Source organism: Neoarius graeffei, chromosome 22 (genome assembly GCF_027579695.1).
Source record: "Neoarius graeffei isolate fNeoGra1 chromosome 22, fNeoGra1.pri, whole genome shotgun sequence".
NCBI lineage: Eukaryota > Metazoa > Chordata > Actinopteri > Siluriformes > Ariidae > Neoarius > Neoarius graeffei.
The window spans coordinates 12887912-13027268 of NC_083590.1; the positions used below are offsets into that span (position 1 = coordinate 12887912).

A 139357-nucleotide genomic window follows, 5' to 3' on the forward strand; every position below is an offset into this window, starting at 1 on the left:
GCCTAGATTAGGAAACATCACTCGTGCTATGATAACATTTATCAAAGAAACAGAATTAGCAAATAGGATTTAGTTTGTTGTTTTGTGTTTTTCTTTTTTCTTTTTATTTATTTTTTATTTGAAATGACATCCATTTGATTGTACCTCAGTCCAGTAGATGGCGGTAATACACTTTGCCTGTAAACTGCCATAAAACCTGACAGAAGAAGTTTTCCAGAAGTGAAAGTGTTTTTCCTTCAGCCTCCGGGCCATTCTGTTGCTGTTGGAAAAATAAAGAAAATCTCCAACTCCAGGCAGAACCGGTGAGATTAATGAACCCCAGCATAGAGTGCTGAGTAAAAGTAAGTGCTGTGTTGGAGAGAAATGTGGTTGTATTTGACTGAGCTCGTGTAAAAACAGTAGTAAAACTGCGGAACTGAAATCACCTTCCCTGTAAAGCTGCTGTTTATTTTGTTTTTTTTCTAGGAGTGAAATTAATTCCAGCAGAAGAGATCAGTGTCTTCAGGAATCAGCAGTGAGTCCATGAGCTGTGTCCATATACTAATATTAAAAAATGGAGAGCTGTGATCTGGACACAGATAATGTGACCCCACCCTCAGAAAAGCGGTAAGCTGCCATGTGGCCAATTTCGTGGTTATGTACGTACAATTCGCACACTTCGCAAGGACCTCTCTGACAGAGGAATAGTAGTAGGATGGTTTTGATTTGTGCATGATATATGTACTACGTAGCACTATTAGTCATACCATTAACAGGGTTGTTGACTTTTTTTATATTTGAGCTGTAAGGGGAAAATACACCGGTTATGGACGTATGCATACAGTTTTTCAACGTTGTGTCATTCCGTGTCAAAACTCTGAAGTATAGAGATATTAACAAAGAAACACTTTTCATGGGTAGGCAAGTATATCTACTAACAAAAAAATAACCATTAGGATTATCCATTGCATATTAAATGAACGGCCCAACTTAACACTCGGTTATGGACGTAGCTACATGGTAATTGAAAGTCCTTTTCAACATAGTTTATTTGAATATGGCAAGTGTGAAACTAATAAAGGCACGTTGAAATTTTAATAATAGGACACAAAACAGGTATTTTAGAAGATTTATTAAATTCTGGAACAAATTCACATTGAAAGGCTTTCACACATGTTTGTATTTAAAGAAAAAACATCATAACTAATCAAAGTAAGAGTAATTGTCCAATTCTTTATTATTTCTTTAATGCTTAATCCATATCAGACTTTAAAAAAATTAAAAAACAGGATAGGTTTTAATGACTGCAAACTGAGGGAAGGATTCTGGCTACCATTCCCAAGGATCGATTTGAATGGTTACAGTTCCGACATCATACAACATGCATATTCGCATATTCAGTTGGAGTTCTAGACTATTATATTATATTTGGGATTTTGCACCATGAATAGCACATAACTTAAAATACCTCATTGAGATTTAATGATCTCATGTTTTAGTCTTCGGCCAAAACTGCCGTGACGGCCTTACGCTTCCTCGGCGATTTGGGAAGGGCTTGCTTTGCCTTCTTTACAGCCTTGCCCAGTGACTGACGTGAGCGAAAACCTGAGGGGGATTCTTCCCCAGCCCCATGACCCCGTGCATTTTTCTGCTTGCAGAATTCTCTCAGTCTCTTGTTTTCTTTCGCCTGATATTCTTCCCACTTTTCTCTTCAGGACTTGTCTTTCAAGGGATTTTTGTTTCTGGTCCTTCTCTGTAAACTTCTCATGAAGGGAGGGGTTCTTCTTCAGGTGCTCCCGGAAGCGGGCCTGCTTCTCTCTATTCGTTAGAGCCATGGTCCCCACACCTGGCTGGCAAATAAACCTACTTTATGTATTTGACTACATCCACAACAAATCAAAAACTCAATCAAAATGAACAGGATAGCAAAGAACTTGGTAAACATTGATTGGCTGCTTGCAGTTTACAAGGATTTCACATTACTCTGAGAATCATTGAGATGTAGTATCCATTTTGGGAAGTGTCAGGAATTTTTTTGAGGGAAATGAACATTACACATGTATGGAAATTGATTAAAAAATAATTAGAAATTATATCAAATAACTTCATAAAGAATATAACTCACCTTGTATTCCTTCTTCTTCTGGTTTTATGGCGGTTGGCAAACCAGCGTATTTGGTGCATTACCGCCACTCCTTGTATTCCACAGAACTGGGGTTCCTTTAATGTCGATTGTTGCCGATTTGAAACTTTGTATCAGGTGTGTCTAGATCTAGCAGGGCACGTGGAATTCAACAGGAAGTGATGTCATGCTTAGTTAAAAAATTGTACACCAGAGGGCATGGGTTATTTAATGGCAAAAGAGATCCACCAGAGGGCTGAAAGATACAAAACATGTGATCTTGCATGTTTGCATGGATGTACAGTGGTGCTTGAAAGTTTGTGAACCCTTTAGAATTTCCTATATTTCTGCATAAATATGACCTAAAACATCATCAGATTTTCACACAAGTCCTAAAAGTAGATAAAGAGAACCCAGTTAAACAAATGAGACAAAAATATTATACTCGGTCATTTATTTATTGAGGAAAATTATCCAATATTACATATACATGAGTGGCAAAAGTATGTGAACCTCTAGGATTAGCAGTTAATTTGAAGGTGAAATTAGAGTCAGGTGCTTTCAATCAATGGGATGACAATCAGGTGTGAGTGGGCACCCTGTTTTATTTAAAGAACAGGGATCTATCAAAGTCTGATCTTCACAACACACGTTTGTGGAAGTGTATCATGGCACGAACAAAGGAGATTTCTGAGGACCTCAGAAAAAGTGTTGTTGATGCTCATCAGGCTGGAAAAGGTTACAAAACCATCTCCAAAGAGTTTGGACTCCAGCAATCCACAATTAGACAGATTGTGTACAAATGGAGGAAATTCAAGACCATTGTTACCCTCCCCAGGAGTGGTCAACCAACAAAGATCACTCCAAGAGCAAGGCGTGTCATAGTCGGCGAGATCACAAAGGACCCCAGGGTAACCTCTAAGCAACTGAAGGCCTCTCTCACATTGGCTAATGTTAATGTTCATGAGTCCACCATCAGGAGAACACTGAACAACAATGGTGTGCATGGCAAGGTTGCAAGGAGAATGCCACTGCTCTCCAAAAAGAACATTGCTGCTCATCTGCAGTTTGCTAAAGATCACAAGGGCAAGCCAGAAGGCTATTGGAAAACGTTTTGTGGATGGATGAGACCAAAATAGAAATTTTTGGTTTAAATGAGAAGCATTATGTTTGGAGAAAGGAAACCACTGCATTCCAGCATAAGAACCTTATCCCATCTGTGAAACATGGTGGTGGTAGTATCATGGTTTGGGCCTGTTTTGCGGCATCTGGGCCAGGACGGCTTGCCATCATTGATGGAACAATGAATTCTGCATTATACCAGCGAATTCTAAAGGAAAATGTCAGGACATCTGTCCATGAACTGAATCTCAAGAGAAGGTGGGTCATGCAGCAAGACAACAATCCTAAGCACACAAGTCGTTCTACCAAAGAATGGTTAAAGAAGAATAAAGTTAATATTTTGGAATGGCCAAGTCAAAGTCCTGGCCTTAATCCAATCAAAATGTTGTGGAAGGACCTGAAGTGAGCAGTTCATGTGAGGAAACCCACCAACATCCCAGAGTTGAAGCTGTTCTGTATGGAGGAATGGGCTAAAATTCCTCCAAGCCGGTGTGCAGGACTGATCAACAGTTACCGGAAACGTTTAGTTGCAGTTCTTGCTGCACAAGGGGGTCACACCAGATACTGAAAGCAAAGGTTCACATACTTTTGCCACTCACAGATATGTAATATTGGATCATTTTCCTCAATAAATAAATGACCAAGTATAATATTTTTGTCTCATTTGTTTAATTGGGTTCTCTTTATCTACTTTTAGGACTTGTGTGAAAATCTGATGATGTTTTAGGTCATATTTATGCAGAAATATAGAAAATTCTAAAGGGTTCACAAACTTTCAAGCACCACTGTATGTTTAAATTGGTTATGGACGTACGATTATGGATGTACATAAATTTGGGTATCTTTATTTCTGTAAAAAATATGAACAGCCAATTTTTTTATGGTTGCTTAGGATCTGAAGTTAGCTTTGCATCATAAGAGAAATTTAAATGGTACAAATATTCTTTAAAGGGGATAAAAAAAAAATCAAATGTTTGGTTATGGACATACATGCATCGGCCATTTCGGTATTGAAGCTGGCTATCCCAAAATGAGACCATAGTTGAGCCAACTTAATAACAGGAGAAAGACCAAATGTTATACTGTTAATTTGATATAAAACAGTAACTCTCAGTAAGTAACATTAGTGGATTATGAGGCACCTCATGATTTCATCTTTTTTGGTGAAATTCGCAAAGTTTATTTCAAGAGACTTTAAAGACCTATACGTATCTCTTGAATGCATGATTCAACAAACATAACATTTCCAAGAAGTACAGGTTGTTAGCTTTCCAATGATACCTCATTTATGTATATAGTCCCAGTTTGAAATTCTGACTGTGTGGTTGACACTTCCATGGAATTGCCCATGTTTTAAAATTTTAGTCATTAACTGTTCATATCTGAAATATGGAGTGAGTAGATATGAAAAGAATAACTGAACAAAAATTTATCCTCAGAATGAAAAGTTATCAGTCCCCACTTTAAACATTCAGATTCTGTTCACTGTCAGTAAAATTATGTTCTTATAAAATAATAATGCAGTTAAAGAGTAAAGAGTAGGTATGAGACGACACACTAAAGCCACGATATGAGTCGTATTCCAATACAGGCTTCACAGGACCAGACTGATGAGACGGTGTTGACACAAATCACACCACTGCAATATCAACTGCTGGGTTTCATGTGATGTCACATCCACCTCATTTAGTTATTCAGAACTTTAGCTGGTGGTCTACCATGACTCAGTTGACAAAGCGTTTGTATGGAGAAGGTGCATTACTCGCATGAAAAACGCCTTACGCTTGCGTTGTTTTAGGTTGTTCAAATCAATCAAACTGAAACTGATAAAAGTTTCTTCAGGGTTCTCCGTGAACTAATAAGGGTGAATGAGCACTGGATTTCAGAAAAAGACGTGGAGAAAGGTGGCTTTTGAACCTCTGACTGAAATCGAAGGGAGCATAGTCGAAGCATGCTCGAGTTTGCAGTGATCACTTGGTGAAAGGTTTGTATTTCCCTCTCGGCTATGTCCTTAGTGTTTTCCAAGTAATTTTCTTGCTACGTGTCGCTATTTTACAGTACGTTTTTAGTCACAAAGCACTAAAGTCCCCAGCTGTTTGTTTACTCCTCACAAAGTCCATATGCATGAAGGTCGCAACAAAATTCTTACCCAGCCATACAGTTACAATGCGCCGTGATCACTTCTCAATCTTGTTTAACTAAGATCCAGGTCTTTAAAGGGGTTTCTGATGATCTTTGTGAATGATTTACCTAAGAGATAAAAGTGGACACAAGTGAGAATCAAGCCAACTGTTGTTTGTTTACACTTCAACTTGCAGTGCTTTGTTGTAAAGATGCAAATGAAAAGCTTAAAAAAATACTTACACAGGCAAAAACAATACAGGATTCATTGGGCAGCGACTTAATACCGAGGTCCTTTACCCAGCCACATGCAAAAAAGTTGTAAGCCTCCATACTCTTCCACGCTTTCATCTGTTTTGCGGTGTAGAAGGATATGTGCAACACCAGATAGTTCGAGATGTCGGGGAACTCGACTCAAGGGTAGTTTTTGAGATCATATGACAAATCCTTCTTTCCCAGACTGTAGGGGTCGATTCCATTGCACATAGCAATCTTCTGAATATATCTAAAGCGAGCAGTGGCTTCTAGATTACGAGCATACTCTGATAAGGTATCACTAGTGGTTTGCAGTACAGCAGTCTTTAGACCACCAGCTATTTCACTTCTGGTAGAACTGCTAAGAAAAGTCACGTGACTGAAACCCAGCAATACAATAGGAGTGTTAAACTCAGATTTTGACACATCAGCATTTTTGGGAGACCCTGAAGCTCCATCATCAAAGTTTATCATTCTTTTTTCATATCCTATCGGCTAAAACCAACAGAACCTATTGAAGGGTATGCACTAATATTTAATAACATTTTTAATAGCAGGGAATAAAATTTATTCTCCTGTTTTTTTATGAATGCGTTCCTTTGTTTATTCACATTTACAGCAGCTGTGATGAGAAACAGGATTAGCTCATTGGGACGATGCGTATTTCCTGTTTCTGTTAGAAAGCTACTAGACAGATAGCTACACTATAAACCCAGAGATCTGGAGAGCCGGTGAAGTTGCTGCTGGAGTTTAGTGTAGAAGAAAAGTAGATCAGGATTTATAATATTCGGTGTATTTTTCCCCTGTTATGAACATATTTTTATCTTTTTCAGTGGAGCTGTAATAAAGCTATTTCATGGCACCGTTGTTAATGTAGAAAGATTGTTTGAGGGTAAACTGTGCTGTAAATGATTAACATAACAAATGAGTTATCACGTGCTACTCCCTCTGCTGCTGCTGCCAAGTGTGTAAGAAGAGGTGGAGGTCATAATGCATATTGAACAGAAATATGGTGATATACAATATGATACAAATTCATCTCAGCAGTATTTTGTGTCGGAATTCTGTGGAAGAAAAACTGTTTCATGTCCACTCTGTAATGTTGTACAGTGAACTCAAGAGAAACAGATCAGACTCACCAGAAGCCAGCTGTGTCTCCATGAAGAGTGATTGGTCTATGCATCAACCTGACCACTTTAAAAGTGGAGACCCCTCATCTGTACACAGGTAACATCCCATAATTCTCATAGTTAAAGTCACAGTAATGGATGTGCTCCACTGTCATTAGCAGCTATTTTGATTTATATTATAGTTACTTGGTGTTTGATGATATAATACTTTCAGTAAATGCTTTAGAGGAAATGGTGTAAACGCTTATTCAAGTGAAAAAGTTTTACAACCCCGATTCCAAAAAAAGTTGGGACAAAGTACAAATTGTAAATAAAAACGGAATGCAATGATGTGGAAGTTTCAAAATTCCATATTTTATTCAGAATAGAACATAGATGACATATCAAATGTTTAAACTGAGAAAATGTATCATTTAAAGAGAAAAATTAGGTGATTTTAAATTTCATGACAACAACACATCTCAAATAAGTTGGGACAAGGCGATGTTTACCACTGTGAGACATCCCCTTTTCTCTTTACAACAGTCTGTAACCATCTGGGGACTGAGGAGACAAGTTGCTCAAGTTTAGGGATAGGAATGTTAACCCATTCTTGTCTAATGTAGGATTCTAGTTGCTCAACTGTCTTAGGTCTTTTTTGTCGTATCTTCCGTTTTATGATGCGCCAGATGTTTTCTATGGGTGAAAGATCTGGACTGCAGGCTGGTCAGTTCAGTACCCGGACCCTTCTTCTACGCAGCCCTTACCTCGCCTCTTCGCGCTTAGTTATGCATAAGGCCTCCACATGATTCCTCCAATCCTTTCTGTCCTTAGCAAGGACCCGGACCCTCTCCCATGACCTCCAGCCTCCTTCATCCCTCTCCTTTTCAGTCATCCGTCGCCATGTTGTTTTAGGCCTGCCAACTTTTCGTCGTCCTTCGGGAGTCCACGTCAACACTGTGACACAATGGTGATCTCTATCCATTCCCAACACATGGCCAATCCATCTCCACCTCCTCTGTTTGACAAGGTCACTTAAACTATCGCATCCACATATTTCATTCAGTTCCGTCTTGGAGATTATGTATGGCCAACATATGCCCAGGATTCTTTTTAGGCACTTGTACTGGAAGGAATCCAGTTTCTCATTGTCCGCCAGGTTGGTTTTCCAAGTTTCACATCCGTATAGCAGCACGGGTTTAACTAGTGTGTTGTACAGTCGGATCTTGGTTTTTCTACTGATCTTCTTGGACCCCCAAACTTTCCTCAGCCTTCCAAATGTCGCCTTCGCTTTCCCTAACCTTCTCTCTATGTCCTTGTCGGCACCTCCACTGTCGCTCACCATAGCACCAAGATAAACAAATTCTTGCACTTCCCGTATCTCATTATTACCAAATTTAATCCTCCTACTTGGATCTTTACTGTTAATCTTGAGGACCTCGGTTTTCTTCCTACTGATCCGCAGGCCTATCGTGCTTGCTGTGTCAGACAACTTGGTTGTTTTCCTCTGCATTTGGGCTGCTGTAGTTGACACTAGTGCAATATCATTGGCGAAGTCAAGATCTTCAAGCTGACTAGTCATCTTCCACCGTATGCCGGTATTTGCACCTGCTGTTACTTGACGCATTACCCAGTCGATAGCTAAGATGAAGAGGAACCCTGACATCACACAGCCTTGCTTCACTCCAGTCTTAACTTGGAACCACTCGGATGTTAGACCATTGTTGAGGACAGCACACTCATCGTTGTTGTACAGTAGCTTGACGATATTAATTAATTTCTCTGGTATTCCGTACGCTCTCATGATGATCCAGAGGCTCTTTTGGTGCAGCGAGTCGAAGGCCTTTTCAAAGTCGATGAAATTGACTAACAGTGGAGACTGCCATTCACACGCCTGCTCTATCATGTTCCGCAGTATAAAGATTTGTTCGGTGGTATTTCACCCCTCCAGGAACCCTGCTTGCTCGGGTCTCAGTCGCGTGATTGTTCCTTCCTTCATTCGCCTGACGATAATCTTGCCAAGCACCTTGCTGGCAATAACCAGCAGAGTAATGCCTCTCCAGTTGTTGCAGTCACCTAGGTCGCCTTTCTTTGGTATCTTTACAATTAATCCTTTAAGCCACTCGTCCGATACCAATTCCCCCTCCCAGATGATTAGGATTAACTCGTGTAGCTTTCGAGCAGATGTTTCTAAGTCTGCCTTCAGGAGCTCAGCTACAACGTTGTCAATGCCACCTGCCTTTCCTTCCCTAAGAGATAGAATTCCGAGCCTCACTTCTTCCCAACTAATTGGGTCTGTGCTTATGCTTCCAATAATGGGTATAGGGGCAGTTGAGTCTTCCATGGGACTCTCGGGTGGATCGCGATTGAGGACTTCTTCAAAATGCTCTTTCCATCTCTCCAACCTCTGACTTTCTTTAGTTATGATGTTGTTCGACTTATCCTTGACTGCAGCATTACTGTGACGCTTATCTTTACAAACTCCATTTATGGTTTCATACAGAGTCTTCATATTTCCTTGGTCAGCTGCCCTTTGAGCCATATCCATCTGATTTTCTAACCAAGTTCTCTTGTTGGCTCTAATGCTTGACTTGACTTCTTTGTCCTTCATTCTATACTTTTCCCTCAACTGTTGTTGTAGTCTCGCAGACTTGGCTCCTTCTAGTTGCTGTTTAACTTGCTTCCTTTCTTCGATGTGTGACCAAGATCTTTCACTTATCCATGGTTTACTCTTCCTCTTTTTAAGACCTAGTACATTTTTGGCCGTTGATGTGTGTGCATCCCTGTACCGCTCCCATCTTGCATTTATATCCGGTTCTTCTTCATCTGTGGCCTCTAATACTGCAAAGCTGTTACGAAGCTCCACGGAGAATTGTTTCCTGATTTTCGGGTCCTTTAACTTGCTGACTTTGTATCTAATTCGTGAATTGGGTGGTTTAATGGTCTTCTTTAGCTTCAGCTTGATTTTAGTTCTAACCAGTTGGTGGTCAGAAGCAATATCGGCTCCTCGCATAGCCCTCGTGTCGAGAACAGATCTTCTAAAACACTTATTGACAAGAACATGGTCAATCTGGTTGTGAGTTCGCCCTTCCGGTGATTTCCAGGTGGTTTTGTGGATATCTCTGTGCGGGAATATGGTGCCGGTTATCACTAAGCTGTTCATTTCGCAGAAGTCAACCAGCTTCTCTCCGTTTCTGTTAATCTCTCCAATTCCATGGGCCCCCATGACTTCCTTCTTGTTACTATTCGCTGCCCCGACCTTGGCATTCAGATCTCTACTTATGATGAGCATATCGTGCTTTCTTATCTTCTGTAGTACACTCTGTAGTTGTTCATAGAATTCATCTACTTCTTCTTCCTCAGCTTCCATTGTTGGTGCATATACATGAATGACAGTATTGCTGCTTTTCCACTACCAACGCGGTTGAGTTGGGCTGAGCCGTGCCGTGCTGAGTTGGGCTGAGTCGAGCTGAGTGGGGCTGTTGGAGTTGCATTTCGACTACAACCGCGCTGAACCGTGCTGGCTGGAAGTGGGTGGACACATTGGGTGGAGTTAGCGAAAGTGGGTGGACGTCACGTGATGTCGTTAGGCGGCACAAACAGTGACATCAGTGACCTTTTAAGCGGTAGTCTCACGACCCGGATAGCAAACAATAAACATGGAGTCGTTAGTGTTGCTGGTCTTGGTGCTGTGGCTTGTTGTCACCGACAACGCCAACAGATACTGGCAAGAGCGTATAGATGAGGCGAGGCACATAAGCCTTCAGAAATTCTCATAATTCGTAATTCTTCTTCTTCCGGGTTTACGGTGTTTACAGATCCCAGCATGCTCGCGGGGCATGTGTGGGCATGTGAGGACACTCCTCCTCACCAATCAGTGCACAGGGGAGTGTCCCCTCACGCCCCTAGCCTCACTCAGCTCGGTTTGGCTCGCTTCAGCCCCACTCCAAAACCGTGCGAGTTTTGGGTGCTCAGTAGGGCTGAAGCGAGCTGAGTCGTGCTGTTCTGAGGTAGTCGAAACGCGAGCCGTGTCAGGCTGAAGTGAGCTGAAGCGAGCTGAAGTGAGCTGAAAAAGGGTAGTGGAAAAGGGCCATAAGTTTAATAAACTTGGAATGAAATCGTGCCTTGATAATACGCTCGTTTACTGGTAGCCACTCAATCAACGCTGACTCTGCTTGCTTGGACATCATTATAGCAACCTCAGCTCGATGGAAACCATCTTCCCCTCCCGAGTAGATTACTGTTTCCCCTGAGGTGAGCTTCATCTTTCCAAAGCCATTCCATCTGCATTCGCTGATTCCTAATAGTCAATATTATACTCTCGCATTTCTTTGGCAACCTGTGCTGCCTTGCCAACAGCATACATAGTGCATACATTCCAGTTCCCAATGGCCAATACTTTCTTGGGTTTCAGAAATGACATCTTCGATTGACGGGCTTCTGAGTAGCTTTCACCAGCCAATGTCATATTGCGCTGATAGTCCATAAGACAAAAATCGTTGTCTGGAGGTACCTGGCTAGCCTCTTCTTCCTGCCCATAACTTACTTGAATAGTGTGTCTGGTTTCCGTGATGTGGTTTCTTTTACAGGGATGGGTCATTGGCCCATCGCCCAATCCCCAACCTGGAGGGCCAGGTGTTGCAGTTCGTCTGGCTTTTCACCTGGAACCTGCCCAGCAAGGTTGAACCTACCAGGGGCCAAGGCCCCAGCTGATATAGCTCCAAGGATAAGGCGTACAAACCTCCCCACCACTATAAGGCGCAACACATAGGGAGGCTTCTACTCAGCCATGATGCTGTAATTGATGCAGTATGTGGTTTGGCATTGTCATGTTGGAAAATGCAAGGTCTTCCCTGAAAGAGACGTTGTCTGGATGGGAGCATATGTTGCTCTAGAACCTGGATATACCTTTCACCATTGATGGTGTCTTTCCAGATGTGTAAGCTGCCCATGCCACACGCACTAATGCGACCCCATACCATCAGAGATACAGGCTTCTGAACTGAGCGCTGATAACAACTTGGGTTGTCCTTCTCCTCTTTAGTCCGAATGACACGGCGTCCCTGATTTCCATAAAGAACTTCAAATTTTGATTCATCTGACCACAGAACAGTTTTCCACTTTGCCACAGTCCATTTTAAATGAGCCTTGGCCCAGAGAAGACATCTATGCTTCTGGATCATGTTTAGATACGGTTTCTTCTTTGAACTACGTGTATAGAGTTTTAGCTGGCAACGGCGGATGGCACAGTGAATTGTGTTCACAGATAATGTTCTCTGGAAATATTCCTGAGCCCATTTTATGATTTCCAATACAGAAGCATGCCTGTATGTGATGCAGTGCCATCTAAGGGCCCGAAGATCACGGGCACCCAGTATGGTTTTCCTGCTTTGACCCTTACGCACAGAGATTCTTCCAGATTCTCTGAATCTTTTGATGATGATATGCACTGTAGATGATGATATGTTCAAACTCTTTGCAATTTTACACTGTTGAACTCCTTTCTGATATTGCTCCACTATTTGTCGGCACAGAATTAGGGGGATTGGTGATCCTCTTCCCATCTTTACTTCTGAGAGCCGCTGCCACTCCAAGATGCTCTTTTTATACCCAGTCATGTTAATGACCTATTGCCAATTGACCTAATGAGTTGCAATTTGGTCCTCCAGCTGTTCCTTTTTTGTACCTTTAACTTTTCCAGCCTCTTATTGCCCCTGTCCCAACTTTTTTGAGATGTGTTGCTGTCATGAAATTTCAAATGAGCCAATATTTGGCATGAAATTTCAAAATGTCTCACTTTTGACATTTGATATGTTGTCTGTTCTATTCTGAATACGATATCAGTTTTTGAGATTTGTAAATTATTGCATTCCGTTTTTATTTACAATTTGTACTTTGTCCCAACTTTTTTGGAATCGGGCTTGTAAATGCTAAAGCAAGAAATGCTAATACAAGCAAAAAGAACTGAAACGGCTGAAATTATGATCCATTATCTCATTCATCTTTTGATCTTGAATCCAAATGTCTCATTCTCATTATCTCTAGCCGCTTTATCCTGTTCTACAGGGTCGCAGGCAAGCTGGAGTCTATCCCAGCTGACTACAGGTGAAAGGCGGGGTACACCCTGGACAAGTCGCCAGGTCATCACAGGGCTGACACATAGACACAGACAACCATTCACACTCACAGTCACACCTACGGTCAATTTAGAGTCACCAGTTAACCTAACCTGCATGTCTTTGGACTGTGGGGGAAACCGGAGCACCTGGAGAAAACCCACGCGGACACGTGGAGAACATGCAAACTCCGCACAGAAAGGCCCTCGTCGGCCATGGGGCTCGAACCCAGACCTTCTTGCTGTGAGGTGACAGCGCTAACCACTACACCACCGTGCCGCCCCTGAATCCAAATGTCTTCATTGTAAATCAAAAACAAAAGAGCTGGCCTTGCTGTTCCAGTTGCTGAGTTGCATCCGACGTCACATCCACCTCATTAGATATGCAAAATGTGAAGTGGTGGTCAGAGCATTACTATCGCTGGGGTGCCTTGCTAGTCATTAAAAAGCCCGATGCTTGTGCTGTTTTGAGCTGTTTGAATCGAACACGGTTCCCCGTGAAGTGATAAAGGGTAAAAGACAAAAAGACAATGAGAAAGGTGGCTCTTAAACCTTTCGCTGTGATCAAAGGGAGCCGAGTCGAAGAACGCTTGAGTTTGCAGTGATCACTTGGCCAAAGGTTTGTAAATTCCTCTGATTTATTTAATTTGGATTCGCAAATCACTTTTCTCACTATTTTTCCATTATTTTGTGTTATTTTGAAGTTCAGGGGATGCTTCAGCCCTCTGATGTTTGTTTACTGTTTGATCATGGTTGCCATATTGTAAACTAACGCATATATAATATGTGTAATACGCAGATCTTTAAAGGGTATTCTGTGGATCTTTGTGAATGATTTACCTGGAAGAGAAGAGCAGGGAGGATTTGAGAATCAAGCCACTGTGGTTTGTTAACACTTGATACTAAACCTTGTAGTGTTCTAGCAACCATGGCGAAAATGTGTACAAAAAGCCCAAAAATGCTGTTTACCCAGGCATAAATGATACAGGATTTATCTTGTATTGTCCTGATCCCCAGATCTTTAACTCGGCTACATGGAAAAAGTTGTACTCCTCCATGCTCTTCTAGGTTTTCATCTGTGTGTCTATGTAGAGCGATGTCTGCAGCACCAGGTACTTTGAGATGCCTGGGAACTCAGTGAATGGATAATTTTCCAACTTGTAGGAAAAATCCTTCTTTGTCAACGTGTAAGGATCTAATCCCATTGCAAAGAGCAACTTTCTGAAGGTCTCTTGACCGTGCACTGGACTCGAAACTGTGAAAATAGTCAGAGACGGTTTCATTAGCTCTTCGCATAATGGCAGCCAGATTGAGTTGCTTTATCTGACCACCACTTCATTCACCAGAAGTAAACTCACAAGCAAAAGTCACTTGACTGAATACAACCTATACTTTTGGAGAGGACTGGAGAAAGAAAAAAACATGAGGAGCCGAAAATAAAAACGCCCCGAGTACTGTGTTCTCTAAATAATAACACGGTTGTCAGATTTCTTGCAGTAAAATTCAGACTAAAGCTGAGACTACAGTATGAAAGGGATGGAAGTTATTGTCTTTAAAAGTGACTATTTTTGTTCCCAGTGTTTTACAGAAGTCAGGGCATAGAAGAGAAAAGATCATCACAGATACAGGGTAAGATCAAACCCAACACCATGACTGTGACACTGACACACTGGAATTATAAACCTCTCTGCTGTTATTTCATAGAGACTGATTAGATTTTAGAAAACATACAGGAGAATAAAACAAATGCACAGTGAGAACATCATAAAGAACTATCTGTTGAAACCAGTCAGAAAAACTGTGATCTTAAACTCTAATAATTGGACCCCATGTCTCACCGTGTCTTTCTACTTCACCCTGTCACACAGACATGCCCCAGAATCTGCTGCTGGAAATGAAGTCCAGAAAAAGTTCAAATTAAATCTGATGAAGAAGTTTCAGTGTTTAAATGGAGTGATAATAAAGCAGGAAAACCGAGTGCTCCTGAATGAGATCTACACAGAGCTCTACATCACAGAGGGAGACAGTGGAGACGTCAATAAAGAACATGAAGTGAGACGGATCGAGGCAACGTCCAGGAGAAAAACAACAGAGGAAACACCAATCAAATGCAATGACATCTTTAAGCCCTTATATGAAGAAGATGAACCCATCGGAACTGTAGTGACGAAGGGAGTGGCTGGTATTGGAAAAACAGTCTCTGTGCAGAAGTTCATTGTGGACTGGGCTGAAGGGAAAGCAAATCAGGACGTCCACCTCATATTTCCACTTCCTTTCAGAGAGCTGAATCTGATGAAGGACCAAAAACTGAGTCTGATGGAGCTCCTTCATGTCTGTTTTAAAGAAACAAATGAAATGGAAATGTCCAGGTTGGAAAAGGTTCTGTTCATTTTTGATGGATTGGACGAGTATCGTTTCCCTCTGGATTTCCAGAACACAGTGAGAGTGTGTGATGTAACTGAATCAGCATCAGTGCATGTGTTGCTGGTGAACCTGATCAAAGGGAATTTGCTTCCCTCTGCTCTCATCTGGATCACCTCCCGACCAGCAGCAGCTGATCAAATCCCCTCTGAGTATGTCCACCGAGTCACAGAGGTACGAGGGTTCAATGACCCACAGAAGGAGGAGTACTTCAGGAAGAGGGTCAGTGATCAGAGCCTGGCTGAGAACATCATCACACACCTGAAGTCATTAAGAAGCCTCTATATCATGTGTCACATCCCAGTCTTCTGCTGGATTTCAGCCACTGTTCTAGAGAGAATGTTGGGTGAAGCAGAGAGTGGAGAGATCCCCAAGACTCTGACTCAAATGTACACACACTTCCTCATCATTCAGACAAACATCATCAGAGGAAAGTACTCAAAGAAACTGGAGAGTGATGAAGAAATGCTTCTCAACCTGGGAAAACTGGCTTTTCAGCAGCTGAAGAAAGGCAACCTGATCTTCTATGAGGAAGATCTGAGAGAGTGCGGCATTGATGTGACAGAAGCAGCAGTGTACTCAGGTGTGTGTACGCAGATCTTCAGAGAGGAGGTTGGGCTTCACCAGAGTCAAGTGTACTGCTTTGTTCATCTGAGCATTCAGGAGCATCTCGCAGCTCTGTATGTGCATCTGACCTTCATGAAGGAAAAGAGAAATGTTCTTGGACCGACTCTGAACAAGACAATTTCAGATGTACACAGTAGTGCTGTAGATCAGACCTTAAAAAGTCAGACTGGACATTTGGATCTGTTCCTCCGCTTTCTTCTGGGTCTCTCACTGGAGTCCAATCAGAAACTCTTACATGCCTTAGTAACACAGACAGGAAGTAGCTCTCAGAGCAAAGAGGAAACAGTTCAGTACATTAAAGAGAAGATCAGTGAAAATCTTCCAGCAGAAAAATCCATCAATCTGTTCCACTGTCTGAATGAACTGGGTGATGATTCTCTAGTGGAGGAAATCCAACACTACCTGAAATCTGGAAAACAAAGTAAACTCTCTCCTTCACAGTGGTCTGCTCTGGTGTTTGTGTTACTGACTTCAGCACAGGAGCTGGAGGAGTTTGACCTGAGTAAATATACCAGTACAGATAAGATAACAGATTGGGTTCTTGTGAAGGTGATGCCTGTGATTGCAGCATCCAGAAAAGCAATGTAAGTAAAGCTGAATATAACTGTTCTACTGTTCCACTGTTAGAAAGGGAGAAACTGAAAGCACTTTGACAAATCTGCACTTTAGGACAAAATCCACAACTCCATTACTCGAGTGAAAGTAAAGATCCTCCTGGTCAAATGTTACTCCAATACAAATGAAAGTTGTTCAGTCAAATTTTTACTTGAGTTACAGTGCTGGAGGATTTCTCATCTCATCTCATTATCTCTAGCCGCTTTATCCTTCTACAGGGTCGCAGGCAAGCTGGAGCCTATCCCAGCTGACTACGGGCGAAAGGCGGGGTACACCCTGGACAAGTCGCCAGGTCATCACAGGGCTGACACATAGACAACCATTCACACTCACACCTACGGTCAATTTAGAGTCACCAGTTAACCTAACCTGCATGTCTTTGGACTGTGGGGGAAACCGGAGCACCCGGAGGAAACCCACGCGGACACGGGGAGAACATGCAAACTCCACACAGAAAGGCCCTCACCGGCCCCGGGGCTCGAACCCAGGACCTTCTTGCTGTGAGGCGACAGCGCTAACCACTACACCACCATGCCGCCTGCTGGAGGATTTGCTTTTAAAAATACTTCAGTCTTCAAAAATACTTTTTCATGATTGTTTTTGTTTCCTTTTTAATATCAAGGTGTTGTTGGATTGTTGCCACGATGCATTTACAGAATCTAATGACTCAGAAACAACCTACTGAATGCAGTGATTTGTTTGTAGAGCTTGTAGAATAAAAAGCATGTAGAATATGATACAAAGGCTGTAGAAATGCCCATAGAAATACAATTGAATCGACAAAGGACAGTGTTTTAATGTTTTTTTTTATGTAACAGCCCCACCCTGCTGGCTAATGTTTACATCCCTCACCATGCTTTCTCAGGTTGGATGGGAAATTTGTGTAACAGTGATGAAGTTTGTTTGTGGTAAACAGACAAAACATTTAAAACCATACAAATCTTTCTTCATTTCAAAAATCTCAAACATGGACTTCAGATCTGGCCCTGGGTGCTCTGGTGAGGAGCCATCATTTTTATCTGCTGTAGTCATCATTACCATCATCACCACCACCAAGTTTAAACTGAACTGTTCAAAAAATGCAGCGAACACTTTTTGAACTTGATCATGGGAAGAGTTTACTGTTATTAGTTTTCTCCTGTCACGAACACAGCATATGGCCTCGCATTTTAGAAAAGAAATGAAAATTCATCTGCTGATTTGAAAACTATGCTTCAAAGTAACAAGTATCATGAGCATTCATAGAAATGTCCTGGAGTCAAGAGTCCAATATTTGTCCTTCAAATGTAGTGGAATATTGTTTTCCATTGACCTTCACACCTTTTGTTCTTTTCCCTGCTGTAGCTCTGTGATTTATTGATTTCAGGTCAGACAGGGAGAGACAACACACAGAGTGTAAGGGGAAGAACATGTCCAGTCTGTAAATTACTGGCACCAGCAACAAATAAGGAGCACCTGGGAACGAACACACACACACACACACACTTGGCTAACGAGCTCATCATGAGTATCTCCATAAAACTCCTTCAGCACTGGGCTGTGATCATTTCAGTCGCTCACTAATTAGAGAACAAATCAAATGTCTGATCTGTTCAGATAAATATGACTTTGCCTCGAACTCTGCCTGCTTCACCTAAACCTGACTTTTGAAACTCTTTTCCTTTCTCCTCTCATAAATATTTTAGATCAGACTCTTATTTCCCGATTTGGTGATCAGATTTGATGTTGAGTGTTTATCCCATGTGTCAGTGATGACGTGTGCAGCAGAAAACTCAAATCCGAACAGCTCGAACTGTGAATTCCTGTTACAGCATTTCAGTGTATTGTCGAGTCGGAGTTTGTACTTCTGTCATTTATGAAAATGAAATGGTGCAGTGAAAGATTTGAGGAACTGTTTGATAATTTGTGTGAGTTTATTAAGTATTATTTTATTTCCTTCAGGATCAGTTGTGATTCAATTAAATGGAGAAGCGCTGAAGCTCTGGTCTCAGTGCTCAACTCAGAAACCTCCAGTCTGAGAGAACTGCATCTGACTGTGAAGACACTGGATCTGACTGGGAATAAACTAGAAGACTCAGGAGTGAAGCATCTCTGTGCTGTACTGGAGAATCCTCACTGTAAACTGGAGACACTGAAGTAAGATCATCTCTCTGAGAGTCACAATAACTCACTACAGCAGCAGTTAATAGTTGTATACAGTCTTTTAAAATTTTCTGTAAAAGTAAAACATGCAGAACAAATATATTAGTCATGAAGTGATCATTTCTCAACAGAATCACTTTTACTTTCAAGGAATAATTAAAATGTGTTTATAATTAAATACGTGATCATTAAAAATCCAGACAAGCAGAGATAAATTCTACAAAACCTGACTCTTCACTTAAACCTTTAAATTATTGACTTTTTGCTGAATCATTTGCACCTCAAGTCAACTTAACGTCAATAACAGTGGTAATGTTTGAGTCATTATTAATAATAGCTTGTGATTGGTGAAGAGAATAGAGACAGTCCAACATGAGAGACATCATCTTCACAACCACTATTACACCAAGATGAAAATCTGTTAATGAAGTGTGTGTCATTGTGTCTCTGCAGGTTGTGTGGTTGTGGTGTCTCAGATGAAGGCTGTGCTGCTCTGAGTTCAGCTCTGAGATCAAACCCCTCACACCTTAGAGAACTGAATCTGTCTAATAATAATCTGGGAGACTCAGGAGTGAAGCGTCTCTGTGCTGTACTGGAGAATCCTCACTGTAAACTGGAGATACTGGGGTAAGATCATCTCTCACACGGGCTGAATGAAACGAGGCAGTGAGCCGTATTTTGTCCTTCAGTCTTTAGGCCACTCATTTTTTATTTTCTGGTTGACGGATTTTTCAGGTCAAATTGTGTGATGTAGGGCGAAATAAGAAAAAAAATAAGGCTACAAGATTGAAAAAAATATTATTTTATTTAAATGAAAAAAAATGTTTTGGAGGAAAAAATAATAATAATGCACTTAAAATTTTTGGCTCTCTTGTTGAAATTAATTAACCCCAAATATATGTACTAGTCTACCAAAAGAAGTTTCCAGTTGAAATATTGACATGTGTTCATATTAATGAAACAAATGCAAAATCAATTTAGGTATACATTTATAAGAAGGAAAACGTTTCCTTGTGAGGTCAACTTCCATATATGCTGTAGCTGTAGGACTCCACACAATACAAAACTGGAGAGACCTTATAATTCCATGAGAAGTGATATTACACGTTCCGGGGAAAGAGTAAACATACCCTACCTTAACCTACTGTTCCATCCACTTCACCTCATTCACAACCACGTCTCTTCTCTCCTTGTCATTTGGCAAAATGGTTTGAAGTTATGCGTACCTAGTCCCCTCCTGTCACTTTGAACTGCTCCTCCTATGTCTAAATACCTCAACCTACTCATCGCTTTGTCTACCTCTTCCTCAGCATTCCACTTCTTACCAGTGCGCACCTCTGGAGGGTCCTCTCGAATGGCCTGGTCCTTTGAGTACCTTAACATCATTACTGTTCTCACCTTACCCACCTTATACTCCTCAAAAATGGATGCAAGAGGTAGTTCTAGTTGACCGCCCTTCCCACACAGTGCTGTTATTAAGCTGTCTTGGAAGTCCGAGCCATTTCTGTATATAAACACTGCATCTCTGCTCAATCCGCTCAACCCTTGAAGCTGCAACCTCATACATCATAAGGGGCCACATCAGTCTCGGGTACAGTCCAAACTGAAGACACCACACCTTGAACTTTCCAGGTAGTTTAGTCTTACAGTTAGGTCCATAAATATTTGGACAGAGGCAATATTTTTCTAATTTTGGTTCTGTACATTACCACAATGAATTGTGAACAAAACAATTCAGATGCAGTTGAAGTTCAGACTTTCAGCTTTAATTCAGTGGGTTGAACAAAATGATTGCATAAAAATGTGAGGAACTAAAGCATTTTTTTAAACACAATCCCTTCATTTCAGGGGCTCAAAAGTAATTGGACAAATTAAATAATTGTAAATAAAATTGTTCATTTCTAATACTTGATTGAAAACCCTTTGTTGGCAATGACTGCCTGAAGTCTTGAACTCATGGACATCACCAGACGCTGTGTTTCCTCCTTTTTAATGCTCTGCCAGGCCTTTACTGCAGTGGTTTTCAGTTTCTGTTTGTTTGTGGGCCTTTCTGTCTGAAGTTTAATAAGTGAAATGCATGCTCAATTGGGTTGAGATCAGGTGACTGACTTGGCCATTCAAGAATATTCCACTTCTTTGCTTTAATAAACTCCTGGGTTGCTTTGGCTTTATGTTTTGGGTCATTGTCCATCTGTATTATGAAACGCCGACCAATCAGTTTGGCTGGATTTGAGCACACAGTATGTCTCTGAATACCTCAGAATTCATCCGGCTGCTTCTGTCCTGTGTCACATCATCAATAAACACGAGTGACCCAGTGCCACTGGCAGCCATGCATGCCCAAGCCATCACACTGCCTCCGGCGTGTTTTACAGATGATGTGGTATGCTTTGGATCATTAGCTGTACCACGCCTTCGCCATACTTTTTTCTTTCCATCATTCTGGTAGAGGTTGATCTTGGTTTCATCTGTCCAAAGAATGTTCTTCCAGAACTGTGCTGGCTTTTTTAGATGTTTTTAGCAAAGTCCAATCTAGCCTTTTTATTCTTGAGGCTTATGAGTGGCTTGCACTGTGCAGTGAACCCTCTGTATTTACTTTCATGCAGTCTTCTCTTTATGGTAGATTTGGTTATTGATATGCCTACCTCCTGGAGAGTGTTGTTCACTTGGTTGGCTGTTGTGAAGGGGTTTCTCTTCACCATGGAAATTATTCTGCGATCATCCACTACTGTTGTTTTCTGTGAGTGTCCAGGTCTTTTTACATTGATGAGTTCACCAGTGCTTTCTTTCTTTCTCAGGATGTACCAAACTGTAGATTTTGCCACTCCTAATATTGTAGCAATTTCTCGGATGGGTTTTTTCTGTTTTTGCAGCTTAAGGATGGCTTGTTTCACCTGCATGGACAGCTCCTTTAACCACATGTTTTCTTCACAGCAAAATCTTCCATATGCAAGCACCACACCTCAAATCAACTCCAGGCCTTTTATCTGCTTAATTGAGAATGACATAACGAAGGAATTTCCCACACCTACCCATGAAATAGCCTTTGAGTCAATTGTCCAATTACTTTTGGTCCCTTTAAAAACAGGGTGGCACATGTTAAGGAGCTGAAACTCCTAAACCCTTCATCCAATTTTAATGTGGATACCCTCAAATGAAAGCTGAAAGTCTGGACTTTATGTCCATGTCCATTATATAACTATAACTTGAATATGTTTCAGTAAACAGGTAAAAAAACAAAATTTGTGTCAGTGTCCAAATATATATGGACCTAACTGTATAAATATTCCTCAGGCCTTCCTCTGCCTGGTTCAGGATCTCTACTCCTTGGTGACGGTCACTCAGTGTGCCCTTGTACAACCTGCCTAGACTCTTCACCGGTTGTTCTCTCACAGTGGGAATAATGTCTCCAGCTACTGAGAAGTGAATCTCTTTCTGTTTTCCCTTTACAAATGAACAACTCCTCGACTTCTTAGCCTTAAACTTCATCCTCGACCAGGTAACCAGTTCCTCTAGCTTTTCTAAGATCTGATGTGCTGCGTTCGTAGACTTTACAAGCACAGTGATATCATCCATAAATGCTCTCAATGGTGTTCTTAACAGAGCAATGTCGGCCTTTGTTGATTTTAATATCATTTCCATGACTAAGACAAACAAAATTACCGATACAGTACATCCAGCTGCTATTCCCACCTCTAGCCTTTGCCAATCAGTCGTAAAATCATCTGTTGTGAAACACATCCGAAAGTTGTTGTAGTACTGCATCAGCATTGCTTTCACTGGTTCTGGGAACCAGAAATTTTCCATTGCCATCTCGATCAGACTGTGAGGCACAGAACCATATGCATTCGCTAAGTCCAACCAAATCACAGTCAAATCTCCCTTTGATGCTTTTGCTTCCTGTATTGCACCCCAGATTGCAAATGCATGCTTCACACAACCAGGTATACCTGGAATTCCAGCCTTCTGCACTGACTTGTTCACATGTCCAGAGAAACAGCGTTCGTGCTTCCGCGTGCTGCGCTTGGAGGAGGTCAGCCAGCCAGCCGTTCGCGTTTGGCCAACAACTCCGGGACACCTGCTGGCAGTGGTTGAGGACAGACAACCACAATGCCAAGGGAATTATCAACCTGGTGACACTGGAACAGTTCATCACGCAACTTCCAGAAGGAGCGGCGAAGTGGGTCCAGTGTCATCACCCGGTGTTGCTGGATCAAGCCATCGAGCTGGTAGAGGACCACATGGCGGCAGTTCCAATGGCAGGACGACATGCTTCCCTTTCTCCTTTTTCCTCTCTCTCCCTCTCCCTCTGCTTCCTGTCCTCACCCTGTTCCCCCACCGTGGAGGCGGGGGCTGGCTCCCCCCCAGCTGGCCTGATGCACCTGTGGAGTCCTCCCGTTTGCACCTTCCTTGTCTGTGTCTTCTCCCCCCCGGTGAGTGATGTCCGTAACACCAGTGCAGAGGGAGAGCCTGGGCCGGTGTGCTGGCACTACGGGGAGCCGGGACATCTCCAAAATTAGTGCTCCGTGATGGACGTGGGCATGGTGGTCCGGGTCCCCGACATGCCAGAAACCGCCCTGGATTGGGCCAGAGTGTAACACATACCGGTAAGTGTACAAGGGGATATGTATCAGGCTTTGGTGGATTCCGGCTGTAACCAGACCTCAATCCACCAAAGCCTGGTGCAAGGTGAGGCATTGGGAAGAACACAAGTGGTGAAGGTATTGTGTGTGCATGGGGAATGTTCACAACTACCGTTTAGTGTCTGTCCACATTCTATTTCGGGGAGAAAAGCATAGTGTAAAGGCGGTGGTTAATCCTCGTCTCACCCACTTGCTGATTTTGGGGACTGATTGGCCAGGATTTAAAGAGTTAATGGAACACATAGTAGGAAGTGGGTCCTGCAGTTATACGTCTCGGGAAGATCCCGGACTAGCATTGGCGGGAGAAACTGTCACAGAGCCGTCTATGTCAGCACCATGTCAACACCCCGCCCCTCCTCCCTCTCTCGGGGATTCCCTTGAGGATTTCCCATTAGAGCAGTCACGAGATGCTGTTTCTCTGTACATGTAAATGAGTCAGTGCAGAAGGCTGGAATTCCAGGTATACCTGGTTGTGTGGAGCATGCATTTTCAATCTGGGGTGCAATACAGGAAGCAAAAACATCAAAGGGAGATTTGACTGTGATTTGGTTGGACTTAACGAATGCATATGGTTCTGTGCCTCACAGTCTGCGCTTGGAAGCCAGCCGGCCGTTCGCATTTGGCCAACAACTCTGGGACACCTGCTGGCGGTGGTTGAGGACAGACAACCGCAATGCCAAGGGAATTATCGACCTGGTGACACTGGAACAGTTCATCACGCAACTTCCAGAAGGAGCGGCGAAGTGGGTCCAGTGTCATCACTCGGTGTTGCTGGATCAAGCCATCGAGCTGGCCAGGCACTTGGGGCAGGATAAAACACTAGCCCGAATAATGGCCCGGTTCTGTTGGCCAGGGATTTGCGGGGATGTCTGTTGGTGGTGTGCAGCGTGCCGCGAATGCCAACTAGTAAATCCCACAGCCACTCCAAAAGCCCCCTTTGCACCCTCTCCCTTTGATTGAGACCCCTTTTGAGAGAATCGGGATGGATCTCATCAGGCCATTACATTGGTCAGCACGGGGATATTGCTTTATTTTAGTTCTGGTGGACGGGGTAGGGCATTGCAAATTTACCACCTCAATCTGTTAAAACGCTGGAATGAGAAGGTCCCCGTGGCGTTGGTGTTGGTAGTTCCAGAGAAGGCAGAGCTGAGGCCAGAGGTACAAAAAAAATTGACATCTCCAACCACTTCTCCACAAGGGACCGACCACCTCTCGCCAGCCCAACTCACAGAGGTGGCCCAGTTACAGAAGGAATTTTCCAACATGTTTTCGCCCCTGCCTGGCCACACCCACCTCATAGATTACCACATTGAGACGCCCCTGGGGGTGGTAGTGTGCAGCTGCCCTTACCACCTGCCCAAACACACAAAAAAAGGTGGTCCAGGATTAACTCAAGGCCATGCTCGAAATGGGCATAATCGAGGAGTCCCACAGTGACTGGAGCAGCCCGGTGGTCTTGGTACCCAAGGCTGACGGGTCGGTCCGGTTCTGTGTGGACTATAGAAAGGTCAATGCAGTGTCTAAATTTGACACATATCTAATGCCTCGCATTGATGAGCTGCTCAATCAATTAGGCACTTATCGTTTTTACTCAACACTGGATTTAACGAAGGGATATTGGCAGATCCCCCTTAACTCCTCTATCCCAAGAGAAAATGGCCTTTTCCACACCATTTGGGTTACACCAATTTGTCACACTTCCTTTTGGGTTGTTTGGGGCTCCCGCGACGTTCCAGCGGCTCATGGACAGGGTTCTCCGCCCTCACGCTGCCTACGTGGCCGTGTACCTAGACGATATCATCATCTATAGTAACGATTGGCCGTGGCACCTCGAACACCTTAGGGCCGTCCTAAAGTCACTGAGGCGTGCGGGTCTCTCAGCTAACCCGAAAAAGTGTGCAATTGGGTGGGTGGAAGTATGGTATCTGGGTTTCCACTTGGGTCATGGGCAGGTGCGTCCCCAAATTAACAAGACTGCAGCGATTGCGGCTTGCCTGAGGCCCAAGACCAAACAGGGGGTAAGACAGTTCCTGGGGCTGGGAGGCTACTATCATAGGTTCATACCTAATTATTCGGACATCACGAGCCTGCTGACTGATCTCACTAAAAAGGGAGCACCAGATCCGGTCCAGTGGATGGAGCAATGCCAACAGGCTTTCTCTAAGGTAAAGGCTGCACTGTGTGGGGGGCCACTTTTACACTCCCCTGACTTTTCTTTTCCCTTTTTTTTTTTTTTACAGACAGATACATCAGGCAGGGGCTGGGGGCCGTTCTGTCCCAGAAGGTGGAGGGAAAGGAATGCCCTGTGCTGTACATTAACCGGAAGTTGTCAATGCGTGAAAGCAAGTACAGCACGATAGAGTGCCTGGCTATCAAGCGGGTGGTCCTCGCCCTCCGGTACTACCTTCTGGGATGCCCTTTCAGCTTCTGTTTGGACCACGCACCCCTCCAGTAGCTCCACCGCATGAAGGATGCCAACGCGCGGATCACCCGTTGGTATCTTGCCCTCCAGCTGTTCAAATTCGAGGTGGTCTACAGGCTGGGGGTGCAGATGGTGGTGGCGTACTTCCTGTCCCGTCGGGGGGAGTCCGCTGCAGGCCGGAAGGCACCCCAGCCTGAGTCGGGCGGTGGGGGTATGTGGCAGTGGGGGCGTGGCCGAGCATCAGTTTGTGAATGGAGGGCAGAGTAAGGCGAGTGGCCAAATCGCTACACCTGTTGTCAGTTAATGTGTGTCTGTGTCAGGGCTTTAAATTAGCACCCGCCCACCCGCCAAATGCGGGTAAAATTCGGCTTTGGCAGGTAATAACTTTAGTCCCACTAGCCACTTTGGCGGGTGGTTTATTCTGTGGTATGACAATATATTTTAATTGTAGTTTTCTCTGAAGGCATCTGATATAATAAACGCATTGCAATGTAATATTACGTGCCTACAACTCCCATGAGCACCTGCATAAACATTCAGACAACATGTTAGAAGTGTTTAGAACGTTCGTTAATGGCTCAGATAAAATCAGTGATACGGTAACCTGCGGTTAATGAACGAAGTAATAAAGTTGCTGACGACTGACAAGCGCACTATGTGGCGGCATATAGCTGGAGTTTCAAACCCTGCTGCTCAGGGAAAAAGGGGCAGAGATGATCAGGGCCGGAGCAGCATTTTAAAATCACCGAGGTCCGTGATGCGCAAAGTGTGCGCCGAAAAATGTCCGACGTATTTAAATGAGAGGGGTGAATTACACGCCACACAAGAGCTCAATTCCTGAAATTACTTTTAATGGTGTTTTAACTGAATATCATCAGTTTTGAAAAAAAAAATCATGTATGTGGTAAGAGTAAGAATAATTTAAGCTTGTTTAATGGTTTGATCTGGCCCAAGCAATGAGGACAAAAGATACCCAACCATGCAGCCTATGGAACTAAGATACATTAACAACTACATTAACTGGCATCCGTTACACCTACACACACAAAAAAAAAAAATTCTGGGGAAAAAAATCAGTATACACCACCATGTTTTAGGCAAAGTTATCCAAGGCAAACATAAATTGAAACTTTCTACTCTATTGCTTTGGCTTATTGAATGATTTATTTTTAAAATCACAAACAAGGCAGGCTACAACTGCACTGCTGCACATGTAGTACGGAGTAAACCTGAAAAGTAATCCCGATCTGCTCAGAGAGTCATATGAGCTCCTCTTGAGCTCCTCTTTAGCCTCTTTCAAGATATTGAATATAGGGTTTTGATGGCGCATCCTATATGGAAAGCCACTAGAGGCCAAACATGGCCACGTTCACATTACACCACAGGTTCCTGAATGTGGTCCTGGAATGCACCATTTTCCCCTGGTTCAGCTATAATCAGCTAATTAACTAATTATACCACAGTTCAGTAATATACAGACTCACTAATTTGATTGGTTGAGCAGCGTTCCATTAGTGCCTATGTTTATTATAACCGAACTGGGACGTTACCCCTTTTCGACCCACAGAGAATGGATTCTCTTCTTGTTCAAGGAATCCTGAATGGAATTGGTTCAAGAACCTGTTCCCTGTTGGTCGAAAAGGCGTACCTACTCATTCGTAAGGTTTTGTTGTTGTTGTTTTTTTTTTTTGTAGGCTGTAGCCACGATATCATCATGTTGTCAGAATCAATGTAACGCATCTCTCATAACCCGGGATGGAACAGTACTGTCGTGTGTGTGTGTGTGTGTGTGTGGGTGTATTATTTACCACCTGGGGGGGTCCGTATCGTGAAATACCGTGACCGAGGTCTTGAAAATACTGACCGAGGCCTCTGGGCCGACATCACGGTATTTCACGATACGGACCGACCTTAAGCTGGGAAATAATATATTTATTTTTTCATCTCATCTCATCTCATTGTCTCTAGCCTCTTCATCCTGTTCTACAGGGTCGCAGGCAAGCTGGAGCCTGTCCCAGCTGACTACGAAGTTCGAAATTGTAAATTTAACAGCTTGATGAAAGTGTGCTGATGGTTACCATGGAAACCCCGTGTCTCCTGCACTGCGTTCCTCCCCTGAGTCGCGCGTGCGCTCATTTGCTTTTGTGTTCTTGGTCTCAGAGCCGCGCGCACCAAACAGACAGAATCAATGTTTAACATCATTAACAATGCACTTTTTACGGAGACGTTTTAATGTTATTCTTTATTTTTTTTCCAGTTGAATATTTAGCCTACAAATGTATTTTCAGCTCTTAAAAATGACTGAGGTCCGGACCGCGGGGGTCTCAGAGCTGGCTGCGGCCATGGAGATGAACAAGACGCTAATAGGAAGATAAGACAGTTCAATGACAAATGGAAGTTCGGGTGAGACTGGCTAGTTCGTAGCAAAACCGAAAATACCATGTACTGTGAAGACTGTAGAAAGTCTGGCAAAGACAGGCACCAGTAATTTTAAACTCGAAACTATAAAGGACCACGAAAAGTCAAATGCACACATCAGTACTATAACATCAAAACAGGTGAAGATGGCTGGTCACTACAGGACAGCATTGCTTTCAGTCCCTGGGTGTCATGAAGTTGGCTGAGCTGGAGAGGATGGAGCTGCTGTTTAGAAACGTTCACGCGATTGGAAAGAAGTTGATCTTGCCCCAGCTATCAACTTATGGCCTGCTGGAAGCCTCGGGTCACGAAGACCATTTTTCATGGACCATTCAGACTCATCTGATGATGAATGTAATGAGGACATTTAATGTCTCTCTCTACACATGTTCACACACACACACACACACACACACACACACACACACACACTATTAATAGATAATACATAATATACATAATAATACTTGATGATGCACAATACTTGCATATCAAAACATCAAATGTTTTTCAATGATAAATGTTTTGAATTGGACTTTTAATATTGGAATCAGTTCAGTTGTACTGAATGTTATTTTTCATATTATATGATATTTCATATTGTAAGGGGCTTGAATTTGAGTTCAATAAACAGAATACTCTGTTTATATTTTTGTCTGAATTGGTTGAATGTTTTCATATAGGAAGCTACCTTAACAGCACTGAATACTTGAGTGCTACTGTCGAGATACATTATACGCTGCCATTCATAATTAAATCTAGATCTTCTGAACTTTAATGTATCATGGTGAATAAAAAAACTTCGATTTCCTGGCAACAAAATTGTGGCTAGTGAAAAGGCTGAATGGCTAGTGACTCGGAAAAACCACTAGCCAGAGTAGCTGGTGAGCAAAAAAGTTAATGTAAAGCCCTGGTCTGTGTGTCTCTTGCAGTGACGGTGCTGTATAAAAGGAATGAGAGAGCAGAGGAGTGGTGGTTTTTGGGACCAGAATACGACGATGTGTGCATGTGCCTGTGTGTGAGTGTGACTGTCCCAGTTGGGGAAGTGGTGCTGAAAAGCAGAATAAAAAGTTTTATTGAAACGCTAACAACAGCCTGCCGTACTTCTGTGCTCCACCCACATCTGGGCAGCTTCTACAAATATATTGGCCTTAAGAGGCATTTGGGAAGCCCACCCCTGGACTGTTTACCTGCTGTAGTGATGCAATACATCTTTTTCTTTTTTCTTTCTACCATTTTTATTGTCACATGCATTCTAATGTCATATCCAACCCATGTTTTAATTTGCCAATCACACTGCGACAATGGCGGCATGGTGGTGTAGTGGTTAGCACTGTCGCCTCACAGCAAGAAGGTCCGGGTTCGAGCCCCGGGGCCGGCGAGGGCCTTTCTGTGCAGAGTTTGCATGTTTTCCCTGTGTCTGCGTGGGTTTCCTCCGGGTGCTCCGGTTTCCCCCACAGTCCAAAGACATGCAGGTTAGGTTAACTGGTGACTCTAAATTGACCATAGGTGTGAATGGATGTCTGTGTCAGCCCTGTGATGACCTGGCGACTTGTCCAGGGTGTACGCAGCCTTTCGCCCGTAGTCAGCTGGGATAGGCTCCAGCTTGCCTGCGACCCTGTAGAACAGGATAAAGCGGCTAGAGATAATGAGATGAGACATTGTGACAATGCTATGCCATAGGTTTGACTCAGCAAACACCCCTTTTTTTTCTGGGAAATGACGTGATTCCATTTAAAGGAAGATGGTGTGTGCTGTAGTCTGTCTGCTACTCTTCACGAGTTCCCTTTGCTGTGTGCCTTCATTTTTTCTTTCTAGCGAAAATACCCGTAGTTGTACCATATGTTAAAACCAAAGGACTCTGTCATCAGCAGGAGAAAGGAACTTACAAACCCCTTGTTGTTGAAATGAGGAGGAAAGAAGGATTACCTTTTTCTCGTCGCTTGTCTGAAGCTGGAAAAAACCCAAAGTGTCACGAGTGCTAATTTCCCTGCGTTTAAGGCGGATCCCCTTCTTCAGCATCTTCGAAACTTTGCTGCAGATCACATCCTCCTTGTTAAACACCATCATCAGCTGGTGACAACACAGACAGAAGTGGAAGAGCTTGGGGATAACTCGAACCGGAGCGGTTATCGCAACGAATTCGAGATTGTTTGGGAGATTATCTGAGTTGTGAGTAGCAACACAAAACAGACTGACTTGACTAAACTTTTGGATATTTTGTTTGAAGGTTTCCTTTTTTTTGTTTATTTCTGATAAAATTGCGGGAAGAGGCTGCAAACTGGTGAACTGCATTGCTGGGTTTGAATAGAATTGAACTACAATGTGGGTATTTGGTGATTGGAATAATCCATGGGAACTGAACTGTGGGTGTTGGACTGATCTGGGGGAGAACAATATTGTGGCAGTGGGGGCGTGGTCAAGCATCAGTCTGTGACCGGAGGGCGGAGTCAGGGAAGGTAAGTGTCAGAATCGCTACACCTGATGTGAATTAAGCTGTGTTTGTGTGTCTTCCCAGCAACCACGCCCTATATAAGGAGAGAGAGGGCAGAGGAAGGGAGCTCTCTCCCGAACCAGATGTGTTATATGTGTGTATGCGTGTGGCTGGGAGAGTGTACGTGTGTCACTGAAAAGTGCAAAAATAAAGAGTTTTTGGAACTCAGTTCTGGCCTGCCGTCCTTCTGTGCTCCACCCACCCGCTCTGAAGTCTACAGTGGTGCCGAAACCCGGGACCGAGCACAGAAGGACGGCAGGCCAGAACGGAGTTCCAAAAACTCTTTATTTTTGCACTTTTCAGTGACACACGTACACTCTCTCCCAGCCACACGCACACACACATATATATATATATATATATATATATATATATATATATATATATATATATATATATATATACACACAAAAAAAAAAAAAAGACATCTGGTTCGGGAGAGGGCTCCCTTCCTCTGCCCTCTCTCTCCTTATATAGGGCGTGATTGCTGGGAAGACACACAAACACAGGTTAATTCACATCAGGTGTAGTGATTCTGCCACTTACCTTCCCTGACTCCGCCCTCCAGTCACAAACCGATGCTTGACCACACCCCCACTGCCACAAATATATTTATTAAACATACAAATTACTGATTTTGTGAATTATTTATGTTCTTTTCATTATGCGTTGGGGTGGTAATTAATTATTTAATTTAATTCTTGCTTATGATTTCAGTACTAAACCTTTTTTAAGTGTGTCTTAGATTAAAAGTAAGTATACTATACTCGTTAACCATTGGAAACAAGGACTCATGTGATACTTGAAGTTGATTGCATGTGTTCTTGTGCATTTCTCTCTTTGTTTGTTTAGGGTTTGTTTTGTTTTTCTTCTTTTGACTTGACCTGCATACTCCCTGACAAATTTAGCAGTATTCTACTACCTGGCACCCTGGCTTATTAGTAGACAAAAGAGAAGTGTTACACTGTCTTCACTTGTATTAATAAACACACCTTCTGCACTTGCATCCGTCTCCCAACTATCTCTGACAGAATACTTCACACTCCCTCATAAAGAGAAACACATTCACCTATTCATACGCCATGTTCAGGAACAAACTAATGTTAATGGCACTAAAACAGTGACCGTCTTGGTGCGGTTGGAGTGTTGGACTCGACTCGGATCAATATTGGACTCAAATTTTTTTTAATGACTTGGACTTGAACACTGGGGACTCGAGACTGGACTCGAGGTTTAGTGACTCGACTACAGCACTGACTCAAAGTGCAGACCTTCAGCTTTATTTTGAGGAAACTTGTCTCCAGATTGGGTGATAAGTGTTGAAATTACAGCACTGTTAATATGTGGTCCATCTTTTTTGGGGGATGAAAAGTAATTAGACAAATGAACATATTCATAAATTGCACTGACCTTTTTATTCCTCTTACACTGAGAGGTGAAATCATTGTTTTCAGGCTTTATGTCCATTTTTTTCTGAAATTCTTGTTCACACGCTGTCTCAAGAATGAGTGGCTAAATGTTTGTAGGATTTATATGGAATAATCATTGTTTACTTCTCTGATTCTACAATAATATAAATCTATAGTGTTCTATAAATGCACTCTGTAGACTCTGGAAAAACAAGTTTATTGCCCCTGTGTAGTGCACTATAAGTCTAGTAGAGAACCATCTGCGATTCAGTCTCTCTCTCTCTCTCTCTCTCTCTCTCTGATTAAAGTTCATGGTATCTCTGCTGTTCTCTGTTCAGCTTCAGCTGCTGTTGTTTTAATATCACACACAACAGAGGAGAGAAACTAAATATAACACTCAGTATTATCATTAAGGCGGCACGGTGGTGTAGTGGTTAGCGCTGTCGCCTCACAGCAAGAAGGTCCAGGTTCGAGCCCCGGGGCCGGTGAGGGCCTTTCTGTGCAGAGTTTGCATGTTCTCCCCGTGTCCGCGTGGGTTTACTCCGGGTGCTCCGGTTTCCCCCACAGTCCAAAGACATGCAGGTTAGGTTAACTGGTGACTCTAAATTGACCGTAGGTATGAATGTGGGTGTGAATGGTTGTCTGTGTCTATGTGTCAGCCCTGTGATGACCTGGCGACTTGTCCAGGGTGTACCCTGCCTTTCACCCATAGTCAGCTGGGATAGGCTCCAGCTTGCCTGCGACCCTGTAGAAGGATAAAGCGGCTAGAGATAATGAGATGAGTATTATCATTATTAAAGGTGGCGTATGAGATTTTTTTTCAGGAGTATTTTTTACCATATTGCTTGAAAAGCTCCTCACACCCATGTTGCAAGCAGTACAGTAGAAGGTTTGACCCAAAAATGAAATATTTTAATCCAGTCTACAGTGTGAAATAAAGGAAAAACGCCATCCAATCATATCGAGGTACCACCTCAAAATGATTGGATACTGACACGTCAATCAGACTGAAACCCGCGAGCAGCCCGCCCTTCTGTGTGTGTGTGTGTGTGTGTGTGTGTGTGTGTGTGAGAGAGAGAGCGAGCAGAGTGTCACAGAGCGCAGGATTCTCTCAGTGCGCTCCCTTCAAGCAACGGGGATTTACACGAAAACGGAATGAGATATTCACAAAATTCTTTCACAGTGAGCGCCACAAGGATCTCCTGAACACACTGATGTAATTTTTTTTGTCTGTAGTGTAAAGAATGAGGTCACTAGAGCGAGTTAAAAAAACCGAGTGACTTTTCTGCCAAGTTTTATAATGGAAGTCTATGTGGCTGGGCGGCTGTGATCTCCTCACTTTCAGGCTTCTCATTCAAAAACTGCAAGTCCTATCGTGTAGGTAGACACATTGTGTGAATCAGGACAAGTGTGGCTACTACTTTTGAGAAAATTATGTGTGTGGAGTGAAAATTGGGGCTGAAAATACAGTTTAAATGAGAAAGTTTGAGCTATTTTTCCAAGCTCTCTACACTCTGCTCCACTGGTGTGTAACGCAATAGACACCCATTATAAAGGCTGATTTTCTCAAGCTTTATAAGGGGGAGGAGGGGTGGAGACGCGGGGGGTGGGAGCATGGTGAAGGCGGGCATGTTTCTTTTCAAAATATGGCTTGCGGGAACTGTTATTCCAAAATCTCATACCCCACCTTTAATTACACTGTTAGTAAGAATAAACAGGTGATATTAAATCCTCATGACATTCTGAATAATAAAATTAATTTTACTCTCATCATCTTTAAAGTAAGAATTAAACCAAGATGAAAATCTGTTGATGAAGTGTGTGTCATTGTGTCTCTGCAGGTTGTGTGGTTGTGGTGTCTCAGATGAAGGCTGTGCTGCTCTGAGTTCAGCTCTGAGATCAAACCCCTCACACCTGAGAGAACTGGATCTGTCTAATAATAATCTGGGAGACTCAGGAGTGAAGTGTCTCTGTGCTGTACTGGAGAATCCTCACTGTAAACTGGAGACACTGAGGTAAGATCATCTCTCTGAGAGTCACATGACCTGCTCCTCAGTAAGACACATTCTCTAATAGTGAGACTGAAGCAGAGGTTTTAGGTTCATCATCAGTGTCTTGAGGAGGAAGATTGTTTCTGTTCACTGCACACTGATGATTTGTCACAGAGTCTTTGGGTTAGATGGACGTATGTGAGAAGCTGCAGCACAAAACGGGACTTGATCCGACTGCAATGTGTCTGAACTCACTGTGAAATTTACTACAACACTGTAACTAATCACACAAACTGCACCTGAGACTCAAACTAACTGCCCTCTGTGTGAGCTGCAGGGTTTAAAGCAGCAGTGACATGGTGGAAATAATCTCAGGAATATAGAGTTTAAAACTAAAATGAGACGTTAATGCCACAGAACTGATGCAGTGAAAAATAAAAAAATAAAAGACTTTGAAATAAAAATTAAAAAGGAGCAGAAAAGAACTTCCAATAAATTGAAACCCACAATAATCCTTTAATTTTTCAAATAGAGGTGATGAAAATGTTAAAATAGTAAATAATATTCCAGTCCATCTCGGTCAGTGGTGATTGCTTTAAGACGACACTGGAAGCCCGGCTTCCTCTCACATTTCATTAAAATACAGCAATGAAACGTTTCCCTAAGTGTCTATTTTATTCATCAGTCTTGGTGTTGTTCAATATTTGAGTGAATCAGATTGATGGAGTATCTCACTGCAATATCACGCTGTTTGTTCATTAAACTCACACTGTTTATTTCACCAAAGTGTCTATCTCGTCATTTTGAGCCTCGCCCAGATGCACCGCTTCACTGGGAGGGAATGGAGTGTGGGTGAGTGTGTTTTCACAGGGAAAAAAAAAACAGACCGGTGTTTATTGGACAATGCATTTGTTCATGTGTTTTTCTGGGCGCACGGCTTCTCCTAATTATGACTGGTCACTCTGTCAAGGGGGCGGAGCCTTATAACCATCTGCCAATCATTAAATCAGGAAAGAACATGATTGACATCTCAAACTTAAACATATTGGAGCCTGCAGTGGTGGAATAATTTGGCAATATTTCAGATAAATTGTAAATCTAAAGTTCTGTTTGATTTATTTGCATTAATTTCTGAAATTTGTTTCTGATTGTAACTCATGAGCTGTAACTTCCTTCTTCTGATCTCAGCTTAGCTACTTCCTTGGCATGGAATGGTGAAAATGCTAAGTCCATGGGAAAAAACACACACAAATAATTTAAAAAGACAAAGGAAATCTTGATACTCATAAACTGAGGCAGTGAAGTGTGTGTCACTGTGTCTCTGCAGGTTGTGTGGTTGTGGTGTCTCAGATGAAGGCTGTGCTGCTCTGAGTTCAGCTCTGAGATCAAATCCCTCACACCTGAGACAATTGAATCTGTCCGATAATAATTTCGGAGACTCAGGAGTGAAGCGTCTCTGTGCTGGACTGGAGAATCCTCACTGTAAAGTGGAGACACTGGGGTAAGATCATCTCTCTGAGAGTCACAATAACTCACTAAAGCAGCAGTTAATAGTTGTATACAGTGTTGTTTATCAATTAAACTTTTCTGTAAAAGTAAAACATGCATAACAAATATATTCGTCATGAAGTGATCGTTTCTCCTCAATCACTTTTACTTTAAATAAATCATTAAAACGTATTTACAATTAAATATGTGATCATTAAAAATCCAGTCAAGCAGAGATAAATTCTACAAAACCTGACTCTTCACTTCAACCTTTAAATTATTGACTTTTTGCTGAATCATTTGCACCTCGAGTAAACTTAATGTCAGTAACAGTGGGAATGTTTGAGTCATTATTAATAATAGCTTGTGATTGGTGAAGAGAATAGAGACAGTCCAACATGAGAGACATCATCTTCACAACCACTATTACACCAAGATGAAAATCTGTTGATGAAGTGTGTGTCATTGTGTCTCTGCAGGTTGTGTGATTGTGGTGTCTCAGATGAAGGCTGTGCTGCTCTCACTTCAGCTCTGAGATCAAACCCTTCACACCTGAGAGACCTGTATTTGACTGGGAATGAAATAGGAGACTCAGGAAAGAAGCTGCTCTCTGCTCTTAAGGATGATAAACATTACAAATTACAGACACTTGAGTAAGTAATAACCTTTTTAGGCAAATCTTTAAAAAAGTCATAATTTTACCTCATTATCATTTTTATTTAATTTCAGTAAATGTCACATGACCAGGCCATGAAATTAAACCAGTTTTAGAAATTTTCACTGTGTTCTATTTAATCCGACTTTTTCCTCCCAGTTGTCTTTAATGCTGTTTGTTGTTCAGTAAAATTGATTTAAAATTCATCTGAAAGCAGAAGATGGAGTCAGTCAGAGTCTCCAAAATGTCCCGTCTGAGTGCATGAGAGTGATTGTAAATGAACACCTCGTCTCCTTGTGACACCCTGCTGTCTCTGACTTCATCCTGCTGCTTTTGTCTGAATAAGATGATCTCGGCTTTTCCCTGTTTCTGATCAGCAGCACACTTTTTCTTCTCAACTCTCCTCAAAACTCAGTAAAATGATTATCTTTAATGCCACACTGGCACTAATATGCGATTTAAGGAGTCACTTTACTCACTCTGATACATTCCTGCTCTTGGGGGGGGGGCAAATTTAGAAAACTTTTAATCTTTTTTTGGTTCAATCTAGTGACTGCTGGAGCTGCAGTTGAACCTTAAATAGAAATGAAAGAAAGCATTAATTTTCAGTGTGAATTATATTGTATTGGGCATTTAACACAAATTTTATTTACTATCTTAATAAAATGTTGTAACAAATTTAAATTTAGTCTCTTATTCATTAACCAGAACTTTACAAATCACTGTTATCAATAAAATCTTCTACAAATTCCAGCAATAAAAGCTGAAACCTTAAATTATATTTTCTAGTGCACTTAAGACAAAAAAACAAAATACAAATTTCTGCAATCAAGTCCAATTACACAGAATACATCTTTACTATAAACAACAAAGATAAAAATGAGATTCAGCTGACTCTGAACGTGAGTGTGAATGGTTGTCTGTGTCTATGTGTCAGCCCTGTGATGACCTGGCGACTTGTCCAGGGTGTACCCCGCCTTTCACCTGTAGTCAGCTGGGATAGGCTCCAGCTTGCCTGCAACCCTGTAGAACAGGATAAAACGGCTACAGATAATGAGATGAGATGAGATGAGATGAGATGAGATGAGATGAGATGAGATGAGATGAGATGATGAGATGAGATGAGATGAGATGAGATGAGATGTTACCCTCCCCAGGAGTGGCCGGCCAACAAAGATCACTCCAAGAGCATGGCGTGTAATAGTCAGTGAGGTCACAAAGGACCCCAGGGTAATTTCTAAGCAACTGAAGGCCTCTCTCATGTTGGCTAATGTTAATGTTCATAAGTCCACCATCAGGAGAACACTGAACAACAATGGTGTGCATGGCAGGGTTGCATTTTTGCTCCTCTGCAGTTTTCTAAAGATGACGTGGACAAGCCAGAAGGCTATTGGAAAAATGTTTTGTGGACAGATGAGACCAAAATAGAACTTTTTGGTTTAAATGAGAAGCATTATGTTTGGAGAAAGGAAAACACTGCATTCCAGCATAAGAACCTTATCCCATCTGTGAAACATGGTGGTGGCAGGATCATGGTGGTGAATTCTAAAGGAAAATGTCAGGACATCTGTCCATGAACTGAATCTCAAGAGAAGGTGGGTCATGCAGCAAAACAACGAACCTAAGCACACAAGTCATTCTACCAAAGAATGGTTAAAGACGAATAAAATTAATGTTTTGGAATGGCCAAGTCAATGTCCTGACCTTAATCCAATGGAAATGTTGTGGAAGGACCTGAAGCGAGCATTTCATGTGAGGAAACCCACCAACATCCCAGAGTTGAAGCTGTTCTGTACGGAGGAATAGGTTAAAATTCCTCCAAGCCGGTGTGCAGGACTGATCACCAGTTACCGGAAATGTTTAGTTGCAGTTATTGCTGCAAAAGGGGGTCACACCAGGTACTGAAAGCAAAGGTTCACATACTTTTGCCACTCACAGATATGTAATATTAGATCATTTTCCTCAATAAGTAAATGACCATGTATAATAATTTTGTCTGGTTTTTTTAACTGGGTTCTCTTTATCTACTTTTAGGACTTGTGTGAAAATCTGATGTTTATGCAGAAATCTAGAAAATTCTAAAGGCTTCACAAACTTTCAAGTACCACTGTAGGCACTTTTACACCAACAGCCGAAAAAGTTAGCTGCAGATCCAGTGATGAAATTTTGGGGTTCTTGGAGACTCTTTTAGCATTAAACAGCCTGCTCTTGGGCTGAATTTCCTGGGTCAGCCAGGTCCTGGACAAATTGGCAGCTGTATGAAATCTATACCACTTCTAGATGATTTTCCTGACAGTGGAATGATTTCTTTCTAATAATTTAGAGATCTTTTTATAAATCCCTAGTCAGATTCATAGACATCCACAACCTTTTTTCTGAGGTCCTTAGAGAGCTCTTTAGATCTTGGTGTGATGACACCACACACCTCAATAGCAAATAAAACACCAGACCCAAAATGTCAGGTTTAAATAGCATGGGTTCCACCTGCACCTCCACCTGCAGGAGGTTCGAATCAGTGGCACCTAATCTGGAACTGTGAGCTTGACAGGAAGTTACATCACTTCCTCTGGCAGGAAATTTCAGAAAGGCAGTGAGGTGAGGAAAGGACTCTCCAAACATTTTTCCAAATTGGTTGGATTTATTGGTGAATTATGCCACCAAAAAAGAACTTTACAGCCGAGGAAGGCGAGGACATTAAAAAGTCACTCGACTTTCTGGCAGAAGAGGTTTCTGTTATTAAACAGCAACAGAAAACCATCACGGACCTGGTGACGGAAGTAAAGTCATTCAGGCTGCAGAACGCCGAGAAGGACCAGCGTCTCGCCCACCTGGAGAGCAGAGTTGCTGAATTGGAACAGTACACCAGGATGAACGACGTCATCGTCACTGGGATTCAAATTAAACCCCAGTCATATGCAGAAGCAGTGACAAGGGAGGGAGAATCTGATGAACTGGGCAGCAACTCCATGGAGCAACAAGTGTCGGCATTCCTACACTCGAAGGGAATCGATATTGATTGCAACAATGTCGAGGCCTGCCACATTCTACCCAGTAAAGACAAGGGAAACACTGCCATCATCATGAGATTCATCGCCGGAAACATAAAGCTACACTGCTGAAACAAGGAAGGAAACTGAAAGGAACAAACGTCTACATCAACGAGCACCTGGCAAAACGCAATGCTGACATCGCCAGAAAAGCATGACAACTGAAGAAGGAAAATAAAATTCAATCTACATGGATCACCAACTGCAAAGTATTCATCAAGCTGAATGGTACACCAGAGGAGGCAAGAGTTCTGGTCATACGAAACATCGAGGACTTGGACAAATACCAGTGATGCTATCAGGACTGTATGGTAATCAATATCGACGTGACACTACATCAAACTCAACCATGATACACACCGAAATAACACTTTCATCCATTACTCAGAACAGTACTCTGCTAAAGCAAATGCTTGTTGATTATGAAAACCTGGAACTGAAACCACATGAATTCACTGACCATAAACTACTGGATACAGAAAATGACACAGACCCGGACAATAACTTTTTCTCAGCCATTAATGACGATTGCCACTATTACACAGAGGAACAGTACAATCAGTCCACTAAGGCCCTGTCCACACGGCAACGGATTCAGGTGAATCTGATAAAATTGTTTATCGTTTCGGCCTGGCATCCACACGGCACTGGCGTTTTGGGTGCCCCAAAATGAAATCTTTTGAGAACGGTTTCCAGAGTGGAAAAATCTGGCAACAGCGCCATTGCAAAGTCGTCTGGATGAGTAGAACGGATTTGTTTATGATGACGTCACAACCACATGACTGTGAGTGCTTCACGCTGGGTAGAAGTGTAACGAACTCGATGCGAGTTGTCAACAAATAAAAAGGAAAATAAGGAGCGATCTCACCTCTTCAGATGTTGGTTTAAGTCTGACAATACATTCCTCAAAAAGGGCGTAGAAGAACAAAGTAATCCATCAACGTGTAGCATTCAATTTATTCCGGACCATTAAAGAATTCTGGAGGATATCAGAATGTTGGCGTATCGGCTTCCATCTACCCCCATTCATTCCTCTTTCTGCGCCTCCATTCAAAAAACGAGCACGTGATTTAAAGGGACTATATCCATAGGATAGGGAGTGAGAAGGTGTGTGCGTGTGACAGTGACAGGGTGAGTGACAGGGAAGAACCTAGGCTCATGCTCGCCCTGAATTTCTCTTAAAGTGAAGGCAGAAGAACATTCAGCGCCTGGCCAGGCTTTCTATATATTAATTTACATAGACGTTTTAATATGAAATATAAATAAGTGTCTTAGACAATAGATACTATTTTATGCTACTGATTAATAATCAAAACTTTATGTGGCTGATGCTACAGAAGAAGGGGTTTATGGACATGCGTCATACTTCTTCTATTGTTCTGGTGTCTCCGATGGGACCGTCTTACAGCGCATGTAGACGTGTGGCATGTGTATTGCATCGTTTTCAGCAAGCGTTGCGTTGCCATATGTACCTGATATTTTACTGATCCGTTGCCCATGTGGACACGATATTTAAAAAAAAAAAAATCTCGTTGCCGTTGTCGTGTGGATGTAGCCTAAGGCTGTGGGAAAATTATCAATAATACACTTCAACAGCAGAAGCATGTACGCTAACTTCAAACACATTAAGAAATACTTAAGTCAGTTTACTCATCCATTCAGCATAATTGCCATATCGGAGACCTGGATTGACCTGGAGAAAGGAGTAAATTTTGAACTGGCTGGATATTAATTTAATTATATAAACAGGAAAAATAAAGGTGGAGGAGGAGAGGTGGTGTATGTGGACTGTAATTTGAATTATAAGTTAATAGATGGCATGACAGTGGTGATTGATAACTTATTAGAATGTTTAACAATCGAAATTAATATTGAAAAAAGTAGAAATGTATTAATTAGCTGTATATATAGAGCGCCAGAAACTAGTATAGAGGCGTTTAAGGACTGGGTAGAAAAGACATTTACAGTAGATAATAAAGTTATCTTCATTTGTGGGGATACTAATATTGATCTGTTGAACCCTAATAAGCACAGTATGACTGAGGAATTAATTAATACCATGTACAGTATGAGTCTCCACCCAAAAATCACCAAACCCACCAGAATTACTGACCACAGTGCTACCTTAATAGATAATATATTTACCAATGATATAGATAATAACATTATAAGTGGAATATTAATCAGTGATATTAGTGATCATCTACCAGTTTTTACAATTTATGACTGTAATCATAAGAGAAATGTGACAGACCATAAACTTAAGTATAGAAGAGTTAGGACTGAGGAAGCCATGTTTGCATTAAATAATGATTTATTAATACAAGACTGGGAATCAGTTTATATAGAGAATAGCATTGGTAGAGCATATGATAACTTTTTAAGTATATTCAAAGTATTATATGATAATAATTGCCCACTGAAGCAATATAGTACAAAACAAAACTATAATGACCAATCTTGGATTACTAAGGGATTACAAAATGCCTGTAAGAAGAAAAACACTCTATAGAGAATTTATTAAATTAAGAACCAAAGAGGCAGAAAATAAATATAAAAAATATAAAAACAAGTTAACGAGTATCATAAGGAGATGTAGGAAGGATTATTATGGCAAATTAATATATAATAGCAAAAATAATATAATATTAAAGGAATATGGAATATATTAAATAGTATTATAAAAGATGGCTCTGGACAAACACATTACCCTAAATACTTTAATGACAAAGGTATCGAAAATTATAACATGGATGTAGTTGCTAATAGTTTTAATAATTTTTTTGTTAATGTTGGACCAAGATTAGCTCAAAATATCTCTGATCCAGTAACAGATGATGATTGTATAGATAATATTATAAAGAGGAATTCTTGTTCTATGTTTCTTACACCAGTAGATGAGAAGGAAATTATTGATATAGTTAATAAATGTAGTAATAAAATATCCACAGATTGTAATGATATTGATATGAAACTAGTGAAAACTATTATTGGGGGGATTTCTAAACCATTAACATACATCTGTAACTTGTCATTTCAAACCGGTACATTTCCAAGTAATATGAAAATAGCAAAAGTAATTCCATTGTATAAATCTGGGGACAAACACAACTTCACAAATTACAGACCTGTTTCTTTACTTCCTCAATTCTCCAAAATTCTTGAAAAACTATTCAATAACAGATTAGATAAATTCATTGAAAAATACAAACTACTCAGTGATAGTCAATATGGATTTAGAGCAAATAGATCAACAGAGATGGCACTAATGGAGTCAATTGAAGAAATCAGTAACTCTATAGATGATAAGAAATATGTCGCTGGGATATTTATTGATCTTCAAAAAGCTTTTGATACTATTAATCATGATATATTAATTAATAAGATGAAACAATATGGGATAAGGGGAGTTGTATTAAATTGGATAAGAAGTTATTTGAGCAACAGGACACAATTTTTGAAGTTGGGTGACTGTCTCAACTCGTTTGAATATTGATTGTGGTGTCACTCAGGGGTCAGTATTGGGTCCTAAACTGTTTATTCTTTATATAAATGATGTGTGCAATGTATCAAAGATATTTAAGATGGTATTATTTGCAGATGATACAAATATGTTTTGTTCTGGAACAAATTTACATGAGTTAGAAAACATAATCTCTTCAGAATTGTGCAGGTTAAAAAGTTGGTTTGATCGAAATAAATTATCATTAAATCTGTCTAAAACAAAAATCATGTTATTTAATAATCATAAAATAAATAGGGCAATAAATGTACAGGTAGATGGTGTTGATATTGAAAGAGTTTCTAATAATAAATTTCTTGGGGTAATAATAGATGATAGAATTAATTGGAAATCACATATAAAATACACACTAATTAAACTATCAAGAAGCATATCTGTGTTGAGTATAGCTAAGCACGTCCTGGACTATAATTCACTCCACATTCTTTACTGTTCCCTGGTTTTACCGTACTTAAATTACTGCTCAGTGGTGTGGGGAAATACATATAAATGTTCACTTCATGCAATAACTATACTTCAAAAAAGAGCTATAAGAATAATTCATAGTGCTGGTTACCAAGATCATACTAATTCACTATTCTTAAATTCAAAATGTTTAAAATTCAGGGATATTATAGAATATAAAACTGCCTTAACAATGTACAAAGTAAGGAACTATAAAGTACCAAGGAATATTCAAACAATGTTCTCGGATAGAGAGGGGGGCTATAATTTTAGGGGGAAATTGAAATTTAAAATTCGCAGTGCTAGGACAATGTTAAAAATGTTCAGTATTTCTATTTGTGGAGTAAAGCTATGGAACAGTTTGAATGTGGAGCTCATGAAATGTACAACTATAAACCAGGTCAAAAAAAGGTATAAGGAACAGATTATTATGAGGTATAGGGAGGAGGAATTACAATAACATTCTATTGATAATATAAGTGTATATATGTGGGTATGGGTACATATGGATATATTATATAAAATGTGTCTCTCTCTCTCTCTCTAAAAAAATCTCCTTCTCACCCCCGGCGGGGGGGTGGTATCCATGTCATCCTCAAGCTCGGGTCCTCTACCAGAGGCCTGGGAGTTTGAGGGTTCTGCGCAGTATCTTCGATGTTCCTAGGACTGCGCTCTTCTGGACTGAGGCTTCAGATGTTGTTCCTGGGATTTGCTGGAGCCACTCTCCCAGTTTGGGGGTTACTGCCCCAAGTGCCCCCACTACCACGGGGACCACGCAACCCTTGACCTTCCACATCCGTTCCAGCTGCTCTTTCAACCCTTGATACTTCTCAAGTTTCTCATGTTCCTTCTTCCTGATGTTGGCGTCAGCTGGGATCGCCACATCTATCACCACCACCCTCTTCTGCTCTTTGTCCACCACCACTATGTCCGGTTGGTTAGCCAGGATCTGTTTGTCAGTCTGGAAGCTGAAGTCCCACAGAATCTTGGCCCTGTTGTTCTCAGCCACCTTCTGTGGTATGGCCCATTGGGACTTGGGTATTTCTATTCCATACTGGTTGCAGATGTTCCTGTATACTATCCCAGCCACTTGGTTGTGCCTCTCCATGTACGCTGATCCAGCTAGCATCTTACACCCTGCTACTATGTGCTGGACTGTTTCAGGGGCTTCTTTGCACAGTCTGCATCTTGGGTCTGATCTCCTCTGGTAGATCCTGGCCTCTATGGCTCTTGTGCTTATGGCCTGTTCTTGTGCTGCCATGATTAGTGCCTCTGTGCTGTCTGTCAGTCCTGCATTATCCAGCCACTGGTAGGATTTCTTGATATCAGCCACTTCCTCTATCTGACGGTGGTACATGCCATGTAGGGGTTTGTCTCTCCAGGTTGTCTGTTCCTCCTCCTCCTCTGCACTCTCATCAGGGTTCTGCTGCCTGAGACATTCACTTAGCAGTTCATCCTTTGGGGCCATCTTTCTGATGTATTCTCGGATTTTTGATGTTTCATCCTGGACCGTGGTCTTGACGCTCACTAGCCCTCGGCCTCCCTCTTTCCGCTTAGTGTATAGTCTCAGGGTGCTGGACTTGGGGTGGAACCCTCCATGCATGGTGAGGAGCTTTCTAGTCTTGATATCTGTGGCTTCTATCTCCTCCTTTGGCCAGTTTATGATACCAGCGGGGTATCTGATGACTGGTAGTGCGTACATGTTGATGGCTCGGACCTTGTTCTTACCATTCAGCTGACTTTTCAGGACCTGCCTTACTCTCTGGAGGTATTTGGCTGTGGTTGACTTCCTTGTGGCCATATATAATATGCATAATTGTATATAATATATAAGCACAATATGCATAATTATGATATGGGTGTCTGTGTATGTATGGATGTGTATAGTTATAGGTATGTGTACATGTATGTACTGTATATACAGTGGTGCTTGAAAGTTTGTGAACCCTTTAGAATTTTCTATATTTCTGCATAAATATGACCTAAAACATAATCAGATTTTTACACAAGTCCTAAAAGTAGATAAAGAGAAAGAGAACCCAGTTAAACAAAAGAGACAAAAATATTATTCTTGGTCATTTATTTATTGAGGAAAATGATCCAATATTACATATCTTTGAGTGGCAAAAGTATGTGAACCTTTGCTTTCAGTATCTAGTGTGATCCCCTTGTGCAGCAGTAACTGCAACTAAATGTTTCCAGTAACTGTTGATCAGTCCTGCACACCGGCTTGGAGGAATTTTAGCCCAATCCTCCATACAGAACAGCTTCAACTGTGGGATGTTGGTGGGTTTCCTCACATGAACTGCTCGCTTCAGGTCCTTCCACAACATTTCCATTGGATTAAGGTCAGGACTTTGACTTGGCCATTCCAAAACATTAACTTTATTCTTCTTTAAACATTCTTTGGTAGAACAACTTGTGTGCTTCAGGTCATTGTCTTGCTGCATGACCCACCTTCTCTTGAGATTCAGTTCATGGACAGATGTCCTGACATTTTCCTTTAGAATTCACTGGTATAATTTAGAATTCATTGTTCCCTCAATGATGGCAAGCCATCCTGGCCCAGATGCAGCAAAACAGGCCCAAACCATGATACTGCCAACAACATGTTTCACAGATGGGATAAGGTTCTTATGCTGGAATGCAGTGTTTTCCTTTCTCCAAACATAACGCTCCTCATTTAAACCAAAAAGTTCTATTTTGGTCTCATCCGTCCACAAAACTTTTTTTCCAACAGGCTTCTGGCTTGTCCACATGATCTTTAGCAAACTGCAGACCAGCTGCAATGTTCTTTTTGGAGAGCAGTGGCTTTCTCCTTGCAACCCTGTCATGCACACCATTGTTGTTCAGTGTTCTCCTGATGGTGCACTCATGAACATTAACATTTGCCAGTGTGAGAGAGGCCTTCAGTTGCTTAGAAGTTATCCTGGGGTCCTTTGTGACCTCACCGACTATTACATGCCATGCTCTTGGAGTGACCTTTGTTGGTCGGCCACTGCTGGGGAGGGTAACAGTGGTCTTGAATTTCCTCCATTTGTACACAATCTGTCTGACTGTGGATTGGTGGAGTCCAAACTCTTTAGAGATGGTTATGTAACCTTTTCCAGCCTGATGAGCATCAACAACGCTTTTTCTGAGGTCCTCAGAAATCTCCTTTGTTCATGCCATGATACACTTCCACAAACATGTGCTGTGAAGATCAGACTTTGATAGATCCCTGTTCTTTAAATAAAACAGGGTGCCCACTCACACCTGATTGTCATCCCATTGATTGAAAACACCTGACTCTAATTTCACCTTCAAATTAACTGCTAATCCTAGAGGTTCACATACTTTTGCCACTCACAGATATGTAATATTGGATCATTTTCCTCAATAAATAAATGACCAAGTATTATTTTTGTCTCATTTGTTTAACTGGGTTCTCTTTATCTACTTTTAGGACTTGTGTGAAAATCTGATGATGTTTTAGGTCCTATTTATGCAGAAATATAGAAAATTCTAAAGGGTTCACAAACTTTCATGCACCACTGTATGTATTGTATGTGTGTATATATGCATAACATAAGTATCTGTATATATGATTTGATTTGTTCGATATTATACCATGTTGGTATGTTTTCTTTTTTTGTTGATTTTGTTTTCTTTTGTATATGTAGTTTATTATGGTGGAAAGTGACGTTTGATTAGCGGTGGTATAGAGGGTTAGGATTTGCTAAGCTATTTACTTCTTCCTAATCCTTTCCGAACATTATGTTACTGCCTTGTGGCTACGCTATTCTGTTTGTTTATGATGATGTTTTGATGATTGCATTTTTTATTTTTATTTTGTTTTTTATATCTTCTTTACTGTTCGGAATAAAGCAACCAATCAAAAAAAACCATCTGATTCCAATTTTACAGACTTCAGATTGTGATAAATGTAAGGATATACTTGCGTATTTCTGACTGATTTTTGTTTTTAATTATGAAAATAACTAAAAAATGTAAATTTTATGTGTCGTTTGTTGGAGAATATCATTTTTATCTTTCGGTACTGTATCTAAAGGGTGAAATGTTTGCTTGTAGAAAAATATTGAGAAGTCTATAATTTCCATGGATGTACTTATTTTTTTACATGACTGTATGTGAGCATTAAAAATAAAGTCAAGCAAAGATAAAGGTTCGAGTGAAGAGTCAGGTTTTGTAGAATTTATTGACATTTTGCTGAATCATTTGCACCTCGAGTAAACTTAATGTCAGTAACAGTGGTAATGTTTGAGTCATTAATAATAGCTTGTGATTGGTGAAGAGAATAGAGACAGTCCAACATGAGACGTCATCTTCACAACCACTATTACACCAAGATGAAAATCTGTTGATGAAGTGCGTGTCATTGTGTCTCTGCAGGTTGTCTAAATGTGGTGTCTCAGATGACAGCTGTGCTGCTCTGAATTCAGCTCTGAGATCAAACCCCTCACACCTGAGAGAACTGAATCTGACTAATAATAATCTGGGAGACTCAGGAGTGAAGCGTCTCTGTACTGTACTGGAGAATCCTCACTGTAAACTGGAGATACTGGGGTAAGATCATCTCTCACACGGGCTGAATGAAACGAGGCAGTGAGACATATTTTGTCCTTCAGTCTTTAACTTTGACACAACACAATTAATTCACTCAAGAATCTGGTCTTAAAAAAAAAGTCTTGATGCAGTCCAGGGACAGTTTTGGGGCGGGGCATATCCCAACCCAGGACCCCTCTAAATCCAGCCCTGACGTGGATATAAATAATTATTGTGGGTTTTTTAAATATTGTTTTCCTCAGTATATTGTTGATGAAATTAAATAATGAAGATGAGCTCAAAGCAGGCTTGTAGTACTGGAGTCCAGGACTCGGACTCAAGTCCGACTCGTGCCCTAATTTTGAGGACTCGTGACTTGACTTGGACTCGAGCACTGATGACTTAGACTCGGACACATGCATTAGGACTCGGAAATTGGAGACAAGGACTCAGAATTTTTCTTTATTTTTTGTAACATGCCATAATAATTTTGCCATAAGATATTTATATCTACATTAATTTTTATACGAATTTTGTGCAAGAGTATCAAACCTGCGCGCCTTGGCGCATGCATCTCTGGTGCGGTCCGGACGTCGCAGGGGCCACAAACGACTCGCACCTGCACAGGATTAAGGCGCAATCAGCACGCCTAAATAAAAACTGTGAAAACACACTTACTTTGCAAAGTATTGAGTTCCATTGCTGACACATTACTGAGGCTTATTTCCTTGTTTGGTTTCCTGATCCCTGATTTCCTGTTTCTTGTCTTTGATTCTGCCGAGTCTCCGATAGCCTGTTTGTGCTTCGCTTGATCTATCGCCTGTTTCACCGTTTTACGATTTTGCCTGCTGTTCTGGGGTCGGTTTCCCAATAACGTTACCCTTTAGAGCTAAAGAGAGAGTTGAGAGACTTTCAGAAATAGACGTTGTCTCTGTATGTGGTTTTCCTGAACTCACTCGTCAGAAGGAGTCTAAATCGCAACATTACGAAGTGCTTCTTTGCAATGCACGTCCCCAATATAGGCATGAGTAGTTGCTAAATCCAGTCCAGTAGGTCACAAGGCGTTCGATTTTTTTTTTTTACCAAAAAACAATGACCAGTGACAGTGACAAGCATTTTAAAATATGTTAAAATATTGTATTGTCATTGAGCATTACATATCTAATGTGGTAATTAATAATTGAAATTATTTTTCATTTTTGGGCAACATTATTTTTTTTTATTCCAAGCGTTTTTTTTTAAATAAATGAATAAATGTTCACACTAAAGAATGGGCAAATAATAAAGTAAATAAGTAAATGTGTTCCCCGTGCCCACTCATTTCACTATTACTCAAACATACACTCAGGATTATTTCAAGTGTTATCCACAATGCCAAGTTGGCAATGTTCTCCCTTATATGTGTGCAGAGAGAGAGAGAGAGGTTTTAATCTGTGTGTAGCCTACCTAAGGAGGTTGACGTGACCATGTATAATAAAAAATACCTCTGTAAGCCTGGTGCACACGGGCGATTTTTCCGTCGCTTGGTTGTGCAACTTTTTTACGCAAGTGAAAAATTGCTGTGTGCAGATATTTGCGACGGCTTTTTTTTTTTTGGTGGCAAGAGATCGCAGGTATCAAACGTGCTTGATATTCTGTGACAAAAAATTGCCAGTCACTGACTTGTTGCACAGATATCGCCACGTGTGCGTCTCTTTGCAGTAATGAAGCGATCACCTCTAAAGGCTAAGCCAATCTTCGCATGCGAAGTAGTTACATGACTTGCATCCCCCTCCCGAAATTGCCCACTGGTCACAGACATCGCGTACACGAGAGGGGGAATTTGTGTCCAAAAATCGCAATACGCTTGTGACGAGAAGTCGCCCATGTGTGCCGGGTTTAGGTTCACACAGATCAAAACCTCTCTCTCATGCACTCACTCTCTCTCTCTCTCTCACATGCACAATGTTAGAGGGGCAGAAATTTGTCTCATTTATTACACTAAATTAGATAATCACTGGCCTTATGGAGTTTCATCAAATTTAAATGTAGCGAAATCAATGTGACATTCCGATATCCATATGTGATTCCAGACCATATTGAAATATATTCATAATGTTTTTCATATTTCAATGTTGATGTAATAATTAACTCTATATTAAATATATCAATATATGTTAAATATATTAAAGACACTCTTAGCCTTAAGAGGCTTTCGGGAAACCCACCCCTGGATTGTTTGCCGTCTTCACTTGTATTAATAAACACACCTTCTGCACTTACCTCCATCTCCCAACCATCTCTGACAGAATACTTCACACTCCCTGATAAAGAGAAGCACATTCACCTGTTCATACGCCATGTTCAGAGACAAACTAACGTTAATGGCACTAAAACAGTCACCATCTTGGTGCGGTTGCAGTGTTGGACTTGACTTGGACTCGACTCGGATCAATAATGGACTCGAATTTTTCTTTTTTAATGACTTGGACATGAACACTGGGGACTCGAGACTGGACTCGAGGTTTAGTGACTCGACTACAACATTGACTCAAAGTGCAGACCTTCAGCTTTATTTTGTCACAGAGAATTTGGGTCAGATGGACGTATGTGAGAAGCTGCAGCACAAAACGGGACTTGATCCAACTGCACTGTGCATAGGACATCACCTTGTCCTATGTACGTCTGTCACTCCGTCTTGTCTCGTGTTATTGTGATTCTCACTCTATCTTGTGTTGCACATAAACCCCCCATTTATGGATATCCATGTTTTCACTAAACTAGGTCGAATGGTTATGGTCAGATAACAATAGATGCTCTGAAGTGAAAGTGAAATGTAATATATTGAGCATAGTATTACACTTGTATCAATGTATTAAAAATAAAGTTGTCCTCCGATGGGGGGGGGGTGGCAGGTAAACAAACAAACAAAAAACCTTGATCCCACTGCAATGTGTCTGAAATCACTGTGAAATTTACTACAACACTGTAACTAATCACACAAACTGCACCTGAGACACAAACTAACTGCCCTCTGTGTGAGCTGCAGGTTTAAAGCAGCAGTGACATGGTGGAAATGATCTCAGGAATATAGAGTTTAAAAACTAAAATGAGACGTTAATGCCATAGAACTGATGCAGTGAAAAATAAATGAATAAAAAATAATAAAAGACTTTGAAATAAAAATTTAAAAAAGCAGAAAATAACTTCCAATAAATTGAAACCCACAACAATTCTTTTTAATTTTTCAAATAGAGATGCTGATGATAAATGTTAAAATGTTTTATACAGACCTGGCAACCTGTAACTGAATCAGTGCAGCCGTCTGTCATGACACAGCACTTTTTTTTTTTTAAACCTAGAGGTGGATGATATAACAAAAAAACTGACACATAAATATTTTGCACAGGACTGTGTTCCTCTGATAACAGAAACAAAGCTCCAGCTCTCTCTGCTCTGAATCTGTTCTGTTCTTTCAGGATTTATCGCTCATGTCACTCCTTGTTGAGTTTTTTTTATGCCCGAGTTGTTTGAACCCAGTCTGGGTTTTCTGTGTCGAATAAGGAAGCGGCTTCACCTGGAAGAAAATCAAGCACTTTCATGAAGGAGCTGACTCAGATGCAAGCAGAAAAAAAATAAAACGAGATTCTTAAGCAAACTCTTCCATCCTCACTCCCGACTTTCTGTTTTTTGTAAAATATATTTTAAATACAATCGTGAATTTCTCTGGAGTTTTCAGGCTGAGCTCCTCTCCTTGTATTCTTTAACCGCTCATTTCCTTGTTGTTCTTGAAGCATTTGCTTCTATTTGAGAACATTTTTGCTTGATAGTGGGGAGACGGTAATGCCTTTTATCTATTTCTCTGTTTGAAGAAGCAAAAACAGTGCAAAAATTAAACATGTTGAAGACAGATTAAGCCTTGCTTGCACGAAAAATGGTGTCTGTCTGACCCCAGCTGTAATTATCACGTGATGTCTATAAACAGTACACGTACCATACTACAACAGCAGGGGGATATAAAATAACTTGCAAAGCAGTAAATGAAACCGAGACTAAGAAAACAGCCAAGATATAATGGCGGATACATAGTGAGGGAGGCTTTTAGGAACTGAAATAAAAGATCAAAAAGCTTAATTTTAGTGGTGCTCGTTTGTAATCTATGCTCATTCCAACTTGCCTGGTCGGGCATGTCGGGGAAATATCCCACTTGCCCGAATGCATGTTTCACTTACCCCGGGCAATTGGGCAGTCCTTAATGTCAAGCCCTGTGGAGCTTGCAGTGGTGGAATAATTTGGCAATATTTTAGATAAATTGTAAATCTAAAGTTCTGTTTGATTATTTGCATTAATTTCTGAAATTTGTTTGATTGTACAGTGGTACTTGAAAGTTTGTGAACCTTTTAGAATTTTCTATATTTCTGCATAAATATGACCTAAAACATCAGATTTTCACACAAGTCCTAAAAGTAGATAAAGAAAACCCAGTTAAACAAATGAGACAAAAATATGATACTTGGTCATTTATTTATTGAGGAAAATGATCCAATATTACATATCTGTGAGTGGCAAAAGTATGCGAACCTCTAGGATTAGCAGCTAATTTGAAGGTGAAATTAGAGTCAGGTGTTTTCAATCAATGAGATGACAATCAGGTGTGAGTGGGCACCCTGTTTTATTTAAAGAACAGGGATCTATCAAAGTATATTCTTCACAACACATTTGTGGAAGTGTATCATGGCATGATCAAAGGAGATTTCTGAGGACCTCAGAAAAAGTGTTGTTGATGCTCATCAGGTTGGAAAAGGTTACAAAGACATCTCTAAAGAGTTTAGACTCCACTAATCCACAGTCAGACAGATTGTGTACAAATGGAGGAAATTCAAGACCATTGCTACCCTCCCCAGGAGTGGTCGACCAACAAAGATCACTCCAAGAGCAAAGCGTGTAATAGTCGGTGAGGTCACAAAGGACCCCAGGGTAACTTCTAAGCAACTGAAGGCCTCTCTCACATTGGCTAATGTTCATGAGTCCACCATCAGGAGAACACTGAACAACAATGGTGTGCATGGCAGGGTTGCAAGGAGAAAGCCACTGCTCTCCAAAAAGAACATTGCTGCTCATCTGCAGTTTGCTAAAGATCACATGGACAAGCAAAAAGGCTATTGGAAAAATGTTTTGTGGATGGATGAGACCAAAATAGAACTTTTTGGTTTAAATGAGAAGTGTTATGTTTGGAGAAAGGAAAACACTGCATTCCAGCATAAGAACCTTCTCCCATCTGTGAAACATGGTGGTGGTAGTATCATAGTTTGTGTCTGTTTTGCTGCATCTGGGCCAGGACGGCTTGCCATTATTGATGGAACAATGAATTCTAAATTATACCAGCGAATTCTAAAGGAAAATGTCAGGACATCTGTCCATGAACTGAATCTCAAGAGAAGGTGCGTCATGCAGTTAGACAACGACCCTAAGCACACAAGTTGTTCTACCAAAGAATGGTTAAAGAAGAATAAAGTTAATGTTTTGGAATGACCAAGTCAAAATCCTGACCTTAATCCAATCAAAATATTGTGGAAGGACCTGAAGCGAGCAGTTCATGTGAGGAAACCCACCAACATCCCAGAGTTGAAGCTGTTCTGTACGGAGGAACAGGCTAAAATTCCTCCAAGCCGGTGTGCAGGACTGATCAACAATTGCTAGAAACGTTTAGTTGCAGTTATTGCTGCACAAGGGGGTCACACCAGATACTGAAAGCAAAGATTCACATACTTTTGCCACTCACAGATATGTAATATTGGATCATTTTCCTCAATAAATAAATGACCAAGTATAATATTTTTGTCTCATTTGTTTAACTGGGTTCTCTTTATCTACTTTTAGGACTTGTGGGAAAATCTGATGTTTTAGGTCATATTTATGCAGAAATATAAAACATTGTAAAGGGTTCACAAACTTTCAAGCACCACTATAACTCATGAGATGTAACTTCCTGATTCTGCTCACAGGTTAGCTACATCCTTGACACAAAATGGTGAAAGAAATACCAAATCCATGGGGGGGACACATTCATTTTAAGACACACAAAGCAAATCTTGATGTTCATAAACTGAGGCAGTGAAGTGTCATTGTGTCTCTGCAGGTTGTATAAGTGTGGTGTCTCAGATGAAGGCTGTGCTGCTCTGAGTTCAGCTCTGAGATCAAATCCCTCACACCTGAGAGAACTGGATCTGTCTAATAATAATCTGGGAGACTTAGGAGTGAAGCATCTCTGTGGTGTACTGGAGAATCCTCACTGTAAACTGGAGACACTAAGGTAAGATCATCTCTCTGAGAGTCACAATAACTCACTGTAGCAAGACTCTGTGTGGGTGGAGCACAGAAGCATGGCAGGCGGTTGTTGGAGACTTAATTATTTGCTTTATTGCTGCTTTTCAGCACACAACTCAGACTCTCTTCTCACAGACACACATGTACACACACAAGCCCTCGGCGCCGACCTCCCCTTCTCACTCTCCTTTTATAGGGCGCGGTCACTGGAGGAAACACACAAACACAAGTTAATTGACAACAGGTGTAGTAACATGACCACTCACCTTCCCTGACTCCGCCCTCCATTCACAGACCGACACTCAGCCACGCCCCTGCTGCCACATACCCCCACCATCCGACTCAGACTGGGGAGCCATCCGGCCTGAAGCTGACTTCTTCCCCCCCAGCTGATCTGCATGTTGGCATCCTTCATGCGGTGGATCCACTGGAGGGGCGCGTGGTCCGAACAGAGGGTGAAAGGGCGCCCCAGCAGGTAGTACCGGAGGGCGAGGACCGCCCACTTGATGGCTAGGCACTCTTTTTCAATCGTGCTGTACCTGCCTTCCCGCATCGACAGCTTCCAGCTAATGTACAGCACGGGATGCTCCTCCACCTCCTGGGACAGAACGACCCCCAGCCCTCTGTCCGATGCATCGGTCTGCAAAATAAAGGGGAGAGAAAAGTCAGGGGAGTGTAACAGTGGCCCCCCACACAATGCAGCCTTTACCTTTAGAGAAAGCCCGTTGGCATTGCTCCATCCACTGGACCGGATCTGGTGCTCCCTTTTTAGTGAGATCAGTCAGCGGGCTGGTATGAACCTCCGATAGTAGCCAGCTAGCCCCAGGAACTCATGGATTAAAGCAAAAAAAAATCATCTGACTGAAAAAAAAAGCTCCATGTCGTTGGCCCCTACCACGTCACCGATGCGTCAAATTTTAAACGCCGTGTTGTCCATTATCCCCTCAGCCCCTACTTATAGTATATTTACATAATTTTAACAATGACTAAAGCTAAGGCAAGACTTGACCATTGTCATTACTGGCTATTCATGATGAACCATCAAGTTTTCAGCACAAAGTGCAAATTTATTTCAATAATACTTTAGTAATGCACAGCAGTGGTTAAGAGAAAAGTGCAAGTGCAGTCGAACTTGAACCATGCTTTCAAAAGGGTGGAACAGAAAGAAAAATAAGAAAATCTGTTGAAATAAAGCCAGGAAACAAGAAAAGTAAAGTGAAAGTTCACTTTTTCTGCTTCTTCGCAGTGAAGCCAAAGGCATCTAGTTTGGCAATACCTGATGCCTGTTTTTGTTTCTTTTTCCTTGGCACAGCAGCAGGAGCTTGCCATTATCGCCCATTTCATTTCACCAAGCCCATCTCCACTTATTCTTTACCGTTTTGTCAATGTCTGACAAATCTGTGCCTTCATTTAAAAGAAGCGCGTCCATGCTGGCAAAACCGAAAGTAATTTGACGCGCTCTAGTGATGGAAATCGAAGGGCCTATGTCAGGTGAAATATGGCCTTATACGCAGTACTCGAGTTGAGGGGGGGATGTGGGGGGAGGCATCCCCCTTCTGAAATAAAAATCTCAAATCATCCCCCTTATAAAACAGCCATCCCCCCATCACATCCCTTGGGCCATTTTACCAATTAATGTGGAAATTAGCCTACTATTATTTTAACAAATATTACTACCATTTCAATATTAGAGGCTTTGCGCAGTGATAGCCTACATGTAGCCGGATAAAAAAGACGCATATTTATTTATTCGGTTGCACCTCTCATTCACACCTATACGGAGGTTTCAGTCACTGAAAACAGCTACTTTTGCAAACTCTGGGCAGAGTGGAGATTTCTGAAAACTCCATCTTCAGACACGCGTGTAAATCAGGAAAACGAAGCAACAGTGGGCGAGAGGGCGCGCACGAATATAATGAGTCATAGGTGTGAATCTTTCACCGAATGCCAATTGTCCCGGTTCTTCATGAAATCGCACACGCACAAATTCATTAGGTTAACTTTCAAATAACTGTTCTTGTGCACTTGTGACACCGGAGCCACTTTCCTGAATTTTGAGCTTCGGAGTATTGGCTTCTTTATCTATTTAATCAATGAATTTATTTGTCACATACATTAAATTACTAATGTAAACCATTAGTAGCCTATTTAAGCAATAGCTGTTTTCTCCACTGTTTTCCGACCTTTTGTGCTTAGTGAATGAGACACTTCATTACACTCCACTGACTGACTTCCAATTCCGGACTTTTTTGAAAATGTAAAATATAGGCCTACGAGATGGTTTTTTTGGCACTTAATTCGCGTTGGTCCTTCACTATTAATTTTTGAGACTGACGAGGCACTAAATACTGTGGAATTATTTTCTCCTTACTATGAAGTTTGGCATCTTAAACAAGTGTCGGGAAATCTTGCAGCCCAACTCTGCAGCCTCCAATGCAGGCCCAGCACCAGGAACAGTTTACTAAGGGGGCAATTAGAAATCGCAAGGGGGCAAATATTTTTCATATAGTGTGTAGTAGTGATGGCGGTCTGACAACGTGTTTCAAACAATTAACTGCGCCAACCACAAAACCACGGCCCCGAAGGTTGCTTTAGTACGGGAAAATCATGTGACATATTACCAGGGCAGTTGCGCTTTATCAACACCCGTGCCCACCTGTTAACCCTCCCCTGCAATTTTCTCACAGACACGCGTTACAACCGGAAAGATGCCAAACATAAAACAACACACACAAACCTACAGGCAAGTCTCATCCCATCTCATTATCTCTAGCCGCTTTATCCTTCTACAGGGTCGCAGGCAAGCTGGAGCCTATCCCAGCTGACTACGGGCGAAAGGCGGGGTACACCCTGGACAAGTCGCCAGGTCATCACAGGGCTGACACATAGACACAGACAACCATTCACACTCACATTCACACCTACGGTCAATTTAGAGTCACCAGTTAACCTAACCTGCATGTCTTTGGACTGTGGGGGAAACCGGAGCACCCGGAGGAAACCCACGCGGACACGGGGAGAACATGCAAACTCCACACAGAAAGACCCTCGCCGGCCCCGGGGCTCGAACCCAGGACCTTCTTGCTGTGAGGCGACAGCGCTAACCACTACACCACCGTGCCGCCCACAGGCAAGTCCTTTAAATTTAAAATGCATACAAATAGCTCCGCGGCATGAAAACAAAACGTCAATGCAAGTCTAAGGTACTTGGCTCGGCGGCCAAAATCATAATTTAAAAAAATCAACAGACCCCGCGGCTGCACCAGTAATAGCCTTCCTGACTCGCACCGAGTCAACGCTAACCACTTAATCCGCGATCCCAGTTTAGGCGTGTAGGGGACAAAACACTCTGAAGTGATGAATTTTCACCCCCGCTGCATGGGGGGTGACGTCAACGACACATATTCTTACGCTATTTGTGCACAAAGCGGACCATATATGAACACATACACCAGCATAAATGGAGATAAACTTAGCCTACAAAGAAAGAAAATAGATTCACAATATTGTGATCGAATTCGTTTAATTCGGTGGGGGAAAGACTACTCCCGTAAACTGACTGCATATTACAGGATATTGCAGAGACAGTGCACTTAAGTGTACATGTAAAACCCCCGCCCGCACGACCCCTCCCCTTGTCCTTATCACAGGTCTGTGTGTGCGCGGCTGTGTCAGCATTTCACACATACACCCACAATAACTAGTAGTCCCCAGTAGTTAGGATTGATACATGTCTATAACAACCAATCAGACTTGTTCTACCGTGCCAGTTTTAGTAGTGATTTATGTGAAATGTATTTTTGTGCAATGCGCAACCACTTAATATTTCGTATTTGAAAATGCAAATTATTAATACATCTATAATACATTATATTTTCATAAGAAAACAATTAAGTGATTTAAGTCTCCGTTGAGGGGGCGGGGCTGTAGCCACGAGGGGGCAACGCCCCCCACGGCACCGGGTCCGCTCCAATGTTTAAGCGAACTGCTGAAACCATAATGTTTAAAGATTAAATCGTAGGCTAATCAAACCAAAGAAAAACACAGCCTTCCCAGAACATTGTCTGCCGAAGCTTGTTTAACCTACAAAAGGCTTAATAGCATAGATCTTGCTGCGGCTTCAACAGGGCTGTTTGATTTTTCACCTGATCGCCTTTCAATAGGCAAATATTATTATTACTACTACTACTACAATAGGCCTAGTATTAGTAGTAGGCAAGTAGTTGAGAGGCTGGGACCTCCCCTGGCCGAGTTACGAGCATGCAAAGTCGGGCTGGAGCCGCCGATAGAAACGAAACTCAAGCCGAGCACCGCGGCTCGCTGCCTACGCCGAGCCTCCCTGGGACTAGACAGTAGCGGAGGCTGTATTTATTTATTTAGGCCTATCTAGCGCAACTACTTATTCCTTTACATATATTCAAACATAGCACAAGAAAGGGTTCAACAACAGACAATCACAGCAGCTTGGTGAAGTTCTAAATCACATCGGTGTCAGACCTATGGGCCTACCCCCCTTTTTTCCTCAGATCTGCATCACTCTCATTATTGACCTTTAGCGCTCCCAATTGACGGAAATCTGTTGTAGCGATGGAAAACTTTAATCCATGGGAACTGTCTCGCCTCCTTTTTGGTCTTGGGCCTCAGGCAGGCCCCAATCGCTGCCATCTTATTAATTTGGGGACGCATCTGCCCATGGCCCAAGTGGAAACCCAGATACCGTACTTCCACCCGCCCAATCGCACATTTCTTTGGGTTGGCTGTGAGACCCACCTGCCATTACAGTCATTACTGTAGATAATAATGTCATCTAGATATGCGGTTGCGTAGGTGGCGTGGGGGCGGAGGACCCTGTCCATAAGCCGCTGGAACATAGCGGGTGCCCCAAACAGCCCAAAAGGAAGTGTGACAAATTGATGCAAGCCAAACGGTGTGGAAAAGGCTGTTTTCTCTTGGAACAGAGGAGTCAAGGGGATCTGCCAATATCCCTTCATTAAATCCAGTGTCGAATAAAAATGAGCAGCGCCTAATCGATCGAGCAACTCATCAATGTGAGGCATTGAGTATGCGTCAAATTTAGACACCGCGTTGACTTTCCTATAGTCCACACAGAACCAGACCGACCCATCGGTCTTGGGGACCAGGACCACTGGGCTGCTCCAGTTGCTGTGGGACTCCTCGATTATGCCTATTTCGAACATGGCTTCAAGTTCATCCCAGACCACCTTTTTTTTGTGTTCGGGCAGAAGGTAAGGGCGGCTGCGCACTACCACCCCTGGGGGCATCTCAATGTGGTGTTCTATGAGGTGGGTGCAGCCGGGCAGGGGTGAAAACACGTCGGAAAATTCTTCCTGCAACTGGGCTACCTCCGTGAGCTGGGTCGGGGAGAGGTAGTCTCCACAGGGGACCGGAGCAGTGGGCAATGTCAATTTTCTTTTTTGTACCTCCGGCCCCAGCTCCGCCTTCTCTGGAATTACTGACAGCAACGCCACGGGGACCTCTTCATTCCAACATTTTCATAGATTGAGGTGGTAAACTTGCAATGCCCCACCCCTGTCCGTTCACCTCACCTCATAGTCGACGTCCCCGACTCGCTGTGTGACCTCGAAGGGCCCTTGCCACTTGGTGACCAATTTGGAGCTTGACGTGGGCAGTAATACGAGTACTTTGTCTCCTGGTGTGAACTCCCTAAGGCGCGTGTCCCTGTTGTACAGTTGGGCTTGACGTTCTTGCACCTGCCGCAAATTCTCCTGGGTTAAGTGCGTGAGTGTGTGGAGTTTGGCACGCAGGTCGAGAACGTATTGAATTTTGTTCTTACTAGGTGAAGGTCCCTCCTCCCAATTTTCACGTAGCATGTCCAAAATGCCACGCAGCTTACACCCATTCAAATGGTGAAAAACCTGTGGAGGCTTGCAGGACTTCTCGTACTGCAAATAACAGGGGCTCGATCCACTTATTCCAATTACGTGCATCTTCGCTTACGAACTTCCGAATTATATTTTTGAGAGTTCGATTGAACCGTTCTACTAAGCCATCTGTTTGTGGATGATAGACGCTGGTGTGGATAGGCTTAATCCCCAGTAACCCATACACCTCGTGCAGTGTGCGTGACATGAATGTAGTGCCTTGGTCTGTCAGGATTTCTTTCGGAATCCCGACCTGGGAGATAAAGCGGAAGAGTGCTTCTGCTTTACTGCATGCTGAGATATTGCGGAGAGGCACTGCTTCCGGATATCGCGTTGCATAGTCCACCAGAACTAAAATAAAGCGATATCCCCATGCTGACCGATCTAATGGCCCGAGGAGATCCATCTCAATTCTTTCAAATGGGGTCTCGATTAAGGGGAGAGGGCACAAAGGCACTTTTGGAGTGGCTGCGGGATTTACTAATTGGCATTCGCAGCACGCCACACAACACTGATGGACATCCCCGCGAGTCCCTGGCCAATAGAACCGGGCCATTATTCGGGCGAGTGTCTTATCCTACCCCAAGTGTCCGGCCATGGGATTAAAGTGAGCCACTTGGAATATGAATTCCCAGCGGCTCTTTGGAATTAACAGCTGTGTTACCTTTTCACCAGTTTGAGTGTCCTGTGTCACTCGGTATAGCCAATCCTTAATAATAGCAAAGTACGGGAAGGCTGGCATCGCATTTGGCTGGAGAATTTGACCATCGATTGCTCTCACCTGGTCAAATGCATGCCGCAGAGTCCCATCACGTGACTGCTCTAACGGGAACTCCCCAAGGGAATCCCCGAGAGAGGGAGGAGGGGCGGGGCGCTCCTCACTCCATGTATCGCCCTGACACGGTGCTGACGTAGACGGCTCTGTGACAGTTTCTCCCGCCAATGCTACTCCGGGGCTTTCCCTAGCTGAATTATGGCAGGACCCACTCTTCACCATGTGCATCGTTAATTCCTTAAACCCCGGCCAATCAGTCCCCAAAATTAGCAAGTGGGTGAGACGAGGGTTAACCGCCTAGCCTGGCAAGCCAGACTAAATGTGCATATTTAGTCTGGTCTCGGTCGTAGACATTTCCAAAGGGTGTGGGTAGGAACAACCCGTTGTCTTTCAAACTGTCTCTGTGCGTATAGGCCAACGCTCTGACCAATCAGCGCAACAGTGACTGTGACGTAGTCAGAGCAACAGAAAGCAGCTAAACTAGCTTCTAAGTGCTATTTCCAAATCACCCGGACAATACATTCAATATCACAAAGCAATTGCGTTAATGTAAACTTGCATCTTTCGCCCATAGGCTTCAGATAGTTAACATTAAAAGGCCGTAAACTGAGGAGGATAAATAAGGGAGCAGTCCCGACATTCGGCCTGTTGTACTGGCAATAGCTAAGGGCCAAGCGTAACTGTTACCAAGCATCGCCGTCATCTTTTAGGAATATACTTTACACACACTTTACTATTGCGTAGTTAAGAGTATGCCTCTTACCATTTGTAAATGAGGTGAACCTCATTCACCCCGACTCCAAGGACGTTGTCTTGAAACACTTTGGTCCCCAACATGTCGTGCCAATTCTTTTGTAAAAGCCATGCCTCCGGACTGCCGAACACCAACTGGCACTTGCCCCTTCGGATCCTCGCTGGTTCATTGACGCCCAATTGCATGGCCGTGAGTCCGAAATTGTTTGCCTCCTTCACCTGGTCCTCCATTAGGGCTACCAAGGGCGAGACAATTACCACCATAGGGTTTTCACTTAGCCCCATCCTTTTGGCTACCAGGGGAGCCAGCTGGTAGATCAGACTTTTGCCATAGCCGGTCGGCAAAACAGCGAAAACGTCCTTCTTGAAAAGGAATGAGCGGAGAGCCTCTTCCTGCTCATGTTTCAATGAAAACTCCAAGTCTAATTCTTCTAAAACTGATTCCAAAGGGGAGTCAAATGAGCGCTGTTCAATAGCCGTAGCCAACTTTCCTGTTGTGCTTTCTCCAGTGTCGCGCAGCCTTGTCGTCACTCCTGCAAAAGCCCACCCAAAGAATCCAAACAAAAACCTTGCGTTGTGATTGGCAGGCACAATTTGATGCCTGGGGTGTGTTGTTGATATGGTCCGAGGCTAGACCCACTCGTAGGCAAACATATTTTTGGCCGCTAGGCGGGTGGGTCTAGTTTACTAGACTATTAACCACCGCCTTTACACTATGTTTTTCCCCTCGAAATAGAATGTGGACAGACACTAAAGGGTAGTTGTGAACATCCCTGTGCACACACGACATCTTCACCATTCGTGCTCTCCCCAATGCCTCACCTTGCACCAGGCTTTGGTGGATTGAGGTCTGGTTACAGCTGGAATCCACCAAAGCCTGATACGTATCCCCTTGGACACTTACCGGTATTCGATATGCTCTGGCCCGATCGAGGGTGGTTTCTGGCATGTTTGGGACCCAGACCACCACGCTCACCTCCATCGTGGAGCACTGATGTTGGAGATGTCCGGGCTCCCCACAGGGCCAGTACACCAGCCCAGGCTCTCCCTCTGCACTGGTGTTATGGACATCACTCACCTGAGGGGGAGGAGACACAGACAAGGAAGGGGGAAATGGGAGGACACCACGGGTGCGCCGGGCCGGCTGGGGGGGAGCCGGGCCCCGCAGTGAGGGAATGGGGCGAGGATGGGAAGCAGAGAGAGAAGAGAGAGGAGAAGAGGAGACATGACACGCCATCCTGCTGTTGGAACGGCCGCCATGTGGTCCTCTGCCAGCTTGATTGCCTGGTCCAGCGACGCCTGGCGATGACACTGAACCCACTTCGCCGTTCCTTCCGGAAGTACCGTGGCGAATTGCTCCAGTGTCACCAGGTTGATCACTCCCTCGGTGTCGCAGTCATCTGCCCTCAGCCACTGCTGGCTGGGGTCCTGGAGTTGCTGCCCGAACCCGAACGGCCAGCCAACCTCTTCCAAGGGCAGCGAGTGGAAGCGCTGCCGTTGTTGCTCTGGGGAGCGGCCAACACGCTGGAGGATGGCTCTTCGAAGGTCCACATACACAAGCTGGCTGTCGGCGGGGAGCTGCAGCGTGGCCAGTTTCGCCTCGCCCATCAGCAGGGGGAGGAGGCGCGCTGTGCGCTGGTCCACCGGCCAACCCCACGCCTCTGCTGCCTGCTCGAAGAGCACGAGGAAGGCTTCTGGGTCATTGTGCAGACCCATCTTCATTAGGATGAGGTGGGGAGCGTCCGCCCCGGTGGCGATCGTGGGCCCCGCCGACGCGAGCAGGTGCCGGAACGCCTGGCGGTCCTCCTGTTGGGCCAGCACCAAGGCTTCGAACCGTTGTTCTTGCTCCTTTGAGGGCTACCAGCGCTTGGTGCTGGTTCTGCTGGGCTGTGGCGAGGGCACGGATCAGGTCCTTAAACGGCGAGGACTCCATGGGGCTGTTCCCTTCTGCACTGTTCCCGGGTTTCAGCACCACTGTAGCGAGACTCTGATGTGAGTGGAGCACAGAAGCACGGCAGGGGGTTGTTAGAGACTTAATTATTTGCTTTATTGCTGCTTTTCAGCACACAACTCAGACTCTCTTCTCACAGACACACACAGGCTACTAGCAAGCCCTCGGCGCCGACCTCCCCTTCTCACGCTCCTTTTATAGAGCGTGGTCACTGGAGGAGACACACAAACACACGTTAATTGACCACAGGTGTAGTGACATGACCACTCGCCTTCCCTGACTCCGCCCTCCATTCACAGACCTCCGCTTGGCCACGCCCCCGCTGCCACTCTCACTAAAGCAGCAGTTAATAGTTGTATGCAGTGTTGTTTATCAGTTAAAATTTTCTATTAAAGTAAAACATGCAGAACAAATATACAGTGCCTTGCAAAAGTATTCATACCCCTTGAACTTTTTCACATTTTTCCACCTTACAACCACGAACTTAAAAGTTTTTTATTGAGATTTTATGTGATAGACCAACATAGAGTAGCACATAATTGTGAAGTAAAATGAAAATGATAAATGGTCTTCAAAATTTTAAACAAATAAAAATCTGAAAAATGTGGTGTGCATTAGTATTCAGCCCCCTGTACTCTGATACCTTTAAATACAATCCAGTGCAATCAATTGCCTTCAGAAGTCATCTAATTAGTTAATAGAGTCCTACTGTGTGTAATTTACTCTCAGCATAAATACACTTGTTCTGTGAAGGCCTCAGTGGTTTGTTAGAGAACACTGAAGAACAAACAGCATCATGAAGACCAAAGAACTCACCAGACAAGTCAGGGATAAAGTTCTGGAGAAGTTTAAAGCAGGGTTAGGTTATAAAAAAAAACCCAAGCTCTGAACATCTCAAGAAGCACTGTTCAATCCATCATTCAAAAATGGAAAAAGTATGGCACAACCGCAAACCTACCAAGACATGGCCGTCCACCTAAACTGACAGAGTGAGCAAGGAGAGCATTGGTCAGAGAAGCAGCCAAGAGGCCCATGATCACTCTGGAGGAGCTGCAGGAATCCACAGCTCAGGTGGGAGAATTTGTGCACAGGACAACTATAAGTTGTACACTCCACAAATCTGGGCTTTTTGGAAGAGTGGCAAGAAGAAAGCCATTGTTGAAAGACAGGCATAAGAAGCCATGTAGGGGACACAGCAAACATGTGGAAGAAGGTGCTTTGGTCAAATGAGACCAAAGTTGAACTTTTTGGCCTAAATGCAAAGTGCTATGTGTGGCGGAAAACTAACACTGCTCATCACCCTGCACACACCATCCCCACTGTGAAACATGGTGGTGGCAGCAACATGCTATGGGGATGCTTTTCTTCAGCAGGGACAGGGAAGCTGGTCAGAGTTGATGGGAAGATGGATGGAGCTAAATACAGGGCAATCCTGGAAGAAAACCTGTGGAGGCTGCAAAAGACTTGAGACTGGGAAGGAGATTCACCTTCCAGCAAGACAGTGACCCTAAACATACAGCCAGAGCTACAATGGAATGGTTTAGATCAAAGAATATTCATGTGTTAGAATGGCCCAGTCAAAGTCCAGACCTAAATCCCATTGAGCATCTGTGGCAAGACTTGAAAATTGCTGTTCACAGATGCTCTCCATCCAGTCTGGCTGAGCTTGAGCTATTTTGCAAAGAAGAATGGGCAAAAGTTTCAGTGTCTAGATGTGCAAAGCTGGTAGAGACATACCACAAAAGACTTGCAGCTGTACTGTAATTGCAGCAAAAGGTGGCTCTACAAAGTATTGACACAGGGGGGCTGAATACTAATGCACATCACGTTTTTCAGATTTTTATTTGTTTAAAATTTTGAAGACCATGTATCATTTTCGTTTCACTTCACAATTATGTGTTACTGTGTTGGTCTATCACATAAAAGCTCAATAAAAACTTTTAAGTTCATGGTTGCAAGGTGGAAAAATGTCAAAAAGTTCAAGGGGTATGAATACTTTTTCAAGGCACTGTATTAGTCACAGGGCTTTACATTAACTTTTTTGCTCACTGGCCCCTGTGGCTAGTGGTTTTCCCAAGTCACTAGCCATTCAGCCTTTTCACTAGCCACAATTTTGTTGCCAGGGAATCGCAGTTTTTTCTTCACCATGATACATTAAAGTTCGGAAGATCTAGATTTAATTATGAATGGCAGTGTATAATGTATCTCTACAGTAGCACTCAAGTATTCAGTGCTGTTAAGGTAGCTCCCTATATGAAAACATGCAACCAATTCAGACCAAAATATAAACAGAGTATTCTATTTATTGTACTCAAATTCAAGGCCCTTACAATATGAAATATCATATAATATGAAAAATAACGGGGCGGCACGGTGGTGTAGTGGTTAGCGCTGTCGCCTCACAGCAAGAAGGTCTGGGTTCGAGCCCCGTGGCCGGCGAGGGCCTTTCTGTGTGGAGTTTGCATGTTCTCCCCGTGTCCACGTGGGTTTCCTCCGGGTGCTCCGGTTTCCCCCACAGTCCAAAGACATGCAGGTTAGGTTAACTGGTGACTCTAAATTGACCGTAGGTGTGAATGTGAGTGTGAATGGTTGTCGGTGTCTATGTGTCAGCCCTGTGATGACCTGGCGACTTGTCCAGGGTGTACCCTGCCTTTCGCCCGTAGTCAGCTGGGATAGGCTCCAGCTTGCCTGCGACCCTGTAGAACAGGATAAAGCGGCTACAGATAATGAGATGAGATGAGATGAAAAATAACATTCAGTACAACTGAACTGATTCTAATATTAAAAGTCCAATTCAAAACATTTATCATTGAAAAACATTTGATGTTTTGATATGCAAGTATTATGTGTATTATCAAGTATTATGTATATTATGTATTATCTATTAATAGTGTGTGTGTGTGTGTGTGTGTGTGTGTGTGTGTGTGTGTGTGTGAACATGTGTAGAGAGAGACATTAAATGTCCTCATGACATTCATCATCAGATGAGTCTGAATGGTCCATGAAAAATGGTCTTCGTGACCTGAGGCTTCCAGCAGACCATAAGTTAATAGCTGGGGCAAGATCAACTTCTTTCCAATCGCGTGAACGTTTCTAAACAGCAGCTCCATCCTCTCCAGCTCAGCCGACTTCATGACACCCAGGGACTGAAAGCAATGCTGTCCTGTAGTGACCAGCCATCTTCGCCTGTTTTGATGTTATAGTACCGATGTGTGCATTTGACTTTTCGTGGTCCTTTATAGTTTCGAGTTTAAAATTACTGGTGCCTGTCTTTGCCAAACTTTCTACAGTCTTCGCAGTACATGGTATTTTCGGTTTTGCTATGAACTAGCCAATCTCACCTGAACTTCCATTTGTCATTGAACTGTCTTATCTTCCTATTAGCGTCTTGTTCATCTCCATGGCTGTAGCCAGCTCTGAGGCCCCCGCGGTCCGGACCGCAGTCATTTTTAAGAGCTGAAAATATATTTGTACGCTCAATATTCAACTGGATAAAAAATAAATAAAGAATAACATTAAAACGTATCTGTAAAAAGTGCATTGTTAATTATGTTAAATGTTGATTCTGTCTTCTGTGTCTGTTTGGTGCGCGCAGCTCTGAGACCAAGAACACAAACGCGAATGAGCATGCGACTCGGGGGAGGAACGCAGTGCGGTAGACATGGGGTTTTCATGGTAACCATCAGCGCACTTTCATGAAGCTGTTAAATTTACATTTTCCAAGCAGCGCAGTTGTAGCCTGCCTTGTTTGTGATTTTAAAAATAAATCATTTGATAAGCCAAAGCAATAGAGTGGAAAGTTTCAACTTATGTTTGCCTTGGATAACTTTGCCTAAAACATGGTGGTGTATACTTTTTTTTTTTTGCAAGAATTTTATGTCGGTGATGTAAAAATGCTGCTCCGGCCCTGCTCATCTCTGCACCTTTTTCCCTGAGCAGCAGGGTTTGAAACTCCAGCTATGTGCCGCCACATAGTGCGCTTGTCAGTCATCAGCAACTTTATTGCTTCGTTCATTAACCGCAGGTTACCATATCATTGATTTTATCTGAGACGTTATTGAACATTCTAAACAATTCTAACATGTTGTGTCAGAATGTTTATGCAGGTGCTCATGGGAGTTGTAGGCGGGTAATATTACATTGCAATGCATTTATTATATCAGATGCCTTCAGAGAAAACTACAATTAAAATATATATTGTCATACCACAGAATAAACCAGCCGCCAAAGTGGCTAATGAGACTAAAGTTATTACCTGCCAAAGCCGAATTTTACCCACATTTGGCAGGTGGGCAGGTGCTAATGTAAAGCCCTGATTAGTCATGAAGTGATAAATTCTCCTCAGAGTCACTTTTACTTTCAAGAAATCACTAAATGTGTTTACAATTAAATATGTGATCATTAAAAATCCAGTCAAGCAGAGAAATTCTACAAAACCTGACTCTTCACTTAAACCGTTAAATTATTGACTTTTTGCTGAATCATTTGCACCTCGAGTAAACTTAATGTCAGTAACAGTGGTAATGTTTGAGCCATTATTAATAATAGCTTGTGATTGACTTGACTTGACTTGACTTGAAAGCTTTAATGTCCTTAAAAAAGGCAATTTGTCTTACAGCACAGCAGAGTGACAAAAAACACATACAATAAAAAAAACCCATCACAACACAATAAATAGCAAAACGTATAAATAAATAAATACAGACCACTGGTCAGAGGCATCAATCAATACTAGAAATGTTAAAAGAAATCATTTGTACATTAACACAAGTATAAGTGTGGTTTTAAGTATGTATCTCCCATATCTTGTTCAATTGATTAATTGCCATGGGGATGAAGGAGTTCTTTGCTCTATTTGTACTGATATTAGGGTATCTGTATCTGCGACCTGAGGGAAGTGTTTGGAATTTAACTGAGAGGGGGTGGGTAATGTCAGTGCAGACTTTGCCTGCCTTCTTGGCTAATCTATCCAGGTAAAGGTTACTAAGCTCTTTTTGCTGACACCCCATTATTTTCCCACTTGTTTTAACGATTTTACCCAGTTTACTTTTGTGCGTCACTTTGGAGTGACCATACCAGCATACAATACCATAGCAAAGAATACTTTCAATAAAAGACTTGTAAAATAACGTCATAATTGTATTGTCAACATTAAAAAAGTTAAGTTTCCTTAGGAAATACAAATGCTGTTGACCCTTTTTATAAATTGCATCTGCCCAACTGTCCCATGATAATTTGTGGTCTATAATTAGACCAAGATATTTATAGTCCATTACCACTTCAATCTCCTCTCCTCCAATAACTGAGGGGGGCGCTGGTAAGACTTTTTGTCTGAAATCAAAGATCAGCTCTTTCATCTTGGATATATTGAGATGCAAGTTAGACATTTCAGACCAGTTGACAAATTCCTCCAGTGCTGGACCATGCGTGGCTTCATTATGGTTCAGTAAGCTTACCAAGGCTGTATCATCTGCATATTTAATTATATGGCAACCAGGGTGACTACTACGACAACTGTCGGTATACAAAATAAACAGCAAGGGTGAAAGAACACTACCTTGTGGAGTTCCAATAGAGGTAAGTCGAACATCTGACAAGACGTTGCCTACCTTCACCTGCTGTGCTCTGCCCTGCAGAAAGTCCATAGTCCACTTAATCAATTTAAAATCAAAGCGGAAGTCTTTTTTTAGTCTTTCAGCTAAAATGTGTGGGTGTATGGTATTAAAAGCTGATGAAAAGTCAGCAAAAAGGACACGAGCATGTGTCTTAGAACCTTCCAAGTGCATATACAAATAATCCAAAAGTGTGACAATGGCGTCATCTGTTCCTCTGTCACGCCTATATGCAAATTGTAGTGGGTCAAGGGCTTGCTGGCAAGAGTTGATGATGTGGGTTTTGACAATCCTCTCAAATGATTTGACTACAAGTGAGGTGAGGGAAATGGGTCTGTAGTCCTTGGGGGAAGATGGATGAGGGACTTTGGGAAGGGGGGCCACGTATGATTTTTTCCAAATATGTGGTACCACCTGAGTATCCAATGAGTGTTGGAAAAGATAGCAAAAGACCCCACTCAATTGGGCTGAGCAGTATCTCAGCACCTTGCCTCCTATATTATCAGGCCCAGGACTCTTTCGGATGTTGATCTTCCCAAACACCCGCCGCACTGTATCCTCCTTAATGGTGAATATTCCCACTGCCCCATTGTCCTGTAACCCATCCTGTAGCAAAATGGAATTACTGCCACTGGCCATATGCTCATGACGGGTGAAAAATTCATTCAAGTCATTGGCCAACAGATAGCGTGCTCTATCATCTGTTTGTTGTTCTGAGCTTTTGCTTGTCTTGTATGGGGCATTTGCCATCAACTTAATACCAGTCCATGCAGCCCTTGAATCTCCAGCCATTAATGTCTCTTGTACCTTGTCTCTGTACTGGCATTTAGCTTTGTAAATCTCCTTGTTAACTTTTCTTTGTACCTCCTTCATGTCATGTTTACTTCCCAAAGCATATATCCTCTTTTTCTCATTTAATACCCCCTTCAACTCTTTAGTCACCCAGGGTTTATTGTTTGGGTACACCCTACTGGTCTTTTTGGGAATCACTGTCTCCACACAGAAATCTATGTAGCCTGAAATGACCTCTGTCATCTCATGCAGGTCGGCAGAGGAGTTTTCAAAGGTGCTCCATGTTGTAGACTCAAAGCACCCTTTCAGAGTCTCCACACTATCCTCCTGCCAAACCTGAGTCTGCTTCACAGTAGGTTTGACTCGTTTTAGAACCTGCTTATAAGTGGGTGTCAGCAGAATAGTATTGTGGTCTGAGCTACCCAGGGGTGCTTTTGCACAGGATGAATATGCCTTCGGAATGGATCCATAGCACAAGTCTATAACCTTATTGTTCCTTGTTGAACATGTGACATACTGGGAATAGGTGGGGAGTGCACGTTTAAGGGTACAGTTATTAAAGTCCCCCATTACAAACTTGGGTGCATCAGGAGAAATCTCATCAAACTCCTGATTGATATTGTAAATGACATCGGCTGCTTTATCTGTATTTGCTCTTGGATGTATGTACACAATAGTCAAAAATAATTGTGGGAACTCACGAGGTAAATACGACGGTCGGAGAGACAGCGACAGAAGTTCAATATCCGGGGTGCATATTTTTTTCCTTATCACCGTTGTCCTGCACCATCGGTCATTAATCATAAAACACACCCCTCCTCCTTGCTCCTTGGCCGTGGTCTCACTGCAGCGGTCTAATCGTATGATTGAAAAGCCCTCTGGACAAACCTCCGAGTCCGACACGCCATTATTCAGCCAAGTATGCAGGCCTCCCGATATTCGTACAAGTAGCGAGTGTTTGCTCGCAACTCGTCCGCTTTCCTCTTGAGCGAACGAACGTTTGCCAAGATGATTGTTGGAAGTGGCACTTTTGCATTCCTCCTTCTGAGTTTTAGACGCGTTCCTCCTCGCTTCCCCCGTTTCCTCTTCTGTCCAAATCTGCTACTGGTGTTGTGCTTTATAATCTCTGCAGGTATATTTGTATCTGATATCCAGTCATGTGTACGATCACGGAGTTGCAAAAGAAAATCCTTTTTGTAGCGTATATGTGCCCCAGATTCGCCAGCTGGTTTGCATGCTGAGAACACCACCGCGGTAACTGCTAACAAAAATAATAATAAAACTAATGTCCATATACGGCTCATGATGGCCTGCAATGACTGTGGTCGAACTTATCTACGTTATTTTCAAAATAAGTCACGTAGGACAAAACAAACAACATTGAACATCAAACACGCCGACAAACTGTGCTGCAGGTCGCCACTGTGCAGCGCCCCCTCCAACTGCTAAACACACTGCAATCAATCACACAATTGGTGAAGAGAATAGAGACAGTCCAACATGAGAGACATCATCTTCACAACCACTATTACACCAAGATGGAAATCTGTTGATGAAGTGTGTGTCATTGTGTCTCTGCAGGTTGTGTAGTTGTGGTGTCTCAGATGAAGGCTGTGCTGCTCTGAGTTCAGCTCTGAGATCAAACCCCTCACACCTGAGAGACCTGGATCTGACTAATAATAACCTGGGAGACTCGGGAGTAAAGCATCTCTGTGCTGTACTGGAGAATCCTCACTGTAAACTGGAGATACTGGGGTAAGATCATCTCTCACACGGGCTGAATGAAACAAGGCAGTGAGCTGTATTTTGTCCTTCAGTCTTTAACTTTGATGCGACACAATTAATTCACTCAAGAATGTGGTCCTAAAAAACGTCTTGATGCAGTCCAGGGACAGTTTTGGGGCGGGGCATATCCCAACCCAGGACCCCTCTAAATCCAGCCCTGACGTGGATATAAATAATTATTGTGGGGTTTGTTTTGTTTTGTTTTGTTTTCCTCCGTATATTGTTGATGAAATTAAATAATGAAGATGAGCTCAAGGCAGGCTTGTAGTATTGAAGTCCAGGACTCGGACTCAAGTCTGAGTCGTGCCCTATTTTGAGGATGCGTGACTCAACTTGGACTCGAGCACTGATGACTTGGACTTAGACTCGGACTTGTGCGTTAACTGCATTAGGACTCGGAAAATGGAGACGAGGACTCAGATTTTTTCTTAATTTTTTGTAACTTGCCATAATAATTTACCATAAGATATTTATATCTACATTAATTTTTGTACAAATTTTGGGCAAGAGTGTCACACCTGCGCGCCTTGGCGCATGCATCTCTGGTGCGCTCTGGACAGCGCAGGGGCCACAAACGACTCACACCGGCACAGGATTAAGGCGCAATCAGCGCACCTAAATAAAAACTGTGAAAATGCATTTACTTTGAAGTATTGAGTTGCGTTGCTGACACATTACTGAGCCTTATTTCCTTGTTTGGTTTCCTGATCCCTGATTTCCTGTTTCTCGTCTTTGATTCTGCTGAGTCTCCGATAGCCTGTTTGTGTCTCACTCGATCTATCGCCTGTTTCACTGTTTTACGATTTTGGCTGCTGTTCTGGGGTCGGTTTCCCAATAATGTTACCCTTTAGAGCTAAAGAGAGAGTTGAGAGACTTTCATTAGCAGGCGTTGTCTCTGTACGTGGTTTTCCTGAACTCACTCGTCAGAAGGAGTCTAAATAGAAACATTACGAAGAGCTTCTTTGCAATGCGCGTCCCCGATACAGGCATGAGTAGTTGCTAAATCCAGTCCAGGAGGTCACATGGCGTTCGTCTTTTTACCAAAAAACAATGACCAGTGACCGTGACAAGTGTTTAAAATATGTTAAAATATTGTATTGTCATTGAGCATTCCATATATAACGTGGTAATTAATCATTAAAACTATTTTTCATCTTTGGGCAACGTTTTTTTTTTTTTTTATTCCAAGCATTTTTTTAAATAAATTAATAAACGCTCACACTAAAGAATGAACAAATAATAAAGTAAATAACTAAGTAAATGTGTTCCCCGTGCCCGCTCATTTCACTATTACTCAGACATGCACTCAGGATTATTTCAGTTGTTATCCACAATGCCAAGTTGGCAATGTTCTCCCTTATATGTGCGCAGAGAGAGAGAGAGAGGTTTTAATCTGTGTGTAGCCTACCTAAGGAGGTTGAATTGACCATGTATAATAAAAAAAAAAAACCTCCTTAAGCCTGGTGCATACAAGTGATTTTTATGCCTCCGCCACCTTAAGGTGCAGGAGGCATTATGTTTTCGGGTTGTCTGTCCATGCGTGCATCCGTCCCGAAACCTTGTGAACACGATATCTCAAAGGCTAATGAAAGGAATTTCACCAAACTTTCAGCATTTGTGCACTTTGGGACAAACATGAACTGATTAGCTTTTGAGATCAAAAGGTCACAGGTCAAGATTACTATGAGGTCAAATGTCCATCCCCAAATCACAGCTTAATAAGGCGTGTAGTCTACCAGGCGGAGGCATCCCCATCGTCGAGTTCTATCTCGTTAAATTTTTCCCATCGCTTGGTAATGCAACTTTATGACGCAAGCAAAAAATTGCTTCATGTGCGGATATTTGCGATTGTTTTTTTTTTTTGTTTGGTTGTTTTTTTTTTTTTTGGTTGCCTTCAACAGATTGCAGGTATCAAACATACTTGATATTCTGCGACAAATAATCTGCAGTTGCTGACTTGCCGCAGAGATATCGCCGCATGTGTGTCTTTGCAGTAATGAAGCAATCGCCTCCAAAGTCTAAGCCAATCCCCGCCTGCGAAGTAGTCACGTGATTTTCACATGACTTGCATCCCCCTCCCCAAATCGCTCACTGGTCACAGATGACACGCACACGAGAGGGGAAACTTGTGTCCAAAAATATCAATACGCTTGCGACGAGAAGTCGCCCATGTGCGCCGGGCTTTACATACAGTACACAGATCAAAACCTCTCTCGTGCATGCTCTCTCTCTCTGTCTCTCACACACACGCACACACTACTAGAGGTGCAGAAAATTGTCTTAGTTATGACACTAATCACTGGCCTTATGGAGTTAAATTTGGTGAAAATGTGAAATCAATATGACATTCCCATATCCATATGTGATTCCAGACCGTATTGAAATATATTCATAAAGTTTTTCATATGTTTGTCATAATTAACTCTATGTTAATTATATTAAATATATTAATATATGTTAAATATATTAAAGACACTCTTGGCCTTCAGAGGCCTTTGGGAAACCCACCCCTGGATTGTTTACCATCTTCACTTGTATTAATAAACACACCTTCTGCACTTACCTCCGTCTCCCAATCATCTCTGACAGAATACTTCACACTCCCTGATAAAGAGAAGCACATTCACCTGTTCATACCCCATGTTCAGGAACAAACTAACGTTAATGGCACTAAAACGGTCACCGTCTTGGTGCGGTTGCAGTGTGGGACTTGACTTGGACTCGACTCGGGTCAATTGTGGACTCGACTCGATTTTTTTTTTGATGACTTGGATTTGACTCTGACTTGAACACTGGGAACTTGAGACTGGACTTGAGGTTTAGTGACTTGACTACAACACTGAAGTGCAGACCTTCAGCTTTATTTTGAGGAAACTTGCATCCAGATTGGGTGACTGGTGTTGAAATTACAGCAGTGTTTATATGTGGTCCCTCTTTTTGGGGGGATGAAAAGTAATTAGACAAACGGACATCGTCATAAATTGCACTGACATTTTTATGCCTCCGACACTGAGAGGTGAAACCAATATGTTTTCTGTCCATTTTTTCTGAAACTCTTGTTCGCACGCTGTCTCAAGAACGAGTGGCTGAATGTTTGTAGGATTTATATGGAATAATCATTGTTTACTTCTCTGATTCTACAATAATATAAATCTATAGTGTTCTATAAATGCACTCTGTAGACTCTGGAGAAACAAGTTTATTGCCCCTGTGTAGTGCACTATAAGTCTAGTAGAGAACCATCTGAGATTCAGTCTCTCTCTCTCTCTCTCTCTCTCTCTCTCTCTGATTAAAGTTCATGGTCTCTCTGCTGTTCTCTGTTCAGCTTCAGCTGCTGATGGTTTAATATCACACACAACAGAGAAGAGAAACTCAATATAACACTCAGTATTATCATTATTAATTACACTGTTAATGAGAATAAACAGGTGATATTAAATCCTCATGACATTCTGAACAATAAAATTAATTTTACACTCCTCATCTTTAAAGTAAGAATTAAACCAAGATGAAAATCTGTTGATGAAGTGTGTCATTGTGTCTCTGCAGGTTGTGTGGTTGTGGTGTCTCAGATGAAGGCTGTGCTGCTCTGAGTTCAGCTCTGAGATCAAACCCCTCACACCTGAGAGAACTGGATCTGAATAATAATAATAATCTGGGAGACTCAGGAGTGAAGCGTCTCTGTGCTGTACTGGAGAATCCTCACTGTAAACTGGAGACACTGGGGTAAGATCATCTCTCTGAGAGTCACATGACCTGCTCCTCAGTAAGACACATTCTCTAATAGTGAGACTGAAGCAGAGGTTTTAGGTTCATCATCAGTGTCCTGAGGAGGAAGATTGTTTCTTTTCACTGCACACTGATGATCTGTCACAGAGTCTTTGGGTCAGATGGACGTATGTGAGAAGCTGCAGCACAAAACAGGACTGGATCCGACTGCAATGTGTCTGAACTCACTGTGAAATTTACTACAACACTGTAACTAATCACACAAACTGCACCTGAGACACAAACTAACTGCCCTCTGTGTGAGCTGCAGGGTTTAAAAGCAGCAGTGACGAGGTATTGCTAGACAAAGCTCTACTGGAGCACAGGCCCACCACCCATATCAGGAGGTTTTGTTTTTTTTGACAAAAATGGACTGGTAAAGGTAAAAATGCAAAGGTACCTTCATGAATGTATGAGAATATTTATTTAAATAAACATGAACCTCAGCAGGTTTTACAAAGTAAAGCATATCTGAATGCAGATCATAGCAAGCTCTGACTCCAGCCAGTGAAGTTTTGTGTTCCTCTTCCATGTTCCACACTAAAAATAATCAAGTACGGTACTACAGGAGGGAACATTACACAAAAAAGTCACTTTATGACTTTCCCAGTCGTATACCTGATATGATCTGAAAGTAAACAAAGTATCCCCCTGATTGAGAGCCTAAGTCTATCTTATCTAAATGCTTATTATTTTATTATTAAACTGTACCACCTATTTTTCATTGTGGCAAAGCGGTCAATCACTTGACTGCGTGAACTGCATGGCGTCATTGTACCTTCCTTCTCCAATTTCGCGCGCTTGGCTGCATGCACGTTTCCTACATTCACATGGACGAGCACAGACACACAGAATGTGCGCCTTATATTTAGGGACAGAAAGTTGCCCATGTTGTTGCACCTTGAAGTAGAAAAACATCTGCTCTATTCCTGATATTATCAATCTAACTACTATCTTTACTTTTCAGCTCATGGTCATTTCAGGGCCATCCATCTCCATACTATAATATAATCTGTATTTCCCCAGTGTAGGTTATATTTGCATATATACATCAAGCTTTTCTATCAAGGACAAACATTTTGTGTTTATGAATGTTCCGTGTTCTTGAATGCCACTATAGGAAGCATGGCAACCGAAATATCTTTTCATACTTGTGTGGATTGTCTGGACTATGGCAACATAAATATCATGATAGTGGGACGGCCTACTGTATGCCTTAGCAATAATTTGTAAAAATATATCATGTACCGATATACTGTAACTACGTAATGTAAGCTACATTAGAATATCAGTCCGAAGTTGGAGATGATGATGATGAATGTTAAGATAGTAAATAATGTTCCAGTCCATCTCTGTCAGTGGTGATTTGCTTTAAGACGACACTGGAAGCCCAGCTTCCCCTCACAGTTCATTAAAATGCAGCAATGAAACATTTCGCAAAGTCTCTATTTTATTAATCAGTCTTGGTGTCGTTCAATATTGTAGTGAATCAGGTTGATGGAGTATCTCACTGCAATATCGCACTGTTCATTCATTAAACTCACACTGTTTATTTCACCAAAGTGTCTATCTCGTCATGTTGAGCCCCGCCCAGACGCACCGCTTCACTGGGAGGGAATGGAGTGTGGGCGAGTGTGTTTTCACAGGGAAAAGAACATATTGGTGTTTATTGGACAATGCATTTGTCCAAATTTTTTTTTGTGTGTTTTTCTGGATGCACGGCTTCTCCTTATTACAACCGGTCACTCTGTCGAAGGGGCGGAGCCTTATAACAAACTGCCAATCAATAAATCAGGAAAGAACATGATTGACATCTCAAACCTAAACATATTGGAGCCTACAGTAGTGGAATAATTTGGCAATATTTCAGATAAATTGTAAATCTAAAGTTCAGACAAAATCCCAGAATACGCCATTCAGCTACAGACTCTGTACACAGAGGAGACCGGACCGCAGCCTCCAGTAAGGCTAAAGGGGGAGGTGTGTGTGTGTGTTTATTGACAACTCTTGGTGTGGAGATATAACAGACTGTTTATAAGCACTGTTCGCAAGATTTGGAGCTGTTATTGCTGAAATGCTGCCCCTATTATCTACCAAGGGAAATCACTACTGTGTTTTTGGCCGCTGTTTACATCCCCCTGCGAGCTAACTCCACGGCAACACTTGGATGACATCAGCATGTTAGAGACGGCTCATCCCGACGCTGTTTTTATCATCGCTGGCAACTTCAATCAGTGCAATTTACAGACTGTATTCCCTAAATATTATCAACATGTGGACATCCCCACCCATGATAAGAACATACTGGACCATGTTTACAGCAACATACGCGGTGTGTACAGGGCTGTACCCCACCTCCACTTCGGACACTCGGACCACATCTCTTTGTTCCTGTACCCGGCCTACAGACAAAGACTAAAACAAACAAATCCTGTCACCAAACAAGTCAAACTCTGGAACCCAGAGACTGAGAGCACCCTTCAGGACTGTTTTGCTCGGACAGACTGGGATGTGTTTTAAAACTGCAGCCACTTTGGAGGACTCTTCTGTCAGTATACAGGACTATGCTGAGTATGTGACTGGGTACATCAGCATGTGTCTGCAACATTGTGCCCACCATACAGATCAGGTAGTTCCCCAACTACAAGCCCTGGGTAAACAGTCAGGTATGATGCATGCTGCATGCTCGCTATCTTGCATTTAGATCAGGCAATGAAATGGAGTGCAAAGCAGTGAAGTATGGACTGAGGAATGCCATTACAGTGGCCAAGAGGCAGTAAAAAGAGAAGCTGGACGGCTTCTATTCTACTGCTAACCCCGGGTGGATGTGGCAAGGCCTGCAGCACATCACAGACTACAGGACCACCACCAGCACCATCAGCTCCACAGACAGCCTGCCGGATGACCTCAACACTTTCTACACCCGCTTTGAGACCTCCAGCTACAGCACAGAGAGGAGGCGTGCGCGTGCACGCACACCTGGACCACCCAATCCCCCTCTACCCCCACCAACAATCTCATCAGGCCAGGTACACAAAGGTCTGAGGAAGATCAACCCAGGAAGGCAGCAGGACCAGACAACATCCCTGGGTGGGCCCTCAGAGTATGTGCCAATGAGCTGGCTGATGTTTTCATCACTATCTTCAACCTTTCCCTCAGCCAGAGCACCATTCCCTCCTGCTTCAAGACCACAACCATCGTCCCTATTCCCAAGAAGAACCCACCCACCTGCCTGAATGATTACAGGCTGATAGCACTCACTCCAATCATCTCAAATTGCTTTGAGAGAATGGTACTGGCCCACATTCAGAGCAGTATACCGGACCCCCTGCAGTATGCCTACAGGTCCACTTCAGATGCCATCGCTGCTGCCCTCCATTATACCCTCTACCACCTGGAAAACAAAAACTCCTACATCAGAATACTCTTTGTTGACTACAGCTGTGCCTTCAACATGGTCATCCCCCACAAACTCGCCCATAAACCGTCCACACTTGGTTTGCACACCACCCTCTGTGACTGACTCCTCGACCTCCTGACTGGCAGGCCCCAGACTCAGGATTGGTAATAGGTCTTCAACCAGCATTATCACAAACATTGGCACCCCAGAGGGATGTGTCCTCAGCCCCATCCTCTACACCCTGTTCACCCACAACTGTGTCGCCTCCCTCAAGGACATCATCCTGAAGTTTGCAGACAACACCGCAGTGATAAGACACATCTCTGGCGGAGACAAAACAGCCTACAGGAGGGAGGTGGCCAATCTGGTGTCATGGTGTGAGGACAACAACTTCACCCTCAACATGGACAAGATGAAGATGATTGTGGACATGAGGAAGGAGAGGAGACTTCATCGGCCACTGTTCATCCAGGAGCTTGAGGTGGAGAGGGTGAGCAGCTTCAAATACCTGGGTGTTCACATCAGTGAGGACCTCACATGGACACCTAACACCACACAGCTGGTTAGGAAGGCTCAACAGCAACTGTACTTTCTGAGGGAAGTTTGGTATGTTGCCCAAGATCCTCAGCAACTCCTACAGCTGTGTGATTGAGAGCATCCTGACCAACTGCATCACTGTGTGGTACAGAAGCACTACAGCTATGGACTGCAAATGCCTGCAGAGGGTGGTGAAGACTGAGAGGACCACCAAAACTCCACTGCCCTCTCTGCAGAGCATCTACCACCACAGAGTCCACAGGAGAGCTGCCTCCATCCTCAAAGACCCCACCCACCCCCAGCATGGAATGCTCACACTCCTACCCTCAGGCCAGAGGTACAGAAGTGTGAAATGCAGGACTGCCAGACTAAAGAATGCTTTCTTTCCCACCGCCATCAGACTCCTGAACAGCTGACGGGCATCTATAACCATGGACTACCTCCCTGTAAACTGTCCTTGACTGTTTACATTTGTTTGCACATTACTACCTGTTTCACTGCTACATTTGATCATTGCGTTATTTTTTTGTATTATACTGCTTATTTTGCACTACATTTACCTTTTCTTTTGTACTTTTTTGCTTTATTTTGCACTATATTGCCTTTACTTTGTATTATTTCTTCCACCTATTTACTGTTGTAATTGCCATTCATGGTGGAAGACAAACTAAGAATTTCATTGTGCAAGAGGGCATGTTCCTACTCTGTATATGACAATAAAACACTTTTTGAAACTTGAAACTGTATTAATTTCTGAAATTTGTTTGATCGCAACTCATGAGCTGTAACTTCCTTCCTCTGGTCACAGTTTAGCAACTTCCTTGATATGAAATGGTGAAAGGAATGCCAAATCCATGGACATGGGGACACACACAAAGCAAATCTTGATGTTCATAAACTGAGGCAGTGAAGTGTGCGTCATTGTGTCTCTGCAGGTTGCAGTATTGTGGTGTGTCAGATGAAGGCTGTGCTGCTCTGAGTTCAGCTCTAAGATCAAATCCCTCACACCTGAGAGAACTGGATCTGACCAATAATAATCTCAGAGAGTCAGGAGTGAAGTGTCTCTGTGCTGTACTGGAGAATCCTCACTGTAAACTGGAGAAACTGGGGTAAGATCATCTCTCTGGGAGTCACAGTAACTCACTAAAGCAGCAGTTAATAGTTGTATACAGTGTTCATCAATTAAAGTTTTCTGTAAAAGTAAAACCTGCAGAACAAATATATTAGTCATGAAGTGTTGATTTCAGAATCGATTTTACTTTCAAGAAATCATTAAAATGTCTTTACAATTAAATATGTGATCATTAAAAATACCATCAAGCAGAGATTAATTCTACAAAACCTGACTCTTCACTTAGACCTTTAAATTATTTACAGTGGTGCTTGAAAGTTTGTGAACCCTTTAGAATTTTCTATATTTCTGCATAAATATGACCTAAAACATCAGATTTTCACACAAGTCCTAAAAGTAGATAGAGAACCCAATAACAAATGAGACAAAAATATTATACTTGATTATTTATTTATTGAGGAAAAATGATCCAATATTACATATCTGTGAGTTGCAAAAATATGTGAGCCTCTAGGATTAGCAGTTAATTTGAAGGTGAAATTAGAGTCAGGTGTTTTCAATCAATGGGATGACAATCAGGTGTGAGTGGGCACCCTGTTTTATTTAAAGAACAGGGATCTACCAAAGTCTGATCTTCACAACACATGGTTGTGGAAGTGTATCATGGCACGAACAAAAGAGATTTCTGAGGACCTCAGAAAAAGTGTTGGTGATGCTCATCAGGCTGGAAAAGGTTACAAAACCATCTTTGAAGAGTTTGGACTCCACCAATCTACAGTCAGACAGATTGTGTACAAATGGAGGAAATTCAAGACCATGGTTACCCTCCCCAGAAGTGGTCGACCAACAAATATCACTCCAAGAGCAAGGTGTGTAATGGTCGGCGAGGTCACAAAGGACCCCAGGGTAACTTTGAAGCAACTGAAGGCCTCTCTCACATTGGCTAATGTTAATGTTCATGAGTCCATCATCAGGAGAACACTGAACAACAATGGTGTGCATGGCAAGGTTGGAAGGAGAAAGCCACTGCTCTCCAAAAAGAGCATTTCTGCTCGTCTGCAGTTTTCTAAAGATCACGTGGACAAGCCAGAAGGCTATTGGAAAAATGTTTTGTGGATGGATGAGACCAAAATAGACCTTTTTTGGTTTAAATGAGAAGTGTTATGTTTGGAGAAAGGAAAACACTGCATTCCAGCATAAGAACCTTCTCCCATCTGTGAAACATGGTGGTGATAGTATCATGGTTTGGGCCTGTTTTACTGCACATGGGCTAGAATGGCTTCCCATCATTGATGGAACAATGAATTCTGAATTATACCAGCGAATTCTAAAGGAAAATGTCAGGACATCTGTCCATGAACTGAATAACAAGAGAAGGTGGGTCATGCAGCAAGACAACGACCCTAAGCACACAAGTCCTTCTACCAAAGAATGGTTAAAGAAGAATAAAGTTAATGTTTTGGAATGACCAAGTCAAAATCCTGACCTTAATCCAATCAAAATATTGTGGAAGGAGCTGAAGCGAGCAGTTCATGTGAGGAAACCCACCAACATCCCAGAGTTAAAGCTGTTCTGTACGGAGGAACAGGCTAAAATTCCTCCAAGCCGGTGTGCAGGACTGATCAACAGTTACTGGAAACGTTTAGTTGCAGTTATTGCTGCACAAGGTACTGAAAGCAAAGGTTCACATACTTTTGCCACTCACAGATATGTAATATTAGATCATTTTCCTCAATAAATAAATGACCATGTATAATAATTTTGTCTCATTTGTTTAACTGGGTTCTCTTTATCTACTTTTAGGACTTGTGTGAAAATCTGATGTTTTAGGTCATATTTATGCAGAAATCTAGAAAATTCTAAAGGTTCACAAACTTTCAAACACCACTGTACTTTTTGCTGAATCATTTGCACCTCGAATAAACTTAATGGTAATAAGTGGTTTTATTATAAAGGAATAAACAGTGGTAATGTTTGAGTCATTATTAATAATAGCTTGTGATTGGTGAAGGGAATAGAGACAGTCCAACATGAGAGACATCATCTTCACAACCACTATTACACCAAGATGAAAATCTGTTGAAGTGTGTGTCATTGTGTCTCTTCAGGTTACAGTATTGTGGTGTCTCAGATGACGGCTGTGCTGCTCTGAGTTCAGCTCTGAGATCAAACCCCTCACACCTGAGAGAACTGAATCTGAATAATAATAATAATCTGGGAGACTCAGGAGTGAAGCGTCTCTGTGCTGTACTGGAGAATCCTCACTGTAAACTGGAGACACTGAGGTAAGATCATCTCTCTGAGAGTCACATGACCTGCTCCTCAGTAAGACACATTCTCTAATAGTGAGACTGAAGCAGAGGTTTTAGGTTCATCATCAATGTCCTGAGGAGGAAGATTGTTTCTGTTCACTGCACACTACTGATTTGTCAGAGTCTTTGGGTTTTTTTAAGAAATTAAAGAAAAAATACTTCCAATGATCCGAAAATCAAAGCAGCAATTATTTTTGTTGATTTTGAATTTTTCAAATAAGGTGGTGGTGGTTGTTGTTTAAAATGTAAATAATCTTCCAGTCCATCTCTGTCAGTGGTGATTTGCTTTAAGAGAGCACTGGAAGCCCGGCTTCCCCTCACATTTCATTAAAATGCAGCAATGAAATGTTTCCCAAAGTGTCTTTTATTCATCAGTCTTGGTGTCGTTCAGTATTTTAGTGAATCAGATTGATGGAGTATCTCACTGCAATATCGCGCTGTTTCTTCATTAAACTCAAACTGTTTAGTGGTGAACAGTGCAGCCTGTGTGAAAAGCCCCTGATACAGAGCTAACAGACCCCCACTGAAGCCTCTGCATCTATTAGTGTCTGTTAGGTGTTTGTGTACTCGCTGTTTTAATGGGCAGAAAGACGAAAGCTCATTGGACAACAGGATTTTAACGTGTCATTTTGAGCCACGCCCAGACGCACGGCTTCACTGGGAGGGAATGGAGTGTGGGTGGGTGGGTGTTCACAGGGGGGAAAAAAACATCTCTGTGTTTATTGGACAATATGCTTTTCGTTTTTTCCGCCTGGACGCATGGCTACTTATTATAATTGGTTGATCTCTCAAAGGGGCGGAGCCTTATATCCAATTGTCAATCAGTAAACTGGGACAGAACATGATTGACATCTCAAACCTAAACATATTGGAGCCTGCAGTGGTGGAATGTGATATTTACTGAATTTGTAAATATTGGAAATGAATTCTAAATATAAAGTTGTTTGATTTGCATTAATTTCTGAAATTTGTTTCTGATTGTAACGAGTGAGTGGTCACTTCCTTCTTCTGCTCACAGCTTAGCTTCTTTTTGGGCTGAAATAGAAAAAAAAAAGGGGGGGGGAGCCAAATCTCTCTCTCTCACACACACACACACACACACACACACACACACACACACGCTGAAATAGAAAAAAAAAAGGGGGGGGGAGCCAAATCTCTCTCTCTCTCTCTCTCACACACACACACACACACACCCCTCTAATTTAAAGACACACAAAGCAAATCTTGATGTTCATAAACTGAGGCAGTGAAGTCTGCATCATTGTGTTTCTGCAGGTTGGAGCGTTGTGGTGTCTCAGATGAAGGCTGTGCTGCTCTCACTTCAGCTCTGAGATCAAACCCCTCACACCTGAGAGAACTGTATCTGATTAGGAATAAAATAAGAGACTCAGGAGAGGAGCTGCTCTCTGCTCTTCAGGATGATGAACATTACAAACTACAGACACTCTAGTAAGTAATAACCTTTTTAGGTAAATGTTGAAGAAAAAAAGAATAATAATTTAACCTCATTTTTCTTTAATTTCAGTAAATGTCACATGACCAGGCCATGAAATGAAACCAGTTTTAGAAATTTTCACTGTGTTCTATTTAATCTGACTTTTTCCTCCCAGTTGTCTTTAATGCTGTTTGTTGTTCAGTAAAATTGGTTTAAAATTCATCTGAAAGCAAAAGATGGAGTCAGTCAGAGTCTCCAAAATGTCCCGTCTGAGTACATGAGAGTGATTGTAAATGAACACCTCGTCTCCTTGTAACACCCTGCTGTCTCTGACTTCATCCTGCTGCTTTTGTCTGAATAAGATGATCTCGGCTTTTCCCTGTTTCTGATCAGCAGCACACTTCTCAACTCTCCTCAAAACTCAGTAAAATGATCATCTTTAACGCCACATGGCCACTAATATGTGATTTAAGGAGCCACTTTACTCACTCTGACACTCCTTCTTGCTCTCCACGTCCACACCATGTCTTCTGTCATTCCTGTAAAATTCACCTCGGCTTCTTCTTAAAGTCTGCACTTAAATCTACATGTAGAACAAGAGAGCAAACCCACCGCAGTGTTAGTTACTGTTTAAAAAGCTCCAAAACGTGTGATTGGATAAGAGCAGTGATGTGATGGGAAACGTCTGCTCACTTTCCTGTGAGATCTTGTGCAAGTTCTTGTTTGTTGGAGCTCAATGTTAGAACACAGATATTATATAAGACTGAATAAATGTTGAATTAAATTATAAACAGGAGATAATAATGTTTCTCTTGGAGCAGAGATGATTACATGCTGTTGGTCATGAAGTACCACAGTCCAGTGTGTGGTGATTAATACAGATGTTTTTCTTTTAGTTTCAGGGTGTGGTGAACATCTGTGTGTGTGATGAAGACTCTGGTGTTCCTGCATTTCCATGTTAGAGAACAGACAACACATTCATAAACACATCAGTCATTTAGTTCTAACAAATTAAAGAGACTCAGAGATGTGGTCAGTGTGTGTTCATGGTGCACAGTGAATCAGACTGCACACAATTCTACACAGAATGTGGAACAACTTGTGATCTGCATGAAACTGCCTGGACCTCAGTCCCTTAAAAACCCTGAAAGAGCAGGTGAAAAAGCACAGGGACTCGAGCTGAACCCAGTCAGTGGAAGAGGGAGCTGAAATGGACAGGAACAAAGAGTGAACCAAACAGTGGTGCAGTCTAAATTGGGGGGCATTTTGAATGTTGTAATATAATAATGTAGCTTCGAAGGTGTGTCTTTCTGGTTCTAAAGGAGAGAGATGTGAGTGAGAAATGATGTATTTTTATTAAACTGATGATTAATTTTACGAGGGACATTGAGTCAGCTAAGATGTGCCTCAGTTTCCTGAGACATTATGGGTGTTGATGATGATGATAATAAGGAGACAGAAACTGAAGTGAACTACATATATTTAAAAAAAAAAAGCAGAGCCAAAATCAGTAATAAAGATGTCATAACCTGTGCATGTGTGCAGGTAATATTACCTTGTAACGTTAGATATAACTTCCCCAGCCAAGGGATGCTAATCTCCCTTAAAAATACAAGCCTCAGGAAAACTGGACAGAGCCCCCGGTCTGTTCAATAGCTCAAATAGAAACGGCTCTGTGATAACTAACACATGATGAAAACTGCGGTGTCGTTTTATATTCGGTTTGTAAATTGACAGGAAAATCAGATTCCTTCACTGTTGGTTATTCCCAGACTCTTCTCAACTCTGTTCAATTGTAAATTAAGTTTTGTGTTGAAGTAAAGGCTAAAGGGAGTCCTAATACCTCTTTAGAATAATTCCCTGCTAAAATAGCCTTCAGTAAGTTCAAACTAAAGAGGTTTTTTTTTTAGCTTGATGGTGCCCAGGGGCCCAAAATCAACTCTCTCTTTTTAGAGTCTGGAGTGGAGCCTAAATTTTATCTGTAATGGAGAGGCCGAGCTGGATCTGTACAAATATTTGAATTGTGCCAGTTTGGTTGGTATAAACCTGTATTAAGTCCACTTTGATTTTTTCACTTTATTTTTCAAGGAAAAAAGTGGAGAATATTATTCAGAACCCAGGGGGAACCCTGTTTTTGTGCAGTTGCTGTTGCAAGAACGGTTATTCGTTGTCAGATGAATATAGGTTTATATATTATAACTTGTATAGTGTAATGCCAAATGAAAATTAAAGCCGCTAGCGGGCTTGACAGGCCCTCGCACGTGTGGTTCCGCAACCCAGGACATTCCGCCACCCAACAAAACAGTCACATGTCATATATTCATCAAATGTTCAAAGGTGATGTGCATGTTGCAAATGCCATGACTGCTTGACGGATGAGAGATAGACAGACAAAGACTGTAAGTGTGTGTGTGTGTTTCTGTGGTGTGAAAATATACATTTATATATGTACAAAACTATACACGTCTCCTCCTTATCTCTATCTCACGCTGTAATCTTAAGTCATCTTAGCTTTCCTGTGTCTGCAGTGTGTGTGTACATGCAGAGTTTTCATATGTCTGCAACAAAATGCACAATGATGGCAGGTCACTAGTATATAGATTTAGGCACTGCCTAAAAACGGAGCTCCCATCTGTTTCTGGGTTGTAGAATTTTCTTATATCCTAGCCAGTCTCTTTTGTTTTATTTCTTTACTGGCTAACACTGGCCACAAGGTGGTGTGTATGACTGGTAATTACTAACACTGGCCACTAGGCAGTGTGTATGACTGGTAATTACTAACACTGGCCACTAGGTGGTGTGTATGACTGGTAATTACTAATACTGACCACTAGGTGGTGTGTATGACTGGTAATTACTAACACTGACCACTAGGCGGTGTGTATGACTGGTGGTACACGTACACAGACAAACCACAAAAAATCGACTCGATGGGCTTACCATTTTTTCTTAGGTATGGTGCTCCACTATTAGTGACTACGTTTACATGCACATCCAAATCGAGCTGCTGTCGGTAATCGAGCTGAAGGTCCCAGCAGGGTGCCAGAGAAATCCAATCGTACATGCACACAATGAAATCGGGCTATTGTGTGAGGTGCATTGTGCACCCGAGCCACAGGTGGCGCTACACACCCCATCGTGTTAGTACACTTCCGGTTGTCGCCATGAAGAAGAGCTATTCAAGAGTGTAAACAAAGTTATCAGTGCCGTGTTCTCCACTGCGCGTTTTTCTCCCGTCCATGAATTTTAATATATTCAACTCCTTAAGCTGAATGAGCATGAACTCCGTCTCCTCATTGCTCCAGAAGTGCACGTTTCTGCTTGCCTGTGGCAGTGGGGGCATGGTCAAGCGCCGGTCTGTGACAGGAGGGCGGAGCCAGGGAAGGTGAGTGGCAGAACGACGGTACACCTGACGGTAATTAACCTGTGTTTGTGTGTCTTCCCAGTAACCGCGCCCTATTTAAGGAGGCAGAGGGGAGAGCTCATCCCGGGACTAGAACACAACGCGCGCGCGCGCTTCTCTCAAGAATAAAAGTAGGCTGTTAAACTGAAAAGTCTGACAATAAAAAGCCTATTAGTACCAGAAGCTTTGTCCTGCCGTCCTCTGTGCTCCACCCACACTTCAGAGAGCTCTACATCGCCATTTTCTCTTCTTCGTTTGTTCCTCCTGACCTCTTCTGCTGCTCGCTACTACTGTTGTCATGCCGACCGAGGCTGTTGTGTTTCCCACTTGTGGTCTCGTCACTTGTCACTTCCGGAAGTAGCTCGACAACTAGCTCGATAGGGTATAGACCCTTTTCAGTCACGTGACCTTCGTAAACGCGACCGCCATTTTGGACATGTAGTGGACTTCGGCTCAAATCGGTTTGAATGCGAGGAAGGCGACAAACATAAAAGAAAAAGGAGCGAGATGCAGAAAACTGTATTTACTAGTTTACTGTAATTATGATCTGGCAGCTATTTACACCGGATCCAGTGTAAATAGCTGCCAGAGCCAACGTCCGAGGTTCCGGAGCGCGCTGGCTCCGGCCGGGCCACGAGCGAGCGCGCTCTGGAACCTTGGACGTTGGCTCCGGCAGCTATTTACACTGGATCCGGTGTAAATAGCTGCCAGATCATAATTACAGTAAACTAGAATGGAATGTTAACAGCAATGTAATGCCTTTTCTGGCTAATTTTATTCGTCTTACCTCCAACAAAGTGGTCACTACACAAGCGTTGGTATGCCTCTATCCATCTTCTCCGTCGGTCAGCATCTACCGGGATCCGATAAAATGATAACCCTTGCCTTGTTTGTTGATGGTTACTACATCCAGATGCACAACAATATAGTGGCATGATGGAAGTATTGCTGAAAATGAACACTTTCTTTGCGGCCGTTCCTCAATGTTGGCTGTGGTAAACTACTGGTAGTACATGTCCAAAATGGCGGCCGCGTTTGTCGTGACGTCACGTGAAAAGGGTCCATACATGCACAAAGTAGCTCGGCAGAAATCGCATAAACTAGGTCATGTAGCTCGATTCCGAGAAATCAATTTCGGTTCAATTTCAGCCGAATTAAGGTGTATACATGGCATTTTGAACTTCGATTTCAGTCGAGCAACAGCAGAAATTCGATTCTCTCTATGTGCATGTAAACGTAGTGATTGTGTGTGTGTGTGTGAGAGAGAGAGAGTGTGCTCATAGATGTTGCATGTGAGTGCATACTTGTGTGTGTGTATGCATAAATATGCATATGACTGTGAGTGTGTGTATGAGTGTGCACAGAATTGTATATGTTATCATCAGACTCATGATATCCAATATTTTGTAAAGTTTCAAATCAATCCATCAATGAATTGAACATTTTTTCCCCATTTCCTGCTTGGCCAGATGGTGGCACTGTGCTAGGCATCTGAATTACACATGTGAATATCATCACAATCATAATACACAATATTTTGTAAAGTGTCAGATCAATCAGTTGAGGCATTGGCAATTTCTGGCACATTTCCTGCTTGGCCAGGCTGTGGCGCTATAACAGGCAGGCCCATTGGGCGTCAGGTTATCATAATAATCATAATATCTACTGAAGTAAGAAGTGTCCGACCATACAGTCAATGCACTGTGGCTTTCTGACACGTTTCCTGTTTATGTGGCAAGATATTAAAATCATAAGGCCATTTCAACATATTACAAGATATCAAAAATCCCTTCGCAATTTAATATCAGTGACATCTTGGCATCACGTATAACAAATTTCACATGATTCTCATGAACAGGAGGAGCATGTTAAAATTCATCGTGTCAAAACACAGATATTCAAAACCCTATTCTTTCCTTGGCCAGTTGGTGGTGCTATACCAGACAGGCCCATAACGACTAAAGAGTATCAGAATCATATTACAAGATATCAAGTTCAACATTCAGCAATATCTTGGCATATTATATGCTATAATTATTCAACATATTACAACATATCAAAAATCCCTTAGCAATTCAACTTCAGCAATATCTTGGCATCATGTTTGCCAAGTTTGACATGAATCTGATGAACCGTCTAGGAGGAGTACGTTAAAAATGACCATGTGTAATTTCATTCCAAATGGCCTTATGGCATCATCATTCCAAAGTTCTACCCATTCATTTCAATGGGAAATGGAAAAAGGGGCGCTATGAAGTCCCTGGGCCATGCCCGGGGCCAAAAGTCTGTGGGTGAGTAGCGGTGACAAAGACTGATGTGTGTATCAAATTTCATGAGTTTTCGTGCATGGGAAATGCCTCAAATAAGGCCAAACGCAGCAGAATAATAATAATAAGAGGAAGAAGAAAAATCCTTCAAAAACAATAGGGTCTCGCACCTAACGGTGCTCAGGCCCTAATAACTGTGATAAATAAATTAATTCAGATATTCTTTTTAAAAAATCTGAAAAATCCTTTGAACTCTGAACCTCCTTAATATAAAGGGGATATCACATGCTTTATATATATATATATATATATATATATATATATATATATATATATATTATAAAATAAATAAATAAATATATATATATATATATATATATATATATATATATATATATAAATATATATATATATATATATATAAATAATAAATCATGTTTTTCGAAGGATTATTATTATTATTATTAGGGCCCGAGCACCCTTCAGTGCAAGACCCTATTGTTTTTCGAAGGAACTTTATATATTTTTGATGTTTACAAAATCAACTAACAGTTAAGCTGCTAGCAAGCAAACAACCAATACATACACCCCCCCCACTTATATATATATATATATATATATATATATATATATATATATATATATATATATATATATATAAATAAAATATAAAGTGGGGGGTGTATGTATTGGTTGTTTGCTAGCAGCTTAACTGTTAGTTGATTTTGTAAACATCAAAAATATATATAAAGTTTTGTATTGTCAAATTTGTTTTTGATTCATTATTATACAGCAGTTCTGTTAAAATTTTTAGTATTGATTACCATCACTTCAGACTCTATTTTGCTGTTTAGAATAAATTAGAAATTCCTCCCCAAAGGCCTTGAAACTCTCAGATAACCCTAGTTTTCCAATTTTTTTGCCTATGGTTCACGGTGAAGGCCTTCAGCCTTTTTAATTGTACCCTCCTATTCTCTGCCTCGTACCCTTTTATTTGAGTTGCAAAACTGCAACAATTCATATCCTCAGATCCCATATGATTAAAAAGTGTTATTAAAGGAAAGATGATGGAATACAATGGTAATAATGCCTCTGTCCTAACTTTTATATTTACAAAATACATTTAAGTTGGTCTGTAAAGCTATTGAAAAGCTTTTCTTTGCATTTTTGTCAGTTAAATAAATGTTCACGCGAATTAAAAAAAAAAATAATCACAGATTTTTGTTTTTATTACATTTTGGAAAATATCACAACCTTTCTGGAAAATGGATTCGTATGTTTTACGCACACAATATAAGGAAGTAAATAAAAAAATACAATATGGGGTGGTAGTGGGGACAAGTTCCTTTTATCTATAAAATGCTCCCATATGGTATGCATCTCAAATTGCCTCTGACAACTGAAGTCCGACTCCTGGCCTGCTCATGTAGCTTAGCTTCTAAGCCTGGCGGAACCTGCTTTTACTGACAGGAGAAGGAGCGAAGGTGGGTCACTGGTGCCTTAAAACCACTTGCTTTCCGGGTAGATGGAGCTCGTCAACCTCAGCTGGTAGCTCATCTAGGAGAAGGAAAACTCTGATCTCAAGCCTCTGCTACCTTGCGGCCAAACCCACTCATGGAAAAGGCTTTGGGAGTAAACTCGGAGGAAAAATCCAGAGTTGGAATTCCTAAAGCAGTTCAATTTTGTTCACAACCCCCCCAAGATCATATCACTATTTCACTGCCCAGGCTTGCACCCTGGAGAGGACACTCCAGCATCGCTTTGCAGCACGCGAGATGTGGCAGGGCTTGACACTCTCACATTGGAATTTATAGCCACAGCAGACACTGCTGAGAAACATCCACTGGTGTATAGCCATGATCCCTCAGGATCGACGGCTGCCTTCTACTCATGTATAGTAATATGTCCCTGATGTGGGTGAAGTACAGAAACATGGCAGGCGAGAGCTGATGTTCACACACACACTTTTACTTATTTTCTTGCTTTTCAGCTTTACTCACTCACTGCTCTCTCTCTCTCATACACACACACACACACACACACACACGTGTTCTGGTCAGGAGAGCTTCCCTCTCTCTGCTCTCTCTCTCCTTTTCTATCCTCTGTCACTGCAACAACACCGACACACAACATTTAATGAACCACAGGTGCATTGACTTTGCCACTCACCTTCCCTGGCCCCGCCCTCCATTCACAAAGAGATGTTAGGCCACATCCCCACTGCCCGACTCGGGCCGGGGAGCCGTCTGGCCTGCAGTGGACTCCCCCCCCATCCCTGATGGGACAGGAAGTCCGCCACTACCATCTGCGTCCCCAGCCTGTGGATCACCTCGAATTTAAATGGCTCGAGGGCTAGATACCAACAGGTGAGCTGTGCATTGGCATCTTTCATACGGTGGAGCCACTGGAGGGGCGCATGGTCCAAACAGAGGGTGAAAGGGTGCCCCAGCAGGTAGTACCGGAGGGTGAGGACTGCCCACTTGATGGCCAAGCACTCCTTTCTCGATGGTGCTGTACTTACACTCATGCATCGAGAGCTTGTGGCTGATGTACAGCACAGGGTGTTCCTCACCCTCCACCTTCTGGGACAAAATGGCCCCCAGCCCTCTGCATCTGTCTGCAAAATAAAAGGGGGAGAGAGAAGTCAGGGGAGTGTAAGAGTGGCCCCCCACACAATGCAGCTTTTACCCTGGTGAAAGCCTGTTGGCACTGCTCCGTCCACTGGACCGGATCTGGTGCTCCCTTTTTAGTGAGATCAGTCAGCAAGCTGGTGATGTCTGAGTAATTAGATATGAACCTCCGATAGTAGCCAGCCAACCCCAGGAACTGTCTCACTCCCTTTTTGGTCTTAGGCCTTGGGCAGGCCGCAGTCGCTGCCGTCTTGTCAATTTGGGGACACACCTGCCCATGACCCAAGTGGAAACCCAGGTACCGTATTTCCACCCACCCAATTGCACATTTTTTTCGGGTTAACTGTGAAATCCTGAGGGAATGAGAGTATTGGAGGATGAGGAGATAAGAGGATGAGAATATGAGGGGATTGGGATATGAGAGTATGAGGGAATGAGGGGGAGAGAGGGTGAGGGTATGAGAGGACAAGAATATGAGGGGATTGGGGACGAGAGGATGGGGGGTCAAGATGAAGGGGGTCAGAGGACGAGGGAATGAGGGGTTGAGAGGATGATGGAATGAGAGGATTAAGGGATGAGAGGATGAGGGGGGTCAGAGAAAGAGGGAATGAGGGGGAGAGAGGATGACGGGATGAGAGGATGAGGGAGGTCAGAGGATGGGGGGTCAGAGGACAGGGGATGAGGGGGTGAGAGGATGACGGGAAGATGGCATGAGAGGGTTCAGATGACGAGGGGATGAGAGGATGACGTAATGAGAGGATTAGGGTATGAGAGGACAAGGGAATGAAGGGATTAGGGTATGAGAGGATGTGGTTATGAGGGGATGAGAGGAGGAGAAGATGAGGGGATGAGATGTGGGTATAAGGAGAGGATGGAATGAGGGAGTAAGAGAATGAGGTGTGTATGGGGAGGAGAGGATGATGAAATGAGAGGATGAGAAGAGGAGGGTATTAGGATGAGGGTATGAGAGGAGATGAGATGATTGAGGGATGAGGGTGTGAGAGGATGAGATGAAAGAATGAGGGGATAAGAGGATGAGGACAAGAGGACTAGGGGGTGAGGGGAGGAGAGGATGAGAAGATGGGGAGATTAGGGGGTGAGAGTGTGAGGGAATTAGGGGATGAGAAGATGAGGGGGTGAGGAGAGGATGAGGAAATGAGAGAATGGGGGTATGAGGGTATGAGAGGATGAGGGGCTAAGAGGATGAGGGAATGAGGTGCTAAGAAGATGAGGGGATGAGAGTATGTGGGTATGAGAGGATAAGTGTATGAGAAGATGAAGGGACAAGGGATGAGTCAGTAACGCTGCTCCTGGCTGATGCCTCACTGCATGTGCTCCTGTAGATAAGGAGGCAGGTGAAAGTGAGTGCCCCCTGGTGTCCACCCTGAGCCACACCCCCAGCTCTCACAGGGAGCAGAAACTGGAGTCACTGGTGCAGGTGCTGCTGAGCCACAGACTGCAGGACAACTCCAACACTCCACTGTGCAAACGTCCACTCTGTGAGAAGGTGAGACCCTCTCTACACAACTCTGTACAACTACAAGTCTACACAACTCTACAAAAGTGTACAACTCTACTCAAATCTGTACAAAAACAAAAATCTACAACACTTTACACAACTACAAAAGTCTACACAACAGTGTACAATGCAACATGACTCAACACAACTCTGTACAACTACCAAACTACACAACGCAACACAATTCTGTCCAACTCTACACAATTCTGTACAACTACAATACTCAACACAACCTTGTACAATTCTACACAATTCAGTACAGCAAAAAAACTCTACAACTTGACATCTCTACAACTCTACAGAACTATGTCCAACTCTACAGAACTGTGTACAACTACAAAACTATACAACTCTACACAACACTGTTCAATTCTACACAATTATGTACAACTACAAAATTCTACAAAACTCAACACAACTCTATACAACCGGACAACGCTACACAACAGTGTACATCTCTACACAATTCTGTACAACTACAAAACTCAACACAATGCCATACAACTCTACACAGATAAATAACTATACACAACTCTATACAGTTCAGAAAACTACACAATTCGACACAGCTCAACACAATCCTTTACAACTCTACAGAACTCCACAACTCTGTACGACTCCGCACAATTATACACAACTCCTCACAACTGTACAGAACCCTACACAAGTCCTGCACAACTATGTAGAACACTTCAGAACTCTGTAAAACTCTATGCTTATAACTCGAGCTTTAAAATTTATTTCTACCTTTTCAGCAATTTTTAGAATTCTTAGGAACTTTTCACAATCTTTTTTCTTTCAAAACTTTTGAAAGTGTTTGGACAATCTTTAGAATTCTTTAAAAAAAATCGGTTTAAGTTTATTTTTACAAGATTCCGCAATTACTTTAGAACTTTTCAGCAAATCATTAGAATTTCTTTAGAATTAAAAAAGCCTTTTCAGGATTTATTAAATCTTACTAGAACTCTTTACAACTTTTACCAACAGGTTGATCTTTGATCTTCTCCAAACTATTGTTTAGGACACTTTTAGAATTGTTCGGAGTTCATCAAAGCTTTTTGTTTTCTCTGATCCATGATGACCCAGTAGAAAGCTTTCCCAAGCCTTCAGCTTTAACTTTAATAAAGAATTGTGTTTGATGTCCTCGGCGTGTCTCAGGTGATGTCCTCAGCCGTGGGTTTAGTGACTCACCTGCGCAGGTCTCACATCAACAGAGCTGCTGTTCCACTGACTGGGTTTGGTTTCAACACACAGCATCATGGGCTCCGACCTCCTGCTAGCCTCTATGGCAGGGCTAAAGTAAGGCACACCTGTGGGTGTGTGTTGTAGTCATATGATGTTAGGATGTGAATCTTTCCAGAATTAGCAAGGTCTGTTAGCTTAATAAATGTGTTTTAGGATCGCAGTTTTGTCGGTAAGCTGTGTGAGAAGGTGTTTAAATGCTCATCGACTCTCTCCACTCACCTGCTGATCCACTCCAACACTCTGCCTTACTCCTGTCAATACTGCGGCAAGAGATTCGACCAGAAATCTGACATGAAGAAACACACCTTCATACACACTGCTCTCTCTCTCTCTCTCTCTCTCTCTCACACACACACACACACACAAATGTAGCTAGCTAATGTGTTCACAGAAAATTTGCTAGCTACCTATTTGCACAGGAAATCAGCTAGTTACCTTAGCTGCCTTGTAAATAAAGCTAACAAGTATTAAAGATAATTCTGACACAAGCTAACTGTTATCAGAGTAAATTGACTTGCTAATTTGGCTAGTTAGAAAACCTATCTTTCAAACTGTCTTTAGTTATTTAGAACCTATCTTGACTGGCTTTAATCAAGACAATACAGATAAAATAAAAAGCAGCTAGCTAATATTTCCAGTGAAAATAATCTGGATAACTTCTAGTAATTCTTCACAAATTATCTGACACAAATTCACAAATTAAATGAAGCTGATGTTTCTTCAAGCTTTCAAGACAACAGGAGCACAAACCTGTGTAGCTAATGTTTCCAGAGCAAAGTGGCTAACTAACTTAGCTAGTGATTCTTCTTAATAACTCTTTCTAGTTACTTTAGCTGTCTAGTTAATGATAATTCACAGACACAAGCTAGCATAACATACCTCATGTTTCCAAGGAAAACTAGCTAGCTAACTTAGCTAAGGAGTCTTTGAGGAGCGCTTCAGACGCTATCAGGGTAGGCTACTGTTTGCACAGAAAACTGCCTGGCTAACTCAGCTAGCTAGCAAACGTAGTCAATAAGAATAATTCTCTAATCAATCACGATAATCACATAAAATGTACCGTAGCTGAGAATTAGATAGCTTGTATAGTGATTCTAGAGCACTAGTGTGACTCAAGAACATTTGCTAATAATAAATAAAATACAAGCACAAGCTAAGATAAGTGCTTAGTGATTCTTTGAATAATTTACACTGTACATGCACTAGCTAACGTAGCTCGCTAACGTTGTTTGAAATGGCTTGCTAGCTTGCAGTGTCCCAATGTTAGGACAACAATAACAAAAAGGTTGTTGGTTCAGAGTCTCCAATTCCCTGTAAAATACACATGAAATGTCAGGAGGAATGAAGACCGGAACCACACATTTCTCTTCCCAATTTTCCTCTCATTTATTACAGAATGTCAGAAAACATGGAATAAACATTCAAAATCTTTCCTGGTGCGTGAATGTATCTTTGTTCCAATGTCCATGGTTTGGTTTAGCGTCCTTACATTGCTGCAATAATGTACGTCAGTAGGTTTTGGGGGGTTTTGATCTTCCCATTAACTCATGTTCACCACACTCAGGAACCACTGCTAGGTTACATGTGACATTAGTATTTGTTGAAGTGTACCTTCTCAGCGTCTGTGCTGATCACATAGCTACTACCACATAGTGCAATTAACTCAGCTAGAAGCTACACTCCTCATATACTGAGGGGCGGTCCTGGGGGCAGTCCGACCGGGCAGCCGCCCGGGTCGGCATCGCGGGGTGGCACGAGCGTGGGCGTGAAAAAAAAAAACGGTCCCAAAAAAAAAACCCGAAAAAAACAAGACGGGCGGGGGGAGATAGATCTAATGGATAGGAAAAGGTCAAAGCCATCAGGTGCCCAATTCCGGAAGAAAAGGAAAGAAGAGGAGGAGAAACGAGCAAAAGAAAAAGGTATGCTTTATGAATCAATTTCAGTGAGTGACATGAATTAGTGCCCTAATTAGCCTTATATTATTGATGCTTGCTAAGTCGGACGACCTGGCCTGGCCTGCCCCCCAACACCAAATTAATTTCAGCATAACGATTAGGCTTTGCAACAAAACGTTTAAAGTTATTGCTGTCATTGCCTTGGGTTAACGTTGGGCTCTGTATAGAGTGCTTTGAGATCAGCGCGCACCCGGCGGCGGCCATATTGGAAGTCAAAGGCCGCTGTGTCAGTGCATTGTTGTTGTCCAGCGAAGCAAAAAGGGGTGACAATGCCGAAAATGTGTGTCATTGTTGGCTGTAGTAGCCGGGGGGAAAAGGGTGGCAAAAGCTTCTACAGACTCCCTAAAGTCGTGACTAACCAGGGAATTGCAGCACAGGAGAAAAGCAAGCGGAGGAGACGACAGTGGCTGGCTGCCATCAACCGATCAAATTTAGGACAACTTGACTGTATCCGGATTTGTTCTGATCACTTTGTGACAGGTAGGTTAATATTGTCTTGAATTTCATAGTTACTAAAATAGTTATTTTAATATCATAGTTACCGGTAGCATCCAGTATGCCAGCTGTTGTGTGACCGTTGTTCTTTCCCTCTGTCTCGTGACCACTTCAACATAAAACAACAGGGACGCAACATGGGAGCAACATTCCCCAAGTCCAGCAATGCAGTTGCAATGTGCACACAAAATAGCATGTCTCTTGTCAACTATTATCCAGGAGTGTAGACTAGGCTGGGATAGTCTCTGCAAGTGTAACACTTTCCCTCTGATCACTTTTGTCTCTCCGTCTTCAGCAGTAAACACCGACACATCGCAGACCCAACCGGACACACATCTATCATATGCTTCCATGCTCTTGGAGTTCTGGAAATCCTTTAGTTCACAAAATGGACTTGGGTGAAACACTAGATAGTTCACAAGATCTATGTATGTTAAATGCGGCAACAAGCTGGGGTCAGCTTTCCATTCCTTCTCACTAACAGTGTATGGATCTACATTCCCAATGAAACGTACCTTCTCAGCATAACGCTCCCGTGCCTGCTTATCCAAACTTTCACAGTAGTGCTCCATCACTTCAGATGTCTAAATTCTTAAAAAATCAAAACTTCTAAGCCCTCTAACGCGGAAACGAATCGCTAAATGTGTACTCTATGATGTGTACTCTATGCACGCTCTGGCGCGAGTGACTTCCAAGATGGCCGCGCACGCGCAGTGTTACTATTTTTAGCATCATCTCGGAGCCCTCTATTAGCCAACAGAATGTTAACATTTTTACATGGTCGTTAAACATTTCTTGTCGTGTGTTGTACGTCGCGAACACGGCCCGTTATAAATTTGCTGTTACCAGAATGGCAATGATCAAGTCGTAATGTATTACTTAAGACTCTGTGTAATGTCATAGTAGTGTAGTACTATGGTAGTAAAGTCTTTTTGATGACTAGTACAACGTTCCGCTGGCGGGATTGTGCATATTATGGGGCTATGACAAGTTAGGCACACACACACACAGAAACACTAATGCCTATATCCCAATGTTTATCTCATTCATCTCATCTCATTATCTCTAGCCGCTTTATCCTTCTACAGGGTCGCAGGCAAGCTGGAGCCTATCCCAGCTGACTACGGGCGAAAGGCGGGGTACACCCTGGACAAGTCGCCAGGTCATCGCAGGGCTGACACATAGACACAGACAACCATTCACACTCACACCTACGGTCAATTTAGAGTCACCAGTTAACCTAACCTGCATGTCTTTGGACTGTGGGGGAAACCGGAGCACCCGGAGGAAACCCACGCGGACACGGGGAGAACATGCAAACTCCACACAGAAAGGCCCTCGCCGGCCCCGGGGCTCGAACCCAGGACCTTCTTGCTGTGAGGCGACAGCGCTAACCACTACACCACCGTGCCGCCCTCCCAATGTTTATTTCAAATTAAAAATGGCAGCTTATGCAGTGACACAGCAATCTCATATGAAGACATTGTGGAAGAATTTGCATCCAGGAAGGCCAGAAAAGCCAACTTTTAGGTTGTGCTTTCACTTTTGCATCCTGAATATAATTGCCACTTAAATGTATATAGACTGTTTTCCTCTTACTTCTTTTGCACGTCTTGTTATTTATGACAGATTATAGTGGTTTGCCATTTTTGCCACTTTAAAGAGTGTTAACTTCTTCATTTGTTACTTCTTGTTATTTATGATACACAATAGTGTTTGTTATTTCTTCTTATGTGTACAGTAATATGTATAGGATTTACCTCTTCTCTGTCGTTAGTTCATTTATTTATGATACATGATTGCGTTTTACCATTTTTGCCACTTTAATGTATAGTATTTTTAGATCTTTTGTCACTTCATGTTATTCTGTAATTGTGATTGTTTAACTGTTTAGCTTCTTTTGTTATTTATATGGTGCGACTTTAATGGAGGTTTAAGTCTTCTTGTTAATAATAATGGTGAATGGTACTCTATGATAATTCATTGTGCACTCTTGGTAAAACTGACTGACTTGTGCAATATTTTGACCATCGGGTGGTGCTGTAGTGCAGTTGTGCTTTCTTAAATAGCTGTGGATAGCTGTAATGCGAAGTCATTGAGTCTTTTTGTTTATTGTTTATCTTTTATTGTTTATCTTTGTATTTTTTATTGCACTAGTCATTAAAACTGGAAATTTGTTCTTGAAAATAGCTGTTGTGAGTTTGTGTATGGGGTCATGTGTGTTCTGGACAAAGTTAGTGTTTTCTTAGGTGGTGAGTGGGAGGTGGTTGTCGGGTTGGGCCGGGGGGGCGCCAGCAGGGGGTTTCGCCCGGGGAGTAAATCACTCTAGGATCGCCACTGCATATACTGTTATCTGAGTAGCAAATAAACACGCATACATAAAATACACTGAGAAACATAAATGAACATACATGTGTGTTGTAAGCTACTTTAAGTAGTCTAAGGCTGTTTTTATGTCTCAAAACACTCGATGTGTCACATAGGGAATGTCAATTAACTTCAAATATTAGTATGGGTCAAACTCTCAAAATGGAAAATCTACATCTTTAAAGGAGATACGCAGAGCCTTTATTTTTAAATAAATTTCTGAGTGGATAGTATCTCCGTCCTTGACTCTAGTATGCTGCATAAATGGGAATAATTTTTTTTTTTGAGAGTTAAAATCGACCTCAAAGTTGGCATTCGAGCTGCCTCGCTGAGCCAGCCAGCCCTGAGTGCGTGACATCACTGCGGTAACCGGTTATAAGGCCGAGGCCTTTGACAGCTATAGACCAACGTCATATGAATAAAAATTTATGGTGAAAGTAAGAAATACCGTTACCGACTTGCTCAACTCGGACTGATTTGACTTCATTGATTGTGGGTTGACTCTCATTAAAACAGGATAGGTGCTATAACTTATGCAACATACACGTACATGCATGCATTTTCACTGATAAAATGTAAAAGGCTCATTAAATAATCAGATGAACTGAGACAATCACATTCTGATGCAAATTAAATAATCTTATACCGCTAACTTAAACACACAATACAAGTTACATGTATTAATCTAAATGCAGGTAAACAATGTGGCTGTGTATTCCACCATTACTGCTGGACTCAGGCAATTACTAAAGCCTGGGATGGAACAGGATGTCACCAGTTTTAGCAACGACCGCAGGGAGGTCACTGAAAGAGCGATATGTCCCGTCACATTCCATCCCGGGTTATAGTAACAACCCTCGGCTCACTCCGGGAGGACTGGTGCCACTGAACTCACTTTTATTTTAAAAAAATAAATAAAATAAATACTTTCCTTTTCTTGTAGTTTTCTTTTTCTTTAACTGTTGGTACTGCACCCTCTTTCAATACGGGCTTATGGCCAACACTCCTCAACAGATCAGAGGTCTCATACGAGTCTTCAGTAAAATGTGCAGAGTAGAGGAGAGACCACTTCGTAGGCGCCCAATGTGCCCGTGAACTTCTCACAAAACGCGTCCAAATCTTCGCAGTTTGAACATTCTTGGGCCATGAATGCAACGTAAATCCACCTTCTGTCGTGTTGCTGCACCGGCCAAAAACACATCTCCGTGGCACGGCGATAAATTAGCTTAAAATGGAGGATCAGAGTTGCAGTCAGCTGTGTGTTTTAGTATAGCGGAAATGGCGATGAGACCGATAGCCTTCCTGCTGTGACGTTACGGACGTCAACGTCATTCACTCAGACCGCTACCTATATAAATCACTTTAATCGTAAAAATTACTATATTAGATTTATTATTAGTGCTTTAAACTATTCCTGTGCCATTCTTGAGGTCTCAAGGCATTTGTAAACGAAAGTGAGGCCATGGCTCTGTGTATATGCTTTAAGATTAAACAGAACAGAAATAACTTGAGTGTTCAGGGCCATAGCATTGAAAATTTTGCTATTTTTAATGTACACAGTGACAATAATATTAATAATGTGTTTTTAACCCCATAAAAGTGTAAACATTGTCTGTGACTCATGGTTAAACAGTCGTCATTTCCCTGAGAGTGCTATTACACGTAGCTTTTACAATCAGTTTTTAACTCCTTACAATACACTCTGATTTACTGACAAGACTCATTACGGTTGCGATACATAAAGTTTAGCTTTAGGAGGTAGTTATTTGTGATTTTTTTTTTTTATACAGTGTACCAACCTGTAAAATCCACATGAAATGTCAGGAGGAATGAAGACTGGAATCACACGTTCCTCTTCCCAATTTTCCTCTGAGGAGAGGGCAGAACCTCCCACCTTAGAAAACCCAGGCACAGCGCATCTGTACACACTGGTTCCGCTCTCCTCTTTCCTACTAATTTAAGGATTCTCCTCTCCAGAAAAGTAATTACTTTCTTTGGGCATAAATTTCATTACTGAAATGTTTTTTTCCTCTCCCATTTAGCTAGCAAAAAGAAGTGCTCAAAAATAATAAACAAACAATAATTCCCAAAGTAAACACAAAAATGGTCACATCTTTTGAGTGTATCACACTAGCAATTGATTTGTTTAGTAATTCAGACTGTAAATGAAAGCGGCCTAGCTAGCTAGCTGCCTAGCAAATACAGCGACTGATTCTTCAAGTATTCCAGACACACAGCTCCACTGATACAGAAACAGGAAGTGTTTCACCACATCACTAGAATCAACTGCTGGATGCTGCATTTATGAGAATATGTTCACATTTTTCATCTTTTTTGCAGTCCAGTTTTCATCAAATCATGTGCTCTGATTGGCTTGTGAGCGGTCTGGAATCCTACGATCTGGACCCCGGTTACGGACCTTAGGTGACTTGGTTGTTCACAACAACAACAAACATAGTAGCAATTTTTTGTCAACATTTATTTTCACATTTCTCAGTATAATAGCATTAATTTTACAGCATGGATAGCGATAACAAGTGTTCACAGTTAAAGCACCTGGTTTTGTGTCACCTAGATCAAGTTTTTTATTTTTGGAAAATTCCAAGCAGTTTGTCAAACAGGTTTTTGACGAGCTTGTAGCAGGTTTGTTCTAAATATCGTTTCCCTTTCGGGCGCTCTCATTTTCTGTTAGAATTTGGTAAAGAAAAAAATAAATATATTATTTACCAGCTTAAGGTTGGTCCGTATCATGAAATACCGTGACCTCAGCCTTGAAAATACTGACCTCGGCCCAGAGGCCTCAGGCAGTATTTTCAAGACCTCTGTCATGGTATTTCACAATATGGACCTCCCAGCTGGTAATGGGGCCGAGGTCAGTATTTTCAAGGCCGAAGTCACGGTATTTCACGATACGGACCTCCCAGCTGGTAAATAACATATAATGTCCTTAGACTAGCGTTAATATGAGTATGGTGATGAATCTTTGTGATGAAGCTTTCAGCGACCTGTCTGTGTCTCAGAGTGCCTTTTCTTCTTCTCTTATTGCGTTTTCTGTCTGTCGCTGACAGGTGAGAAGGCGTTCAGCCAGAGCTCCAACCTGATCACTCACAGCAGGAAGCACAGCAACTACAGACCGTTCCGCTGCCTGCACTGCCCGCTTGGCTTCCAGAGGAAACTGGACCCGCAGCGACACCTCGAGACGCACTGCAGCAGCAGCATTTTTTTTTTAATTAGATGTGCTCTTAATGAATATGCAAATAAAAACAACATGGATAAACGTCTCTGAGACATGTGAAGTCAATCGATGACATCTTTCAGAACTGCAGTGTCACAAGGCAGCGTAACACACTCAGAGGAAAGGGCTATCTTCCCTCTTCTACATACATCAGCACACAGACACGCGTGATTGGCTAGTGTCACTGTGATTGACAGGAGAGACAAAGAGGATGTCCCACCCACCCAGAGAGGTGCTTTTGTTTGCTTATTTATTTGTTTGGCTACCATAGAAACCACCATACTGCAAATAAGATGACTGTCGTGTCTTTCAGGCTTTTTGGAAATGTCTGGAAATCTGAGAACAAGCTTGAGTTAATAAGAAGAAGAAAAAGAAGAAAATACAATAAATAATAAATAGAAAAAGTACAAGACTTTGCAGGGACAGATTTACTTTAATGTAGTCTCAGGTCTCAGCAGCGAGGAATGACAGAAACACAGAAATGCACATCAACCACAGTCACCACACACACACAATTAATAACTGTAGAGCACCAGTCATCAGTCTACAATTACTTTTTAATCTATAAATAATTAGTCTGAACTCAGTTTGCACTGAAAAGAAGCTTGAGCAAAATCAACACTTTTTTTTTAGACATCCACAAAAAGTCAAAATGTAATAAGTAAGGAATAAAACATTTAAAGGTGTGGTGGTGGGGTAATAATCAAGGACAGGCTGATATGAAGCGAAATTACCGTTCCCACCCCTAAAGCTGATTCATTCTCCTGATATAAAAAGTCCAAACATTTCGAACCATTTTTACTCCTTAAAGGAAGACGTACATTTTGTCCATTTACAGTTACATTTCATGTTGAGGAACATCCACAAAACAAGATTAGTTCCTGTTCTCACTTACGTTACAGCAGCTATTTAACAGTTATTCCACGAAATCGAGTCATACAATTAATCTATAAATTAATTGTATGATAGCCGACAAGGCGCATAGCACTGAGTTATCTATACGCCATGTACGACGAGATTGAGTGGAATAACTGTTTTATTCTATCCACATTCACTGGGTTTTGAGAAACAGAGCATTTTTATTTTCATGAAATTTGATAAATAAAAACTTTATACAAAATGTCTGACAAAATCATTTCCACTTAGAATGTAAACAAACCGGCGAAATGACAGGAGCAATTTGTGAAAAATGCAATAATAATTCTTGAAAATTTTTAGATCAAAAGAGATACATTCTTACCATCAAATACTTTCATTCCATATTTTGTTGGGTTTTTTGTTGTTGTTTTTTTGGGTTTTGTTTTCAAGTAGAGTTTTTATTTCATCCTCAGTTGGTTCAGCAACATATGCCACCATTTTGTTTTTTTCTACTCATGGTATATGAGCTGATATCCTAGTAGTAGAGTAGCCAATCAGAGTGTGCGATCGCTCATATCCAGTGAATGTAGACAGAATAAAAATAGTTATTCTCTCAGCCACCTCTCTTGAAGTAAATGACAAAAAAAAGAAAAAAAACCTCGTCCTGTTACAGAGAAACCTGTAAAGTGTAAAGCGTAAACTCTGTCGTGAAGGCGTTGGAAAACTTAAAGTGACAGCTTTATTTCTAACTGTTACAAAGCTCTGACACTGGAGACTCCTTCCATAAACATTAAACAAACACAAACATGTCCTTCCAGAAAACTTCACTGTATCACAATGACCAACAGCGTAGAAACGGTATCGTGTAAGAAGGAGTGCAGAAACATAAATCAACACCTTTGGACCAATCACGATCCAGAATTCAACAGGTATAGCTTTTATCATCTAACAGACAGGCCACATCGAAAGGTCAACATCTGGCGCAGTGGTGCTGATTGAAGTGGTTTCGGTGTTTAATTAATAAACAGCGGTTTCACACATGGAGGCTCGTTAATGAGTTTATAAAGTCCATGGCTCATGAAATTACAGTTTATCATGATGTACATCGGTTTGTCCAAATGTGTCCTGCAGTCTGGAACACAACAAAGTACACACACACACACACACCATCATCCTCTTCTTGTTCACATCATCCAGCCCCTGTAAATGAACACATACAGAAAAGTGTCATTAAATAGTAAACAGCAAAAACATCCCTGTTAATTATTTCAAGATTAATTAACACCCAAAGTCTTTGTGTTTAATTTGGACCATTGCGGCAGTCCCGTGGGCACCGACCTCTACACTGAGCTGGTGGTTTGTTCCAGCGGCGACATTGGGCTCCAGGAACTCGGGGTCTCCTGAAGACTGTTTCTATGGACAGTCGCACGTCTCCCTGGCAACACCACCACCACATGACATTCTTCTAAAAATGGCGCATAGTTGCTTGTATAAAGTATTTTCCCTCCCCGTCTTTGAACTTTCTTCATTTTCTAGTGCTTCTACCAGGAACTGAACTAGACGTCATTTGGATTATTGGTCACAAACCTACACAAAATAAACAGCCCATAATACTAAGAGAGTCTGGCTGAGGATTGGAGAGCCATGCTAGACTGGAAACATGTCACCACCATGTCAGCTGAGTTGAAGGCTTTTTTTTTTTTTTTTTTTAAATCAGCTCAAAAGGAAAAACCAACATGTGAACCTCTACCCTAGGATTTGGATTCGGAGGTTGTCTGAAGGTCATGTGTTTCCTGTCTAGAGTGGCTCTCCATCCTGCAGCCATAATCCTGAAGCAGGAGGAAAGCTATATAGTTTGTTAAATTATTCATAAATTAAAAATGTAAAACTTTTGTAAAGGTTGCATAAGTATTCAGCCTCTCTTTGTTGCTCTCTTTACCTTACTGTACCTAATCTCAGTATATTTCATTGGACGGTTGCATTCCTGAGAACATTCTCGCACTAGGGTTATTGTATGGGACAAAGGGGTGTGTGGTACCTGTGCAGGAGTAGATACACCACAGCGCACCCATCAGGATGGCACCCATCAGGAACGCAGCGATCACACTGATCAGCATGGAGCTCACAACTAAACACAAGCACAAAGCACCTTAACTCCAGTGCACAGCCATAGATATCCCATCATAACAAGACAGGACACAAGTTGTTTACTGTTTAGCTGTTACTTAAAAAGCTTATCAATAAATAAAATATAAGACAAAGAGGGTTTGTGACTCTGACTGACTCGAACAGGAGTGTCACTGAACATGTTTTTCATACGTTTATAGCCAAAATGAAAAAATAAATCCATGCTTGTTCAAATAAACGAAGCTGGATATCATGGCAGGTCAGACTATCATTTTTATTGTAGGTCTTTAATAAAGAATTCTCCTTTGTTCCTTCCAAAATATAAATATTACTTATTTATTTATATTTTTAAATGTCACTACGGATTGGTCCATTTAAAATTATTGTAACTAAATGGTGTTTGCTTGTAATGTTGGTGACTTGTGTTAGTTGTCATATCCGACATGACATTGAGACTTATCATCATAGGTAAGAGAGCGAGATGAAAACAGGGGAGCTGTTTTGATTAACATGGTGTTTGTTCCTGCAGAAATCACTTCAGTAAAGCTAGTTTGTGGCTCGCTATTCAGAATTCAGCAAGCTATAAAATGTACATGGACTTTATTGAGCTCAATCCATCCATCCATTTATCTATCCATCATCTTATAATCCTTCAAATAAATCTACTCTACATCCATCCTTTCATCTTTTTTTTTGTCTGCTCCCATTCGTTCGGGGTTGCTACAGCGGATCTGTTTTGCATATTTGATTTGGAGTAGGTTTTACACCAGACGCCCTTCCTGACACAACCCTCCCCAATCTATCTGGGCTTGGAACTGGTAGTAAATGCACTGACTTGTACAACCCCAGTGGCTGGATATTTTACCTCATCTGCATGTCTATGAACTGTAGGAGGAAACCCATACAGACACAGGGAGAATGTACAAGCTCCACACAGAAAGATCCCATCAACAGTGAGGCTCGAACCCAGAACCTGGAGGCAACAGTGGTAACCACTCACCCTTCCTTCCATCTATAATTCATTATTATGGCACATCCTGGGCATGACATTCAACTGCATCCAACTGAGGACGTCGGCATCAGGTCGTCTGATGGTGGTCTGTGGCAGATGAAGCCATTGGGGTCAGTGGTACAGCCACCTTGGTGACATGCACAGGAACCAAAATGCTGGTCAACGGATGGCACCATCAGACTGTGAGGCAACTGCTTTATCCATCAAGTCTGTTGCACTTCTGTGCACCACTTGAGTCCCGGGTTGGAAGTCCAGAGAGGCTGTTGGTGGGGGAACTATACTTGTGCAAGGCATGTTGTGAGAGGAGGTTTTGGAAGGTGTGGAAGGTCCTGTGGTGATGGAGTGTATGTGATGGCAGCAGGTTTGAGGAGCTGGGAGCTGCTAGCATTAGTTCTGCACCCAGGCAGCTCATACTAGATTACCAACATCTACCTTGTTGAACATTGGGCAACAGCAGGGTACAGGCAGCTGTGTGAGTGTCCAGGCAGCTCTGTTTAGGAACAGCACTGCCCACCCTATAAAGGTAATACCCTTGAAAATCAGAGTCTAGAGTTTGTTAAAGCTCACGATCGCAGACGTTCCATTTCAGATGCGACCGATGCAGATTATTGATCAAAACGCACTTGGCAAAAATAAACTCCCAAAAACATGGCCAACATTGTACATGATGGACTGCTGAAGAAGACATTACAATGGCAACCACTCATCCATTATCTGTAACCACTTATCCTGTGCAGGGCAAGCTGGATCCTGTCCCAGCTGACTATGGACGAGAGGTGGGGTACACCCTGGACAAGTCGCCAGATCATCACAGGGCTGACTCATAGAGACAAACAACCATTCACACTTACATTCACACCTACAGTCAATTTAGAGCGACCAATCAACCTAACCTGCATGCCTTTGGAATGCGGGGGAAACTGGAGCACCCAGAGGAAACTCACGCAGACAAGGGGAGAGCATGCAAACTCCACACAGAAAGGCCTCTGTCAGCTACTGGGCTCAAACCCAGAACCTTTTTGCTGTGAGGTGACAGTGTGATCCACTACAACACCGTGCTGCCCACAATTGCAGCCATATAAGAACATATTATCATGTCTTACAGAGAGCCCTTTATCAGTGTACTGTACAAAAATCAGCACCCAAACCCCAAAACATGACAAACAGCCCAAAAATATATTTACAACTCGAATTCTCTCTTGTAGAAGGTGATCCCTCTTGATTTCCAGTATTTGTTGGAATAATGACTGGAGTTCATTGTAAAGCATTCCTGACTCTACCAAGGAATTTTGTCCACTCAATTATCCTTTGTCATAAAGCGCGCTGAAAAATTAGCTTTCCAAAATGGCCCGAGCATACTTCAGTAAGTGGTGCATGCACGGTGCTCAGGATGCAAATTTGGTCATGCACACAGTCCCAGAGTTTGTCTCTGTGTGCACTGACTGTGCACGTGTGAATACGCAGATTCAGTAGCAGTAGTGTGCATGAGTTCAACTAGTGCACTCACACGTCTGCAAAATCCAGTATACTTTGGAGATGGGGCATGGTGGCTTAATGGCTCTGGCTCACTTATCTGAAGGTCATAGGTTCAAGACCCAGCACTCTCAAGTTAGGCCCTTGAGCAAGGCCTTTAACCCTCTCTGCTCCGGGAGCACTGTGTCGTGTATCCCTTTGTTGTATGTTGCTCTATAAAAGCATCTGCTAAATACCTGTAATGTAATGAGATGCCTGTGGAAGTGTATTTAGGCATAGCAAACATTTTGTTTAATGGTTTATGACAGCTGGCATTACATTACTGCCACCTACTGGAACTAGAATGTTACTGTCACGAGGTGGAAAACAAAACAAAAACAAAAATGAAGCTGATTTTACCTGCAACTCTGTTGAGTTTTAGTTAACTCTGGTGTGTGTGTGTGTGTGTGTGTGTGTGTGTGTGTGTGTGTGTGTGTGTGTGTGTGTGTCTTTACCACTGTTGGATGAGCTGTGCCTGGGCATCATTGTCTCTTTCATACGAGGCTTCTGAGCCAATTTACCTTTAAAACACACAAAACACACAAATGTGTGAAAATGAAACGTGTGAAACGAACATTAAAAAATGTTAAAAGTGAAATTAAAGACAAATTTTTTTAATAAAATACCTATTAAAAAAACACTTGCAGAAGTATATTAAATTATTCAAAAATAAATTAAGATATGCATGTTTAAATCAAACTTCATTTGCTATTTATTTATTTTTTAGTATATATTGTTATTTGTTGATTTATTTTTGTGTGTGTAATGTTGTAATTTTGAGAACTGACCAGCAGGAGGAGGCACCAGACCAGCCAGTGCATCAGGGAGATATGTAACTAACACTGGCCTGGACAAGTTCCTGTACTCACACTTGGGGGGGCAGGAGGGAGAGGGAGAAGGGGGGATTGAAAGGGGGATAGAGGGTGAGGTGGGAGAGAGAGAAAGAGAGGGAGGAAGGGGAGAGAGAAGGGGGAGGGAAAGAGAGAAGGGAGAGAGAGGGAGAGAGAATATGTATTCTAGTTAAAGTGAGATGAAGGTGGGATATTATTCCAGTGTAAATCAGCTGTTTATTTCACTTTAAAATAAAGTGTGTGTGTTACCTGTTGAGCTGCTGGGGTGTGTGTGGGAGCAGGTGTGTGTGTGCAGTCTCTGTGGGTCTCAGTGGCGTCTCCACACAGCTGCAGGCTGCAGTGCAGGAACTGGATGGAGTTATTAAACACCGGCCGCAGAATGAAGCTGAACCTGAGCTGGAACTTCCTCTCTGTCCTCTCCATCCTCTCTGTCCTGTCTGTCCGCTGTTCCACGCCCACTCCTCTGGACACTTTGTCTCTTTTTCCCTGTAAATCTTTGTCTCTCTGATTGTCTGACTGTTCTTCATCGTCCCTCATTTCTGCAACAAGACGCATCTCATCCTCTCTCGTGTCCTGCTCCTTCTCAGTCTCATCTTCCTCCGTTCTTTCCTCATCACTGTCCTTTCTTTCTCCCTCATCGCTCTCTGTGTCTCTGTCTCCATTATTATCTGCTCTGCGTTCTGTCTGTGTCTCCGTGTGTGTGGTGAAGGATGGGTCCACGGGACAGAAGTCTTGGATAATGGACCACCTGGTCTGAGCGCGCGGGTCTGATAGAGGAGAGAACATACAGGAATGCACCTCCAACTTCTCACTGACCCCCACACTGCCTGAGATCTGAGAGAGAGTGAGAGACAGGGAGAGAGAATAAGTGAGACAGAGAGAGTGAGACAGAGATAGAAAGTGAGACAGTGAGACAGAGAGAGACAGACAGACAGTGACAGCGAAAGAGATAATGTGAGACAGAGAGAGTGAGACAGGGCAGAGATAGAAAGTGAGACAGGGAGAAACAGTGAGACAAAGAGAGACAGATAGAGAGTGAGACACAGAGTGAGACAGGGAGAAACAATGAGACAGAGATAGAAAGTGAGACAGAGAGAGAGACAGCAAAAAGGATAGTGTGAGAGACAGTGAGACACAGATAGAGAGTGAGATGGGCAGAGATAAAAAAGATGGGGCAGAGATAGAAAGTGAGACAGGGAGAAAGATTGAGACAAAGAGAGACAGATAGTGAATGAAACAGAGAGAGTGAGATAGAGATAGAAAGTGAGACAGAGAGAGAGAGACAGAGACAATGTTAAATGTTAGATGTTTAGAGTGGACATGTTGTTCGTGACCCGTTTAAAGGCCATGCTGCATTTGTAATCTTGATAAACCCCAAAATGTACTCTGTACCATCACGTCTTCATATCACCATCGCTCCTGATAATCATCAACACAGCGAGAAAAGAAAATGGCGGTGATACGGCGTGTGACTCTGACCTCGGCGTACACTCGTCCATGAACCGTCACCACACAGGGCCCCACTGCTCTCTGCTCAAACCTGTCTGTGGCAAACAGGCGCATGGCAACCAGAGGACCACCATGTGGGACCGGGAGCCAGGGTGGGCCAGAGGCAGGGCCGGAGACGGGGCCACTCCTACTCCGCGGCATCCCCTGTGGCCTGGAGGGCGAGCTTGGAGTAGACACGCTGCCGAGAGCGGGCAGAGGAGCCGCACATCTCAACTGAAACCAGAATAAACACACGACTTTAAAACAGCACAGGGCGACGATTTGAATATGTCTTAGATCGGCACAGAGGCCACACCCACAATCCGAATGACAGGCACACTTGCTACGCCCCTTCACTCACATGTATAACCAGTGGAGTTGACTCGTTGGCTGATTTGTCTTCTGTGTTGTCCTGCATGTTCAGTAAAGGCTTGGCCCTCCACAGTAATATCTGCACGAGAAAACACACACTGCTTTCAGATTCCAGTAGAGGTCAAGTTCAAGGTCACGCTACAGGCTTCCATCATGTGTGTGTTCCGTTAGCATTAAAGCTCCTGCATGCAACTAAAGCATAAAAATTCAGACACTGATTAAACATTCATTATTGACGTTAATGAAAATAACACATTGTATTGTGTACAAAGGCAACCTTGATCCACATCATCATCTGCGATCTACAAATATTTGAAGAGTAATCGCATATAATTGTCAGCCTGAGTAGCTACTTAACCTCTCATTATATACACTCACCAGCCGTTTGAATGGGAACTTGTTCATGATTCTAAGATTCCTGTTCTTGGCTGCAGGAGTGGAACCCAATGTGTTCTTTTGTTTTCTGTTGCATGCTGAGATGCTTTTCTGCTCACCACGGTTGTAAAGAGTGATTATATGAGTTACTATAACCTTCCTGGCAAAAAAGCTCGAACCAATCTGTCCATTTTCCTCTGAGCCTCTCTTATCAACAAGGCATTTGTTTACTTTCCACCCACAGAACTCTCACTCACTTGGTGTTTTTTGTTTTTTGCACCGTTGTATGTAAACGTTAGAGACTGGTGTTTGTGTGTGAAAACCCCAGGAGATCAGCAGTTTCTGAAACACTCAGATCAGTCCATCTGGCTCAAACCAACACCCATGCCACAGTGAAAGAAAGTCACACTTCACTGTCAGATCACAATTTTTCCCATTATGATGTTTGAACATTGTAAACATTAACTGAAGCTCTTGATTTTGTATCTGCATGATTTTATGCATCAAGGGATCAGCTGATTAAAGAACTGCATCAAACAGCAGGTGGATAGATGGGTGTTTCTAATAAAGTGATCGGCAAGTGTAAATAGTACAGTCCATTGTGTTCAGAATGCTGTAACCCGGATCAGTTATATGGTAGGCACAGTGGGGGATATTACAGCCTCTCTCTCTCTCTCTCACACACACACACACACACATTGACCCAGGTCACATATGTATTTCCTGGCAGATGCAAACTCTAAGCTTTCTATGTGTCAGAAAATATCTGAGCCAGGTCGCACTGTGGTCTGTCCGTACAGAAAGCGGGCCTCGTTCCAAACGTAATTACGCCATTATGAGACACTCAGCAGACAAAACCCAGTAGGGAGCTTTTCTTGGGCCGCAGTAGTAATCACACATTTAAAAAAAAAAAAAAAAAACAGGAGGAGTGTGTTGTGCATTAAAAAAAAAAAAACCTGACATGGTCTCTGTCTCTTTGCCTGTAAGACTTTTAACATCACTCTGAATGAACCCCATCACATAAAGAAGTGTTTGTGTTCAATAGAGACTTTTTTGGTACTTCTACAGGTCTGTGATGTCACAAAAAAACAAAACACTTGACTGATTTTGGACTAAACGTCCAATTTTCTAATGATTACATGATTACATGTGAACGTTCGGCCACAGAATGTGCGCGCTAAACTAGCTGCTTTATCGTTAACAAATTTAGCTGCTATTAAATAAATCACTGAGGACATGACAAAGTAAATCAGGTCTCTGAGATGTGATCGACTTTATTCGTTATTTATCTGTCTTGCGAGTTCAGCTAATGCTGTAAGACTTACAGGTGGCAGGAAGGTGTAGCACATTTACGTCGACGATACGGGTGCAGACACGTTCCTACGCCATTTACAAATGTGAGACTTACTGTAGCAACATTTTATTATTCTACACAGATTAGTTTTAATAGTTTAAGACAATGCACACAAGTCTTATGTTTCTCTTTAGTGCTGCAATACAGTAAATTACTGATATGGAGTGACAGGGCTCATGAATATCCACACTCCTGTCTCTCTCTCTGTATCTCTCTCTCCATGTGCCTTTTTCTTACCGTGTTCTTGTACTGCACTTCTCTGCCATGTTGCTCCATCTCGCCTTCAGTCCCACAGGAAATGACTGGAAAAGCCAACAGGAAATGGCTCCTGTTGGACCGTGCCTGGCACGAGGGGTCCCTCAGGGTCACCGCCGAAACTGACAGAGACAGAGCCTGCATGCAACAGTGTGTGTGTGTGTGTGTGTGTGTGTGTGTGTGTGAGTGAGTGAGTGAGTGAGTGAGTGAGTGAGTGAGTGAGAAAAACAAAAACAATCCATGTTTGAGAACACACACTGCTTTATCAATTTCTGATTCCAGTCAAGAAACAAACAATATGGAAGTAACAATGATATCCTGATAACAGTGACTGTGTGTGTGTGTGTTAGTGTTTGACCTCTAAGGAGCTTTTATCCACGGCGACAGTGAGGCGTCCATCCACGCACTGCACGCTGACAACCTTCCTGCTGTCCACACCATCGCTGACCTCGTGAGACAGCCAGTGTCTCAGCCACGTCTCTTCCATCTTCGCCTCCCTGACAGCCTGCACTGTGTGTATGTGTGTGTGGAAAGTGATAGAGAATTCATTCTCAACTGCAGAGATATTAAACATCGGTTGGTTTTGATTTCAGACTATAGTGCATAGGCTGAGATTTGAGACACAACCTTTGCTACACCCTACTCTGCTCAACTCAGTGATTAACATTCATTATTAACACTGTGTTGTGTAAATCTCTCTCTCTTAATTTACTCACTGACTTTTCTTAAATCTACTATAATCTACTATCTGTTTATTTTCCTGTTTAAATGAACAAATCAAGGTCTTCAGCACTCCCTTATCTTCATAATATGGACCATGAAGAGAAGTGTATGGTCTATTTTTAAAAATATTTTTATATTGTTTTACACTAGCATAGAGTCTGTGAAGGACATTAGTGCATTTTACCAGATCAGTAAGTTTATATTTTCAGATACAGGGAAGCCTTAAGGACAGTGTTGAGGAGTTTACATTTTGAGGTTTCTCACTAACATGACAAACTGCATATTTTTTGTCATTAGGATTCGACTGCTGATGGCTGACCGTCATCACAATGTTGAGCCTGACTTCAGTAACCGTCAGTTACACTGATGCTTTTTTCTGAAAGTCTCTTTTTGTATGCTGTGGTTCGCCTCAGTCTGCCGAATTTGAGTGCACCTCTGGTTTGTGCCTGCCACAGTATATCAGGAGGCGAGTCTTTACTTGTATCACAAAACTGAGGATTAAAACTTACCAACAGACCAAACTATTATGTTCTCTTCTATAACTGTCTTAAATGAATAATTTTTAATCAAACCTCTTCTAATAATAATAATTTCTTCCACTAGCAATTGCTATGTATCTAAATCCTTTAACTAGCAGTTATCAGATCCCTAGTTCAAAACAAAACTAATCTTGACCTCTGACCCTGCTGGCATAGTAATTGTGCTCATACCTACTTTGGAATAACTTTCATGAAATGTATCAGTCAGGATTTAGGCCTCATCATAGCCCTAAGACAGTGCTGGTTAAAGTAGTAAATGACCTACTACTGGCTTCTGATCAGGGCTGTGTCTCCTTGCTTGTGTTGCTTGACCTTAGTGCAGCCTTTGACACCATTGATCATACTATTCTCCTTGATAGACTAGAAAATGTTGTGGGAGATAAAGAAATGGCCCTCTTCTGGATCAGGTCTTCTTTAACTGATCACTATCAGTTTGTTGATGGCAATATGATCTCTATATGCATACAAAGGTAAAGTTTGGTCTTAGAATATTCTGTCTTAGGCCCACTGCTTTTTTTCTTTAGATGTTACCTCTGTGTAATATTATTTGTAAACATGGTATTATCTTCCACCATTATGCTGATGACACACAGTTGTATGTTTCTGCAAAGCCAGATGAGAGACACCAGCTTAAAAGATTTGAGGAATTTGTAAAGGACATTAGACACTGGATGCTTATGATGTAGTCATCATTGCTAGCAATGGACAGTCGACGACAACGATAAATAAAATTGACTTGACGTGACTAATCATTATATTATACCGGCATTATCTCATCATGTTTCGCCCTGCACATTTAACTTGTAACTTTATAGGAGTAACCCATAAAACACCCATCCCCCAATGTCATCGTCCATCGCGGTGTTTCACTGAAGATGTCGTCATATTCCAATTCATGACACATGACCCAAGTGATGGCAAGAAGTAACTTGTCTCACAGACAGTCCACAATATTTGGCACAATTGTTTGCACAAATGTCACTGTGGTATAAGAAGAATGAAATACTTCAGGACATCCTGGCAACGGTGATAAAAGTAACTCTGCTCTACATCGAGCTGCATTACACAAATCAAAGGCGTCAACACAGCACTCCTTTATCTTTATAACATGGACTAGATTGTTTTACATTAGCCTGGAGCCTGTGAAGGACATCAGGACATTTAATCAGATCGGAAATTAAGAAAACACCAAACATTTTCCCTCAACAGAAGGTCGTATTTGCTCACACTGTCCGCTGTGTTTATTATATTGTCCTACACATTGTTCTGTACGATCTGTCCTGTGAGAACTGTGTGTACAGAGCTGCTGTGTTGTCTGTGTTGCATGTGATCCTCACATTTAAACTCACTGTATCTGCATACACGGATCGGATCTGATCCTGGATTTGAACTGGATTTATTTTGAAGGTGCTGAAGACACGTTTGATCTTAAAGGGTTAAAGAGCTGCTGGGGGTATCAGGTGACAGCAATCAAATTAATCAATGTGTCTCTAATGGAAATGCTCCATGACTGTAAAGAGTCATGGAGCACAGTAGTAGATAGATACAGACGGGCTAAGATTCTGGCCTTACCTGCACCACCCCCTTTCAGCTTGATCACAAGGCGATTGGCTAGATGAGCTTCTGTGTATGACATCACAGAGGGATAGCCATTCTGATTGGCCCAGGCAAGCAGGTCAGGGGTTGTGAGGAGGTCAGGGACAATAGTGCTGCTCATGGTGAGGTCGGGTTTGGGAGGATAGAGAGGCGTCACACTGTGAGACGACTGAGAGAAAGAAAGAGAGAGAGAAACATGTGGAATCAAATGTCAACTTAGGAAAGTGAGGTTATTTTGATGGTAAAAACAGTTTCAGTGAATAAAGAGACATCTTACGTGAACTGTGATGTGGCCACGGAGACCCGGAGTCACAAGAGCCCAGTTTACCGGAGCGGCACTGCTCAACACTAACACTACATTGCACCACCCAGCATCAGCCACTGGGGGCAGCAGAGAAACAGACACCTCCACCTGTAACGACCTGAACAGAGTGCAAGAAACAAAATATAAGACAATGTTTGGCTGGCATATGAGGGTACTTGTGCAGCTGTAGATTTCACATCAGAGATGTTCACTTGGGTGCAGTAGGTTTGTTCAGTCTTGCTGATTGTGAGATGGTGCATTAATAATCCAATTTGTGTTATTTTTTCAAGGAAAAAGGGTTTATGCTATTGGCTCAGGTTTCACAAATTTTGCAAGGTGAAAGCTCACCTGGATACACTTGACACAAAGGAAGATCAACCAATTTCTTTTCAGATTCAAATAAATTAGCAGTTTTCATTAAAACCAATGGATTCATGTCTTGAACACAATGTCTCATGAGTTATAGAAGCTTCTCCTAGAAGTTTATGTGCTAGAATATTCCATATACCCACACTGGAAACATGTATGTGCTATGTAGACAGTTTGGAGATGTAAAGCAATGGAAGAACATGACTGGAAATAAGGTACTCACCTGGTTGCTTCTTCTTCTTTCAGCTGCTCCCATTCATTAGGGGTTGTCACATATTGATTTGGCAATATCCTGACACAACCCTCTCCAATCTATCTGGGCTTGGGACCGGCCAACACTAAGTGTGCACTGGCTTGTACAACCCAGTGGCTGGATATTTTACCTAATATGCATGTCTTTGAATTGTGAGGGAAACCACAGCACCAGGAAGAAACCCACACAGACGTGGGGAGAACATGCAAACTCCACACAGAAAGGCTTCTGTCAGCTTCAAACCTGGAACCTTCTTGATGCAAGGCAACAGTGCTAACCACTACACCACTGTGCCACCCTAAAGGAGTTGCCTGGTTGCTACACCCCCAAAATTCTTGGCTCACTTTCTGACTTCAATGTCTTTTTTTTCCCCGAATGCAACCAAAACACAACCCAACAAAACACGACTAACACTACTGTCCACTAATGCACTGATGGCCGAATAGGTTTTTCAGACTCCCCGTGAGCTTCTTATCCAGACAATATGGTTACTTCTCTCCTGTGTGACTGGATGTTGCAGGTTCACAACATCATTTTTATTCCAAAAAAGTTGGACCACTGTATAAAACTTACATAAACTCAGAATGTGAAGATTTGCAAAAAAATCATGGAAACTCTATGTTTCGTTGAAAATGGTACAAAGACTACATATCAAATGCTGAAACTGAGAAATTTTACATCTCGAATATAAAACCTTTCAAGTTTACATTTTCGCTACATGTTTTGAATGCTTGATTACCCTGTCATACCATTGGGATTTCTAAATACCCCAGTAAACGATGATACCATGATACCACCCAAGCCTACTCCACATGGTGTCTGTTATCGTAACAAATATGTCATTATTCATAGAAAACCTCATGCTAAGGCCAGAAAGCTGCTGGGTCACAGAGATATTATGGGATAGTATGTTCAGTCCAGCTCACCCACAGAGTCCGGAGCCAGCAGACCACAGCTTGATGATGTGCACTTCTGGGTTGAAGAGCCTCTCTGAGGAAGCGCAGCCATTCACTTCCTGTTCCTGCAGCTTGGACGCCATGTAGTTATGAGAGAGGAAAAGAGACTGCAGGCGACAAACACTTGGCATGCTGGGATCTGAGGGTCAAGAAAATGGAAGAGGTACGACAAAACTTCAAGACTGAAATAATTACACAGTGGATAAATATTAATGTACAACTCTACATGTGACCTCTCAACATCAAACTCATTTAAGGTAAGGTCACACATCACCGGTTGATCCATGAGAACCATGGCTGGGGCTACGTGGCCATTCTGGCAGATTTTGGAGATGATCCATCATATAAATTTGGGGGGAGTAAATATGGAAATGAAACCACGGTAGTTGCAACAGAAGATGCTGGTAAACTGTTTATGGTTTTCACGGCTGCAGTACGGCATAGCCACAGCACGACAAAACAAGCCACACCCCCTAAGCGAAATTTTCATTTTCTGCAGAATGTTGTTCCATGAACATTTTGAGCTTGATGGTCGTGATGGAATGCTACAGTAACCCCCCGTAGCTCACGTATGCCTCAAGGATGTTCACAGATGCCTTCATGGTTGTAATGGATGAATTTGTCTGACATTTGACCCACTGCAATTTTAAACACGACCAAACTTTCTGGGGATGGAAGCCACTCTCTCCCAGTTGTCAAGGTAGCTCACTGGCTCTCACATATTCTGATGGAAAGGCCCAGAACGCATGTCAGTTGACCCCCAGAAGGCCCAAAGTCATCTACCAGTGTCTACTGTGAATTGATTCTGGCATTCGAATCTAAAATTAAAACTGAAATTAGGAAACATCTAAGGTTGTGCTTTTCCCTCGATGTGTGTTGTAATGATTGACTTATGATGTCATATTGGGGGGTTAAGGGCATCGTTGCCCCCTTTTTCTCTCTCTGCTACCTCATGGGTTAACATGCTGTCTCAGGGTTATGTGCTAATTATGATGTTCTGACGGTTTACGGTTACAGTGTCTTAAATGAAGAACAGCACTATTCCTTTGTATCCAGAGGAATTATATCAGTTTTCCTGAGAAAATCATGAGAATCAGTAGGTGGATCTGTACTGTGTGTGGTGTATGTGTACCCTCTCCGAGGCGGAGGTAGACACGGTTGGCACTGGCCGAATGTGTAAGCGAGGAGACTGTTGCATGACGCTGAAGGGTCCAGCGCAGTAGAGCACGAGGTCGCCACGGCAAAGAGGGGATGGCATGGACACGAGCCGACACACTCCTGTTCTCCAGAGTGGAGTTCACCAAGACCTACAATACACACACGCACGCACGCACACACACACACAAACACTGACTATTCAGTTGCTTTGGCTTTTAATAACTGGGGCAACGTTCACACACACACACAGGTATAAGTGCTGACCTGCACCAGGATATGGAGATTCTCTGGCAGCCCCTCGCTCTCCAGAACCCAGTGCATGGCATGCTGGGAACTCAGTACAAGAATGACTGGGCGATGGACAGGATGTGAGTAAGACAGTGGCCTCAGAACCACTGTCACCTAGATAGATAGATAGATAGATAGATAGATAGATAGATAGATAGATAGATAGATAGATAGATAGATAGATAGATAGATGGCTATACTGATAGACAGAAAGATGGATAGATAGATAGATGGATGGATAGAGAGACAGACAGACAGACAGACAGACAGACAGATAGATAGATAGATAGATAGATAGATAGATAGATAGATAGATAGATAGATAGACAGACAGACAGATAGATAGCTGTACCAGTTTGTCAGTGCTGTGATTAGGCCTCTTCACAGTGACTACATGGGTCTCTTTAGCTCCACCCTCTCTGGCAGCGCAGCCTGGCCCCGCCTCGAAGCGTTCGAGCTGAGCGTGAATAGGATGCAGCGCCCCCGCAGGAGAAACTCCGCACTGCAACGTCACTTCACCTGCTCACAGGCAGAGAAAATACTTTTAATCCAAACCACAAATACTCACACACACACATCAAGCTCAAACACACACACACACAGAGCAGCAAGCTTCATTCTGAGTGCAATCCAGTATTCTAAATAAGCTGGAGTGTGTGTGCACGTGTGTGTAAATCTTTTCACCTCCATCTTTAAATTATATTTCTAAATCCTGTTCCTCTCGGTGAGCTGGAGTGAAAGCTCGAGACGGTTCTGTGGTGAAGGACTGAGAGCTCAGAGAGAAGCCGGGTGCTGGGTCACGCTCGGCACTCATACACACATAGGTGTCTGTGGCACTGACCGGTGAAATGCTAACCTATTCACACACACATGCTTTAACACACACTCCCGAGGTGTGCCTGTGTGGATCGTGCGTCTTTAACACCACACTCTCTGCTCCTGGACTAAGCTGTAAGATTTCTCTCTGAAACACAAACCCAAACCTGGTGCTATCACTTTAGGATTGGCTCGGACTGCACAGAACAGAACTTAAAATCTGATATTTCATCTCTTTCAGGAAAATACAACCACATGAAAATCACATGATGTGAAAAGAACAATAAAACAGATGCAAAACACAAATTTTAAAGTGGGTGTAGCTTGTGAATTTTAGCCTCACTAATCACAAAGGCTGCTATCCTTTGTCCCTGAAAGACTTAGCAAGTGAAAGCTAAACTATGCTAGCAAGATCATATTAAAATAACAAGCAAAAGCTAAGCTACAAGTGAAGACTGAACTCGCAGAAGAAAGTTAAGATAGCAAGTGAAGAGTAAACTAGTGAGTGGAGCTAAGCTAGCAAGTGAACACAGAACTAGCAAGAAAAGGCTAAAACAGAGAGTGAAGTCTAAACTAGTGAATAATGACTAACATAACAAGCGAAAGCTAAGCTACCAAGTAAAAAGTTAAGACAGCAAGTAAAGACTAAATCATCAGACAATGGCTAAACTAGCAGGAGAAAGTTAAAACAGTGAGTGAGGACTAAACTAGCTTTAAAAAATTAAGATAGTGAATGAAGAGTAACAAGCAAAAGGGATTAAAGCAGACATGGTATACACTTTTTGCTTATTTTATATTATTCCCTGAGATGCTTTTGCAAAGTTTGTGAGGTTTTTTTTTTTTAAATGCCTTGGTTGTTTTTTCTCATGTTGTTTTAACATGGTATAAAAACCCAACAGGTTAAGACGGGCTGATTTTTTGGCTGTGGTGATTTTATATATTAAATATGTAAATAGCTTCACTCTGATTGGCTAACATCTTTAAACAGAACTCGGTCAACCACACCCCTGGAACTGTGTCACTACAGTCTTCATGTATCTGTTTTAATGATGACATCCAGACTGGGGAGCCATGGCCATCTAACCTCGTCGTCATTGGTGTAGCTCGAGGTCGAGTATCCTTTCCAAGATGAAGGCGCAGGGTGCGTGAAATGGAGATGACTTGAGAGTCCAAGATGCGAGTGAAACAGTTGAGGACAGTGAGAGCAGGGGGTAGTAGGAGGCGGTCCAATGCTCTGTTGTTGTTGGAGCTTTCAGCAGCAGCATTTTTCATCGGCATGATGTCTCTTGTCGTTTTCAGCCTTGATGGAGCCAGAACAACAGGACATTCTCCAAAGCCTTCAGTTTTCTGTGACTGCTTCCCAGTTCTTCAGATCAATGTTAAACACTATCAGATATCTTTTGATGCAGTCCTTAAAGCGCTTTTTGGGTGTCCCTCTCTTTCTGTGGCCTTCAGTCAGTTCAGAGTCAAGGACTTGCTTGGGGAGTCATTCTTTTGGCATCCTTTGGACATGGCCAAGCCAGCGCAGTTGGTGGTGTTCGATCACCGTCTCAATGGAGGGAAGTCCAGCTCTTTTGAGGACTTCTGTGTTCGGGACATGAGCTTCCCAAGAAATGCCCAGAATGCTTCTCAGCTTTCCATCTAACCTAAAGGTTAGAGAAGCAGCCTTGACACCAAAAGGTCACCAGTTTGATTCCATGGACCAGCAGAAAAATGTCTGGGTGGGGGAAGTGAATGAACAGCACTTTCCTCCTCCTTCTACATCCATGTCTGAAGTGCCCTTGATCAAGGCACCTAATCCCCAACTGCTCCCTGGGTGCTGTAGTGCAGCTGCCCACTGCTCTCTCTCTCTGTGTGTGTGTGTGTGTGTGTGTGTGTGTGTGTGTGTGTGTGTGTGTGTGTAAAACATCCATAAATGGGTTAAATGCAGAGAAAGAATTTAACTGTGATCTAATGTACACATGACGAATAAAGGTGAAAAATCCCCCCCAAAAAATAGATACTTCTGTACATATGAAAAAGAAATTCCTGAAACTATATACACTGTCAGAAATAGGGGTACAGTAGGAGTTCATTTCTGTCCCCCAAGATCCAATCTACACTCATGTACCCTTATTGGACCTCAAGGTAACTATGTGTAACTTTTTAGGGCCAAAAAGGTACATATATGTTCCCAAACAGTATATAAAGGGTACAAATAAGTAACTTAGAGGGTACTGCCTCAATGACAAGCCACTGTATCCCTAAAGGTACAATAATATACTTTATTTTCTGAGAGTGCATAGTACATACTCAATGTGATCAAACAGTTTCAGGACTGTTCCTGCTGCAAAAGAATGGAGTGTGGCAAGGTCATGCAGGAGCAAGTAGTGACTCTAATAATAATAATAATAATAATAATAATAATAATAATAATAATAATAATGTTTGTTTATGGAGCATTTTTCAAACCAAGTGGCTCAAAGTGCTTTACATCATGCTAAAACAATAAAATATGAGTCAAGGCATTCCAGAACTATATTTAAATAATAATAATAATAATAATAATTATTATTATTATTATTATTATTGTAAGATAGAATTTAAAAAAATATTAAAATAAACCATGAATAAAAAATAAAAACAAATTACAAATGGCATTATATTACATTCAAATAAAGGAAAAGATTTTAAAAAACCTAAGATATAAAAATAAGGTGTAAAAATGTAAGAGTAACTAATTAAAATTGTAAAGACATAAGGAAACCAATCAAGAACCAAGAACTTCTCCAAATGCTGAAATATAAAAATGTTGTTCTTAAGACATAAAAATGGTGACAGAATCAGCAGACCTAACACTCGGCGTAAGCTGCTCCAAAGTCTAGGCGCCATTCCAGAAGCTCCTGAGTCAGTATGGTGTATGATGTCATGCGGTTAACTAGGGGTGGGCAAAATTATCGATACGGCGATATATTGCGATACTTTGTCTTCCGATTCAATATCGATACTCAAAATTTGAATATCGATATTTTTTCAAATAATAAATCATGTTTCAGACGGGTTGTAAATCCAGTACGACTTCCGCACCTCCACTCCGTAAGGTGTCGCTGTGCTGCTACCTCACTGCAAGGCACTCTTCGTCTTCTCTTTTTTTCCCGGTGGTTGCAGTGAGGAAAAAAAAACAAGCAAACATGGCTGTTAATGTAAACCTAGAGACGCCGCCGAACTTTAAGGCAGATGTTTGGAGGCACTTTGGATTCCAAAGGAAAGGAGAAAAAAAAACAGTGAGCTGGACAAAGAGTACTCACTTTGCAAAACCTCTTTCGCTCCAATTAGATATTCAGGTAACACAACAAACTTGCGAACTTACTTAGCACGACACCACCCCGACATATTAGCTCAGCCGGAGCCACCGAAACCCGACCCGAAGCAAACTACACTGGACAGCGCCAAAGTCCTCCCATCTACTTCAGTGATGTGTGACTTACTGTAACTGTGAACTTAATTTTGTCATTTAAGACCAAAGGCAAGAAGCTGCACTTTATCTTGCATTTTCAATTTTAGTGTGTGTGAGACACTGCATTTTATTTTGAGTATTTACTCAAAGTTCAGAAGAAACGTGATTCACTGAGGTTTCAATTCAGTTTCAGTGTGTGGACACTGACCCACACTGCACTATGTTTCATAATTGTGCTCAGGGAGACTAAGATGCACACTGCACTTTTCAATGTGTTCCAGACAGTGTGTTGTTCCTGCAAATATGTTGTAACTTGCGCTTGTATAGTTACAATAAAATGCCATGGATAATTAGAATCACATTGTTTTGACTCAGTTTGTCCCATGAATTATCACTATCATCTGATGTACATACAACTCGGATTTTAAGATGCATAATGCGTTTACATTTTTCAGTGAACTATGTAGAATATCGCAATATATCGCAGTATCGTATTGTGACTCAAGTATCGTGATGCGTATCATATCGTGACTCAAGTATCGTGATGCGTATCATATCGTGAGGTCCTTGGCAATGCCCACCCCTACGGTTAACATCAGGATCTGCCTTACACACATTTTGTGACAGCATGTGCATGTGTATTTGAGATTTTAATACAGACCAGAGAGCAAACGTCAAATTCTGTTTCAAACTCGGGGGGAATCAGCGACAAAGGCCCTGGAAATGCTTCAGCAATGAAGCAACGAGCTGGACGAAGTGTTTTGAGTGGTGTTCATAGGTCAAGAGGGGCAGAACACCATCCTCCAGGGTTCTCCTGCCCCTCGAGAAGTGCGAATGTCGCAAATGTTTGCACAAATGACAAAAAGTGCACGTCGTCACAAAACCTCGTGTGACAGCTGAACGTCATAAAGCATACTGACTCACGAGAGTTACTGCTCACTCTTACTGCATGTGCATGACCTTAACGCACTCCGCTGGTTCATAACAGGAACAAGAACGTTTTGATCCCCTTTAATGCCCCCTTTAATAATCCCAATTCTCCGTTTGGCTCGAGTGCTACAGTACTCTAATACTAGTCGTCTCATCTCGAGTGACATGTCAATCAAGTGCTCATTAGAATATTAGGCCACACCCAGTTCTCAGATCAGTCTGATTAGTAAGTTCATATTGTGAGTTTACGTATGCTCTCCTGCCCCATACCTGCACTTCCTGCCCTGACCAGCAGGAGACAGAACAGAGTCCACTCTGACTGCAACATCATCTTCTTGATCCAGAAGAGTTTGGCTTCCAGAGAACATCTGTTACATACTGTCACACAGAGAGAGAGAGAGAGAGAGAGAATAAAATTCTGACAGAGTGGGAGGACAAAGAGCAATTCATAATGAAATCTTACATTCCACAAGGTTGAGAAAGACAAAAAGAAACAACACAGTCTAGAGTATCCAGAGCACAAGTCCCACCCTCCCTCACTCTCACACACACACACACACACACACACACACACACACACACAAATAAATGCACACACACAGCACATAATTAAACGACAGAATGAATATCTCACTTGTATTTATGTTGTTCAAAATGAAACCTTAAATTCCAAAAGCACCACAGAACCCAGCCTGTGTGAATCAGCTGCGTCTGAATGTGGTTCAGTCTCCTGCATCTCAGTGGGGCTCAGATCCTCATGTCTGATTCATACAGCTTTCCTCTGTGGCTCAAACCTGGTTCTTGGTTCAATTCAGGGTTCCACTAGAGCCGCGTTAGGTTTCTGGGTTTAGGAGTCGCAGAAAAAGTTCCTCTACTTAAGATTATAGGTTAAAGCTGTGTGTGGTAAAGGGGTCGATTCTTGGACCATTACTTTTCAACCTTTATATGCTCCCACTTGGGCAAATTATCAATAAAAATTCAATTTTGTATCACTGCTATGCAGATGATACCCAAATTTATTTTGCTCTATCACCAAATGACTATGCCCCCCTTGAATGTCTCTACCAGTGCATCGATCAAATCAATAGCTGGATGTCACAAAATTTTCTTCAGTTGAACACAGATAAAATAGAAGTAATTCTATTTGGAAAAAAAGATGAAAGACTCAGGATTACCACTATTCTTGACACAAAAGGGATTAAAAATAAAGAAATGGTTACAAATCTTGGTGTTTTCATTGACAGCGAGCTAAACTTTGACAGTCACATGAAAGCAATCACTAAAACGGCATTTTATCACCTAAAAAACATTTCCAAACTAAGAGGACTTATGTCAAAAAATGATCTGGAAAAATTAATACATGCCTTCATCTCTAGTAGGGTTGATTACTGCAATGGCCTTTTCACAGGCCTGCCAAAAAAGACCATCAAACGACTTCAGCTGGTTCAAAATGCAGTGGCGAGGGTTCTCACACGAACAAAAAGAACAGAGCACATTACCCCAATTCTAAGGTCCCTTCACTGTCTTCCAGTAAGCTACAGAATTGACTTTAAGGCATTGCTGCTGGTGTATAAATCTCTAAATGGTACAGGGCCCAATTACCTCTCTGATATGTTGCAGCGGCCTAACCCAATCAGATCCACCAGATCGCAACAGAAAAATTTACTATTAAAACCAGTTGTTAAAACAAAGTGTGGTGAAGCAGCTTTTAGCTACTATGCAGTACAGCTATGGAACCAACTGCCAGAGGACATTAAAAATGCTCCTGCTGTTGGCAGCTTCAAATCTAGACTAAAGACCAAGCTGTTTTCAGATGCTTTCTGTTAAATAATTAATATTTTTACATTTTTTATAATCTTTACTTTCTCTGCATGTTTGAAATTTACTTTAATTTTATTCTATTTTATTCCGCTGGTTTCTTTTTCTTTTTCTCCTTTTTTCTTTTTGGCATTTTATTATTTTAGTTCTACTGTTGTTTAATTCTTATTATTTTCTTTTAATTCTTTTAATTAATTGTTTTAGATTAAAAATAAAATTATTTTATGTAATTTTATTTCTCTATTGTTTACTGTTTTTGTTTTTGCTTCTGTAAAGCACATTGAACTGCCATTGTGTATGAAATGTGCTATATAAATAAACTTGCCTTGCCTTGCTTTACTAAATGTCGTGGACTACAATTCCTGAGCTAGATAATTAACAATTAGTTATTCCATGAAATCGAATCGTACATGAGCTGATAGCTGATGAGGTGTGTGGCACTGAGTTGTCTATAAGCCATGTATGATGAGATTGAGTGGAATAACTGTTTTATTCTATCCACAGTCACTGGATTTTGAGAAATGGAGCATTTTTATTTTTAAATTCGATAAGTAAAAACTTTATACAAAACATCCAACAAAATCATTTCTGCTTAGAATGTAAACAAACTGGTGAAATGGCAGGAGCAATTTGCGATAATGATAATCATTCTTGAAAAATAAAAAAGATGCATTCTTACCATCAAAAACTTTTATTCCATATTTTGTTGCTTTTTTTGTAATTTTTGCGGTTTTGTTTTCGAGTAGTTTTTATTTCATCCTTAGTTGGTTCAGCAACACACTCTGCCATTTTGTTTTTCTCTACTCACGGTATATGAGCTGATATCCTAGTAGCAGAGTTGCTAATCAGAGCATGCGATTGCTCATATCTGGTGAATGTGGATAGAATAAATAGTACTATATTTCCTGAGCTGAAGCTTTGGTACTAAGGTGCTTGTTGTAAAGATCCTGTCAAGCCCTGGTCCTAGATTTTCTGTTTTCAAGTTCCTGGGCTACACTAGGTACTAGGTTCCTGGGGTCAAGTCCCTGGGCTTGAACCTCAGTACTAAAATTCCTGGGTTAAAGATCCTGTACTTGCACTAAAGTCCTTGTAGTGAAATTCTTGGGTTACAAAATCTAAAATCTCTGTACTATAGTACCTGTACTAGTGCAATCGTTTATTAAAGTTCCTCATCATCAAACCCAGTCATAAAATCAGTGAAAGTGGAGCAGGAGACCTCACCAACACTGCTGAAAGTAAATAATCAGATCAGACCCTGGGTACAGTCTGCAATTCTGATCACACATCAGGGTGAAACATATGACATGGTCAGTACAGTACAGTATATCGTTCTTTCAGCATTAAAACCAGAACACGCTGTTAAAACCTTCTCACACGATTGGTGCAGAGCATGAAGCGACTGGTATAACTCTTTACACTCCAGTATCATGGTGTACGGCTATAGCAGCAGACCATCATCATCATTATCATCATCATCAAACTGTAAAACAGCTCTGACTCGGAAAACATGCATTTATACCTGCATGTAACTTTTACACAAAGATAATATAGATATGGAATTAATCTTAGACCTGAGCAAACAAGACTTCCTGAGAAACAGGGGGAAAAAATAATGCATTGTAAGAAGTCATCCAAAGAAAAACAAACAAACAAACAAACAAACAAACAAACAAACAAACAAACAGCTGCATTACAAAATTTAATATAAAAGCTATTAAAAAACAGTAAAACTGAAAGCATGCAGAGTTTAATGCTGTATAAGCATGCACAAGAGTGACAAATAAATGACCGATCCAGACTTTGAGGAAATGCAGCTGTAAGTCATTAAGTCTGACTTTATTACCCGGTTATTAATAGCGCGATTTCCATCACAGCTCCATCCAAATCCGCACAAAAAGGCGCAGAGAAGTGAACTTTACTAAAGAACAGATCAGGTTCATCATCTCAGCTTTATTCTGTTTCAGAAGACTGCCAGAGTTTGTACTGCAGCAGTATTGGTGTGTGTGTGTGTGTGTGTGTGTGTGTTGGATACACCCACCTGTGTCGATCGGTGGTCCCAAATGACATCACGGGCGCGCGAGGAATCAGCTTTTAGGGCTCCGTGGAGACGCCGCATATTTAAGTATGAGGACACGCGCGCGCGCGCACGCAGCTACACACACACACTCTCTCTCCACACACACTCTCTCTCTCTCTCTCTCTCTCTCACACACACACTCTCTCTCACACACACACACACTCTCTCTCTCTCTCTCTCTCTCTCTCTCTCTCTCTCTCACACACACACTCTCTCTCACACACACACACTCTCTCTCTCTCTCTCTCTCTCTCTCTCTCTCTCTCTCACACACACACACACACACACACACTCTCTCTCTCTCACACACACACACTCTCTCTCTCTCTCACACTCTCTCTCTCTCTCTCTCTCTCTCTCTCACACACACACACACACACACACACAGTCCGGATCTCTTAGATCCGGAGACAATAAACACATGCACAGATAATAAACACATGCACAGCGGACAGTACAGAGACAATAATCAGAGTGTATGGTCTGCAGAAAGAGAGGGAAAAAAGTTTATCTGGAAATGGAAAGGGGCGTGACGTAGCATGCAAGTAGGGGCGGAGTTTTCAGGATGATTGACACACTGGAGATCAGGGGAGCTTAAACTTTAAAAAAAGAATTGTTTTATAACAATTCTTTTTTATTATTTACACACTATACATTACACATTATATGATACATTATAGCGTTTAACATTGTACAAATATACATCAACAAAGATATGTTTTTTTTTTAAATGACTTGCATGGAAAAAACATCATTCAGACACCACAAATGACCACCATTAGGACTTTCCTGAGCTGTGAGATGTCTCCAGGACTTGTTGGAGCAGTGTGGTTCAGTGTTCCAACCCCAAATGACACAAAGGTTGGGACAGTATGGAAAATAAAAATAAAAAAAGAAAGCCGTGGTTTCTAAATTTATATTGACTTCTACTCTATTTAATCGCAGACAGAATGAACCCAGGACGTTTCACACTTTTTTTTTTTTGCATTCATTCCTGTATTTCAGACCTGAAACACATTCCAAAAAATTTTTGGGATGGAGGAAATGTAGGGCTAGTAATGAGATAAAACAATTACACAATGATGTAATGTGAAACAGGTGACATCAACAACTGATTGTAATCATGATTTGGGATAAAATCAGTATCCAGGAAAAGCCAAGCCTTTGAGGAGCGAAGATGGTTCAAGGACCTCCAGTTTGTCAACAAATGCATGAGAAAATTATTGAAATGTTTAAAAATGATATTCCTTGAAGAAAGATAGGAAGGGATTTGGATATTTCACCCTCTATGATGCATAATATCATTAAACAATTCAAGGAATCTGGAGAAATTTCAGTGTGTAAAGGGCAAAGTGCTCAAGCCTAATCCGAACACCTGTGATCTCTGATCCCTTACTGCATCAAGAACCGTCATTCAACTATAGCTGATAGAACCAAATGGGCTTGGGATTACTTTGGTAAACCTTTGTCAAGCTCTACAATACAATCCCATACCATACCACAACTTTTCTGGGCTCAGAGGCATCTGGGATGGACCATCACACAGTGGAAACATGTTTTATGGTCAGATGAATCAGTATTCCAGGCCTTTTTTTTTGGAAGAAATGAACGCTGTGTGCTCTGAAGACAAAAAGGACCATCCAGACTGTTACCAGGAAGTACAAGTCCAAAAGCCAGGATGTGTCATGGTATGGGGTTGTGTCAGTGCTCTTGGGAAGGCTAACTTACACTTCTGTCTGTGATGGAGCATTAAAGCAGAAAAGTACACAGATTTTGGAGTAAGATATGCTGCCTTCAAGATGACATCTTTACCAGGGAGATTTCAACAAGACAATGCAAAACCACATTCTGCTCACATTAAAAAGGCGTGGCTGTGGAAGAAGGTGTGTCCCCTCTGTCCCCAATAGGGAATGCGTGGAGAATTTTGAAAAAAAAATTAAACAATAAAATCAATGAGGTAAAACATTAAATAATGTGCTACTGTGTTGTTTTGAGTACAGTACAAGTCAATCATTGTTTTCCATTTTGTTTTGGTTTTTTTTTTTCAATTTCAATGCCATGAGAGTCTCTTGGTTACCAGAGGACCAGACCCCCACTGTAACCCTAGCTATGTAACAGGCAAGAGGCCGAGGGCTACAGAAACAGAGATCAGCACCACCTAATGCACCACATGGTGAGGGAAGGACATTAGACTTAGAATTTCAATGCACCATCAGAACTTTTCCTGATTTGTGGTTGTAGCTTATTCCATTCAGCAGAAAAACTTTCATCTTGGGCATGATATTAAACTTTTGTCTTGGGCACAACGTTAAACTGCAACCAGTGATAGGGCCACATTCTGGGAGATCTGTGGTTGTGGGGAGTGTGGAGTGACCCCTTAGCTATCACTACTCCCAGGCCCGCTCTGGCCCGGAGCGGCAGCACCTGTAAGGGCTCCAACTATGGGTCAAATAGTACTTTTAGTTTAGTCTACTTCCCTTTCCTGGGGGTAGTACCTGTAGAGGCGGTTGCTGTCTCATAGGGTCAATTGCCAACTAAGCAGGAAGTGGTCCTTTTCTGGAGCACACTAAGCCCAGTTAGCGTTGGCTACAGGTTGGTGTCAGGAAGGATAGCCAGCTGTAAAACCTCATCCAATATACTAAAATGGCAAGTCGACATACAGATAAAGGTATAGGCAGTGCCAGTAGCAGTCACCGACTTGCCTCCGATAGTGTCTCAGGCTTGGCTGACTTTCAGATGCTGAAGGCAGGGTCCGGCCATCAAGGCAAATCATGCGAGCACCTGGTGAAGTTGAAGTTCAGGGTTGGCTCATTAAATGTGGGCACTTTGAAGGGATGTACCGGTGAAGTTGTGGAAACACTCACTAGAAGAAGGGTTGATCTCTGCTGCCTGCAAGAGACCAGGTGGTCTGGAGGCCTGGATGCGAACCAAGCTCGGTATATCAAAGGAAAGGATTCCCGCTATAAGTTTTACTGGTGCGGGAACAAGCAAGGTCAAGGCGGTGTAGGCATCATGTTAGCTGAGAAGTGGGCTGAGAAGGTCTTCGAGGTCCAACATATCTCAGATAGGATCCTCTTGTTGAGACTCATCATTGGCAAATCCGTCATCACCTTCCTCTCCTTCTATGCACCTCAGATCGGATGCCCAGATGCTGAAAAAGAGTGCTTCTACGATCAGTTTCAGAGCACCATCACCAAGATTCCCACCACAGAGACCCTCTTACCTATCAGTGACTGGAATGGTCATGTTGGTGGGGACACCCAAGGTTTTGAGGAGATCCACGGTGGTCATGGCTTTGGTGATCGGAACACGGAAGGGGAGAGAATACTGGAATTTGCCTTGGCAAATGACCTGCTCGTTGGAAACACTTTGTTCATCAAGAGGGAGTTCCACCTAATTACCTACACTTCTGGAAACCACAGGACCCAGATTGACTACATACTGTTCCGCTGGAGCTTCAGAAAGGCTGTCACCGACATAAAAGTCATCCTTGGTGAGGAATGTGCTCAGCAACACCAGCTGTTAGTGTGTGATTTTATAGTATGCACCCCTGCAGTTCATAAGTGCAAGTTCACACCTCAGTTGCGGACCTGGAAGTTACGGGACCCTGCTGTTGCTAGGGAGTTCCATGAGACCTTCGTATCCAAGGTTGGGGCAGGTACAACCAGTGACCCAGATGTGGAGGAGTCATGGTTGAGGTTGAAGACACTGATCCTGGAAGCGGCTGCCAAAGTGTGTGGTTACTCCAAGAACCATCAGTGGAAACCTGAGACCTGGTGGCGGGACGATCATGTAGACGAGGCTGTGTCTGTGAAAAGGGCTCAGTTTAAGGTTTACAACTCCCTCAAGAAGCTAGGTAAAACTGCTGAGACTAAAGTCATGAAAACTGCCCACAACGAAGCCAAACGCCTCGCAAAGCAAGCTGTTTGGCTGGCCAGATCTGAAGCCAAGAAAGAGACATTTGCTGTCATTGACTCTCATGGTGAAGATGTGTACCACATTGCCAAGCAGATGGGGCATTCTAACCAGGATGTTGTAGGTGAAAAGTGTGTCTGTAATGACGCAGGTGAACTCACTCTCAATGACGAGGATAAGATGAAGGCTTGGGTCGAACACTACAGCAGGCTCTTGAATGTGGAATTCGAGTGGCCAATTGATGAACTCCCCAAGGCTGCTCCTGTTGTAGGACCTCCCCCGCCAGTCACCACTGAGATGATCAGCAAAGCACTTGGCAAAATGTGGTTTGGTAAGGCTGTAGGCCCTTCGGGCATCAATGCTGAGATGCTAAAAGCTGCAGGCAAGGAGGGTATTGAGTTGACTAGGCAACTGGCTGAAGTGGTTTTCAGTAATGGAACTGTGTCCAGTGAGTGGGAGAAGAGCTTCATCCTAAACCTCTATAAGGGGAAAGGTGAGGCCTTAGACCAGGGCAACTATAGGGGCCTCAAGCTCATGGACCATATCATGAAGTTACTGGAACGTGTGTTGGACTCAGCTATCCATAAGATGGTGAACACTGATGATCTTCAGTTCGCCGTCGTGCCTGGCAGAGGCACCACCAATGCCATCTTCATCGTGCTTCAGCTACAAGAGAAGTTCATTGCTGCAAATAAACCTCTTTATTTTGCCTTCGTTGATCTGGAGAAGGCTTTTGACTGAGTTCCAAGAAGGGTACTGTGGTGGGCACTGAGAAGTCTTGGTGTAGAGGAGTGGGCTGTAAAGGTGATCCAGGCCATGTATACAAATGCCAGGAGCCATGTGTGGGTCAACGGATAATACAGCGAGGAGTTCGGTGTTGGAGTAGGGGTGCCTCAGGGATCAGTCCTCAGTACCCTGCTGTTCATCCTTGTCTTAGAAGCTCTGTCCTGTGAATTCTGCACCAGGGTACCCTGGGAGCTCCTTTATGCCGATGACCTGGTAATCATCGCAGACTCCCTGGAAGAATGTATCGCAAGACTGAGGGCTTGGAAGCCAGGCATGGAACCCAAAAGCCTATGAGTTAGCATGAAAAAGACAAAGATCTTGATATCTGGCCAGGGTCTGAACAAACTGGAGGACACTGGCTTTTTCCCGTGTGCTGTATGCCACTCCAGCGTTGGTGTTAACTCGATCCAGTGCACCGAGTGTGGGTTCTGGGTCCACAAGAAATGCTGCGGCATAAGAGGTGGCTTGCTAGCCGTGCAGAACTATATCTGTCCGAGGTGTCGAGGAGAAGCCAGACCACTTGACGGTTGCCCTACGACACAAGTCACAGTGGATGAGGCGGTGCTGGATGTGGAAGCCAGCTTCTGCTACCTCGGGGACATGCTTTGTGCTGGTGGTGGGTGTCAGCTTGCTGCCACTAGCAGATGTTGCATTGCCTGAGGAAAGTTTAAGAAGCACCTGCCTATCCTAACCTCCAGGCACTTACCCTTCAAAACCCGTGGCAAGGTGTTTAACTCCTGCATGCGATCAGCCATGTTCCATGGGAGTGAAACTTGGGCCCCTACTGCCTTGGATCTCCAGCAATTGCGCCACAATGACAGATCCATGATTAGATGGATCTGTGGCGTCAAACCTCAGGATGAGACACCTTCAGCAACCCTACATGCTAGACTTGGCGTGGAGGACATCACCTCAGTGCTGCGGTCACACCGACTCTGGTGGTACAGACACGTTGAACGAGCCAGTGGCTGCATCAACACCATCACCAAGTTGCAGTTGCCAGGCAACAGAGGTCATGGTAGACTGAGGAAATCTTGGATGGAGTGTGTCAAGAAGGACATCAAAGTGTGCAGCCTCACCAGTGTGGACCCACTGGACAGAGCTGCCTGGAAACGCGGTGTGAAGACTAGCCATCTGCTGCCTACCCCTGTGTCAGGGACCCCCGCAGCAGTATAATCAAATACTGGATACTACTACTACTAAATCATCTTCAATTCCTCAAGGTGTTCAAGTCTCAAAGAAAACTTGATTTTCACTGTTCTTCTTTAGAAAATGGTCTTGAGACATTCTGGCTGTATGTTTGAGGTCGTCGTTGGGTTGAAACCTCCATCTTCTCCTCAGACTCAGTTTCTTGGCTGATGAGATTAAATTCTCTCTGATACAGTATGTCCCAGTGCATCGCTCCATTCATGTTTCTTTTGATGACCCCAGTGGAGAAGCAACCCCATGTCATGATGCTGATGATGTTATTGGTGTTCTTGAGATCAAAGACACAACTCCTTTCTTCAAACATGATGAGCTGAAAGATTACCAAAGAGTTCTGGGTTTTTTTTTTTCATCTGACCAGACTATATCATTCATACGAGTTCTGATTGATCAAAATGCTTTTAGATGGGCATCTCTGGAGGAACTTACGGTAGCATGAGGTGAAGGAACAGATGCAGTTCAATGCTTATTGTTTGTTCTCTGTGTAACTGTCTCTCCTTCTGCTTTCAGGTCATCCTGTAACTCTTTTCATGTGACTCTTAGCTTTCCTATCCTTAGTTTCAGAGCACTGTGTGAAAGCTTGTGTGGTTCACTTGTCTCAGGAAGATTAGATCTGCTTCCATGACCTTTTGACAAAAACATCAGGATATTTATTTCCCCTCACTGTATATCAGTGTAAAGCACCACTGCATCACTAACCATAATTTCATCAACCTGCTTAATGTGCAATTTGAAATTACAAACTAAAAAAGAATGAGTAATGCAAATGTGTGACTTTTTCAACTCTTAAATATCGCAAAAACATTTTGTGCTTGTATAAGGTGGGTCTTTTTTCAGAAGATTTGATAACGCAATCTCATCTCATCCCATCATCTCTAGCCACTTTATCCTGTTCTACAGGGTTGCAGGCAAGCTGGAGCCTATCCCAGCTGACTACGGGCGAAAGGCAGGGTACACCCTGGACAAGCCGCCAGGTCATCACAGGGCTAACACATAGACACAGACAACCATTCACACCCTACGGTCAATTTAGAGTCATCAGTTAACCTAACCTGCATGTCTTTGGACTGTGGGGGAAACTGGAGCACCCGGAGGAAACCCACACGGACACAGGGAGAACATGCAAACTCCGCACAGAAAGGCCCTCGCTGTCCACAGGGCTCGAACCCGGACCTTCTTGCTGTGAGGAGACAGCGCTAATCACTACACCACCATGCTGGCCTCAATAAAGCAATATTTCACAAAATTGAAATGGAAACATTTTTTGCATTGAAGCCACATCACAAGATATGACATGATATGAAGAGCGAATGGAAATGCCACCTTTCTGAAAAAAGAGAGCACTCTGTAATCACACAACATCACTTACTGGAAACAGAAAGTGCGTTTTGTCAAAATCTTTTAAATATCGCTTCTATTTTGCACAAAACTGCAGTAGAAATCTGGCTACTGTCTTTAGGTAGCGATAAAGCAGGGATATCACTGTATATCATTCATGATCAACTGCTGATACAACGTTTAGTTACTATGATTAAAGTTAAAGCAGTTGTTATTAGGTACTATTTATGATATTATTTAGTTATTAGAGTAACTTTAAAAAGAATAAATAATACCACCATGATCTTGTGTAGTGATTATTAGCTCATCTGGATGACAGGCAATGAATTTATGCCATCATGTGTTGTCCGGCGTCATCCACATTTCATGAAAATTGCTTCTTCTTCCTCAGTTCTTCACTGATTTTTATTCTTTTTGGAAGGTAGGTAGGTCTGTCTGGGGTGCATATACTGTAGCTTCTACCCAAATTTGCATAATTGCAATTAATAATGAAGATATGGAGTAATTAATCAATCCCTAACGAGCAGTTTCCACACAAATCACTTCTTCTCCCTCAATTCTTCACCGATTTTGATTCTTTCTGGCATGAAGGTAGGGGTACCTAGGTGCATAGAACTTCTAGTCAGATTTGCTTCATTATAATTATTAATGAAGTTATGGACTTAAGTTTTTTAAGAAAGGGGACCGGAGAGTGTGCTCCAATTATAGGGGAATCACACTTCTCAGCCTCCCAGGGAAGGTTTACTCCAGGGTACTGGAGAGGAGAATTCGGCCAATAGTCAAACCTCGGATCCAGGAAGAACAATGCGGTTTTCGTCCTGGTCGCGGAACACTGGACCAGCTATATACCCTTCATAGGGTGCTCGAGGGTTCATGGGAGTTTGCCCAACCAGTCCACATGTGCTTTGTGGATCTGGAGAAGGCATTCGACCATGTACCTTGTGGTATTCTGTGGGGGGTGCTTCGGGAGTATGGGGTTCGGGGCTTTTTGCTAAAGGCTGTCCGGTCCCTGTATGAACGGAGCAGGAGTCTGGTTCGCATTGCCGGCAGTAAGTCAGACCTGTTCCCAGTGCATGTTAGACTCCGGCAGGGCTGCCCTTTGTCACCGGTTCTGTTCATAAATTTATGGACAGAATTTCTAGGCGCAGCCAGGGGCCGGAAGGAATCCTGTTTGGGAACCACAGGATTTCATCTCTGCTTTTTGCAGATGATGTTGTCCTGTTGGCTTTTTCAAACCAGGACCTTCAGCATGCACTGGGGCGGTTTGCAGCCAAGTGTGAAGTGGCTGGGATGAGAATCAGCACCTCCAAGTCAGAGGCCATGGTTCTCGACCGGAAAAGGGTGGCTTGCCCTCTCCAGGTTGGTGGAGAAGTCCTGCCTCAAGTGGAGGAGTTTAAGTATCTCGGGATCTTGTTCACAAGTGAGGGAAGGATGGAGCGTGAGATCAACAGGCAGATCGGTGCGGCCTCCGCAGTGATGCGGTCACTTTACCGGTCCATCATGGTGAAGAAGGAGCTGAGCCAAAAGGCGAAGCTCTCTATTTACCGGTCGATCTACGTACCGATTCTCACCTATGGTCATGAGCTTTGGGTAATGACCGAAAGAACAAGATCGCAGATACAAGCGGCCGAAATGAGTTTCCTTCACATGGTGGCTGGGCGCTCCCTTAGAGATAGGGTGAGAAGCACAGTCACTCGGGAGGAGCTCGGAGTAGAGCCGCTGCTCCTCCACATCGAGAGGAATCAGCTAAGGTGGCTTGGGCATCTCTTTCAGATGCCTCCTGGATGCCTCGCTGGGGAGGTGTTCCAGGCATGTCCCCCTGGGAGGAGGCCCCGGGGAAGACCCAGGACACTCTGGAGGGACTATGTCTCTCGGCTGGCCTGGGAACACCTCAGTGTTCTTCCTGAGGAGCTGGCCGAGGTGTCTGGGGAAATTGGGCTTCCATGCTCAGACTGCTGCCTCTGCGACCCGGCACCGGATAAGCGGAAGAAGATGAGACGAGACAAGTTCTGGATATAATTAAGCCTTAATGAGCAGTTCAACAAAAATCGCAGTCAATTCCTCACTGTTTTGGATTCTTTCTGGCAAATAGGTCGGTATTCCTAGGGTGTATATAGCTTCTACTGTATATATAACTTGTATGTAGTTTATATAGCTTGCAACATTTATTGTGCAAAATGGCCCACTTTAGATCGTTCCTTCTGGAGTGAGCTATGCCGTCATTTCAGGTCTCGTTGTATTTGCTATTCACTGAACGATGTATTGTCTTTAATGAAATGTGGAATGATAGACACTGTTTGCGCTAACATGTCCCAGAATATGCTATGTGAAGGGGCGGGGCTAAGTGGATCACTTCATGCTTCATTTGTTTATCGACTGCAGGCCATCATCAAACACATTTTAGTCTTCTACACTTGTTTGTGTTGCTCTGCATCATCACACCATAATGTCTATGAAACATCTAGAATAAAACATGGCATGTGATTTAAGACTCAGCTAAAGATGTTGAGAAAATGGCTGCAGGTTTTGTGAAAAATGGGACGAGAAATAACAGGAAAGAGCAGACAATACGAGTAGAAGAAGGCCCGTAATTGCAGCTGCACACAGGTTTTATTTATCTTCACATATAATGAGTCAGAAGGATTTGCCAAGTTCAGTTTTCTGCTTACGCACACGTTAAATGTTCTAGCTTTTTTTTAATGCGTCAAATGTGTGTATATGGCATCTTTAAATGGAAATTATGGTTACCAGCTGGCACTGTAAAGTAATTCACTATGATTGGCATGTTTTTGTGTTGTGAAATGTTTTATACAGTGTCTGATGCTATGTATAGTACAGTCTCGGCTTTCTACATGGGTGGGACTTTTTTTGTTTTGTATCTGAGGATTAGACATTCTAAAAAAAAAAATCAGTGATATTTAATGATATTATGTAGTGTCAGTCCAGTCTTATTTCTATTTTGTGTGATAAAGTTGTATATGAGGGGAAAGTATATATATTTAGGGTGTGATAATTAATGAAAAACAGCATGTGAAGATTTGCAAATCATGGAAATCCTATATTTCATTGAAAACAGTACAAAGACAACATATCACATGTTGAAAATGAGAAATTTTATTGGGGTTTTTTGAAGAATATATGCTCATTTTGAATTTGATGTCAGCAACATGTTTCAGAAAAGTTGGGACAGGGGCAACAAAAGACTGAAAAAGTTGTGTAATGCAAAAAAACCCTAATTATGTTAATTGGCAACAGATCAGTAACATGATTGGGTATAAAAAAAAAGCATCCCAGAGAGGCAGAGTCTCTCCAAAGTAAAGATGGGGAGGGGTTCATCGCTCTGTGAAAACTGCATGGGCAAACAGTGCAACAATATAAGAATAACGTTCCTCAGTGTAAAACTGTAAAGAATTTGGGG

General features: G+C 42.3%; 3 protein-coding genes across 3 annotated transcripts; 2 read left to right on the top strand and 1 right to left on the bottom strand.

The window, feature by feature from the left end:
- Positions 1-209: 209 nt before the first annotated feature.
- On the top strand, positions 210-85488 carry LOC132870649 (NACHT, LRR and PYD domains-containing protein 3-like). The gene is made up of 17 exons (XM_060904399.1): positions 210-341; positions 466-606; positions 6710-6826; positions 14402-14452; positions 14692-16455; positions 18428-18622; positions 19082-19255; positions 33856-34029; positions 35333-35506; positions 35973-36146; positions 47555-47728; positions 53826-53999; positions 71381-71554; positions 80225-80398; positions 82470-82646; positions 83952-84125; positions 85008-85488. The coding sequence occupies exons 2-17, from the start codon at positions 554-556 to the stop codon at positions 85021-85023; spliced, it is 3939 nt and encodes a 1312-aa protein (XP_060760382.1). The 5' UTR covers positions 210-341; positions 466-553; the 3' UTR covers positions 85024-85488.
- A 7380-nt stretch (positions 85489-92868) lies between these two features.
- On the top strand, positions 92869-103278 carry LOC132870282 (zinc finger protein Gfi-1b-like). The gene is made up of 6 exons (XM_060903917.1): positions 92869-92929; positions 93755-93918; positions 95089-95229; positions 95329-95493; positions 101970-101973; positions 103061-103278. The coding sequence occupies exons 1-6, from the start codon at positions 92869-92871 to the stop codon at positions 103276-103278; spliced, it is 753 nt and encodes a 250-aa protein (XP_060759900.1).
- A 362-nt stretch (positions 103279-103640) lies between these two features.
- On the bottom strand, positions 103641-125153 carry engl (endoglin, like). The gene is made up of 17 exons (XM_060904014.1): positions 125070-125153; positions 119970-120136; positions 119594-119731; positions 119304-119478; positions 118142-118310; positions 116567-116711; positions 116266-116458; positions 113790-113941; positions 113414-113569; positions 111437-111526; positions 111067-111309; positions 109837-110421; positions 109525-109606; positions 109192-109257; positions 106124-106213; positions 105424-105520; positions 103641-105285 (listed from the first exon to the last, which is right to left on the bottom strand). Exons 1-16 carry the CDS (start codon positions 125128-125130, stop codon positions 105426-105428), a joined length of 2607 nt encoding a protein of 868 aa, XP_060759997.1. The 5' UTR covers positions 125131-125153; the 3' UTR covers positions 103641-105285; positions 105424-105425.
- Positions 125154-139357: the final 14204 nt, after the last annotated feature.

Bases quoted from the DNA above. Each gene is read 5' to 3' on its own strand.
- LOC132870649 (XM_060904399.1), top strand. From the start codon at position 554: ATGGAGAGCTGTGATCTGGACACAGATAATGTGACCCCACCCTCAGAA. The intron at 6,827-14,401 runs GTAACATCCCAT...TTTTGTTCCCAG, and splicing joins GACCCCTCATCTGTACACAG to TGTTTTACAGAAGTCAGGGC. The intron at 16,456-18,427 runs GTAAGTAAAGCT...TATTTCCTTCAG, and splicing joins GCAGCATCCAGAAAAGCAAT to GATCAGTTGTGATTCAATTA.
- LOC132870282 (XM_060903917.1), top strand. From the start codon at position 92,869: ATGAGAGGACAAGAATATGAGGGGATTGGGGACGAGAGGATGGGGGGT. The intron at 93,919-95,088 runs GTGAGACCCTCT...GGCGTGTCTCAG, and splicing joins AACGTCCACTCTGTGAGAAG to GTGATGTCCTCAGCCGTGGG. The intron at 95,230-95,328 runs GTAAGGCACACC...AATGTGTTTTAG, and splicing joins GCCTCTATGGCAGGGCTAAA to GATCGCAGTTTTGTCGGTAA.
- engl (XM_060904014.1), bottom strand. From the start codon at position 125,130: ATGATGTTGCAGTCAGAGTGGACTCTGTTCTGTCTCCTGCTGGTCAGG. The intron at 110,422-111,066 runs GTCAGAGTCACA...ACTCTCTCTCAG, and splicing joins ATGGACGAGTGTACGCCGAG to ATCTCAGGCAGTGTGGGGGT. The intron at 109,607-109,836 runs GTAACACACACA...TGCCCCCCCAAG, and splicing joins ACACCCCAGCAGCTCAACAG to TGTGAGTACAGGAACTTGTC.